At 51.0% G+C, this 142,887-nt stretch overlaps 2 protein-coding genes and 1 long non-coding RNA gene across 6 annotated transcripts; 1 reads left to right on the top strand and 2 right to left on the bottom strand.

Moving 5' to 3' along the window:
- Positions 1-60: 60 nt before the first annotated feature.
- PCP4 (Purkinje cell protein 4) lies at positions 61-47,377 on the bottom strand. The gene is made up of 3 exons (XM_084873732.1): positions 47,132-47,377; positions 23,396-23,447; positions 61-446 (listed from the first exon to the last, which is right to left on the bottom strand). The coding sequence occupies exons 1-3, from the start codon at positions 47,138-47,140 to the stop codon at positions 319-321; spliced, it is 189 nt and encodes a 62-aa protein (XP_084729858.1). The 5' UTR covers positions 47,141-47,377; the 3' UTR covers positions 61-318.
- Positions 47,378-76,453: 29,076 nt separating this feature from the next.
- On the bottom strand, positions 76,454-131,652 carry IGSF5 (immunoglobulin superfamily member 5). 4 transcript variants are annotated; one of them, XM_084873848.1, is made up of 9 exons: positions 110,351-110,482; positions 106,963-107,036; positions 102,970-103,287; positions 98,770-99,069; positions 89,561-89,701; positions 86,539-86,554; positions 85,191-85,273; positions 83,940-84,052; positions 76,454-76,894 (listed from the first exon to the last, which is right to left on the bottom strand). In XM_084873848.1, the coding sequence occupies exons 2-9, from the start codon at positions 107,018-107,020 to the stop codon at positions 76,799-76,801; spliced, it is 1,125 nt and encodes a 374-aa protein (XP_084729974.1). In that variant the 5' UTR covers positions 107,021-107,036; positions 110,351-110,482; the 3' UTR covers positions 76,454-76,798. The 4 variants fall into 4 exon arrangements, with proteins under 4 accessions (XP_084729974.1, XP_084729976.1, XP_084729975.1 ...); XM_084873850.1 differs by lacking the exons at positions 86,539-86,554; positions 110,351-110,482 and adding an exon at positions 131,536-131,652 and having other exon boundaries at positions 89,545-89,701; XM_084873849.1 differs by lacking the exons at positions 86,539-86,554; positions 110,351-110,482 and adding an exon at positions 110,485-110,509 and having other exon boundaries at positions 89,545-89,701.
- On the top strand, positions 115,893-139,968 carry LOC311617512. The gene is made up of 2 exons (XR_014794112.1): positions 115,893-115,934; positions 139,751-139,968. It is a non-coding gene; the product is annotated as an uncharacterized lncRNA (long non-coding RNA).
- Positions 139,969-142,887: the final 2,919 nt, after the last annotated feature.

The raw sequence follows: 142,887 nt of genomic DNA, 5'->3' as shown, positions 1-142,887 counted from the left end.
CGTCAGCAGTGGGAACATCACAGATCAACAGAAAGGGAGAGACAGAGGCAGACCCTTGAATCACGCATCTTAGCTCCACTTTATTACAACACCAAGGAAAGCAGTTGCAGGAGGAGTGATATTGGAGATGAACACAGAGATAAAGCCACGCTCAGCGGCATGGCCTACACCTTCTACAGGGCGTGAGTGAGTGTCGGGTCTCTGTACATGCATGTGGGGCTGAGGGGCGTGTGCTGTGTGCAGGTGACGGCTCTGGAGGGTGTTTTCTTTCATTGCTTGACGGATGATGGTTGAACTCGGTGTCTTCCGGCAGTCCCGCTAGGACTGGGACCCCGCCTTTTTCTTCTGGAATTTTCTGAACTGGGACTGAATGGCCACGGCCGCACGTTCTGTCTCGGGCGCATCCATGTCGATGTCAAATTCTTCTTGAACTTTCTTCTGCCCATCTGTAGCAAGAAAAACACAGACAGAAGGCAATCACTGAGCCAGAAGCCAGCAGGAAGGCAGGCGGCGGCTCTGGAAGGGACAGCCCCCAGGCCGCCACATGGCACGCCACCCCCAGCACAAGACCGAGTGTGCAAGCCACGGTCCAGGGGCTCCTGTCCTGACCCTCATCCAAAGCAGCCGTCTTCCGGCTGCCCTAATGCCACACCTGCTAGGGACGATGGAACTCAAGGGTAGCCTCCGCCCCTCAGACATTGTCTGCAGTTCTCTGCTCCTCGTGTTCATATGTTATAGACAGTGTTAGACAGAGGGCGGTGCTGTCCCTCCCTCCTGCTACTTCCTGTAGATACAGTGTGGACGGTGCCACCGATAGTGACAGGGGCAGCGGACATTCACATCAGCTCCGTGTTAGACTCGAGTCTCTGTGTGAACTTTAAGGCCAATGAGCTTGGCTTATGGAATTAAGGCCTCTGTTCTTACCACCATCACACATGGGTGGCACCGTGTGGCCTTAGCAATGAGGCCGAACTTGCACTTGTTCTAGCAGATAGGTCAGCAGTGTGTTGCTAAGGCAGGGGGTTTACCGCATTCACAGCAACGATGGTTGAAAACACCGCAGAAGCCAAATCGAAGGGAAAGCATGAGCTGGTGTCCCTCGGTGCCAAGCACCTTACTTTTCGGCAAACACCAAAAACAAACAAGTAAAATGCTCTAGTCATGGAACAGGAGAATCTTAAAATCCCTCAGTCCAGTGAAAGCGAATCATCAGAGGCACCAACAGCACCCTTGGCTTTTTAAATATAAATACTGGGCCCACCCCAGACTCGGGGCTCCCCCGTTGCACAGCTGCAGTGGGGAGGGCTCCTGAGAGCAAGACCAAGCTGGACCATCTGTGCCTCCAGGCCGGGCCCCACCGCCCACTTTCCCAGAAGGCGCTCAGGCGCTCAGGTGCAGCCCGAGTGGAGACCCAGCTCCTTGGTCTACAGATGAAGGGACAAGTAAGGGCCTGGAGTCAGCTCGAGGCACAGCTGGGGGCAGGACCCCCACTTGGCGCCGGGGACAAGAGCCTCCCTGCACCTGGACTTGCAGCTGGAGCCGGCAGTGTGAGGAGCGCTGTCCAGGTTGGGGACAGGAGAATTGGGGACATGGAGACAGGATAGAAGGCCCACGTGCTCTCAGCAACCCCAGTGCTCTCAGCAGCCCCCGTGCTCTCAGCAGCCCACGTGCTCTCAGCAGCCCACGTGCTCACAGCAGCCCTCGTGCTCTCAGCAGCCCACGTGCTCTCAGCAGCCCACGTGCTCTCAGCAGCCCACGTGCTCACAGCAGCCCACGTGCTCTCAGCAGCCCACGTGCTCACAGCAGCCCACGTGCTCACAGCAGCCCACGTGCTCACAGCAGCCCACATGCTCTCAGCAGCCCCCATGCTCTCAGCAGCCCACATGCTCACACAGCAGCCCACGTGCTCACAGCAGCCCATGTGCTCTCAGCAGCCCACATGCCCACGTGCTCTCAGCAGCCCACATGCTCACAACAGTTACCCATTAGTACCAATGACATCCACCGAGACAGCGCATTCACACTAGGGAGTGTCACTCACGAGGTGAGTTAGAGTCCCCAGTCCTTTTCCTCCCAGGAATCCCTGTGACTACTGTGTCTACTGTGCCATGATCGCAAGGGGGACAAGGGAACTTGGATTCAGAAAGAACGGGAGGGTCCCCTTTTAGATTAAAAGTGCTGCCGCAGCCTGAAGTTTTGGGAAGCGAAGCCTGATTCATCTCTTTCTGTCGGTAATAACAAAAATAAAACAGCAATATGTTTTGACAAACGATAAAGGAAGATGCAGAAAATGATGTGTATTTAGGGACGATAGCATAAGACAGTGGGACAGGCCATAAAAACAAATTTCACAATTATATCCTAAACTAGTATCTCCAGCCAAAAGCGATGCATAGTAGTAGATTCCTCCTCGTTTGGGGAACAGGAGCCTGTCTAAAGAGCAAAGCACGGGGCACAGAATCACTCTCTTCCGTTTATTCTGGAAGGGAGGGTCCCCTGCGGGTGGGGCGGGAGGGGGGGGGGTCTGCATTGCTCTTCCTCCCTCCCAGCTGGCCGGGGGGTCTGAGGCTGAGGAGGGGGGCCTGGGTGGTGGAGAAGAGACAGCAAATTAGATTCAGTGGCACAGGGGTCCCGAGCGCTGGAAAAGCACAGCTCTGAGCAGGGGCGAGGGGTGACGCAGGGTGTGATCTGGAGGAACCACAATCAGTCCCAGCCTCAGAGCCGCTCTGTGGAGCCCTCTGTGCCCTTGCGATGGGAATAGCAGTGTGCAGGGGGCCCTCTGAGAGGCCCCTCCCAAGCTCCCCTCCAGGACAGAGGCGCGCCCACCAACAGCACCAGGGCCCTTTCTGCTGCTAAAACCAGAGAGGCGAGTCGGCCGTGTCTGCTGGGACCAGGAGGGCGCACCTCCCCCGCTCCCCCCACAGTACAGCTCTGCACCTTACACTCCTCCCTTACTCTCCTCCTTCCTGTCCTCCCTGTGCTGTCGCCCATCACCCATCGCAGTGTGAGCCCCACGAGGGGAGGCACCGCCGGCCTTGCTCAGCCACTCACGCAGGGCCCAGCTAATGGGGAAGGGGGAGGACATCTACCCTGTTTCCCCGAAAATAAGACAGTGTCTTATATTAATTTTTCCTCCCAAAGTTGCGCTAGGTCTTATTTTCAGGGGATGTTTTATCTTTCCATGCCCTAGGTCTTATTTTCGGAGGATGTCTTATTTTTGGGGAAACACGGTAGTAAGTGACCCAAGTCCAAACACAGGATGCATCAACTACTTTGCAGAATCTGCTTGTTCCCCAGGGGTCCCAGGACAACTGATACCAAATCCATCCTTTAGTACAGTGTTTCCCAACCTTCTCTCATGATGAGAATCACCTGGTGGAGTTGTTAAAACACAGATTCCTGAATCCCAACTAAGAAGTGCTAAACTAGGATTTTTGGGAACTTATAGGTAAAATTGTATACTTAACTAGTGCTCTAAGACAGATGTTATATACAGAGCACTAAGTTAGGTATGCAATTTTACCTATACGTTCTCAAAAATTCTAGTTTAGCACTTCTTAGTTGGGATTCAGGAATCTGTGTTTTAACAACTCCACCAGGTGATTCTCAACACTGCTTTAGTAGAGGGTCGGCATGCATACTCAGGGGCTAGGAGAGAGCACAGAGCAAAGCCCGCCCCTGCTCTCCCGGGGAAGTGGACAGCAGGAAGGTACATGCAGCAATAAAACTGAGCGGTGACCGGGAGAGCGTGTGTCCAGGCGGCCGGTAAGGCCTCGGGGATGGAGAATGTGTGAGAGCTACGGCCCCCGCCCCGGAGGGAGGGGCACTGGGAGCCCCTCGTCAGCAAGAAACACTTTGTGAAAAATTAGTCTTGACTTACGCGTTCACCACCGAAGTAGCAGACTTCAAGTCGTTAGCATAAATCCTTTAGAAATTAACAGACGTGCAGTCATCCGGGGCAAAACAGAGCTATTCATGGATCCTGAACAGCCCAAGGTGTAATAAAATTTTTTTAAAAAAACGAAGCTCACGTCACTCCAAAACATATCATATTAACCTCCAGGCTCGTTTAAAGGGACGCAGATGTATGTTTTGAGTTTATGATGCTGTAAAGTCCTTGCCTAGAACAGTAAGTCATGAACATAGGGGCTTACACACACATTCACACTCATACACACACACACACACACACACACACTCATACACACTCACATACACTCACATACACATTAACACACACACACCGTGGTAAAGGCTTTCCTTTACATATGTATAACTCGCCACATTTTCAGATTTATTTTATAGCAACACATTAGCTCCCGAGGCCTAATCCCATGGATCAGAAGCTCGCGCCTGAGCAGTAAATTGGGCTATAACTGTCCCGCGTGGGAGTCGGCCTGAGTAGGAGGCGCTATAAAAGGACCCACATTCCACACGCCACACAGAAATAACGGCCATTCAGCTCCAGTGTGCCTTGCAGACCGGGCATTAGGGTGCCGCGGTCCTCGGAGTGCCCCGCCTCCTTCAAAGTGGAATAGTAACTGAGACAGAACTCACGGCTGGTACCTGTGTCGCTCCTGAGATCGTTAAGGTAACGGACCCTGTGCTTGCCTCAGCCTCTTAGCCGGCAGCACCCTCTCCCCATCAGGGCACCACCCAGGGCCACAGAGAGCCAGCCCGGGCCCGAGAGGCAAGGAAAGCAAAGAGACGAGTCAGAAAATCAAGTCCGGATCGCAATTTTTATCCCTTAAGCCTCAAACTGGATCAAAATATCCTCAGAGAACAAGGCCTCTGCTGTTGGAGAAAAGGTCAATTCCTCCCAAGGAAAGAAGTAATAAAATAAATTTATACGCCTAGCGCCCCACAATGCACCAGCACCGTCTTGTAAAAGCCGTGACAAAACCAACACCACGCGTTCTCCTAAGAGGCGGGGACGCAGCAGGATCTTCGCTGGTCGTGGCTGGTGTGACGGCCCCCCTCACTGCACGGAGGGGGTCCCCGGCGGCCGGAGCCCGGCTCCCAGCACTGCCCGTTCCTGCCCGCTGGCTCCGGGCTTATTGGACGGGGGCTGCTGGGGCAGAGAATTGCAATTTCCCAGGTCCTGGCTAAGCAGCAGGGATTAACGAGCTGGGTCAGGCATTAGTGGCGGCGGGCAGGGGGCTTTCTGCATCTAAAGCGTTCTCACATCAAATAAAAATGCAATTCCCGTTTCTGCTAACTTTCCATTTGCCGGGTTCGCACCTGCCTTGGTGTTCACTGCTTTTTCCAGGAGATAGAAATCCTCTTGGGCCCTAAAATAGAGGTGCTCATTCTCTCTCTCTCTCTCTCTCTCTCTCTCTCTCTCTCTCTCTCTCTCCCCCTCTTTCTCTCTCTCTCTCACACACACACACCATCTTCTCTGTTCACACCACGCTTCGCTTAATGCGGAGCCTGATCTGGGAGGCTGAAGGCAACAGCTTGCTCCCAGCCCCCTGGGTCCTCTGCTCCCCGTGGTCCCGTTCCTCTGGCCCCCGGCCGCCTGGCCCTGGCTTTACAAAATGACTCCCCTGCTGTGATATTACATCATCAAATGTGTGCCTGGAAGAGAATGAACACTGATGAGATCAGTTATCTCCCCCGATTCATTAAGGGAACCAAATAAGACAGTGGCTGTATGAATGGTTTTCCCATCCGGTGTCAGACTTCCGACATGTGACCCACAATGACTGCGTGAGCACCACTCCCTTCATTTTTCCATCAGAAAACCGTCACGCGCCCACGACTGTATCGGTCAGCTCAAGCTGCTGTAACAATACGGCCCGGGCTGAGCCACTGGGACAACAGAAATGTGTCTCCCTACAGTTCTGCTGGCCGGGCGCTCAGGATCAGGCGTCCGCAGGGTGAGGAGGCCGCTCTCTCTGACCAGTAGGCGGCCGCCATCTCCGTGTGTCCTCACGGGGTCAGCTCTCTGCATGTGTCTGTGTCCCAGTCTCCTCTTCTACTAAGAACCCAGTTATTCTAACTTTGAACCCACCTGCACGGCCTCATGCTAACGTCATCACCTCTTTAAAGACCCGATTTCCAGATAAACTCACATCCTGAAACACTGGAGGGTTAGGGCTTCCGCACATAAATTCCAGGGAGGCCACAGCTCAGGGGTAATAGTCAAACTGCCTCTAGAGGAGACGAAGGCAGATGGATGAGGTCTGAGAGAGACAGGATCGCTGGGGAAGGCTCCCATTCAAGCTCCAGCTGTGGGAGCGCGGCCAGCTTCTCCCTTCTGGGGCTCCAATCCTTCCCTGAGTCCGCAATGGGGATGACAATGCATCCCGGTTTGCTTCTCTCCCCATATTTTACACACCTATAACTCACCACGTGTTCAGGTTTGTCTTAGGGGGTTGGATGAGTGTGGAGAGGAAGCTCGCTGTGTGAAGGGCCATTGGGGGGAAGGCCTACTTCCTGAGATGGTGGTCCGCACCCTGGCTCACCCCCGTATTCTCTCCCTCCAGCTTCTCTCCCACCACGGGCGGGAGAGGCTGGAGGAGATCCATCCTGGGTGTCCTGGGGGTAGAACTCAGCCACTGAGGCTTAGGGTCAGGCGGCAGCATGGAGGCAGGGTCCAAAAAGGTGGGCGTGAGTCCCTGGATGGTGGCCAAGCACACGGAGCCCCCACTCCCGGCATGCTCCGGGGCAGAGTGGGTTTCCCTGGGGCAGCTGCAGGAGCAAGGCCTGTGCCTGCTGCCACATGCCAGTCAGTGGAGCAGCAGGGGCTCTTGTTGGCATGACCCAGGGGTGGTGGGGTGCTTCCCATGTGCCTCACCCACGGCTGTGCATGGTCCAGGCTGGGTTTCCTGCCTTCCAGAAATTCTACCGATCTGAGCAAGAGTGGATTCTGCTGTCTGCACCACCATCTCCTACGGGCACACCTGCTTTCCAGAGGGTGAGGCTGGGAAGGGAGGGAGATGGAGATCTGTGGAAGGAAAGGCATGACCCCATGTCTTCAGGGATCGAATCGCAGGCTATACTTCCTGGAGAAACATTTGAATGGAAGTAGGTAAATGAGAGCCCACTCGGGGTGAAAATAATGTACCAAACGTTTCCTTCCTCTTCTGAGTGCTTGGAACGAATGGAAATGCCTTCCCAGGAACCGGCAGCTCACTTCCCCAATAGCAATCCTCTCAAAAAAGCTACCCTGACTCCCCTCAACTGCCTACCTCCAGATTCCTTTATGTGAGAGAGGAACAGACTTTATTGCTTCAGTTGTTGGCTTTAGGATGTTGGCTTCTTATAGATGAGCCTCATCTATTTACACACGTTAAGTGTCTAGCTCATCGGCAAACATTGCATTTCAAGCTGGTGACAGAAATGGAACTCTACATCCCTGTACATAGGTCACAGTAGGCCTTCATTTCCCTCCCATAACGACGTCAAAAATAATAAACTGAGCCACTTTAAAAGGAAGCAGGGGGTGCGGGTGGGCTGCCAACCCAGAGGAACTGCCTGGTCTGCCCTGTGCCTCAAACCCTTGGAATGTTGGAACAGGGAAAATAACACCTGGATCAGGCCTGAGCTAGCTCCTGTCCCAGGTAACTGTTTTCAAACATAACAAGAAAGCATATGACTAGAGGATGGAGGACGACAGAACGGCCTGAAAATTAAGAACACTTAGCGCTAGCGTCACTGTGGTACGCTGTCTGCACTGAGAGCAATGCCTTCTTTCTGTGGATGTCACTGTCCCTTCCCTTTCTCTTACGTACCTTCCCATCACTGTCTTCTCTGTTTAGGCTTCTGCTGAGTCAGTGCCTCCCGAACAGCTATTCTTTGACCTCAGGTAACTGCTTTAACCTCTCACATTGAAAGCCCTCTCATCCAGGCGGATGGGGCTTCCTCTGCAGGTTTGCAGGGACTATGGGTTTTCCTGGGCACACAGGGCTTTTAGGCAGACGTGACCCTGGCGTATAGAATAGGACTTTGGGTGCAAAGCTCTGGGGGACGCCTTGAAAGGGGTCCGGGAAACCAAGCCATGGCCAGGTCCAGAGGCAGCTAGGCTGGGTCATGCTCACAGCTGCTCAAAATCTCAGACTCCACCCAAAACCGGTTTGGCTCAGTGGATAGAGCATCAGCTTGCAGACTGGAAAGTCCCAGGTTCGATTCCAGTCAAGGGCATGTACCTTGGTTGCAGGCACATCGTCAGTAGGGGGTGTGCAAGAGGCAGCTGATCGATTATTCTCTTTCATTGTTTCTAACTCTCTATCCCTCTCTCTTCCTCTCTGTAAAAAATCAATAAAATATATATTTTTTTAAAATCTCAGACTCCAGGCTGCCACCAACCCGGGGTCCCCAACGGTCACTTCCACCTCTGCACTCCTCAGGAGTGACAGAAAAGGGAGCAGAAATAGACAAGACCACAGACATCCCTGCCTTCCGTGTTTTGAAATTCCCCTCCAACGTTCTGACCATGGCCACGGGCTCACGTGGAAATGTCCCGATGGCAGGGATGGGTGGCTTCTGCAGAGGCGGCTGCCTGTCCGTTATGTGTACTTTTGTGTAAACAAAGGTGTGCATTGGGTTCTGGGAACCGGGGGTTTGAGCTCCACGCACTCTGGTTTCTCACCCCACAGCCTCAGTCTCACACATCCCTTCCCGTGTGTCTAAGGCAAAGATGCATCGCTTCTATCTGTTTCTTTTTGGGACACTATTTTAAGATCTCGTGGCCACGTACTTAATGATTGGTTGGAAATAGGTTTTTGGAGGTGAGTCATCTTAAGCTTTGGGCTTTGCTATTCTACTTAGCAAGAGGCTGGGCTCACATATTTGTAAAGAGGATAAAATCAAGTTCCCACAAAGGAGCAAAGTCATGTGGTTCCGGACTAGGGAGCTGAGCCACCAGGGTAGCCCAGACTCAGAGGACTAGCTGACCACAGGGTTTTGCTCTCCGTTTTTACATTATTTAATAATAATGTGCTGACAGCTGATTCCAAGAACCAATGGAATAAGAGTGCTTTCCAAGGCCGTGGCAAAGTTGTGCACCCAGCTAGTGTGGCTCAGTGGTTGAGCATCAACCTAGGAACCAGGAAGTCATGGTTCGATTCCCAGTCAGGGCACATGCCCAGGTTGCAGGCTCAATCAGTGATTCTCTCTCATCATTGACCTTTGTCTCGATTTTTCCTTCTCCCTTCCTCTCTGAAATCAATAAGAATATTTTTTTAAGAAAAATAAAAGTTGTGAAGCTCTAGAAGAATTCAGATGTGGGCTCTGTTTGCCCGAGGAGCCATCAGCACTCTTGAACCCGGGTCTTTTATGTGACCTTGGGGCAGGAGAGCAGGTACCTGCCCTCTGTGCACCCATCGATGCCCCCTCCAGAAGCGCTCACAGACCCAAAGTGGGGCAGAGGGCTTTTATTTCAAGAATTCCAAACACGGGGAAATTCCAGCATCAGGCAACAGGACCCGAAAGCATTCTGTTTTGAAATGGGGTTGTTTGTTTGTTTGTTTGTTTGTTTTAAAAAAAGAAACATAATTTCTCAAAAGCCCAGCACTGAAATATCCCTTGGAGCATTGGAATGATTGACCGAGGCTGCAGAAGTATTTCTGTCTAGATCAGAAACTAAAGCAGTGATAAAATATCCATTTTTGGATGCTCTGGCTCGAGGGAGCATTAATAGAGGCTGATGTCAAAAAAGCGATGGGAGAAACCAATTTGGATGGAAAGTTAGGGGGGAGCGTCTAGCATCGGTCTTTCAGAGAGCGGACGGGTCCCCAGAGCAGTCACCTCTGACCTTTCACTAACGTCGTTTCCAGCTGAACTGAAGAGCTAGACGCTGGGGGGTATTTTGCCAGCTGTGAATGGCCCGGGCGGCCTACCGGGCACCTCCTAGCCCACCTCTGTCATTGGTAGGATTGGGGGGTTTTGTTCCACTTTAAGACGTGTGGACAGGACACGGCGGCACATCTTATCTGCAAGAAACTCACCACGTCTTCCTAGGACCCAATTCTAGCTTTGCATGGACCGATCCGGCTCGTGGTCTCAAAATTATAGTTCACCTCCTCCGTGCATTGCCTTACTTTAAGGTGAAGATGGGCAGGATTTAAATGCAAGAAGACATTTCAAGAAGTAGCCGTAACTCACCATGCCATTGCCCCGCGGGGTTGGGGAGGGTACAGGCTGGCAACATCAGGCACAGCACCAGCAGCATGTGGCACCAGCTGGCATTGTCCAGGCCCACAAGGGAAAAGCTGTACCTTTAACCTCAAAGGTATGGCGGCGGGGGAGGGGGTGTTTGACAGCTGGAGCCCACCCACCTCATGGGTGTTCCTGTGCCGAGTGGACCCACGGCGACACCTGTCCTTGCTGGGAGGGCAGTCACTAACCGGGCGGCCTCACAGCAAAACAGAATGCATGCCACGGAAATGCCGTTTGTCCAGAGAAAAGACCGAGTGTCCCCATCTCTCCTGGTTTTGGTGAAATATGTTGCTTGTGATCACATGTTCACAGCTGGAAACAGTCCTGTCAGATTCTATCCAATGCCTCTTCCCCCTACTGCCTCCACCAGCAAGCAGCGTTCCATGTCTCCTTCGGACGCAGCCCCCGCACCCTCGAAATTGTCAGAAGATAAACTCCAAAGAAGTCCAACGTCTCATCGTGTCCCGGGCCACAGACAGCCACCGAGTCCTAACGTGCCGGCCAGGCAGAACCTGGAGACGGCAGCATCCCACAAGGAGGAACCGGGGCCCGAGGAGAGGGATGACTCACCCACGGTTAACCACCGGCAGAGGGCCAAGCCACAGGACCCGGGGACTGGGACTCTGGGGACACCCCTCTGCCCCGCCCCCCGCTTCACAGCAAACAGGACCAGGCCGAGCAGCTCAGAGGCCCTGAAACCAGGGGAACGGCCTAAAAATAAACCCACCAAGAGCAGCCCACTAACACGCAGGGGTGCGGGGGGAGGCTGGAGGAGGAGGCTGGCTGCCAGCTGATCCCTGTTAAACCCAGTGAAAGTCTGACACTCAACGTCTCTCTATTTCTCCTGAAATTCCTAGGAAACTCTCCTGGGTACGGCTACCTGGGAGGGCCATTTCCAGCACTTTCTTGGCAGAAAGGGGTGTCATCTCCCCAGCACCTTCCCGGCCGGTCCTGAGGACGGCCGCTGGGGAAGCGCAGGTGGAAATGCCTTCCCGTGCCCCGCGGGCATGGATTCTGTGAGGCCTGTCCAGTCCCACGGCCTGTGCCTCACAACCCGGAACCCTGGCTAAGCCAGGTCAGAGGCATGACCTTGGGGATTCGCAGAGGCGGTGGAGCTGTGTGCGGGGCGCGGGTTCCGCCCGCCGTGCCAAGGTCCCGGTGCACCCGGGCCCACGCTCCCGCCACGGGAGGAGGCTGGCGTGGGCATGGCAGCGTGTCCCACGGGACAGCTGTCTGAGCCGGAGGGGACGGCTTCCTAAATGGATGCGGAGCACTGCTCAACTCTGGGCCTGGGCGGGCGGAACGGGGGGGGGGGGGGGGGAGAGAGGGAGAGAGAGAGAGGGAGGGAGGGAGGGAGGGAGGGAGGGAGGGAGAGAGGGAGAGAGAGAGAGAGAGAGGAGAGAGAGAGAGAGAGAGAGAGAGAGAGAGAGAGAGAGAGAGAAGAGAGGGAGAGAGAGAGAGAGAGAGAGAGGAGAGAGAGAGAGAGAGAGAGAGAGAGAGAGAGAGAGAGAGAGAGAGGAGAGAGAGAGAGGAGAGAGAGGAGAGAGAGAGAGAGAGGGGGGGAGAGAGAGGGAGAGAGGGGGAGAGAGGGGAGAGAGAGAGGGAGAGAGAGAGAGAGAGGGAGAGAGAGAGAGGAGAGAGAGAAGAGAGAGAGAGAGAGAGAGAGAGAAGAGAGAGAGAGGAGAGAGAGAGAGAGAGAGAGAGAGAGAGAAGAGAGCGAGGTGCTTTAGGAATACTGAAGAAGCCCCTGCCAGCACAGAAGCAGCAGCAGGCTCCGTTGCACATGATGGTAAATTACTGACGGAGTGCTCAGGGGCCCTGCGGCTGCCTCCCCACCCCTGCCCCACCACCCCCACCTGTGTCTGGGATCACTACGTTTCAGCTGCTCAGTGGCCACTCAGTGGCCACTCAGTCCAGAGCCCAACAGGAAAGGGGCGTGGCAGCTGGAACGGGATGACCAAGGCCAGAACCCAGGGACTCCCAGGGGGGGTGGTTCCGGTATTGGGAGGAGGTGGGTCACTCTCAAGGCGGGTATCATGTTCATGTCTTATTACATTCCATCTAGTAACATGCCCGTCATTAGCCTTCTCACTCACAACAAGGGGCCATTTCTATTTTTTTTTAAAGGAATAATAAATGCGTCACATGAATGCTGGGAAAAGCAGAGTTTATAAATAGTTACAGTCTAAACGCAGTAATCCCACAATACTCGTTCTCCTTCTCCCCTATGAAGGTTCGCAGTGTGGTTTGTATTGAAGGGGGGTCAGGCCTGCGCTTTTTTAGGGCATAGACCCTCCCTGAGGGACGCAAGAGAGCCATCTCCGTGGCTGGGGAGGGGAGGGGTGAAGATTTGGGTTATAGTTTGGACTGAATTGAAAGAAAGAGAAGATCATTGCTCACAGCTTTAAGCAGCTGATGTCACAGTCGCAAGTCTGAAGTTTTGTTGCTGTTTTGTTTTTAAAACACTTTTTTTTTAAATATGGGGGCTTTTTTATTGATTTTAGAGAGGAAGGGAGAGGGAGATAGAAACATCGACATCAACACAGACCGGCTGCCTCATGCAAACCCCCTGCTGGGGATCAAGGCGGCAAACCCCGCTTGTGCCCTGACCAGGGTTCGAACTGGGACCTCCTGGGGCCTGGGTCAACGCCCAACCATTGAGCCACACTGGCCAGGCACAAGTCTGAAGTATAACTCGGGTTGTGAAGCTGGGGACTCCCGGAGGGCCCTGGGGACAGCAGGTCTGGCCCTGGGGCCTCGGTGTTGCCACCGTTAGCGAGGTACTAATGAGGGGAAGGAAGCAGAGCGGATGGGACGGGAGCCCGTTTGCTTCCCCAGGAAGTGAGGGCTGCACACCCCGGAGGATCCCAGCATGGCCCAAGGGGGTTAGCACCCTTCCTCCCCCCTCCAGTACAGACGGAGTGGGAGTGTACGGGAGCGGCAGCAGAGGGAGGTGAGGACATGCTCAGCAAAGCCAACAAGGTGCAGGGGGCGTGCTGTCCATCTAACCTGGAAAAGGAGGGCTGGCTGAGGGCGGGCCCCAGAGCAGCCTGTTTGTCTGGGAAGCGGACTGGTTATCTGGAAAAGGCTCCTGGTAACGATCCCTGGAGACAGCACTGGTGCGCCCCCCGTGGCTGCACTGGCCCCAGTGCTCGCCTGTTCTCTCCCCATCGCCAAGCAGCCTGGCGAACTCCGAACTCGGGCTTCCGCGGGAGCCTGGGTACCATGGCACAGTCCCCGGAGCGGGCCTGGGACCGAGCTTTCATCCGGCCCAGACTCTCTGGACAAGGCCTCTGTCTCTGCCCCTGTTTCCACGGCGAGACAGACGGAGACGGGCCGGCGGAGAGACAGACGGAGACGGGCCGGCGGAGGGGCATCTGTTATCTTGCGTCACAGATAAATCCCGCCACCAGACTGCATCCTCTTGTCGCTGGAGACACCACGGGAACCCCACGGAGCGGTCCAGGCAGCATCTCCCGACAGGGAAGGCCCACAGGCCCACGGAACCGTCTCCTACATCTCGTGTCTGGACCGCGAGCTGGAGAGAGCTCAGAGCTGCCTCCTTCCCAGAGCAGCACCAAAGCCCGGCCAGGCAACCACCATCCCAGGCCTCCCCAAAATACCCTGGGTCCCCCCTTCCCAGGAGCCAGGGCAGCTGGGTGTGGCTTCCTGCCGCAGCTCACTGCGGGGGGCATGCAGCCCCCCCACCCCTATTTGGTCTCCAGGGGCTGGGAGCGGCGACTACCTCCCTGCTGCTCTGATAAACCTCACTTTCAGGGGGAACTGTGCCAGCTCTGCACCCCCACCCACACCCCCATCCATTTCCCAATCGGCATAGGCCCCACCACAGGAACCCACTTCCATGGGCAACATCTGCCTGTATTCCTGTTAAGCACCCCCACCCCTGCCTTTGGCCACCCCCCTTTCCTGCCTGAATGGCACCCGCAGGGGGCTGGGAGGGGCTCGCTGACTGCCTGGAGCACACGTTAACCTCCCCCGGACTGCCTAATTGCACCAAGAATGTCAGACATGCCATCTTCCCACCAGCGCTGGCAGTTCTCCTCTCCTTAAGAATACGAAGCCGACCCATGACCCCCCACAGTTAAAACAAGACGGGGAGATGGATGGGAGGCTGCTCTCTGCTTTGTTACTTTTCTAAAACCAAAATCACTCCTGCTTTGTCTCTGTGAAGCGGCAATCATTTACAAGAGGCTGCGTTTTTTTAATTAGGGAAGCCTGAGGCAGGCTCGGGGTGACCTGGACCCAGGGCCTGGAGAGAGAAAGGCACTAAGAACCAGGGCGATGTTTAGCTCTGCCCCCCCTCCCAGCACCCCCCCTCAGTCCCTGCCTCTCCCCCCCCTCAACCCCACCCCCACCCCCCCACCCCGCTGTCTGCCCTCTGCCCCTCTTCCTGGGTCTCGCATTGTAGCTTTGCTTGCATTTGTCCCATGGGTGGCACTAGAGGCAATCAGAAGACAGAGAGAGAGAGAGAGAGAGAGAGAGAGAGAGAGAGAGAGAGAGAGAGAGAGAGATCTGGGCATTTATTTCCTGGCCTCCTTTTCTGCGAAGCTGCCAGATAAAATAAAGACTTTCCAGTTAAATACGGATTTCAGATTAAAAAAAAAAAACAAAAAACAAAAACAAACAATGTTCAGTATCAGGATGCTCCAAATATTCCATGGGACAACTGTACACTATTAAGAAAAAACGTGGTTTTGCTTCTACAACATAGCAGAAATGTAACTGGGCACACCTGTTTTTTTTGTTTTAAATCTAGCAACCCTAAACGTGGGCGCAATTGCCCGAAGCTCAGACCTGTCCTTCCCCAGAGGCAGCCCTCGCAGGCCTGCCCCCACCCAGCACCCTCTCTGGGGGCTGGTGCCTCCCTGCAGGCCTGCCACTGCTAGTCTGGGTGCTGTGTTCTTCGTGAGTCTCCCTACGCCCCGCACACACCTTTACAAACGGTCCCTTTGGTGGTTAACCAGCCTCAGAGCACTCCGCTGGCCTGGCCCTCCGTCTCCTCCCAGGATCGTGGCAGACACATCCACCACTGAGGCCTTCGGACTCCACTCTGCCAGCATTTCCCTTTGAAAATACCCCATCGCCAGCTCACTTACAGCCTCCAGCCCCCGTTAGGTGCTCAGCAAATATTTCTTAACTGAATGAATGAGCAAAACAAAGCTAGAGTCCATAGCGTTTAAGCTATATCACTTTTCTAAGTATGAAGCACCTCAGGGTCTATATCCTGGAGAGATTATATTCTAACCAGCAAAAGAAGAGGAAAAGAAAAAAAGCAATTGCAGGTACGTAAAGTGGCATGAGATCTAGGTAACTATGGCCCCAGAACGAATGACCCCAACCCTTAGCAGCCTAAACACAGGAAGTGAGGTTCCGTCCCCCTGTCTGTAGGTTGGCAGGCCCCCGCTGGGCACTCTGCCGGTTCCCCGAGTTGCAACCAGATGGCCCTGGGGCTGGGGGCGCCTGCAGGACCTTCTCCCGCCTGCCAGCCAGCCGGGCCGGGGCAGCCAGCACGGTCGCTGGCTGGCTGGGCTGCTCCAGGGGCCAGCTCGGGCTTCCTACAGCCAGGATGGCTCTGGGGAACGGCCTTCTCTCTGCACGCATCCCGGAGAGAGAACGGGAAGCTGCCGAGTTCTTCAGCTCTGGACCCAGAAAGCCGCGGGCCTCCCTCTGCACTGTGCTAAGCGGTCTGCGGGCCACACCCAGCCTGCCCCCACGGCCCTGGGCGAGGGGACCAGAACCGCCCCCCAAGGGCCGAGGACTTTGTAGCCGCGTTTAATCCCCTGCAAAGTAGGACCCCAAACCAGAAACCCCGCAAAACTGCAACCACTGAACAAAGCGATCCGGGAATATCCACCATGTCCGTTAGAAAGGACAGAAAGCCAGAAAGAGCAGGGCGGCGTTATGCCCCTTATCTGGAAAATTAGATTCAAATTAATTTTCACACCCAAAAGCTTCCCATTATCTGCTGCGCTTGCACCGAGAGAGCAGTTTAGGACGTGCTGGAGGGAAGATGATGCTTTGGGAAGTCAGGGTCGTTTTGAAAACAGAAGTTTTAAGTGGCAGCCATCAAAGGTCCCCACGCGTGACCCATGCTCCACCCAGTGACCGCTCAGCAAAGGCTCCTGTTGGGGGCAGGAAGGAAAGGAGGGCCCTGAGGGCGGTGTTAGGGGCTGGTCTTCCTGAGCGTGGCTGAGTGCAATTGCTCTGCCTCCAGACAATCTGATGTGTGGTGACCCCGGCATTTCTCTGCTTCCTGACGCCCTGGGAGAGCAGGCGGGGAGGCGCCTGCCCCCGGACCAGGCTGCAGCGGTGCCCCGGCTGCCAGGCCAGGTCTGCGTGCAGGGACCAGAAGCCCTGCCGGCACAGGGCAGTGGTGGGTAGCGCAGGGATGCAGGCCAGGCCACAGCATCGTGATGACCGCACGCCCACAGACGGGTGCTGGGCCGAGAGGTGATCACGTGGGGAGGTATGTAAATGTCAAGTCGCTGTGTTGTACACCTGAACTAATATGACATCGCGTGTCAACGATCGTTTAATGAAAAGATTTTAAGAGGATTCAGGGCCGATCTGCTCTCAGCCTGCTCAAGGTGATGAAAACTGGCCCCTTCCTGGCACCGAGGAGAGGCGGCCCGCTCAGGAGGAAATGAAAACCGCACTTGGAGGGAACCGCCCCTCTTCTGCGCTGAACGGTCCAAGGCAGCGGTCGGCAAACTCATGAGTCCACGGAGCCAAATACTAACAGGACAACGATTGAGATTTCTTTGGAGAGCCACATTTTTTAAACTTAAACTTCTTCTAACGCCACTTCTTCAAAATAGACTCGCCCAAGCCGTGGTGTTTTGTCGAAGAGCTACACTCAAGGGGCCAAAGAGCCGCATGTGGCATGTGAGCCGTGGTTTGCTGACCACGGGTCTAAGTGGCACCAGATCCTCAGGAATCATCAGCACGGGTGGGACACACCCCTGTGTTCCTGACTACGAGTGCTGGCACAAACAAAGGGGTCAACAGTGCTGGGTGGAGCTTCAATGAGCTCATAGCAGGCTGCCCCCATCTCTCCGGCCGCTCCCCACCCTGGCACTCTGTTCTAGAATCCTGGCCCAGAGCTTTTTGGCGAGACACCGGGAGATTTCTGCCCCCTGGTCTGAAGAGAGTCCTGTGGTGGCTGCAAGATTGCCCCAGAGCCATTCCCAAGGGACACCGGGGCTCTGAGTTCCCTGATGGGAGAGCAGGTGCAGCCCGAGGAGGAGGGGCAGCTTCTGGAGACTCAGTCTGGGCGGGAACACCCCTTCCCAAGGAGCATCAGTGCTTACCCGTGCCTTCCCCAGGGCGGTGCTCACAGAGGAACCCACCGATAGGAAACCACACCTTCACACCATCTTACCACGCAGGCCGGCTGAAATTCAAGCCGCTTCCCTCTTCTGGAAAGCTGCTTGCTGCGCAAACTAACTCTATAAACAAAACTATGAGTGTCTTACCTACTTACAAAAAGTAAAGCATTGCCACGCCCTTGGAAATCATATTTCCATACTAGTCATTGATAAGAAGAAAAAGGGACACTCCAATTTCCTGGTCTGGGCAGGACTCCTAAGGGTAGTGTTGTCATTTTCTTAGTCTATCTGCTTCATGGCTTAAAAGATCTTCAACGACAATTTTTAGCATAATTTATCGTTTTAGTTTTGCACCAAAGCAGAAAGAAGGGCCTTCTCTGTATGATATGGAACAAAATTCTATCTTCAGTTAGTCTAAATGTATCAAGTGTTTAATCTCAAAAAGAAAGAAGGAAGGGGGAAATATATGGATAAGCCCACAAATTAACACATGGCTTGAATGTTTTGGTTTTAAAATTAACATGGCTGCCCTGGCCCGTTGTTCAGTGGTTAGAGCACCGGCCCTCAGACTGAAGGGTTGTGGGTTCAATTCCGGTCAAAGGCATATATTTCGGTTGCAGGCTTGATCCCTGGCCCCAGCATGGGGCATGTGTGGGAAGCAATTAATCGGTGTGTCCCTCTCACATCGATGTTTCTCTCTGTGTCTCTCCCCTCCCCTTCTCCTGTCTCAAAAACAAAAAAATCAATGACAAAACATCATTGGGTGAAGATTAATAAAAAAAAAAAAAATGGCCCTGTAACTCCTCTGGGGTCACATGTCCTTGCCAAAGGTGAGTTAACACATTGCGGACGGATCACGAGCATTCTTGCTTCACATTACACAGAGTTTTACAAAGCATCGTACTTTAAAAAGATATTAGCTTGTAAGACCATGGAATAAATAACTCCAAAATGCAGTGGGTGTTTGATTTTAAAGCGTGCCTTTAACATTTATGTAAAACGTTTTTTGTACTCGTTCAATAGAGACTTACCTGGCCACTGGGTAAAGCCAGCAATGAATCTGCTGGTCCGCAATGGGTTAACTAGGTTGCGGAGATAGCGGTGCTGTTGAGACTACATTATCAGCGTGGCCAAGACGTAAGCCTGTTACCAGTTCCGTTCCAGGGGCTCCGACCACAGCCAGCCTAGCTGCCAGTTTACAACCAGGACCCCCAGGGCAGAGGGCGCTCAGGGAGAGGGTAAGTGAAGGCAGGCCGCTGTGATTGGCCCGAAGGCCAGGGAGCCAAAGCTCTCCTCCTCCGGTGGCGGGGCGACCTTGGAAAATCACCTGGCTTCCTGAGGAAGTGCTGCCTGGCACGGCCTCCTACCCACGCGCCAAGTCTGCAGTGGGACCAGAAGGTTGTGTAAGAGGTTTTCACTGAGGCACTGTGTGCGGGTGCAGAGGATGGTGACGGGCGCAGGCACACATCTCCACCCCCACTGACGGGCTTTATGCGTGTTCGGAGGGTGACAAGCACCGCGTTTACCCAGGTAGTGCCTGCACACGGAGGTGACAAAGGCAGGAAAGGAACCCGCTGTCCCAGCGGACGTTGGTGGCAATACAGCCCCCGTCAGCGCCCACTCCCAAAATAACCTCCACACACACTCCTCCCGGACAGGGTTCCCACGGACCGGGTTGGCGTGGAGACCCCGATGCGTGAAGGTCTGGCTTTCATGAGCAATTGCTATCGCATTCTTTCCCCATCAAAGCCACCTGTGGATCGAGTCTTCCTCCTAGAATATACACTGAGTGGCCAGATTATGATGATCTCTGAACGCATAATAATCTGGCCACTCAGTGTGTGTGTGTATGTGATAGAGGCCCAGTGCATAAATTCATGCATGGGTGGGTCCAGCCAGCCTGGCCAGGGGGAGGGTACATGGGTGGTTGGTCGGCCTGCCTGCTGGTCGAACTCATGGTCGAGGGGACAATTTGCATGTTAGCCTTTTATTATATAGGATATACACTGAGTGTCCAGATTATTATGCATTCAGAGATCATCCTAATCTGGCCACTCAGTGTACATCCTCAGAGTGTTCCCAGCCAGCAGCCCAAAGGACATGGCCCACTGTAATATGTGTTTCATCCACTGCTGTTTTTATTTCTTTCTGGTTGCTTCAAATACGGGGGGTAAAAAACTAGAAAAAGGGGCCAAAAGACCCAGATGGAGACCAGAGTCCTTTGACTTTTCGCCTCAAAAGCACCGTGGGTGTGCTGTGCTCAGGCAGCGCGCAGGGTTCCGCACGGCGGGTGGGCGGGCGGCCCTGGCCTCACGGCTGTATGACAGCAGCGGGGGGAGATGAGAGCTCCTGGCCTGGGAATGGCGGCCCACCTTACAGATCCGTCCTTCAGGGAGGCCATTCCCACAGCCAGACGCAGTCGTGAAGATTTTATTTGTCTTTTAAATATATATTTATTGATTTCAGAGAAGAAGGGAGAGGGAGAGAAAGACAAAAACATCAAAGATGAGAGAGAATCATGGATCAGCCGCCTCCTGCACGCCCCACACTGGGAATCAAGCCCACAACCTGGGCATATGCACCGACCAGGGATGGAACCACGACCTCCTGATCCAACCACTGAGCTACGCCAGCCGGGCCAGTCCGTGAAGATTTTAAACTGCACGGGTCTGGTCCACGCTGCCTCTCAACATTCCCAGCTGCCTTTTCCCTTTTCCAAGAGGCTTAGCTCAGGACAGGGAGCTCCCACCTACACTCCCACTGCGGCTCCCGCAGAACTGGCACCTTAGGTCACCATGCAAACCCCTGCTCCCCGACGCCGCACACACAGCCTGGAAACGCCGGGACTCTCTGTTGCAGGCGGAGGGCTCCTCTCTGTCACGGCCCCCTCTGCAGCAGGACCAAGTCACGTCGCCGCTATAGACAGACACCGAGCACGAGCCCGCTGAAGCCTCTTCAGAAATCGCATTTCCTCCCCTTGCCATCCATCCCCACCTTCCGGGCTCAGAAGTAGGACAGCCAGGCCCAGCCCTGCCAGAGTGACCTTCTCTCTCGGGCCCAGCACTGAGCGCTCAGTCACCACCACCGGGGGTTCCTCCTGGCAACAAGCTGATCTCTCACCTCCCACCTGTAACCTCACCCACGCCCTTCCCCAAACCACAGAGCAGTGAGAGGGCCAGTGGACCCCAAGCAGCATCTGCCCAGGTCGGGTCATTGGCACTGATAGGTCGGTCCATCAAGCACCAAGGACACCGAAGGGGAGATTTTTAGCATCTACGGGCTGATCTGGAGCCAAGGAGGGCGTGTGTACAGAGCCTGGGGAATATTGAGTTTTATTTCTTATTGGAAAAGCCATGCTCAGATTAATAATAATGTATCTATCTGTCTATGAATCAGGTCCTGCTCAATCAATCTCTCCACCGACTTGACAGCAGAAAAATACATTTATAGCGTGTGTGTGCGTGTGTGTGTGTGTGTGTGTGTGTGTGTGTGTCCTCAAATCTAAATCTGAGACAGACTGCTATGGTTTGGGTTTTATCCAAAACAACATCTCAGGTTATTCATTGTTAGCCAGCATGTCACGATATGAAAGCAAACTAAATCTATGTGCTCCAAGCAGCTCCTCACACCTACTAGAAATTTCGCAAGCCAAAATCTGTGTCCCAAAAACATGGGCACACTTAATTCAACATAATGCCACCGTCCTTGGCCCCACCGTTCTTTGCTCAGAATAATAACTGCCTCAGGCGTTTTCCGGCAGCGGAATCCGAGGGGATTCTTTGGCTAAAATGAGGCACCGCTCTGCCTTTCACCTCCAAAGACAGAGCCTTTTGGAAACAAATGTACCGCCGCTCACCAAGTCAGGAGAAATCCATTCCCGATTTAGAAATCCAATTTCGCTGGGGTAAGCCTCCTGGCTCTGAGAGCAAGCCCGTCAGAGGCTTATTATTCATAAATCTTTCCCGGGGATTGGAGTCCTCCCAGCAGCCACTTCCCTCCCGTGTTTTTCTACTTCTCTGTGTCAATAAAATTTTAACTCTTTGAGTCTCGCTGGATGCCCAAGTTCAAGATAGGGATCCAGATACCCAGCAACATTGCTGTGGGACGAAAAAAGTCTCCTGCCTGTCCCCAAGCTGAACGTGGGCGACGCAGAATCGAGAGTCAGAAGGCTGTGTCTGGCCTAAGGACTCACCACAGGAGAGGAATTGCAACCGGAGCTCAGAACTCTCGTTTCACTCAAGTAGGGCATTATGTCAAGAAAGAAATGAAATTCTTGGCCTAATCAGATAATGAAGGTACTTTGTTCATAGGGGAATGAAAATCTCTGAGCCACCAAGATCCTAATGAATTCATTTTTAATTACAAAAATAATAATAAGCCTATATAGGGTGTCCCCCCAAAAAATGTATGCACACTTAACAGCTGCCAACTCAACCAATGCTTCTTTCTTTACAGAGTGAACCCATTGGAATGAATAATTCTTCAAAGCGTGTATGCATTTTTTTTTTTTGGGGGGGGGGGGGGGAATGCTCTGTATTTCTGAAAAACCTGTCTCCACGCCACAAAGACTATGAAGAACATCCGAGCTTGCTGGGTCATGTATTCAGAGGTTGGGAAGTGAAAAGGCATTCTGGGAACGGGGTGGGTAAACGTCATATTTCACATCAATAACTACCATGGCAACAACAACAAGGGTCTAGATTCCCAGCCAATGGCCCTCTCGAGATAATATTTAATATAACAAAATGCCAGCAGAGCCCAGGAGGTCCCTCTGGTGTGGCTCTGACGTGTGTCTTTTGCGACCCAAATTGCAATCTCCAGGGCACCCATAACGCGTGCTTTCAGTGTTAACTGGAGACCTAAACCACGTGCGTGATATTTGAGACAAGAACACGCTGCCTTGTCGATGACTAATGAAGTCTGGGACTAATCGACTACTTACGATCATCCAAATCTCATAACGTTTTAATGCTCCGTGCTTCACAGTTCTATTCTCCTGGGTGCCTGCTCCTTCAACACAGGTAGGCAGCTTCATTGGTGTTAGGAGAAAATATACATTAAGATAAAAGAGCTCTCTGGGTACCTGTGATAACAGGATGAAATAATCTGATTTTCAGTGGAATGCATTATTAGGTTGGCTCAGAAATTCCAAGATGATCTTCTCGCATTATGAACTGAAGAATTAGGAAATGAAGCAACTTGGATTTTTAGACAAACGTCTTTCGTTCACTTCCAGATGTCTTGGGGTTGTTACTGACTTTTGCCTTCCAAGGCCACATTCTTCCCGTTCCTGGTCACATCCCAGCTCCTCCACGCCAAGCCTTAGTTCCCCGTCCATAAAATAGGATCCTTCCTACAATGGAAGGCCCCTGTGGAGGCTGGAGTCCCAGCACACAAATAGTCCGGTCTCCACTACACCCTTTTAGTTTCTATGAGCGACCTCAGGGACACGCACAGCTCCCGCCCCTCTCCCGGGGCCAGCCCGTGCAGATTTGAAAACATCCTTTAAGAAGTCAAGCACTTCACAGTTTTCAAAGCACTTATCTCATTTGATCTTATTTTATCCTCACAACAACTGGGGTGGTTCTCACCAGCCCTAATGAAGCAAGCAGAGAACTCTATTTGCGTTGTAATTATCCTGTTGCCCAAAATGGGAGTCCTCCTTTGGGGAGGGAGCTGTTCCTACCACTGCATTTAGCTAGCTCGGCTTCCTCTGTAAAACCAGATCGTGTTGCTACTGAGAATCGCTAAAATCCACTCTGCACCAAAGCACAGACATGCAGAGGGAGCTGATTTCTGTGGAGGGCAGGATCCACACCGGCCGCGTGTGCCCACAGCTGCAGGCGGGAAAACAGCAGGTAGAGGGACTACTCGTGTGGTCTTACCGTTTTCGCCAGACGTCTTGTCTTTTCCATTGGTTGCGCCAGCTCCTTGTCTCTAAAGGTATAAAGGAAAGAAAAGAAATCGTTATCAAATATATTCAGAATTATGTTGTCTCTCTTATCGTTTCAAGTATCTCTTTCATTATATCAAGTCTTACATTACTTTGGCTCAGGTGGCTAAAGCCAGGTGCGCCTGAGACCAGGAAAGGATCTACTGAAGTGGCACAGGCTGCCTCCTTGTTCGTATCGAGGGACAGTAGATGAGAGATTGTGCTGACGGAGCATAACCTCATTGAAAATATGAGGGAAACAGCCAAGTGTCTGTGAGAATATCAGCGCTGTCACCTTCATCATTCCAACCACAGTGTTCAATGTCTTATTTAAATAAATTTGGTCAACTGATATATCAGGTTAATAGAGATTTGTTCTCCTATTGTTGAGTTACTTTGCTGTCATCGTTTATGCCTCCCTCCCCCACTCCCCAGCACATTTTTATTTTACCAGGTTGACCAGAAGTACGAATATTTCATGGTTGGATTTGCATCTTGGAGCAAGATGGTCTGGGTATGAGGTTGGGGAGCTGAATGAAATACACATGTAAACACATATCATGCTTCCTCATAGCTTCTTTAGCTACTGCTTTTTAAATAACATGATGGCTGTGGAGAGAGAAGTATTTTGTCCATCAAATTTTCTGGTAATTATCAGAAAACATGCTTTAAGTTGAAAAGGATTGAAGAGATGTAAAGTCTCTAACTTTTAGGTGGGGGAAAAAAATGAATCCAGATAAGAAGACTGACTTGCATAAGGTTGCAGACAAGACTGGAGACTGGACTCTCTGGCCCAGAGGTCCAGTGTGCTGCAAGAATTGTCACTGTTACATAACTATCTGCCTGGCACCTTGGAGAGAGAGGCAGAGCACGGGGCAAGGAGAAAACCATATGGGTGACTCCTGCTAAGGGATAAAGGTGCCCTCAAAATTTATATTTTGGTCCACGACTTCAGCCTAAAAATAATATCAAGAAAATAATAATCCGTTGATCAGTTTCCATTAGTATTCCATGTTGTCATGAGAAATTCCTGGGGCCTTAGTCAACCTTGAGTGAGAAAATGCTGCTTGAGGGTTCTGATTAGTGTAAATAAATGGGGTGAATAATAAACACTCGTGTTAGTGAAGTTAACCATCCTGTGTATGCATATGGTCTTTGTAGATAACAACCCAAAAGAGGCAACCTCAAGTCTCCTGTTTATTACCACGTCTGCCACACGCACACGCACACCCCACACCAGTCAATGTGAATTTGCCCACCCAATTGCAAATGCCCACCCAGATCAGGTGGTAGGACTACTCTGAGAGGTGAAAAACCACTTCTCTCTGGCCGGAACTGGAAGGAAAGGTGACAAGTTGGAAAGTTTACATACATGTGGGTCCCTTCTTTATGTTTTAGAACACCTTACATGTTCAGAATGCTGGCTCTCTCCCATGTTCCTATGGAGAGAGAAGGTTCAGGTCTCAGCCAAACATCATTCATTCCTCAACACACTCCAATGAGGTCCCCATATGGTGGCATCATTATCTAAACCTGTAATGTTCAGCCTCTTCCTTTAAACCAACGCTCACATTTCTGAAAGATGGATTTGCAAGTAAAAATGCTCCTTCCTTCTTGCCTGGGTTTATTCTGATGGCTCCCCTTTCACACTCAGAGGAGGTGGTAAGTTCACTGCACTGGATGGAAATCTCATCACCATGGAGGAGGCCCAACAATCGTCTGGGTGTTCAGACCCTCCCCGTCCCCGAATTATGCAGAGATGGCTCATTAAAACAAATCAAATTCCACGAAATAAAAGGATAAGTGTTCTAGAGCTGAATAAAGTCGAGTTAAATGGCTTAGACATGCAAAACAGGTGCACACTCAACCCCACTGTGGTATTTAACTACCTTAAACATTGACACCTTTCAAATGTCATGAATACTTCGCTTCATAAAAGATCACCTTTTAGAAACCAAATGATGTGCACTCAGGGGACAAAAAGGAGCCCTTTTTCCAGGATTCCTAAGACAGGGTTTTGTATCAGGTCTCGTCTGATGGAGGCAAAATGCAGCTGATACATGTCATAGGGGGATGGTGTCTCAGATCCGAAAATGATCCTGACAAAAAAGAACTAGTCATTGAAAGCACCTTTTTTCCGAATTCTTTGAGACGTTGGGACAGTTTTAAGACAAGGCTGAGAGCAGTGAGGTAATTGTCCAAGAGCTTTTCTGTTGCGGGCTCTCAGTGGTCATCACCCATGATTGTTCATCACCAGGCGAAGGGGCTGAAATTCCCCGGTAAATGAGGAGAGTGTAAATCAGGCTGGTGTTGGGCTGGCCACAACATACATGTGCCATGGCCAGGCACCCTCCAGGCTCCCAGGCATCATGGACTCTTAGAATTCTGACAATATTCCTGACAAGGTACACACCATCCTTGTCCTCGTCAGCCTCACTTTACAGATTGCATCCTAAAGGCACAGAGAGGATTTGATCAAGGTCGTGCAGCTGGGAAATGGCAGAGACATAACTCCGACCCAGAGATGCTGGCTTAAAACTGAGCCTGACCATCTCCCGTGTCCCCCTGAGCGCCTCCCTCAGCAGGTGGGAAGTAACGGGACAGGGAGCATCCCCTGTGAAGGTCAATTTGACTTCATTAGCACCCAGAGAGTTTGAGGCATCTGACTTATAGAAAAAAAGCAGAGTCAACCTGACAGAACAGGAATCAATTGTAGAATGACTGTGAGATCTTTTATTGAAGTTTAAATAACATAGGGATCCATAGCTAGGCTATGTTGAAATGGATGGATAGATGGATGGATGGACAGATGAATGGATGGGCTGTCATTCCCCAAATGTCCATAGGGAAAGGTCCTGTTTCATGAGGTGAGAGAAGTTAGTGCCCTGAGGGAGGAGGCTGCCTGTTCTCCCCACTCACTCTCATGACCAAGTGAGAGAAGATCCCTCCTCCTTCATCCATTAGCACCAATCATGAGCTCAGCATCCTGACAACCTGTGTTGCCTGCTGAACAGAAGTAGCCACACCTCGAGAATATCGCTATTCTAACTGGACTAATAAATAAGAGGGGAGGGGCATGATGGGCTGTCTTCGGGGCAAACCCATGTGAGATTCTAGATGTTGGGCTCTTTTCTAGGAACTTCAGAAGTGATCCAGTGATATCCTGGCCACCGCCACCACCATCACCATCCAGGTTACACACCAATCCAAAATAGTATGTTAGGGCATGCAGAAGGCAGAGAGCTTCTGTCTGACCAAACATGCGGTCACCATCACCAGGTTAAAGCGAGTGTGTGGCACATACTGTCCAAATGCCTAGAGTACCAGGCACACATGTAGAAGAGCCTGCTGCATGTGGCATTCAACACCTTTGCATCAGCAGATTTGCCTCCATGTTTCAGCCTGATCTAGAGAGGCCATTGCCATGACCTCTGAGAACAGCCATGGTTGGGGGGGCAGGTGAAGGTGAAAAATCAGCCCCAATTTCATCACAGCAGAACCAGAGGCAGGAGTCTCCTCATAATTCTGCTTCCAGAAGAATCTCACCACGTTTCTTGTTGTCTGCTCCTTGTCGTGGTACTTGACACCGATGTCCTCATTCAGGTCTCTCCTGGTCAACTCCAGCCCTAACCCAACCCTAATGACTTCACGTTTATAAAGCAATCCTATGTGGGACCCTCTGCGACACCTTGTCCCACCCCAGACCCAGCACTTCTTCCGTGCTTACCGCAGGGTCTAGAAGAATAGCAGTCACTGCCTTTTTCAGCTGTCTGAAACCAGAGTCCCCACTGCTCAAGCCAGCCCTGTGCCCATCCTCCTGGGTCACACTGGGGCACGCCCTCTTCCACGATCTCAAGACAGCTTCCCTGTCCCCATTCCCAGGGCCTCTTTAAGGGACAAGGGTCTTGTGTGAGGAAGCGAATGCCACGAGTTTATCCTCAGGATCACAAATAAGAAAACTCCTCTGGCACAGGCGGCATGGCTCAGCAGGTGAGCATCAACCTATGAACCAGGAGGTCCCAGTTCAATTCCAGGTCAGGGCACATGCCCAGGTTGTAGGCTTGATCCCTCATTGTGGGTTGTGCAGGAGGCCGCCTATCAGTGATTCTTTCTCATCATTGATTTTTCTATCTCTCATTCCCTCTCCTCCTCTCCCTTCCTCTCTGAAATCAATAAAAAAAATATTTTTTAAAAAAAAAGAAAACTCCTCGGCTCATTAGAACACAGACATTTTCCTCCAAGCATTTTCCTGTTTTTTTATTGTCCCCACTTCACCACTAGGAAATGGTAAATGCCCATCTAAGGATGTGACACGAGTTAAAGTCACAGCCTTGCAGTCACCCTCGTCTCTGACCCAGGCTATGGATCTGCTGAGTGACAGCAAGGAAGCCTGAGGGTCCGAGGCCGAACCACAGCGGAGAGGACATCTCTCAGACCCCCCAACCCCTCAGCAGCTCCCATCCCACATCCTTCCCCGGTGACGCTAACAAATAACCAGCTAGGGTTTCAGGATTTCATAAACCCCCAGTTAAAGGAGCCTAACCTGATTGCTCCTCCTAATAATCTAGCAGTGCCAAGGGTCTATAAGGTGGGAATGGTATTAAAAGGTGTCGTTTGGGGAGTCTTTTTGCCTGACAGGCCATTGCAGCAGGGGCTACAGGAAATAACAAAGGCTGTGTCTTCCTTTCGCTTCCCAGAAAGCAGAGCCTGAGACAGATGTTGTTGGTGCTACACACGGAAGAGGGGGCCCCAGGAAGGAAGGAGGGAGGGTGGGAAGGAGGAAGAGAGAGGCGATGGAGGGTTCTTCATCCAGATGGCACTGCCAGGTGCATGCCACGCTGATCTTGTGCCTGAGGACTGACCCAGGCGGGAGGAAGCTGAGTGAGTTATCATCACCTGCCCCTGCCTCTCCTGGTCCCAGACATGTGCTATAGCATCAGTTCTCAGCGCTGCTATCCTGGGCAGCATCTCAAACTCGGCATCTGCCGGGAACAAGCAGGAAGCCCCGAGGCAGGAGGTGAGTGGTGGAGCCCGCAGAGTGGGCAGGAGGCAGCAGCTGTCCCTTCACACCTGCCTGAGCCCGGGGAGCCCACACCGAGCAGGCCACCCACGGGGTCCGCACGGATCAATCTGGTGAGAGATGTGTGACTCAGCACAGGATTTGGCTGGGTGACTCTTCAACCAAGTTGCAAAATCAGGGACAATCCCTTATGTAAGATACTCCACCTGAGGAACGGGCCACACCAGCCCGTCAGTAAAAACTGACTCGGATCCATTTCTCCCCAACCTTGAGCTTGGAGTGGCTATGGAGGCACGTCTGAGACTCCCATGCTGCATCCGGAGGCTGGTCTCACAGCAGTAAGACCATGTCTCAGCAAAACAAATACCGTATTTTCCGGCGTATAAGATGACTTTTGAAATGAAAAAAAGCCTGCTCAGATTGGCCAGAGTCAGAGAGGCGGTCTATTAAAAAAAGAACTGGTGTTGCCTCGGAAGTGGGGGGTAGTCTTATACAACGAATATAGGCCTAAACCTATGTTTTAACTGTAAAATTAGGGGGTCGTCTTATACGCCGGAAAATACGGTAAGTAAAATCTATTTTAATAATTTTAACCTACGTGTCTTTTTCCATATGAACAACTATAAACCTACTCTTATCCAGCCCTGTATAAGGGGCACCAACAAACGCATTAATTAAGACAAATACCGCACAGGATGACTTGCATTTGAAATATGGAAAAATAACTCAACTCATAGGAACTGAGAATAGACCGACCGGTGGTTAACAGGGGCTATGGTTGGAGGACCCACAGAAGGAAGGGTGAAAGGGCTAAGATGAATAAGGTCTGAGGATCTGAGTCGAACACCATGGCTGCAGTTGATAGCACTGCCGTACAACTGAAAGGTGGCAGGACAGTGGAACGCAGGTCTCACACAGAAAGGGGTACATATGCCAGGGGATGGACGTGGTCACTAACTCGGAGGCGGAATCTTTCACGGGGTAGACATACATCAGACCCTCATGGTGCCCTCCTTACGTGGGTTACAATTTTGTCAGTTACACCTCAATGAGATGGAAAAGATAATATTTTAATTCAATATTTTGGAAAAATCAAAAGTACTACAAAAAGGCATGATAAGCACCCTAGCCCATTTGGCTCAGTGGATAGAGCATCCACCTATGGACGGAATGGTCCCAGGTTCGATTCTAGTTAAGGGCACGTACCTCTGTTACAGGCTCCTCCCCGGCTCAGGCCTTGGTGGGGACTAGTGCAGGAGGCAACCAATTGATGTGTTTCTCTCACATTGATGTTTCTCTCTTTCCTTCTCTCTTCCGCTCTCTCTAAAATCAATGGAAATATATCCTCGGGTGAGGATTAAAAAAAAACTCATGATAAGCAAATATCGACATTTTGCATAAGACAGGGGCCATCTGTACTGGTAGATATTTCCTTTGGCCTCAGGCTCCTGCTCGGCTCCCAGGCTGTGGTCATGGGTAAGGAAGAGATTGGAGAAGGGGGTGGTGTGGAGGCTCAGGAGTTGTCCTAAGTGGTCCATAGGTCCACACTCAACCCCCGAGTCACACTGGTTGGGCTTTTTTCTTTTTTCTTTTAATGGTTGTTTTAAAAAAATGATGGGGCTCTTCCAGGCAAGGAGCATCATCCTGTCTGATCCCTGTTAAGCCCTCCTCGGCTCCGGCTCCCGCCTCCGTAAGCCCCGGAGGCTGGATCTGCACCCCCAATCCCCACAACACTCCGCTCCGCCCCGCGTTGCATCCTGACCTTTGGGTGAACAGAAACAAGCAGTTCTGCTGTCATTTGGGGAGACCATTTATGGCAAAGCCCCTCATGTTTGGGGATTTTGTTTCTTGTCTTTTCATTTGTATCTTCCCTTACAGCCTTATATTTTAAGTGAGTATTTTCTACCTTTAAGTTTTCCTTTGGGCCAATATTCTTCTTAAACCACTCTGTTTCCTAGTTATAAAAGGAGGATCTAGTCATTATGAACACTTTGGAAATAGATATGCAAGGAGGAAACCAAAAAACTACATCTAGCTCTCCCAGTCAGAGTTCACTCTGGTGACGGCCCTCAGGGTACGGAGCAGAGCGCAGCGGAAGGGACCCCTGGGCCCTGGATCGCCCTGGGGGCTGTGTGGCCAGCAAAGCCTTGCCACAGCCCTGTCCCTTGACCGGAGCCCGAGTGAAGGCGGTGAAGGTGAGCGTCAGCTCAGGGAGCCAGGCAGGATCCCACATCAAGACCAGCTCCGAGGCTCCCCCTGCTCGCCGACAGCCGTCCCTGCTGTTTGAGACGGGGACTGTCTCACAGGGACAAGGACAGGAGATGCCGCCACCTCCAACATGTTCCTACCTGGCCGCTGCCACCGATCTGGGCACGGTCTGCAAATTGTCGCAATGTGATTTCATTGCTTTGCAGGCCTGTGTGAGCACGCCACCCTCATGACGGTGTGAACTCCTTGCTTCGGGGGTTGGGGTCACTGCACTTTAGGGTGTGATGGCGAGGGATGCAGGTTCTGGGCTAAAGCTGGAGGGAAGGGCTGGCTCTAAAGAGACACAAAAGAGCTTTTGGGGCTGATCCAACAATCTACTTCCCCACTGTGAGACTGTAAATGTGTCTACACTCATCAACTACGCAACTAAAACACGGTAATGTTTACCAGATGCAAATTACACCTCTATAAACCTGATCCAAAAAAGAAAAGAAAGAGCGTCCTGGAATCCCATGGTCCTGCTGTCCCAGCCCCATGTCTGAGCAGCTGGGTGCCCCTGTGCCGGTCCCCTGACTTTTCTGAGCCTCTGTTTCTGCTTCTAAAAGAGGGAATATCAATGCACCCACCTCCTCAGGCTGTGAGAATTAAATGAGATAAAGAAACAGTCCCGTGGCCCGGATCTGGCCCCTGAAAGGAACCTGACAGCAAAGTGATGCTGAGAGAGGCGTGGGAAGAGGCACGCCCCTTCCTCTCCATCGTGCTCCCTTCAGTGCGTCCGGGCGTTGGGCTCAGCGGTCTGAAGGCAGTGTGGCCGAGTGACAGTAAACAGTGATTCCACTGCTCACGCCTTTCCTTCCTTACCTGCTCAGTTTCTCCTCCGTGGGGGACGAAATCAAATTAAATGTGTATCTCACATGACTATTCGGAGACTCCCAAGGGAGAGTATTCATATGTGTCATCACTTTGTCCATCAGGCGAGCGGCCGCTGCCTGCTTGTTGTTAAGTTACCGATGTCAGTTGAGGTGTCCTGGGCCTCTGATCCTGGCATGGATGTACCTCATGTGTTTGGTACCAACCTCGGCTTGCGTTTTTTTTAGGAAAAGAAGACGCAGGAGGAGCATGGAATGATTGCCGGAGGGGGACGTGGAAGGGGGCTGGGAGAACGTAGCGGCCCGGTACAGTGTGTGCGCCTCTTACTCAATCGGCAGATTCTCCAAAAGAAACGCTTCTCCTCCAGCGCACTTCCTTCCCTGCCTTTCCCTGGTTGACCCTCGGAATGCAGGCCGCTGGGGAAAGGCCAGGAGCCTTCTAGAACGGCTGCTATGACTGAACAAAAGACACTCGGCTCTGAGACAAAGACGGATACCCCCTATCCATCCCTCCTCCCTGCACACACGGAAGTGCCAGGTTCGGGCAGGGCAGGGCAGGATGGAGAGGTTTGCCTTCTCTCTCCATCCCGAGAGGTTATGGCTGACCAGCCAAATGCCAAGGGCAAAGGAGCCAGAGAGCTGTCAGTGAAAGATAAATGTAAAGGCAGAACCCGAGACATGCCAATTAAGGACCTCATTTAAGGACAAATGTGCCTCACACGGATGGGGAGGAGGTTGGCCAGTTTTCCAGACTGAAGGAACCCCATACTGTATCCTCGAGAAAACGCCAACCCTGCCCGTCCCCCTGGAATCATGGGATTTGGGGGGAACTTTTCCATTTCAGAGAAGCTGACGTGAGATCAGAAAATCCGCACGTGGTTCCCCAGACTGAGGACACCGGCCACAGAGAAAGGCGCAGCTTTGCTTTGCTTTCACAGTAACACCAGCATCCCGCCCCCGTTCCTTCCCCAGTCGGGCTGGGAAGCGCAGCGCTGGGTGTAATCGAATGAAGGCAAAGGGTGAATGAAGAGCACAGCATGAAAACGCCCCACGGGCCAAAACCAGTGTGGCTCAGTCGATAGAGCGTCGGCCTGTGGACTGGAGGGTCCCGGGTTCAATTCCAGTCAAGGGCATGTATCTTGGTTGCGGGTACATCCCCAATGGAGAGGGTGTAGGAGGCAGTTGATCGATGTTTCTCTCATCGAAGTTTCTAGCTATCCCTCTCCCTTCCTCTCTGTAAAAAAATCAATAAAATATATATTTTTCTTTAAAGAAAGAAAAAAAAACGCCCCATGGCCGGGAGGACAGGCCCTGCTGGCCAGCATGTCTGCTCTTCCCCGACAGCCAGCCATCCTGTGCGTGGGATGGTCACCTGCCACGGCCACGTGGCCCACCACGATCTACCGACCGCAACTCCCTCGCCGGGCAGCAAAGCGGTGAGCAGGAGAAGGAAGGACACAACCACCCACCACGAAGCCAGAGAAGCCCCATGTGGGGCCGAGTGAGCAGTGACGCTCCTGGGTTTTGCAAAGACTTTGCCTTGTTTTTGCACCAAACACCAGGCTCTGTCTCTGCGAGCGAAAATGGCCTGACACCTCGATCCTGGGAGGCGGATGCCACAAGTGTGCCCGTTTGATAGAGACAGAGCTTGAGCCACAGAGAGGCTTGGTGACACCCCCAAGGACCCAGGGCTGCTACGTGGAGGGGGCGCAGCTTGGATCAGGGCAGACTGCACCCTTGCCATGGGCTGGGGAGGTGGAACCCCAACTTTGTCAGCTCCCTCTGCCACCAACGGCAGACACTTTATGCCCCAGTCCATCTGGTGGCACGAGGGCGGGGGGGAAATCATGTGCAAATCCATGACATCGTGCTAAATCCTGTGCATGGCAATGCATGGACCATAGCAGGAAAGAGATGGGGTGAACACACTTCACAAGATTGTCGGGGTTCCGCGTCCACTCTGACACCAAACCTGCAGATGTGGGTCGCACACCTGTGAGGTCATGGCCCCAGGACCACACAGACAGCTCTAGCCTCAGGACCCCTCTGCCTGCAAGTCCCAGTCTGAGTTCCACATGTGGAACCAGCTCCAGGGCCTCTTGTACGCACCCTCCTCCCACGACAGCTACAGCTCGGCCCGTGAGGAAGAGCAGATGTGCGCTTGGCAGGCTGTGAGCCCACGGCCTCTCCCTCCGGGACGGCACACTTTCTTTTTCGGTAATGAAGAGGCAGACAGCTTTGTGCCCCACTCAACTAACACGAAAACCGCTTCGGGACTCAGCAGAAGCCTGAGAAGCTCTTAGAAGAATGGGGCATGCTTTGTCCTAAATCAGCTGTGGAGACACGGATTAGAAGTTGGGGATAAAAGCTGCATAGACCACGTGATCAGCGGCTCCCTGGGGAGGTGAAAATTCCAGCTACCTCGCCATGAAGACGGAATGCACATCACATCCCACCACCATCATCACCAGCACCACCTGCCAGCTCAGCCCCACGGCTGTCTCCTTCAGAGCGGGTACTGGCTCCATATCTTATTTTTAAAATCTCTCCAGCATCCGAGCAACATCATTTGCTGGAGAATAAACCCGGCTGTCCTTCGGTTAAAGGTTCCTTCCAGGAGCAGGGCGACGCCCACGCCACTGAAGGGCCTCCTATCTGCACGCACTGACCCCGCTCTTCCTACGATAAGAGCTCTTCACTTCCCCAGCACAGAAATGTCTCTCTAACGGGACAGCCTCAGACATTGGCCCTCTGTGTCCCCTGCCAGGCACCGAAGGTGAAGACAGAGGTCACAGGACAAGACAGGCCACCAAAGCGTTCCTCTGAGTGAACAACCAATGCTCTTTGAACACAATTGGGATCAGAACTGGGGGGTTTCCACATGGGATTACAGGTTAGCGTTTATGTGATATTTAAAATATATATACTTTGCAGGGGTTCTGAATCAATTTTGTTACTCCATCCTCACAATAGGCCTGCAGGTCCAGCCAGCATCACCTGGCTTCTTGTTCAAGCATCTGCTAGGTGGAATCTCTATCTCTATATCTATATATCTATCCATCCATCCATTTCACCCATCCACCCATCCATCCATCCATCTATCCATCTATCCATCTATCTATTCATCCATCTATCCATCCAACCATCCATCCATCCATCTATCCATCAATCTACCCATCCATCTATCCATCCATCTATTTATTCACACATCTATCCATATATTCATCCATCTATCCATTCATTCATTCATTCATCCATCCATCTATCTGTCTTTTTTCCACTAAAAAGCCATCAGGCAATCCCATCCTTACCCAAGTGTGCAGGAAAAGAAAGGCCACCTCATGGCCAGATGACCTGTGCAGTCACACGGGACCTCTGGCTTAGTCCCTGAGCTTGATTTACTGCTCTGTCAGTATTGTCATGAAACTCCTCATAATGTTTCACGTGAAGCCCCGCATTTCTGTTTTCCACTGAGCCCCATAAAATGTCCCAGATCCTGTCCCTGCTGCCCAATCACAGGCTCTCAGACCCCAACTCTTCCTGAGCCACCAACACTCAGAGAGGTTCATTGCAGAGGCGGGTGGAGCGGATGGTTGCAGGACTGTTGCTTGTTTTTAAATTGCCTCATTTCTGAGGAGACCTGCTAGACTCTTCGCTACATCACACTTCCTGGCTGTAATACCACTGGGACGGAGGGGCGGGAGGCGGGTCCCCTGAGGGCACTGCTTCCAGCTCTGAAGTCGCATTACACTGCATTTTTATTTTTGTCATGTGCGAATTCAAAATCCTCATCCAAAATTCCACCGTGGGGAGCTCTCACCGGAATTTCAGCCAAATCTGGCTCTCAGTGAGAACTCAGCAAAAAAATGATGACATGGAAATTCACAAAACAGTTTCCCCAGAAATGAGCTGAATCTGCTTTGAAGAGGAGAAAGATTAAAGCTAGATGAACAACATAAATTAGCAAACAAAATAGAAGCAGACTCATAGATAGAAAGCAGACTGACAGCTGACAGGAGGAGGATGTGGGACTGGGTGGAAAAGATGAGGGGTTAGGCAAAGAAAAACAATTCACAGACAACAGTATGGTGACTAGCAGACGGGGAAGAGGTGGGGGAGGTAGAAGAGGGTAAAGGGGTGATAAATGGAGATGGAAGGAGATTTGACTTGGGTGGTGAACACACACAGTACAATATACAGACGATGTATTCTAGAATTATACACCTGAACGCTATATAATTTTTTTAACCAATGTCACCTGAAAAAAATTCAATTAAAAAAATAAATAAAAATAAATAAATTATATATATATATATATATATATATATATATATATATATATATATATAGTATTTGGTAGAAGTACTTGACAAGTTGCTACATCTATTTTAAGAATTTATCTTCAAGAAGAGATAAAATAGCTTATGCCCTAGCCGGTTTGACTCAGTGAACAGAGTGTTGGCCCAGGGACTGAAGGGTCACAGGGTCACAGTTCAATTCCAGTCAAGGGCATGACCTCGGTTGCAGGCTCAATCCCCAGCCCTGGTCAGGGTGCTTGCAGAAGGCAACCGATTAATATGTCTCTCTCACATCGATGTTTCTCTCTGTGTGTCTCCCTTCTGCTCTCTCTAAAAAGTAATAGAAAAATATCCTCAGGTGAGGATAAACAAAAGAGAGAGAGAGGAGATAACATAGCTCACATTTCTGAGGTATAGGCAGTGTGCAGCAGGCAGCTGATCGATGTTTCTAACTCTCTATCTTTCTCCCTTCCTCTCTGTAAAAAGCAATAAAAAAATATTTTAAAAAGAAAAGAAACAGAAACGTGGCTGACAAAATAAGTGATTACTGATGGTACATGCGACGGTTTTGACCACAGAAAGGGCCACCAAGCCCTGAGAAAATATTCTCTAAGAGTTTCCTTTGGCATTTCAGAATGCTCTTTCTTATTTCCACAGAGCCGAGGAGGGGGGGGGGGGGTGTACTGGAAGGAGGGGAGGTGACTGGTGCACACTCAGGTCAGGGAAACTCTGCCAGACAAGGCAGAAGAGAGCTTTGTCAACAGAGACCTTAACGAGATGGTTCACCCACATCTGCCATGTCCTCCCTTTGGGATTGGGATGGGGTGGGGCTGGGGTGAGGATCAGGAGGTCAGAGGACAAACCCAAATCTCTGCAAAGAAAGCAGAAGACCCGGTGAAGGACAGAAGGACTTTGTTAAGACTTCTGTGGCTGTCCTTTGTTGGTACTGGAGACTAATAAAAATATCCAGAACAGTATTATTTTTCATATGTTCCATGGCTAAGTCCTAAATGGAATTGGGACAAGTGAAAAAAAAAAATGGGTTGTATAGAGGATATGACAGAAAATGAGACAGTTAATAGGATAGGAAATGAGTGAAGCCTAGGCTGGCTTTTCTTGGGAAGCGCTCTGATTTTAAACAAGATTCGCCTTAGGGCACTCACTTCCCTATTTTAAAATGAATGCTTTGAATGAAATGACAAGTGCGGCCTACTTAATCCCCGGATTCTAAGTGGGGCCATAGAAACCACCATCTCTCTCTAGGTCAGTGGCCTGTCAGCAGGCTGCCTGCACCCGGGGAGGGCAGGGCCATCCTGCCCAGCTGCATGGGTTGTACACAGCACAACCCCAGGGGGCGCCATTGGCACACACTGTAGTCTGATGGCACCTCTGGGGTTCGAAGGTGCTTCATTCTCACAACCGTGCATGATAGAACTCTAGAATTTCTATTTATATCTGTGTAGGATCACAGATCAATAAGAAAAAATAGGCTTCATCAATAGCTGATACCGGCTGCTGACATTGTCACTCAGTGGGTAGGGAAGAGTGGAGGCCCCAGGACGCCCTCCCTCTTGGCTTGATCTCAGAATACCGCCACACGCTGCACGGCGGTTCCTCGTGCCCCTTAAGAGGATTTCTAGATTATCCAATCTACCTTTAACGGCACTAATCTCTCCACAGTAGGTAAACGGACTTAAAAGATTCCTGCCCGGTCACATGCTACAACATGGATGACCCTTGGGGTCATTCTGCTAAGGTAAACGAGTCAGCCACAAACAGACAAATGTCGGATGATCCCACTTACATGCGGTAACCAGGGTAGTCACCTTCACGAAAACACCAAGTGGAACGGTGTTGAGCAGGGAAGGCGGGACAGCACGGAGGGGAGCTACTGTCTAACGGGGATAGAGTTTCAGTTGTTCCGGATGGAAATGTTCTGCAGATCTGTTTCCCAACGAGGTAGGAAAACGTAATGCTACTGAATTTCACTCTGAGAAAAATGGGTAAGATGGCCAATTTACTATGTTTTTTGACCACAATAAAAAATTCCTGAGTACAATTTTCACAGATTGAAAACAATGCCAATACTGCCAGCAAAAGCAATAAAACTATGGAAATGCTAACTAACTTGTTACTGTTAGAATATCTTCGTGAGCACAAATAGGAGCTTAAAAACCACCGTCATCAAATTCGTCTCAAAAAGAAGTAGTTACCCAGGCCATGTGAACTATAGATTTCCATGCTTTTCCATTGACAATGAACTTTCACAAATGTATATTGTGCAAGGGATAATAAAGCCATTACCATTAGCAAGGTATCTAAAAGTATGGTTTGCTTCATCGTTCTCTCATCTTTAAATATTTATGTTTGTATATTTTATACCCACACTTAATATATTAGCACTTACAATTTTAAATACATTTTTAAAAACGTATTGTGCATACATGCTCAAAAATTTATCTTTCCAATATTCATTTTTGTATGTTTCATAACTATACTTTGCATATTAGTACATTAGCACTTATACGTAATTTTAAAATGAATTTTTAGAAAATGCTTTGTGCATACATGTTCAAATATTTTTCTGGAGCGGGTGCAGTACCAGAAACTGTGGAGGTGAATATTCTAGAGGAGTGATACCAAGGTCACTGTGGACCCCATCCATTGCTCTGAGCTGGATTGTGGGAGGACTGCTGGGATAGCTCCCGGGGAGCTGAGAAGCTGTTGCTGATGGCTGTTGTTGGAACAATGACAGCTAATTGTGGGAAAGTCAAAGAAGGGGCTGGGTAGGAGAGTGCCCTCCCTAGGGGAGGACAGTCATACCTAAGCACCTTGACCGGTTTGGGGAGATGTCCTCTAGCAGAAGGCAGCAATTTTCAACTGGTGTACCCCAAGAATTTTATATCATGCAATACCTAACTTGCATTAGGAACACTAGCCTCTTTTTCTTTACATTATCAAATTTTAAAGAATGACATCAGCCAGCATAACAATAGCCGACCAGTGTGAACGCATCAGAATTATATCTATTTTTTGTCATATCGGCAAATGTATATATATATATATATATATATATATATATATATATATATGTGTGTGTGTGTGTGTGTGTGTGTGTGTGTGTGTGTGTGCCGTAGAAGCCGTAGAATTTTAGTAATTAGTTTACGTGTGTCATGAGATGAGAAAGGGTTGGAAATAGCTGACAAATGGTTTGAAGTTTTGCTTATTGCTGGCTCCATCTATAGTTCTTTGAAACGAGTAAAGAGATGCGAATTCTGAAGGCAGACCCAACACCCTGGCCCACCTACAATGTGCGCAGGTTTGTGTCACCACTGGTGTCTGCTGATGCCCCCTCACCCGCAGGGATGGAGGGATGGGCACCCTGGATGCTCCATCCGGCACGATTGCTCTCAGGCTCCCAGGTGGACCCATTCATGGCCCTGGGGTTTCAGACAAGTGGGGAAATGTGATCGGAAACACCTAGGCACAACCAGCCCTTTGCCAGGCCCAAGAGAATCGTTCTCTATTTCTAACACCTCCTAAGGGAACAATGAATATTATTAATGAGGAAATATGTACGTAAGAATCTTAATTTTTTTATCCTCACCCGAGGATGTTTTTCCATTAACTTTTTTTAAGAGAGAAAGTAGGAGGGAGAAAGAAAAGGAGAGAGAGAGAGAGAGAGAGAAAGAGAGAGATCTACATGAAAAAGACACAGCAATTGGCGGGGGAGGGGGGGGAGGGGGGTAAACTGGTAAACCTGCAACCAAGGTATGTACCATTGACCGGGAATAAAATGGGACCTGGGACCCTTCAGTCCAAGGGTGGATGCTCTAACCACTGAATCTAACCGGCCAAGGCAAGAATCTTAAATTTTCAAACAAGTGTAATTTCTTAATTAGCTTTTAAATAATGGCACTTAGCCACATGGTGGACAGGAAAGTATGTTGGCGAAACAAAAGAACTTGAGAGAAAGGGGGAACATAGTTCCTTGTAATATTTTTTTTTCTTCTTATTTTGTTAAGACAAGTGCTCAAGAGGATTGTCAACCTCTGGGGTCCTCTTGGCAGGCCTTGTATACAATTAAAATAACAAGTCGCTTGCCAAAACCGGTTTGGCTCAGTGGATAGAGCGTTGGCCTGCGGACTGAAAGGTCCCGGGTTCGATTCCGGTCAAGGGCATGTACATTGGTTGCGGGCACATCCCCAGTTGGGGGTGGACAAGGGGCGGCTGGTCGATGTTTCTCTCTCGTCGACGTTTCTAACTCTCTATCCCTCTCAATTCCTCTCTGTGTAAAATCAATAAAAAATATATTTTAAAAAATAAATAAAATAACGAGTCGCTTGGTGAGAATCTTGGCCAGGGCCCAGGGGTGGCATGAGGGGGACAGCTGGCCGTGACCTTTGCCACACCTCTCCCCAACAGCTCTGGGTTGTAGGACCAGGAAAAGCATAACCTCAAACCAGCCCGGGTACAAACACGGCCTGAGTTCAACTAGTCCTAGACTGGCATTTAAGCACCAGCTTTCAGAAGACATTGCAGACCGTGGAGAAAAGGGTGTGCTATAGGTGGCCTGAGGTATTTTCATCTTGGCCAAGCCTACATGAGGGAACCGCCACCCTCACACAGGGGACAAACACCTTCCTCTCCCCTCTGGCTCCCGATAGGAAAATCGCCTCATTTGCATGGTTGGCACTTCCTGGCGCCTTCCCTCTGAGATGTTTGCAGGGGACTTTTCACCTTGTGGGTGGCTACCTCCCTGCTTTATGGCCTTAATTTGTCTTCCTTTTATTTATAAGGTGGCCGTTTAAGAGTAAAAGATGAAATAATGGCATTTAGCGGGTGATTGATTTGCCGGTTGGCCGTGTGATAAATATGGCCCAGCGTTTCCCTTTCAGAAGCGGAATGAGAAGTGATTCAGTGGGATTCTGAAGCATAAATTTAGGGCCATTTGCAAGGCACAAACAATATTCCAGCAGATTGATGCCTGGGATGGTAACGCACGCGGAATTGCTCACGTAAAGCAGCCAGAAATGAATGCGGGCTGATGGGTCCGGGCCGTCGACGGGTGTGCAGGCTCGCCTGGCTCCCGGTACAAGACAGTGATCCATGGCACGGCCATACCCACCCCCAAATCCAATGGGGAATGTTTCCCCATTCATCTTTATACTTGGCTTCAGTCCAATGCTTGGGAGAAGAATGGCAAAGAGCTGGTGCCTGGGGGGGTATAGGGAAGTGGAGACAGACCCTGTCCAACTTCCCAGTCCATCTTTTTTTACAGCTGAATTGTCAAATATCCCTGTACATTAACATTACTTAAAGATGGGCTATAATTAAATATTTGTTTTAATTCATATGACCATTGAGGATTCCTGTTTAGCTAGAAATTGTAATGTTTAACTCAGCCACTTGCTTCCTGAATCCTAGAGAGATACTGACGTCTCAACACGCCGGAACGGGCGGCCTGGCTGAAGGTGAGGGGCTGCCTTCCCACAGGCCCGCGTGGGCTCCTCCTGAGTCCCCGCTGAGCACAGCCAAGTGGGTTTCCCGCCTCCACACAGCGAGTGTTGTCCGGGCTCGGCCGGCTCTGCCTCGCTCCTGCAGCCCCTTTTGTTTGAATTTCACAGAACATACCTGACGTGAAATGGTCACCGGGGACATCCGCAGGATACTACAGTTCCCCGCGCCCTGGTTTTCCTTGACATTTTCCTAAAGGTCAAGAGTTCTGTCTGCTGAGATCTCCCCAGTTTTTCTCATCCCTTTGGCCTTCTGGGAAAGTGTTTGCTTTGCATACGTAACAAGGCATCTCTTTCCAGCGCACAGGGACTTCCATGGCGAGCACGGGTTTCAAACCAGGAGGAAAACAGAACGTCTCTCCTCCCACCCCATTTCTGCCACAAATCTCAACACTGAGAAAAGAGGGTCTGGTCCTCGGTCACATGCACTGACCAATCCGCACCCCGAAATCCAATTATGCATCCAGGAACTGGACACCACCAGGTGCCAAACCAGAACACTGTCCCTGTCCTCAGGAAGTTCACCGTCCAGGTAGGATAACACTGATTAACAAGATGCAGCCGCCCTGGCTAGTTTTCCTCAGTGGTTAGAGCATCGACCCCCAGACCGAAGGGTTGTGGGTTCTATTCCAGGCATGTACCTCAGTTCTCAGTTGCAGGTTCCCCAACCCCAGTAAGGGCTTGTGCAGGAGGCAATCAATCAATCTGTTTGTTATTTTCACATTGATCTCTCTCTCTCCCTCTCTCTCTCTCTCTCTCTCTCTTTTTCTCCCCTTCCTCCCCTCCCTTCCACTCTCTCTAGAAATCAATGGAAAAAAATATCCTCAGGTGAGAATTAAAAAAAAAAAAAAATGCAACCCATAATACTTGCTATGGACTGAATGTTTATGTTTTTTCAAAATTCGAATGGTAAAACCCTAACACCCAAAGGTAACGGCATTAGGAGTGAGGCCTTTGGAAGCTGAGTAGACAGTGAGGGTGGGGCCCTCGTGAATGGAATCAGTGCCCTTATAAAAGAGACCCACAGAGCTCCCTCACCCCTTCCACCAAGTGAGGACACAGAGAGGAGTCCGTGACCCAGAACGGGCCCTCACCCGCCCATGTTGCACCCTGATCTTGGACTTCCAGCCCCCAGAACTGTGAGCAATTACTTTCTGCTGTTTATAAATGACCCAGCTGTGGTGTTACACCAGCTGCGACAGAAGAAAGCCAATGCTCTAGCAGCGTGATCTTTAATGCTGTGTTTTCTTCAAATACCAGCCAAATACAATAAAAACCTGTGCATATGCATCCCCTAAGATCCTTCTTTCCCCTCAGTGGGAAGCCCTTTCCAGAACGTCATTCTAAGGTAATGAGAAAGCCCCAGACTGGGGCTCACATTATTCATAGGATCAAAGAGCGAGGCAAGCCGGGGCACGGGGCCACAGACAGATGGCGAAGGCCCTCCACCGAGGACAGCACCTCGAAGAAAGCCTGAAAGCAGAGATGAGAATTTCACAAAATAACTCGGAGCCTGCTCATCATGAATTCAAGGCACGTTCCATCACAAAGCCCCCGTCCCCTTGTCATCACGATCACATGATTCCACCGAACCTTTAATAAAATCAGCTGTAACTCATGTACTCCCTCTTTCCGGGGAGGAAAACACACATGCACAGTACATCTTGCACTCTTAGAATTCCGAGAAGAAAAACAATGAGCGTTCTTAGTCCCACGGCATTCCTTAATGACATGCAGGATGCGGGGAACGAACTGTGTGGCAACCCGTGTGCGTCAGCCCCGCAGACACATTTGCATGTTTAACTGCGGCCTCTTCTCCGTTAGGAAAAATCAGACATCGAACCCACGTCGTAATGGGTGTCTTTTTAGACTCAATATCTCAGGGTACAGGAGAGAGAGTCTCTATCACTGTGTGACACAGCAAAACCACTTGGGTTTTTCTGGATCTTCCCACACCTTTCGTGCATCACACCCCCAGAAGGTTAAAGCTCCACGAGACATTGAATTGTCATTTGACCTCTGTCGCCGGGCCTTGGGGGCCAGTGGCAAAATCCACATTTTGTGCCGTTTGCCCTTGGGATCTGTGCTTAACTGGTCAGAGATACACAGTTCCTCGCAGACCTAACCATCCCATCCCGCCATCCACCTGTGTATAGCTCACTATCACACCCATACCAGTTCTCATTCTAGACCTGTTTCATCTTACTGCGTGTCTCACCGGCCGGTTGCCCTGATGGCTAACTAGATAAGCCCCCAGACCAGTGTCACGTGATTTTTTTTAACCAATGGCTACTTTGGACGAAGGGAAAATGGTGTCTTTCCTGTGCCCCCCCTGCCAGGGCCCCAGGACTGAAGTGGGGCCAGCCACCCCTGCTGGCCCAGCACAGTGACGGGCATTGCCTTCTGCTTTCCGCAGCGATTTCACGCATAAGCAGTAGCTTCTGACGTGTGCTAAGGACAGACGTGTGGGTCTAAAGATGTGCCCTTACATGTCCTTGGAGTGTTCAGACCACGCCTCTGACAGGCACAGGCCTTCTCCTGCGGCCGCTGTCTGGCTGAAAGAGATGGCCATGAGCCTGGCATCCCATCCACACGGTGAGAGAAAGGCGGCGTGAGGGGGAACAGGAGGACGGGGAGGCTGCTCTCCCAAGGGGCCTCCGCTCTAATTAATAGCTGTCAGCGAGGCCTGGGGCAGCCGGAGCCCCCCTCCCTCACCCCCAGGGCAGTGCTGCCTCATTAAGAAATGAACTTGCGGAATGTGCCCCCGAATGCAGTGACATCTCGCCGCCTGCGCTCCTCAGTAACTTCCTTTGCAAAGCAACTTGAGAAGAGACCCCTGCCGAAGACGAGAGACTCGGGGTCATTGTTGGTGGGACTCTTGTCTTCCAGTCGTGCGAGGTGGCCACACACAGCGGGCTTTCCTCCTCCCGGGCCCGGGGGCCCGCGGGGAGAGAAGGACGCTGTGTGGATTGCACTCCGCGGCCATGCTTTCTGATCCGGCTCCTGCCCTGAGCCTGCGCTGTGATCCCTGCGAAATCCTCTCCCTGCTCAGCTCAGAGCTGCTGCAGGCGCATCTGACAGACGCCAGCGCCGAGATGTAAATCAGACGCCCCCGGAGCCACCCCCGCTCCCTCGCGTTGCCCTAACTTTGGACTTGACTTTGCTCGCTCTACTTGAGCTGCTCTCTTCAATCACCTGTCATTCCCCCCAGAAAAGTGATGTCACGGGGGATGCAGAAGACATGGTGCGGTGCAGTCATCCAGCCTAAAGCCGGCTCCACACTCAGTTTCCCTTAAAGATGGGAAGACCGGGAGGAGCAGAGCTGCGTCCCACACCCCCCCTCGGGGGGATCATGTGGCCCTTGGAGGGTCTCTCTGCCCAGTGGAGCTCATGCCCTGGCCCCAGGGGGCTCATGGGAGCTCAGGAACTCTGCAGCTGGCACTGTACCCTGACAGCTGGCACAGGATCCATTGCCCAGCAGATCCCAATAAGCTCAGAGGGTGGCGGGCAAAATCCTGTGCCTTGTCCCTCGCAGTCATGAGGCACAAGTGTAAGTCAAGAATCATCTGAAATCCATCCCTGCCTGAGAGTTATAAAAACTAGAAGAAAAGCTTGGGGGGAAACGGGGGATCCGCTTCCCTCCCCAGAAAGAGCTTCTGCTCAGCTTTATTAAATGCTTTAAGCAGATTTAAGTCTTCGTCCAAGGACACATTCTGGCTCTCTGAGGAGCACCCCCCAGAAACTGGGAGAGGGGCCAGAGAGCCGGGGCCCGGCTGGGGGCCAGCGGAGGAGGTGCGGGAGTGAAGGAAGGGTGAATGGGCAGCAAAGGGAGGCGGTGGGGTGTTGTCAACATTAAAGGAGCGGAGGCAGGGTCCTCGCAGTCGCCTGCCAGCTCCTCTGATGAAACGCGGGGGACAGGGCTGCACTCAGTTCACATAGCAGAAAGGAGGCTGTGACTCCAGTCGTGGGGTGAGGTCTGGGACACCGGCTCTCTCCCAGGGGACCCACCGTAAGAGAGCCAGCCCCTCCTTGGTACGACGCAGGACAGGAAGGTGGTGACTGCGCCGGTGAGCAGAGTTGGCGGGAGGCCTGCTGTCGGGAGGGTTCCTGGCAGCTGACCTGATCAAAGAAAGGGAGCCCCGGGGCTCTGCCGCCTCCAAGTCCTTCTTCTGTGTGAAACTGGGAAATCGTACATAAACACCCACTGCACACGGCATCCCCTCTTGTTGCAGGCAAGGTGAGCCGACACAAATAGAGAAGCTTCTGGAGTCTCCAGGGGGTCTAGCAGAAAGCCCCTCCACCCAAGCATGCAAGAGATGGGGGACTGGATCTCACAGCTCTGTTGTCTGCTTCGAGCCCCACCGCCTTTTCCCCAGCTCCCACCCTCCTCCTCCTCCTCCTCCTCCTCCTCCTCCTCCTCCTCCTCTCCTCCTCCTTTCTCTCCTCTGGCACCTGCTGTCCAGAGACTCCCTCATGCACTTGGCCATCCACCTGGCGGCCAGCTGCCCAGCATTGCAGCCCATGTCCTGGGTCTGTCTTTCGCCTGCTAGTTGACCTTGAACTTTTCCACGCCTCGGTTTCCTCATCTGTCAAGTGGGACTCACATGAGCACCTGCCTCCCAGAGCTGTTGGGAGGCTCAAATAAGGTAACAGAAGTGAGAGCCGGACGCCCAGCGGGCGTCTGAGGCCGCGGGGCCACTGGGAGCTGCTGCCGTGGTTACTACTGTTGTTGTTGGAAGGGTGTCCGCCTCTCCCTCCTCTCCCCGTGCTCCCCTCCCCCTCCTCCTCCTCCCGCAAGCCCTGGGCGCCATCCCAGACCCCGTTCCCACATCTCCTCAGGCCGAGCCTCTCCTTCCTTCCTGTCATGTTTACATCCCATCCACCCGTCAGAGAGAGAAAGGCGGCGGAGACACATTTTATTTCTGAAGTTGTTAATTTTACTCTAGACTTCCTAAAAAGGATCACCCATCTGTCAAAAAAAGGAAGAAAAAAAGACAGAGAAGATGAAAGATCTCACAAAGTCGTTATCTGAGCGCCAACCGAAGTGAACACAGACCGTCTTGGTCGCAGAGTCCCCTTAGAGGGGGTATCGCATGACCCAGATCCGCCCCCTTAGGGGGAGAGAAAGAGAACGTGGTCTTCTAAAACATAAAATGAGCCCCAGCACACCAATTCCATGCAGGCGTGTTCAGAGACGTGACCTTCCATGTAGAATGGTCCCTCTTCCGCCCGGCATCCCCATCTCAGAGCCACACACCTGGACACGCGCCCTGTTCACGGCTCGTCTGTCCGAGGGGCTCCTTCCTGGGACTCCGAGGAGCTGCAGATGCTGGCTGCACAGCCCCCGCTTCCCCACACCCCACACCCCACACCGCCCCCCAGAAGCCAGCGCCCCAGCCACCTGCCCGGAACGCTGTCCCCTGAGCAGACACCGGGGGAAGTAACACAGATCTTCCTGAGAGACCCCAACCATCGGCTTCCTCTGCGGAGGGCGCAGCCCCAGAGCGCTCTCCAGACTCACAGTCCAATGGGAAGCCAACAATGCGTCCTCTTCTCTTTTTAAGGCGAATTTTTTAAAAGTTGCAAACTTAGCCGGTCCCTGCGCTTGCCCCGCACAGTAAGCCATACACAGGGCTGGTCTCCAAAGCCCGTAGTCACAGGGCTGGCTCTCACGTTTTCAGAGATAACTGAGGTCCCTTCTTCCCCGGTCCCCTCATTCCACCCCCCAACCCCACCCCGCTCCCCAAGTTCCCCTTTCCCAGGGGAAGCACCACTCACCTCGCTCATGATGCTTCAGCACAGCTCGGTCCTGCCGCTCAGCTCAGCACGGGAACTGCTCAGGGAGGCTCGCTGCTCCGCCAGCCTGGCTTTCCTCTTAAAAAGGGCTGCCCGTGGCATCATGCCTCCCTGAGCCAATGAGAGGCATTCACCTGGCGGAGCAGCTGGCAGGCATCTGAGAGCACACAGGGCCACCTTGTGGACGGAAGAAGGAGCACACCCCAGGTCACAGCTCCCCATTCTGTCAGGGAGAGAAGCCAAGGAGGTTTCTTTAAAAGTCAAAGTCAGAGGGAGGTACAAAGACTGTTCTTTAACGCAAGGGGAGCAGTGAGCGGCTGCTGGAGTTCCCAGGGGTTGGGACAGGATGGGAGGTGCCCACGCTGGGCTGTGGCTGGGCTGAGTAGAGTGTCCCATTGTTTGGGACGAAATGGGGGGAGGCTAGAAAGGCTATGGAAGAGAGGGTGGATGAACTGTATCCCCCCCCCCCAAATTCATACACAAGCAAACCTCATTTTATTGCGCTTCGCAGACGTTGTGTTTTTGTTTATTTGTTTGTTTTTAAATATATTTTATTGATTTCTTACAGAGAGGAAGGGAGAGGGATAGAGAGCTAGAAACATTGATGAGAGAGAAACATCGACCAGCTGCCTTCTGCACACCATCTACTGGGGATGTGCCTGCAACCAATGTACATGCCTTTGACTGAAATCGAACCTGTAACCTTCCAGTCCGCAGACCGATGCTCTATCCGCTGAGCCAAACCAGTTTCAGCCAGACGTTGTGTTTTGATCAACATAAAGGCAAGACCCTCCGTCAGCAAAAACATTAGGAATCGGGAGGAGGATCCAAGATGGCTGCACAGATAAACACCTAACCGCAGCCGCACACAACAATTTCAATAAAATACAACTAAAATATAAAATGGACATTACCCAGAACTACAGGAAAGTCGACTGACTGGAAATTCTACAACGAGAAGCAAGGAGAAAACCAGAAGGAAGAGCAGAGGAGCTGTAAAAGCCTAAGGTACGGAAACACGTGGCGCGCGCGGAGAGGATGGAACCAGAGAGGAGGGGCGGCTGAGTGCCTGGCTGGCGTTCCCTAGTGGGAAGGAGATAAAAGCTCCGACTGTGCTGAACCCCAGACCGGACAGCGCTGAACCCCAGTTCTAGACCAGACCCCGGGGACCCAGGCTCAAACAGAGGGAGCTGGGCCGTGAGGCGGAACCCTGGGGAAGCGGCGAAAGACAGAGCCCCGGAGGTGCACACATTGCGCGCAGAGAAGGGACAGTTGGCTGTGCCATTGGATTGCCCTGGCGGGAAGGAGACAAAAGCTCCAGACTGCTCTGAATGCCACCTCAATCCCACTTTCAACTGAACTGAACCCCAGTTCCGGGCCCATTGGGGGAGAGACTAGACTGCTTGGTAGCAGGCAAAACTCGAAGGCACCTCACAGAGGTGCTTGCAGCGAGTACTGAAGGACCCTGAGACTCAGGAGCCGCATAGGGCGGGGCTGACGGATGCCAAGGCTGTAGGCTCCATCCTGAAACTCCGCTCCATCAGGGAAGCTGCAAAAATGCCGAGACAACGAAATAGATCACAAACGAAAGAAATGGAGGACAAAAAGCGACTGGATATAGAGTTCAAAACCACATTATAAAGTTATTCAAGAATCTCCTAGAAAAGGCCGATAAAATAAACGAGACCTATGAGGATATGAAAAGGGATCAACTAGAAATAATAAGGGATCAACAAGAAATAAAGAATACATTGTCTGAAATAAAACATATTACACAGAGTCCTAAAAACAGAATGGAAGATCGCAAGAATCAAGTCAAAGATTTGGAACATAAAGAGCCAGAAGACACTCCTCCGTAGAAGCAAGAAGGCAAGAGAATCCAGAAAGTTGAAGATAATGTAAGAAAACTCTGGGACAACTTCAAGCGAACCAACATCAGAATTATGGGGGTCCCAGAAGATGAGAGAGAGCAAGATATCGAAAACATACTGAAAGAAATAGTGACAGAAAACTTCCCCCACCTGGGGAAAGAATTAGACTTACAAGTCCAGGAAGCGCACAGAACTCCAAACAAAAGGAATCCAAAGAAGACCACACTAAGACAAATCATAATTAAAATTCCAAGAGCAAAAGACAAAGAGAGAATATTAAAAGCAGCAAGAGCAAAGCAGGTAATTACCTATAAAGGAGCACCTATACAATTGTCAGCTGATTTCTCAACAGAAACCATGCAGGCCAGACGGGAATGGCAAGAAATATTCAAGGTGATGAATAGTAAGAACCTACAGCCAAAGATAATCTACCCAGCAAAGCTATCACTCAGAATCAAAGCCCAGATAAAGAGCTTCACCAATAAAAAAAAAAGCTAAAGGAGTTCATCACCACCAAACCAGAATTATATGAATTGCTGAAGGGGGTTCTTTTGGAAGAGGAAGTAAATAAAGATAAAAACCATGAACAACAAATATGTAACTATCAACAAGTGAATCTAAAAACCAAAAAAAAATTTTTTTTAATCTGATGAACAATATTAACTGGTGAATATAATAGAATCAGAGGTATGGAAGGGGAGTGAACTGACAATTCTCGAGGAAAAGGGGAGATGGGAATGTGGGAAGAGACTGAACATAAACTGTGCACCTATGGATGAGGACAATGATGGGTGAGGAAAGGGCAGAGGGTGGGGTGGGAACCTGGTGGAGGGGAGCAACGGAGGGGGGGCGAAAAGAGGAACATCTGTAATAATATGAACAATAAAGATTTTTTAAAAAAATTAGGATTCACTGAAGGCTCGGATGATGGTCAGCATTTCTTACCAAGAAATATTTTTCATTAAGGTAGATCCATGGTTTTCTTAGGCATAACGTTATTGCACACTTCGTAGGCTACAGTGTAGTATAAATATAACTTTTAGATGCGCTGGGAAACCAAAATATTAGTGTGATTCATTTTATGGTGCTATTTGCTTTATCGCAGGGCCTGGAACCCAGCCCACAATATCACTAAGGTGTGGCAGGCCCTAAGCCCCAGGATCTCAGAATGGGACTGTCCATGGAGATAGGGCCTTGAAAGAGGTGACTAAGGTAACAAGAGGTCCTGGAGTTGGACCTAATCTTGTAGCTCTGGTGTCCTTAGAAGGAGAGAAAACCTAGGCACAGACCCATTGCAGAGGGAAGACCAGGTGGAGACTCAGGGAGAAGACAGCCGTCGGTAAACCATGAAGAGAGGCCTCAGGAGAAACCAACCCCGTGTTCAGACTTCCCGCTCCCCACTCCAGAGCTGTGAGAAAATACATGTCTGTGGTCTCAGCCACCCCGCCTGTGGGGCTCTGTCATGGCCGCCGAGCACTCTGAAACAGGTGACGTAGCCGGCACCTGGAGGAGACTCGGAAAGAATGAAAGAATCTTCAGAGGAATTTGGTCAGGTTTCCCACGTGGCACTCAATAGACCCGATAGTTTGTCCAGGATGTCTTTACCTCCTGTGAGTGTGGAGCTGTGCAGGGGACGCAGGTGCACGCTGATGGTGCTCACAGAGAGAGGACTGAGCTTCCCGTGGAAAATCAGCACCCATGAATCACACTGGAAGCAAGTGCATGTGTACCCACACAGTTCCACAGTGCTTGCTGCCCCTGAATGCCCCTCCCATCCCGTCCCAACAGGTGGGCCCTCACACCCACTCCCAGCCTCACCCCTCCTCTTGGGGAGCTGGTGCGCCAACATGACCAGCCATCAGACCAGGATGAGGTCCATCAGCAAAGACCAGGATTAGGTCCATCAAGGTCAACAATGCTAATGCAGGTCCTAAATGGAGGCCAGGAGAGGAGGCTGAGGGCAGGAGGGAGCCTGGACCTCATCTCAGAATCCAGAGGGACAGGATGGTAAGTGGGTGGTCTTTAAGCCTTTCCACATGGGTCTGACAGGCCATCACAGGTGAGAATCATTGCTTGAAGCAGTGATAGTATGCCCACACACACGCACACACATGCGCGCACACATCTCTCACTCCTTCCAAACTTCCCAGGCTCCCTCCTGCCCTCAGCCTCCTTTTAGGACCTGTGTTACCATTGTTGACCTTGACCGTCACAAGCACCGATCTGCTGTAAGCAGCTCAGCCCATCACTGCTGTGACTTGCCTCCTATCAGGAAAACACCACATTACATGGTAGATGGAGTCCCAGAGCAGAGCCCCACACCTTAACCCTTGACCCCAGCTATCGTTTCCGCAGGAACCTGACAGCGCCTCTCCATCCCTCAGCGCCGCCTTTTCTCCGCGGCGATGCAGGAATATTAAAACCCGCATCTGCCAGCCTAAGCAAAAATATACGCACTGAATGCATGGAGCTGGGAAATAAATTTTGAAGGGACTTCAAGAGAATTAGATCTACAGCTTCCTATATTAGATCTCAGGGAATGCTTCAGCCTCGCTGAATTAAAATACAGACGTGCGGTCCCATAATTTAGGAAAAAATCTATGATATCGGTAGATTATTGTCATCTCCGTGGACGCGCCATCCTGCCTGGAGGTGCAGAGCCAGCGCGGGCCATCTTTCAAAGCCTCTCTTCGGGATTATTTATAGGGACTGTGCAGGGAGGGCCCGGGGCTTTCCATCAGACGTAACAAATGCATCGTGTGTGTGCCACCTCGGGGGCACGGGGGCTATAAAACACCCAACTCCTGCTTCGTGGTTCCACCTGAGCTTTTCTGCCTCGTCATGTGCCACCATGACCCAACCTCTGAGCTTCCAGAGGAGAGAGAGAGAGAGAGAGAGAGAGAGAGAGAGAGAGAGAGAGAGAGAGAGATGCTCATTCTCCTGGCTGGGATCCTCCCTCCCTCTGCCTTCACTCCTCCCCCAATCACAGGCCAAGCATAGTGGGGGAGATGGGGTGGAAAGGAGGGGGGTTGGCCATGCACCCCCACCCGGGTCTCAGCCTCACCCTGGTGGCTGGGCTTAGTGGGCTCCAGCCTTTCATCCGCCCCATTCCCTGCAGTTTTGAATTTGAATCCTTCCTCCAAGTCTAGCCTCTGCCAACCTCTGGGTGTCACGTGACCCAGAGCCAGGAGGCCAGCCAGGTCCTCTCTGTGGATGTGAAAATGCAACATCATCCTACAGGCCTCTGGGTACGCAGAGACTCATTCCCCTGGTGCTGGTTTACACCAACCTTGCCTCTCACCTTCTGGACTTCAGCCTCCTGAGAGGGGCCAAGGTCACGCCCCCTCCAGCTTTCTGTCCCTCCCCCTCCCCCACACCCCCATCCCTTCTTCCTGTCCGTCCCCTCCCCCCTGTGCCTGCCACCGAGCTGGCTCCAACACTTTACCCAGTGAGCATGTATTTGAAGACAGTAAACTCCTCTTTCTATAAAATTAGATTCACTTTCGAAAGCCAACAAATAAGAACTTTATCTTTGGGAAATGAGAAAAGAGATGATATTTAAAAATCTCTATGCAGTCAGGTTTTAAGCCAACTTTTTAAAACATTAAAAAAAAAAAATGTTCTGGCAATGCGGACCTGTTTAAAACCTGGACCACTGTGCTTTGTTGCCTTTTTAAAGAAAAAATAGATTGATAGGAATGTTAGGCCGCGGCCTTCTGACGTTTCGGCAAATAATGTGGCACATCTGCCCCTTGGTCCCCACCCCACGCCCTCTGTGCGCTGGCCGTCGCCCTCCCCTGGCCACTCCGGAGAACAGTGTACATTTTATTCTTTTTAATGATGTTGAAAATGTGTTTTCTGTAAACTCTCTCCTATTCCTCCTGTGTCCTTCTCGCTTCCTAAAAAGAACCTGTGTTTACACATGTGACCTCCCAGCTCACCTGGACTTGGTGAAATCTCTCTCCTTGCTAAGAGCCACCCAGCCGGTGTTGCTCAGTGGTTCGAATCCTGATCAAGTGCACATGCCTGGGTTGCAGGCTCCATCCCCAGTAAAGGGCATGCAGGGGGCAGCCGATTTGTGATTCTCTCTCATCATTGATCTCTCCCTCTCTCTCTCTCTCTCTCTCTCTCTCTCTCTCTCTCTCTCTCTCTCTCTCTCCTCTCCCTTCCTCTTTTTGAAATCAATAAAAATATTTTTTTAAATGAAAAAGAAAGAAGCTCCGACCAATAAGAGAGGAAGGGAGAGGCAGACGTGGACAGGACAGCCCAGCGGCCACAGCTCCGTGGAGCTCCGTCCTGCCGCATCTTCCAGTGTCAAGTGCAGCAGCCCTACCTGAAGCTGCTGCTATTTTAAGGTTTAAATGACTTCCTGTTTGTGGATGAAAAGGTCATCTTGTATCCTGCCGTCCCTTTTAGCCCAATTAGGTGTCCGGGGCTGGGCTCGGGGAGGACTGCCTGGGGTGTTCACAGAGCCGGCCATTTGCAGCTCAGTGTCAGATGGAAAGGTCAGTGGGGATTGTGTTCAAAGAGCCCGTCTCTGACGCCTCAGCCTGGCCCCACGCTGAAGGCCACGCTGGGGCCTGCTGACCGGGCTCCCATCTAGCAGCCACCTCGACTCTCAGAATTGTGCTTGGAGTCTTCATTATTTTTCCCGGCCACACACCCCTGGCCAGCTCCTCCAATTCATTCTCCAATAACTGCTTACCGAACGGCAAATCGGTGACTCTGCAGAGCCAATCCACTGGTCTGGTGCTATAGGCTTGACTGTGTCTCTTCCCGCCGCCCCCCCCCCCCCCAGATTCATAAAGTGAAGCCCTAAACCCCACGGGGCTTGTATCTGGAGACAGAACCTTTAATGAGGTCACTGGGGGTCATAAGGGTGGGGCCCCACTCCAATAAAACTGGTGCCCTTATGAGAAGAGGGTGAGTCAGTGGCGAAGGGGGTGTGCACCGAGTAAAAACGTGTGGAAACGTAGGGAGAAGACAGCCTTCTACCAGCCGAGAAGAAACCAGCCCTGCTGGCTGCTTGATCTTGAAACACCAGCCTCCAGAACTGAGAGGAACATTTCTGTAGGGTAAGCCCCGCCCTCACCCACCCTGAGGGACTTTGTTATGGCAGCTCAAGCAGACTGGAAGGTTTGGGCGGGCCCATGGCTGAGGTTCTTTCTGTGCTGGTATAAGGCACTATAGTGACCCCTGAGCCCACACCTTATTGGGACGGAAGTATCCGCTCCTGCTGAATGCTGGGATAGACTCAGCTCTCAACCCCCCCTCCCCCCCCCCAAACCCAGAAGGCTGCTGGCAGCCAAAGGAAGCTAGCTACCTCGCCCAAAGTCCACCTACCCTTCAGGTGACACCCCCACCCCCAATTCATTCCTGCCCAGCCCCCTTTTCCCACTTTGAAAGAACCCTGCAGGTCATCCATGTTGACCCTGAGCTTCCTGTGGGACCAGGATGTTCTGCCTGATGACAGCCCAAAGTCCACCATGAAGGACGGTGATGGTTTTTCTTCTTGGGCAGATTGGCAAGGTGGGCACCACTGTTTCTGTTCTCTCGTGGTCCCCAATAGTCTCTTCCCTGTATGAGAGGTTCTGCTGGGCAAGCAAACGGGGCAGAGACATGTGGGAGGAGCAGGGGGCCTGCAGAAGTGGGTGGGCTGAACATAAACCACCACAATGTATCCCCAGGAGTACCCTCTGCCTCACCTCACTGTACAGCATTTCCATGGTGATGGGAGATCCGTGTACACCATCTCCACGTGGGTCGGATGGGAAGTGAATAGAATGCTGGAAACCGCACTAACCTCTTCCAGAAGGGAAGTGGAAACGATGGCCTAGATTGATCTGCAAAGCCTGCATGTCATTTTGGTAATTCCAAGACTGCAAAATATTAGCATAAAAAAGTGATTGGTTCCTTGCTAAATTCAATATGCATGCTTGCTCTAACTAATTCCAAAATCCTTATTACCAACATTGTAGAATTAAAGGGGGAAAGTCATTCAATTAAGTTCAGTGAGTTAAATGTGTTTAGAAAAAAATTAATTTCCCAATTAAGCAGCTGAGGGGTGCAGTGCTCCCCGGGAGCAGCCAGACTCCCGGCCTTGACAGTGAGCTGTTCTGACTAAGGCATAATTGTGGCGACAAAGCTCACAAAGGCAGAGGCAAGGCCATTTTCATCACATAATGAAATGAACCAGAAAAGCAGCTTTTGCAACCAGGGACATACATGTCAAAAAATATTTGGGCCGAAACCGGTATGGCTCAATCAATAGAGCAGCCTGTGGACTGAAAGGTCCCAGGTTCTATTCCGGTCAAGGACATGTATCTTGGTTGGGGGCACATCCCCAGTAGGGGGTGTGCAAGAGGCAGCTGATCGATGATTCTCTCTCATCGATGTTTCTAACTCTCTATCCTTCTCTCTTCCTCTCTGTAAAAAAAATCAATAAAATATATTTAAAAATATTTGAGGTGCCAACTTTCTATTGAGTGGCCTATTTTGGTCTGAACGGACCACATTCTAATGGGCAGAATGTCATCTATGACAATTACCCTGCACAAACATTAAAGTGCGGACACACTCACAGCCCACTCTCCCATAAGCACACCTCTTCGCAATAACAGTAATGCAATGAGTAAGACCCGTGGGAGCGTGGAATCCTGGGGGTGCTGTGCATCCTTGGATCTCTAGGACCCACTGGAAAATACCGGTGACCACCTGAGGCCCTTGAACTGTTGGAAGAGCAGCCAGCGGCATCGGGCCCGTAGAGCTGTGTTTCTAGAAGAGAATTTGTTTCCCTGTATTTTCCACCTTAACAGCCCCCACAGTTCTTGGTTCGTGGCCTTGCATCACCACAGCCTTGGCTTTTGCTGTCACGTCTTCTCTGACCCTCTCCTCCCTCTTCTCTCCTTTAAGGACCCTCATGATGACATTGGGCCCATTAGGTGGATAATCCAGCAAAACCGTCCCACACCAAAATTGTTCACTGGATCCAACTTGCAAAGCCCTTTTAGGTCACAGGAAACAGGTTCACACGGAACCACATGTCACAGAAATTGGGATGTCAACATATTTGCAGAAGTCAAAATTCTGCGGACCGCACTGCCCACATTTCACAGCTCAGAAATGAAAGAGCTCCTAATTGTAAATCCCCAATCTCTCTCTCTCTCACTCTGTCTCTCTCTCTCACTCTCTCTCTCTCTCTTTCTCTCTCTCTTTCTCTCTCTCTCTCTCTCTCTCTCTCTCTTTCTCTCTCACACACACAGACACACATAGACACACACACACACACACACACACACACACATTCTGCCATCATGAGGCTTTGAACCATGAAAAATCCCAACTCTACTTAACATGCTCCTTTCTCCACCTCTCCCCCCAAGGTGTAACATGAATGGCGTGGATTCAGACATGAATAATCCAGACTGAAATGTGGGGTACAGCCGGGGGCTTTTCGGGGGCTTAGTTTCAGCTCCAAAATCACTAGAAGTCGCCTAGAATGTCAAAGGTTCGGCTGGAAATTCAGCTCCCTCAAAAAAGCTGCGGGAAACTCCTGTACCAAAGAGTTCCCCTGAGTGCCAGGCGTGCTGAGAATCTGATTCTCACGGCAGCAGGCACAGTTGCGTTTTTCAGGTAAATAGGATGTATTATTTGTTCACAGCGATGGGACCCAGTCCTATAATTACAAAAATAAAAGGGGACTAGTGCGGATGTCTGCCGCTGTCACCATCCCTTTCAACGTGTGAGGATGGAATTATTCACATCTGATTCTATGAGTCGATATTATAAGTATTATTTCCAAGGAGTTCGGTGACTTTTTTCTATGAAGATAAGACTTTGAAGATAATTGAGCTGGAACGGTTAAGCTGTGATGATGCGAATACAAGGAAAATAGATGCTCTTATTGCCCGTGAAGAATCCGTGAGGTGAAAAGCATTCATAGCTAATGGGTATTTGATGCAGAAAGTACCCGCATTCCTCCTTAGAAATGCAGTTTGGTAATAATACATTTCCATTTTATTAAAATTAGCTGCACACACAAAAAAATAGATGATTATTGGGTACATCTCCAGACAAACTACAAAACCAGTTTCAAAGGAGGATTTCAAAGGAAAGAATGTTATTAAGTCGTGAAACCAGGAAAGTTTTCTTTGGAAATCATTTTAATTAATAACAGTTTCTGGTTTCACAGGTGATTTGCCTTTTGAATTATGGAAACTTGAACAATGACAGCTCGGTGTGTCTACTCTAAAAATGCTAGCCTCCTGTGGGGTCACATCCAGATGAGCGCCGTCACTCGTGCGTGAACTTGACTTTCTTTTGGAAAGAGGGGGTCAACCGTGGCTTGTCTTCCACACCCGCCAGCGGGGGAGCCAGAGCAGCAGAGCTCCTGCTTGGGCTCATTTGGGTTTCTCAGAACCATAACCGTTTCCTACTGACTTAAGCCAAATAGAAGGACTGGCTGGAAGGAGCAGGCTGCCTCCTGGCACCAGGGACTCAGATCAAGTGATCACCAAGGGAGGCTGGACTTGGGACCTGGCAGTCCCCAGGGACCAGGAACCACTGGTGATTGCTTTCCACTTCCTTTCTTCACAAACTGGCCTTGTCGGCCACTCAGGGTGGAGAAGATGGAAGATGGCCACCCACCAGCCCAAGTTCATGGCTGTGCTTCCTACTACATGGGGTCTATGAGTGCACATGGTCAGGATTCCCAGGAATTAGCCCAGCCCATGGAGGGGCTGACTATGCCTGGGGGATATGGTCACATGACAGGTGTGTGACATAGTCAAATGACAGACATGGCTCCGGAAAGGCCAGCGTGTCCTCAAAGAGGGGACTGGTCAGCCAGCCTGTCAGTTTCTTTTTCTTTTCTTTTTTTAATATATTTTAAGACTTGTTACAGAGAGGAAGGAAGAGGGATAGAGAGTTAGAAGCATCGATGGGAGAGAAACATTGATCAGCTGCCTCCTGCACACTCCTACTGGGAATGTGCCCACAACCAAGGTACATGCCCTTGATCGGAATCGAACCTGGGACCCTTCAGTCCACAGGCCGACGCTCTATTCACTGAGCCAAACTGGTTAGGGCAGCCTGTCAGTTCATGACAGAAAGAACCTCCCACCGGGGCAGACTCAGATTCTATCATCCAAAACCCTGGGATTCATTTGAGCAGGTGTTACTGAAGTGAAGGAATTGACATTTGGGGCAGAAGGGCGGCCCATTGGTCAGGACAGCCCATATGCTGCAGGTCCTTAGGGAGCCCTGGTCCACCCAGCCGGCCACTGTGCCTGCAATGCCTCCTCGGAATATCTGCAGCTTCCCAGGCTCCAAACCAACATCGGAAGGCTCTGCACGGTGCCTGGCACGGAAGGAAATACAACCCCAATCCTACGAGGGTGCAAATCGAACTCTGGGTTGTGCAAAATACAGCTTTTAAAAGTTCCAGGTGGGAACACTGTCTCCCTCCTCCAGCCTTGGACAGACTATAGCCCATGCCATGAGCTGAGGACCAAGCCATGTGGGGAGCAAACAGCCTGTGGGGAGATTTTAGTTCCGCACCGTCTGTGACAGCTCGTGACAACCGAAAGGGCAAAGAGAAAGTATGGTCCCCTCGGCATCTTAGAGAGGATGGGCATCTGTCCCTAGGTGTGGAAGGTTCTGGAAAAAGCCCATACCTGCAATCACAGTGGGCAACCCGTGCGCTGGGGCTGGGGCTGAAGGGGCTCTGGACTTGGAAATGGTTTTCATTTTTGCTTCAGCCTCACCTTTGGTGAAACTTTGCATAAAAATAACTTTTATTTCAATCTCCCCAGTCCCTAACGTGTCCCTTGTGTTCAGATAGTGCCCTCGGACCTTTGCTGGCCGGAGGTCAGGAAGCAGAGAGTGTTGTGCGTGTGTATAGAGCGCTGGGATTCTGCTCGGCACTTTTCCTGGCAGTTACCTTTTAATTAAAAGATTTTTTAAAAGATGTTAATTATTAGTTAACAAATGTCAATCTATTCCGACAAGAAAATTAACGTGTTCTTCAAAGGCCTCCATACTTCTCACAGCTCAGGAAAGGGGTAGAATAAAGTGTACCTCGGCCCACACTTCCCTTCTGTCGTGGTGGAATGTGGGTTCAAGAGCCACGCCCACCCTGGTGCCAGGCCCGAGCTGCCAGGCCGCCTCAGCGAGAACCCTCGGAGGATGGGCGCCCAGCGCCCACGGAAAGGGAGCTGTCGGTGTGCTGGAGACAAGATGGATTTCTTCACGCACAAGAGGCTCAAAGAAGATTCTTCCCAGCCCGGCCGGCGTGGCTCAGTGGTTGAGCATCAACCCAGGAACCAGGAGGTCACAGTTCAATTCCCGGTCAGGGCACATGCCCTGGTTGTGGGCTCCATCCCCAGTGTGGGGCGTGCAGGAGGCAGCTGATCAATGATTTTCTCTCGTCATTGATGTTTCTATCTCTCTCCCTCTCCCCTCCTCTCTGAAATGAATAAAATATATATATATATATATATATATATATATATATATATATATATATATATATATATATGGCAGAGCATTCTCCCCAGGTGGGAAAACAGGGTTCTCATCTCTCATGAACCAATGGTGATCACACAGGCAGCGCCTCCGAGCCAAAAGCAATGCCTTCCGACGGCTCTTGTTGGGTGATTTATAGCTGTGACCCCCAAGACCTCCTTCTGAGATGGCCCCTTTCTTACAGAACGGGCATTTCCTTTCCCTCCTTTCTTCCTCAGGAAGAAACATCGAACTGGTATCTCTTACGTGATCAGAGCATGTCAGTGAGCCGCTGAGAATGGAAAGTTCAAAGGTGATCAGCCTCTCAGATGGAATCCTGCTCCCAGGTGGCCCTGCCTGACCTCTGGTTAATGAATAAATTAAATCGTGGGTCCAATCTAGCAAAAGAAAAGTTTGTTTTCACTTGCAAGACCCCAATTTAGGTTGTGTTTTACCTCCTTCCTAGGACCACGAGCACATTTTGAGGTCACAGCACTGAGAAAGGGGAGAGGGGAAGCTTTGCAGAGATGAGACCGGAGATTGTGCCAACCCACTGTGGCCACAAGGCCTCTGGCCTCGAGATGAGGGGAAACACGTCCCCAACTGGCCTCGCCTCTGCAGGAGGATCGGAGATGCAAAATGGAAACAAAATGGAAAAGCGATGAGTGGTATGTAGGATACAGGGTGACACTGCGGTCTTACCCCCATCATATGCCCTAATACCTTACAACTGTGTGGCCAGGACACCACGGCCCCTGGCCCCATCACTGGGGAAGCCTTGGAGCGGTGTCCCGCTCCCTGCGGGCGGAGGGAGCCCCATTCACAGCCAGAGAGGTGGCACCTGCACCGGAAGCTGGTCCTGGGAAGAAGCCAGAGCTCCTGGCACAGTGAAGCCAAGGTTCATGGTTTGGCAAAAGGCAATGACGAGGTGATGTAACAGGAGCGACACCCCTTTCGTGGAGCAAAACCAACCACATTGTCTCCCAGAAACAATGGCACTCACCTTGGCCAGTGTCCCTGCTTTGCAGGTGAGCTAGGAAGGCTGGCGGTGAGACTGAAGCAGAGGCGGGTGTCTGCTTTGCGCACCCCAGGAACAGTGCTGAGCCTGCCACCTGCCAGCCAGGAGGTGCTCCGGATTCCAGACTCAAAAAGGAACCACAGTGGAGAAAACCTGTCCTCCTAGGGGGCGGAGATGGGTCCCCTGAAATCCACCTGATCCTTCAGCGAAGAAACCACATGCCTCTCCCCCCACACCCCCGTCCTGGGGGGTGCAGAGAAACAAACCATGAAGTCCTCGTGAGAAAGACTGCAAGAACCCCAACACTTGCTGGGAGCAGATGCAAAGATTCAGAGCCCTCCTCGCTGCCTCCAGGCCCCGTGATGAGCTATATGCCTCCCAAACCAGATGAAAACAAGTGCAGTACACAGCGTTCCTGAAGCTTGAGTAAATATACGATCCTGAAAAACGTGACTGCTCTAACTTAAAGTGCCTTTCCTTTTTATTGTTCATGCCCTATATCCTTAAATCCTACCTTCATCCACACTCGGTGCATCATCCCTGCTCCATTACAAAGACCTTATTGTTACATTACTCCAACGTGGGCAACTCCCTCACACAAACCACACAAAAACATGCAAACAGAAACATCTTGTGGAGATGAAGGGCAGGCTTTCAAGGTCAGCAGGCCCGCTTTCCTAAGTGTGGGGCATGGACTCTGGAAGGGCTCAAAGATTTTCATGACCGACAAAAATGGAAATTCTGACCCATTTTATTGCCCCGGAAAGAATGGAGGAGAGGCTCACTCGTCATTCAATGTATAGATATTAATACTCAGCACCCAGGCGAATAATATGTAATGAATATGTACAGCGTGAAAAGCCATGAAGGAGGTAGGTGATGGGACCTCCCCCTGGAAAAGCCAGTATCTCATTAGTAGAATTAATAGAACCCTCACAAGCAACTGGAGGACAAGATGAAAATCGCCAAACAAGAGCTGTAGACAGTTACGCTGCTGTGTGGACCTTTTTCCTGTGCAACTTTAAACAACCTTGAACCTAGAAACAAAAAGGATCAAAGATTACATCAAACACCTATGCACCCTTGGCTCCAATTCACCAATTGATAACATTTCCCCTCAAAAAACCTCCAAACTGAAACCGATTTGGCTCAGTGGATAGAGCGCCGGTCTGAGGACTGAAAGGGCCCAGGTTCAATTCCGGTCAAGGGCATGTACATTGGTTGAGGGCACATTCCCGGTAGGGGTGTGCAGGAGGCAGCTGATCGATGTCTCTCTCTCTCTCTCTCTCTCTCTCTCTCTCTCTCTCATCGATGTTTCTAGCTCTCTATCCTTCTCCCTTCCTCTCTGTAAAAAGTCAATAAAATATATATTTTTAAAAAAAAAACACTTTCTTTCAGAACAAAAGATAGATGAGGTCTCTCTCTCTCTCTCTCACTCTCTCTCTCTCCCTCTCTCTCATCTGTCTCTGTCATTTAAAAGTAATTTGAAGTCATTATAACATTTCATCCCCAAATGTTTAGCCACAAAGATTTCTTCTAAGAAAAAGGATATTTCCTACATCACTTGAATATTGTGATGACCCCTATAAAAATTAACATTGATAAATACTCTTATCAAGTACACAGTGCATAGCCAAATGTCCCAGTCAGCAAGACCATACCAATGGTCCTGCAAGGTAATCCTCATTATGCCTCTGTAGTCTCTTTTTGCCTAGAACAAAACCCTTGCCCGTGTTTTTGGTTTTGTGTTTGTTTTCATTTGTAACGTTTTTAGAGTCCAGCCCGTTGCTGTGGAGACTGGCCTACAGTTTGAATGTGCCTCGTTGTTAGATTCAGGTTAAGCCCTGGGCCCTGGGCCCGAACGCTAAATATTTGATGCTCTTCCCTTGCGTCAGAGCAGGAGCCCATGAAGTCAGCCTCTCCCGTGACCCTGATGACCGAGCTGGGCTGGGATGGAAGTTTCCTTTGTAATTAATAATAACCAGGGGAGGGCTACTCTGCGGCCCTGTGACTACCCAGCTCCCCAACAAATTTCCACCTCAGGCCCTCACCGGGCGCAGTCACAGTGATAACTGCAAAATAATGGTTTTGTAGCTCCATCGTTTTCCATCTCATACTGGCTCCTCCTTTGTTCTGTTTTGCATCTACTGTGTGGGTTTGAAGGAGGGGGGATCTATAGTTGGAGTGATAAAGGAAACTTCAGGAAGGAGAAGGCATTGGAGATGTGGAAGGAAATTGGAAAGGCTCCGTTGGGTGCCTTGTATCAGAAAACAGATATGCAAATCCAGACAGGGTGTCCTGGCTGGGCCCGGTGATGGTGACACTGCTTTCTCAGTCTTCTGCTGAGACACACATGTGAGGAGTCACTTGGGGAGAGGTGGGGCTAGAACTGTATCTACTGCTGGGGCGCCAGGTGGCTGGGGCCACAAGAGAAGGTTAGGTTCTGGCCTTGAACCCCTTGGTTTATCTGGGCCAAGTACCCTCACAACTGCAGGGCACTTGTGCTTAGTACGTCATCCCAAAGCGTCAATGTTGAGTGTTTGGGGGAAATAGACATTTTAATATGAAAACAAGTAGGACTATGATAAGAATGCAAATCATAAGTAAAAATGTGAAACTGGAATATGAGATTCATACAAACATTTTGTGCTTTGGGTAAGATGATGCAGGTCTCTCCACAGAAGCCCAGGGACACTCATCTCCCCTCCCTACTGCCAAAACAATCCTGAGTGGAACATTCGAGAAACACTGTCCAAAACCAGTGAAGCAACAAGTGGCCACAAATGTCAGGCCCAGAGAGAGGAAGTGGATACTGGGCAGACTGGATTGTACAAAAGCGAGCTCAAAATTGACTAAATATTGACCACTTTGAAATCAGTGTGTGGTCGCATGAAGGGAGAATTACTAACAATTTATCTCTAGCATTTTGTTCCTTATAATCAACACCCTTCTTGGTAGAAAGACCTGTAGCATGGCTCTTTGTCTTGCCCGGAGACAACCAGAATACTTCAGGGATTGTGTTACTAAAGAGAAATCAGGTTTGAACGCGTTTAGGATTTCATTTTAGGGTTCTTATTTTAGGGTTCAAGTTCTATATTTTGCAGAGAGAGAGACTTTTTTAAAAACCCAATCGAATAGAAGAAGCATTCCAAAGTCTTATCAGGATTTGGAATCCGGCCCATCATTTTATAAAACAGAGAAAAGAAACCAATGCTTTAAATAGGACAAAATGAAGTCATTCTTTTTATGGAATTTTTGAACCTCCAAACTCAGAGGGCTCAGATTTAGTTAAGCTACCAAAAAGTGAAAACTAATAAAGCCTGGAGATGAAGATTTTTAAGAAGTAGAAAATATGCTAATTCTGATCATTACAAAGTAGGAAACCTCTTTGGGTCCACCTGTCCATTTTAATTCTGGGTTCTCTTAAATATTTAGTCTATTGCCTCTTTGGAACCAGTCTCAGCCAGCAGCTGAAATGTTAATGATGTTAGAAAGCACTCCAGTCACCACTGTTTCTGCCTGTGGAGTGTTAGGTGACAGACCGCATCCTCACGAGGGAGAGCCGTTCACTCCAAGAACCCGGAGCCTCGAACACCCAGAGCAGCTGATCCCCAAGCTCCTTGGTCCTTCCCACTGGGGACGTGTGTCAGGATGTGAGCAAGGTGACCAAGTGGGCGTAAAACTCCACCCCACCTCACAACCAGCCAGTCCTAAACCCAATCTCAACTGAGTCCTTCTCGTTCTTTTTCTCCTAGTGTTTACCAGTTGATAGGTGTGTGTTATTTGTCTGAGGTATGCCTCCTCAACTAGACTGTCAGTGGGATCATGCTCCTCATCTGCCCCTAAGTACCCAACACAAGCATGTGCTGAATGAATGAGCATGCGAATGGCTCCCAAGTGGTAACCCTGTTGAGACTTCCTCTGGCCTGGCATTGGTGACTTGGTAATTGGTCTACTGTCCAGCTGGACTTTTATGTAACCAAGTGGGTCAGCTTGAGACTCTGGCTTCCTGTAAATCCAGTCATTCACCAGCTAATGTTCTCTGAGCCCCATCAGGCTCCAAGAGCTGTGGCTGAAGCTGGGGAGACAAAGACAAACGGGACCCAAACAAATGTGAACACATCAACCAAATCAAAGCCTGTGACAACCATTTCTTCTTGGGGCAAGTACATTGCTGGTTTCATTATTATGCTTTCATTATTAAAACACACCATGGGAAAAAGGGAGAAATTGTCAACTTAAGAAGAAAAGCAGAAAAGAGACCCCTAAATTTCTTGTACACAGGGACCCTCAACAATAAAATGACAAAATACTTTAATTTCCAACAACAGCACCTATGACTGGTAGCTGTGGGTTGAGAAGCCACTACTGGGCTAAGTGGAGAAAAGCCACCATCACTTAGTGAGTTGGCCATGGGTGCCATATGCTATTTTTTTTTTCAGTCCAGCCCTACAATACAGTCATCACTTCAGGGCTGGCATGAAGAAGGTTGGAAGAGCATGTTCTGACCCTGCCTTCGCACAATATTGAGCAATTTAATTAAAGTGATTAGCTCCTATTCCAGGTGTCCGCTTGGTGAGTCCATGCGGCACTTCCAGTACCATTTTGTAGAGTCTATGGGAGGCAATGACTCTGGGATGGAGACATTGCAAGTGGCCTTTGCTCTGGTTCTAATTTATGATTATCTGGTAGAGTAACACTTCTCTACATTTTCCAACACATGCCACAGAGCCCAAGGCATTCCTGATTTAAGTTATGCCAAAAAGGTTTCCTAAGTCAGCTCCCCTGCCATGGCATACAGCCCTTCCATGTTCCTTTACATTCATTCATTTATTTATCTGCAAGTTCTGTAAAGACAGGGACAATATCTAATTCATTTTTGCTTCGTTAACCCCAGAATAGTGCCTTCTACACAACAAATTCTTAATAAATGTTAATTCAATAAATGAACTGAAAATCTTACACCAAAAAGATGGAAATGTTGGCTCAGCAATAGCAATATCTGGATATTTGAAAAATGGCCAACACCTGGTATTTCTGAGTAGGAGAAAAACTGAGGCAAGACATCTTTGAGTTGGGAAGAAAAAAATATTTCTGTTTGATGTTATGCAAAAAGGTAGTTATATAACCACTATAATATAATATTGTATATAACAATATAATCAAAAATAATACAAAATTCTGTGATGTTTAAATATATAAAGAGTAATAATGGGGAAGTCAAAAACAACAAAGAACCCAATTTAAAAATGAGCAAAGAACATGGCTAGATATTTCTCCAAAGAAGATGTCCAAATGGCCAATAAGCACATGAACAAATGACCAATCATTGGGGATACGCAAATCAAAATCACAATGAGATAGCATTGCACCCTCATTATGGCTATTATTTAAAAAAAAAAAAAAAAAAAAAAAAAACAGAAAGTAACAAGAAATACAGTGTTGCTGATGAGGCAGAAGAATTGGAGCCCTTGTGCACTGGTGGTGCAGATTTAAAAATGTGCAGCTTCCGTGGAAACAGAATGGGGCCCCTCAAAATATTAAACATAGAATTACCACATAACCCAGCAATTCCACTTCTGAGAATATACTCAGGAACTAAAGCAGGGACTCGACACCTATTTGTACACCCATGTTCACAAGAACCAGAGGGTTCAAACAACACAAATGGCCATTCATGAATGAATGGATAAAAACATGGTGTATACATACATATCTTTCAGCCTTCATAAAGGAAGGAAAGTCTGACCCGTGTTCCAACATAACAACCTAGAAGACACCCCACTAAGTGAAGTGCGCCAGACACAAAAAGACAATATTATGCATGAGTCCACGCCTATGAGTTACTGCGAGTGGCCAGATTCGTGGAGACAGAAAGCAGGGTGGTGGCTGCCAGGAGCTGGAGAGGGGGAGGCAGAGAGTTAGTTTAATGGGGACAGAGTTTCCCTTTGGGAAGATGAAAATGTTCTGGAGACGGATGGTGGTGATGGTTGCATAACGATGTAAAGGTACTTCATGCCACTTGGAAATTACGAGGATGCTACGTTTTATGCTGCGTGTATATTGCCACGATAAAATAAAGATATGGTTAAGAAGAAAAACCGCATGCCCTTAGGATGATGCTATTTCGCCGCTGAGGAAGTGTCCTTCATGTTTCACCACAAGCACGTGACATAGCCCATGTTGCACGCTGTCTGCGGCAGTCCTGTTTATAACTGAAATTGTGGACGCCGTGAGAGCACCAGCGAAACAGATGATCGTTCCGAGAGTGGGATGGAAAATTCTGCAGCCATAAAAGTGAGTCAAGCTAGCCTCTGTGTACTCACATGGGAATTTTCCCAAGATGAATAATTGAGTGAAAAAGCAAGGTGCCAAGCAGAGTGCACTGTGTGTTCCGGTTTGCTGCAAACCTGGAGGAGCCTGTCCTTGAATTGCATGTATGTGCACAATCTTCTCCTGGGAGAACACGGGAAATCGACGGCATTGTTGCCTGTGAAGGTGAGGTGAGGCATGCAGGAAGGGATGAGAGAGGGGGTGTCTTCTGACACACCCCTTGTTTTGTTTTTGAGTTGAGAACCATGTGAATGCACTGTCTGTTCATAAAGATGGCTGGATCCCACTTTTTAAGATATAAAGAAGCTGTTCCAACAAAAAAACAAAAAGTGATTGTAGGGAGTTTCACTTCTATTGAGCATTGTACTCCTATTGATACGCCGTGTTCATTTCCTGGGGCCGCCATAACTAATTACCACCACTAACCAGTTTGTAAAAATCAGAGATGGGTACCGCTGAAACTCTGTCCAGCGGGCCATGCTCCCTCTGTGGGTTCTCACGGGGTGTCTTCCTTTTCTCTCCCAGCTCCTGCTGGTCCTGGCCGCCCTCAGGCCCCTTGGCTTGTGGCCGCATCCCTCCAGTCTCTGCCTCTTTCCCCACGGGGTCTGCTCCCTGCGTGGAGAGCCGCAGGAGGGGAGATTGGAGGATCCTTTCTCTTTAAGGATCATGAGAAGCCATTGGATGGCCTTAGAAAAGGAATAAATATCCTCCGGTTTATATCGGTAGAGAGTCCTTGCTCTTTGGGCTAGAGCTAGAATGGAAGCGAGAAGACCAGTGAAAAGGGTCTCCCTCCAGCTGAGAGGGGAGGGCTTGTGCCAAGATGAGAGCTGTGGGGCGAGCCACGTGGCTGGGCGTGGGAAGTGTCCTGTGGACGCAGACCAGGCAGGACTTCTGAATGCATGTCGAGGTGGTAATGACGGAGAGACACAAATCAAAGATCTCTTTTTCCCCTCATTTTATATTGGGGCACTTTATCTGTTGGGGACTCTTTGCTTTGAGAAGCCTCGTGGACCTTTAAGCGAGATGTCAAGAGGGCCGTTGTATCCAGGGAGTTGGAGCTCCTGGAAAAACTCAGGCATGATGATAAATTTGCAAGTCATCCTCATCCCGAGGCTATTTAAAGACATGGGAGCAGAACAGAGCACCCCAGGAGAAAATGTAAACAGAAGGAGAGAAGGCCCAGCACCGTGTGTTCTTCAGCATGTGATCTGGTAAAAACAAGTAACGGAGAAGGCCGTTTGAGGAAGGAGGGAAATCGAGAGAATGAAGCAACATGGAAGTCAAAGGGGAAAAAAAGTGTTTCTGAAGAAGGAAGTGGTCTACTCTACTCGGTCCACGCTGCCTAGTGGACCAATGAGAGAGCCCGTGTGTCGCTCTCGAACCTTGGCGAAGTGGCTGGCGGTCATCAGTATCCTTGGCACCAGCCACTTCCCTGCTGTGTCCTGAACTAAAAAGAGAACAGGGGAGGGGGGCTGTGCATACAAAGGGCGGCTCTTAGCAGGAGCCTGGCAAGTAGGAAGCTCTGGTACATGCTATGACGCAGCATTATCATCACAAGGCATGGCTCGTGTGTGGCTCCATATGACACCTACGCTGTAGATTGCTACAAGTAGAAATTCCAAAGCCAACGTGCACTCCATCAGCAAGAGGGGCCAGCAGGGGATCATGACCAGGACAGATTAACCATTTTTTTAAATAAATAAATAAATGTACATTTCTATTTTAAGTCAAATTAAAAGATGTTTGGCAAAAACGACAAGAAAACTCGTGGTGTAGACACAGGAGGGGAGACTTGAGTCCTGCCGTGCCCGCTGGGTCCTGGAGTGAGTGGGAGGCAGGGGGACGGTCAGAGGGAGGGTTTTCCTGGGTGCGTAGACTGAAGGACACTCTGGCTGGAATATCTTTCCCAGATGAAGGAGTTGTTCTGTGAATGGTAGCTTCCCTTCTTTTCAAAGGAAGGAGCTCTTTTTTTAATTTTTAAATCTTTATTATTTCAAGTATTACATATGTCCCCCTTCTTCCCCCATTGACCTCCTCTAGTCCACTTCGCATGCGTACAAGATCTTTGCTGACCCACCCTCCTAAGTAGCTTTTAATCATCACATGCCCTGATGTCCCAGCAGTTCAGCGATGTCATCAGAAATGAGAGATGCTAGCTCTTAATTGGAAGGTCGTGCTTGGTGAGCCAACCTGCGGGCTGTGACAGCGTGCCACCAGCCCATTCTGTAAGTGGGGGGAGGAACACCTTCTTCAGCCATCATGAAATCCAAAAGCTCTGCGGGCTCAGCAGAAAACCAAGAGAGCAAGCGAGATGCCATGACCTCCTCTGAGCCCTGTGGTGGAGGCTGACCGTCCCCACCAGATGCTCCCCCTTGAACTCCAGTTCCGCTGCACTGGGATGTGTTCCAGGTGTCAGCCCAATCCAGCATCACCGCCTCCCATGGCCCAGAGACCCTTCACCCCGGCAACCCACTGATGCGTGTATCTGTCTGATAAAGAATTCATCGCGTAGAAAACTGAGAACATCTCTCTCCATTCCCCTCTCCAAGCACCTGAGGTGTGGAAGAGATGGGTTCGATGAGTCGTAGACTTAGATACTCTCACCACATTCTGCCCTTTCGTCACTCATTCAACAAAATGACAGTGAACCACTGTCATATACCAGCCAGCATCCACCAAACAGCAACGCGCAAGACAAGCTTTAGGGTCCTTGTGAAGTGGCAAAGGAATGTGTCTATAGTGTTCATTTCACATACTAATAAATGCAGTCAAGAATAACACAGCAGCCAAAACCGGTTTGGCTCAGTGGAATAGTGTTGGTCTGCGGACTGAAAGGTCCCAGGTTCGATTCTGGTCAAGGGCATGTACTTTGGTTGCAGGCACATCCCCAATAGGGGGTGTGCAAGAGGCGGCTAGTCGATGTTTCTCTCTCATCGATGTTTCTAGCTCTCTATCCCTCTCCCTTCCTCTCTGTGAAAAATCAATAAAATATATTTAAAAAAGAATAACACAGCAGTGAAGGAACAGAGGTGCCACGAGTGGGAAATGGAACGATTACAAATACAAAATTCAGCCATCAGGGAGGCCCTGCCCCTGGAGGTGCCCTGTTCACACTGTGAACGAAATGACCGAGTAACTCTCTGGGGAAAGAGCCAGGATTCCAGGGAAAGGGTACAGCAAGGAGACAAGCTCCAAGGCTGAGATGAGCCTGGCACGTTCTAGAAATTGCAAGAAGACCATTGTGGTTGGAGCAACATGAGAGAGGAGCAGGGGAGAATTCATAGTTACATGCACGTCATGCAGAGACTGTGGGCCATAATGAAAGAACTGGATTATTTTTTAATGGGTTGAGAAGCTTTTAGAGGCTTCAGAACAGGAGAATGGCATGATCTGATTGTTGTTATAAAACGTCACTTGGGTTATTTTTTTTGCACAGAAGCAATTGCTGGTCAGAGAGAATGGCGCCTTTGACAGGTGCTAGCCATGGAGGGCATATCCATTTCCATTGCTGCTGTGAGACATTAGCACAAACTGAGTGCCTTAAAACAACAGTCATTGATGCCGGAACCGGTTTGGTTCAGTGGATCGAGCGTCAGCCTGTGAACTGAAGAGTCCCAGGTTCGATTCCAGTCAAGGGCATGTATCTTGGTTGCAGGTGCATCCCCAGTGGGGGGTGTGCAAGAGGCAGCTAATTGATGTTTCTCTATCATCGATGTTTCTAACTCTCTATCCCTCTCTTCTCTCTGTGAAAAATCAATAAAATATATATATTTTTTTAAAAGTCATTGGTTACTTTCCAGTCTGCAGGTCAGAAACCCAGAACCATCTGGTGATGTCAAAACGAAGCTGTGGGCAGGGTTGCTGGTCTCTCTGGAGACCCTTGGGAAGAACACACACACACCCAAACACACATGCGTGCACACATACACACCAAATGCACATACATGCATACACACACACACACACACATACACACACACACGCCCCCTGCAACTGTGAGGATGCAGAAGCACAGGCGAATTCTCCCACCGCCACAGTCCCAGCCTTCAGCTTGCCTACATTTCACCGAATCCAGTCTAATTTGCACTTTTTGAGGAAAAAAATGAAAGCTAAATCAGCTGTAATTTTCTAAATTACTTTTTGATTTAGGTGATGATTTGCTATTATTTGAACTGCCTCAGACTTTATTAGCCATGAAATTAAAGCATCGTATTACCAGTTGTTCCAAAGTGTTACCCTGAGAAATATCACACATTCTTCAGGTTTCTGAAAAGAAATGTGATCAGTTCATTCCCAACTCTACTTGCCCCCACAGGTTTACTGGAATCTTCTAGATGATCTGCTTGATTCACCTGGTACGATCATAGGCTGGGCAGCAGCGTCTCAGCCCGAAGCCAGGGCTGGGCAATCATTCCCACCAGCCTCCCACCAGCTGCGGGCTCAGAACCCCCTGCCCGTTTAGAAATAACCACACCCAACAAAAGGGGAAGGCAAGTGCGGGGTGGCTGGCAGCTCAGGACCCACCCGCCCCTCCATCTCTGCATTTGTCCAGGTGGGACTGAGGTGGGAGTTGGAGCTTCAGGAGTTTGGTCAGTCCCACCCTCACCCCCTCACCCCTGAGGCCATAGCCCTGGCATGATTCAGAGTCTGTGCTGGGTGAGAATTAAATATTTACCGCCTGAAGAGAAGCAAGCTCCCTCTGGGGCTGCCTCAGCCCAACAGCTGGGCCATCTCAGATGAGCAGGCGGGGGGAGGTGTGCATGTACATGTGTGTGTGTGTGTGTGTGTGCGTGCGTACGTGTACATGTGCGTGTGTGTGTGTGAACATCTCGACAAAGGTAAGTGCCAGAAGGGGTTTTAGGGGCACACCATCCAATCCCTTTGTTCTACTCATGTGTCATCTGAGTCGGGACCGGCTCAGATTCAATGCAGCCAAAGGCCTCTCCTCCAGCTAGCGTCCCAGGGCGACGGATCCATCCCTAAGGAGAGAAAAAGTGGAACGCTGTTAGGCAAACCGTCTCTTCGGGCCTGTACAACCGTCTTCATCCCTCGATTTCTGCTTCCTAAACTTTGCCAGCTCCTCCTGGCAGGGCATCTCCTGCCTGCCCCACCCTCCGCATCCATGCTCCTCCCTCCTCCATCCATGCTCCGCCCTCCTCCATCCATGCCCCTCCCTCCGCATTCATGCCCCTCCCTCCGCATCCATGCTCCTCCCTCCCTCCATCCATGGGCAACCTGGCCGCTGGCTGTGGGTGGGCATGGTGATGGGAGGCATGAGGAGGGGGTGGGGGCTGGGCTGGGAAGCCAGAGTCTCTGTCACTCCAGCTCCCTCCCTGCCAGGTTTCCAGGACTTGACTGTGTCCCTCCGCTGTCGGCCACCCTCTCCATACAGGTCTAGCCCCTCTCCTCACCCATGAGCTGGTGGATGGTAACAGCTCCCCAGACCCACGGGTCCTGCCTAGGCCTGCTAGATCACCCATCCACCCCATCCTGTCTCTCACACCTGCCCCCAGTGCCCTCCTCCCTTACTGTCTTGCCTCATTTCTCTGGTCTCATTTCTCTGGTCTCTGGAGTCTTCTTGTCCTCCGCTGCTCCACAGAGATGTCTACCTTCCTCTTCATGCAGGATGGAGTGTTTCCCCCCGGACATCACAAGCCCTTCGGTGGCAGAATGCACACGGACCCAGCATCTCCTGCACCTTCTGCAGCATCCATTCACCTTGTAGGTCATCCAACTCCTAGAAACTGGCAACCCCACTTCAATGCCCCAGTGGTTTTCCAAGGTCAGGGCCACACAGAACAAAAGAAGCGATTTTATTCAAGATCTCCAGTTATCTTCGCTGTGTTGACACTGCCACGTGATCCTCCTCTAGGTAAACTATGGGAGATCCCTGAGAGTGCAGGGCAGGCTCAGAATCTGGCAGAGTAACCAGGCCCAAGACCCCAAGGAAGATGGGCAGGTATAGTCTACCAAGCTAGAATTTCATGAAAAGGGGCTTTGAGGGATGTTTGTTTAAGTAACAACAGCCTCACCCAGCCAGTGTGGCTCAGTGGTTGAATGTCAACCTATGAACCAGGAGGTCACAGTTTGATTCCCGGTCAGGGTACATGCCCTGGTTGCAGGCTCGATCCCCAATAGAAGGTATGCATGAGGCAGCTGATCAATGATTCTCCCCTCTCTTTCTCTCTGAAATCAATAACAATATATTTTTTAAAAACAAATAACAACAGCCTCATCTGCCACTCATCATCAGAGAGCCATAGCTATCTTTCTAAGAAACACTCTTAGCCATGACCTTGGGAGGGACTGACTCCTCTCACCCCGTGCCCCTGAGCTCGTGTCAGCTCTCTGCATTCCAGAAGTGAGAGGTGAATTTTCCACATCAGCAAAACCCCATTTTCAGTTGGGAGCTGCCTTGGGATTTGCAGGATCCTAAATAGAAACTGGCAAATGCACAACAGAACACCAAGAAAAAGCACGGATGGCGTAAAAGCTGGTCCTGGACACACGAAGGTCATTGTCAAGGAGCCGGCTCTTGGTCAGCACGGTCAATAGAACTGTCCACAGCCATGGGAGCTGTAATCTGCACGGTCCAATACAGTAGCCAATAGCCATTCTGGCTATCAAACACTTGACTTGTGGCTAGTACAACTGAGGAAGTGAATCCTGCATTTTAATTAACTTCAAATACTTTAACTATGAAAAGCCACATGCTATTGGACACTGCAGCTCTTGATAATTTTATTCAAATAACTCATCTACCTCTTGTGAAATGAAAACTTGAGAAACTTGCTCCTGGAATAAGCTGTTATAAAACCTGTTCATTGCTGACACGGGTAAACCTCCCACAGTACGATCAACGTGAAAACATTTTGAGAGAAACTCAATAAGCACGTACTAACTTGGAGAAATTTCTACGAAAATCATTTGGCATTGTGCTCCCCAATTCAGATTTGAAGTTCAATTATATTCTTCATGTAATCCCTCCCTGACTCCTAAAATAACCACAGAAATACAATTCTTAGAACCTGCAGATGGCAAATATTTGTGATAATTCAACATACTGTCTTTCTCAATTTTGACCTATTTAATACCAATACTTCCGGAATACCTCCAGAACGTCAGAGTCGGTAAAGGTCACAAAAGGCGCAAGGGACATGATGTCTGCCTTGTCCTGGGATGTGAGTTCTGTGGTGGTTGAAGGAGAGAAAATTATTAAGTGAAGACTGTGAAGACCACACAATGAGCAGCTCGGCCCACAGGGTTCCTGAGCACTCTGATCTTTCTCCTTGACTTTATGCAATCAAGGACAGTGGTGGGAGCCGGAATCACGCTGCCAGGGAGTAAAGAATTAGTGCAATAAACAAGAGTCTTGTTCTACAAGCAGGTGCATTGGCAATTTTCCCCATAAAATGGCCCCGTGGAAAAGCAAAATGGTAATGTGTTTTTAAAATTTTGCATTTCAGTTCTACTCCAACAAAAATAGGCAGCCAGTCCCCTCGCTTTAGGCATATGGTCTTAGAAGAGATGGCTTTTTTTTTCCCTCAGGATCCTTCGAACCACGCTTATATTCAAACCATGTGACAACCAGTAAGGTATGAACTCCATGCAATCAGAAAAGACAGTGTGTGGACACCAACCAACCAGAAGAGACCTTGTATGGGCACAGACCAATCAGAATAGACATTGGTATGGGCACCAACCAATCAGAATGGGCAGGGTACCTCCCAAGCCCTATGTGCCAGTAACTATCCCTTGCGTTAACTCCTGATTCATAGAAGGGGGTGCATGGGAGGACCCTAATGGGATTTAAGATCATAAAAGTATTTTTCTAAATCAGCTTATAGAGAGTTAATAGGCCAGCAAGCAGAAGTGTTAATAATAAAAAAACATTAACAGGCCGAAACCGGTTTGGCTCAGTGGATAGAGCGTCAGCCTGTGGACTGAAGGGTCCCAGGTCCGATTCCAGTCAAGGGCACGTACCTTGGTTGTGGGCACATCTCCAGTAGGAGGTGTGCAGGAGGCAGCTGGTCGAAGTCTCTCTCTCATCGATGTCTCTAGCTCTCTAGCTCTCTCCCTTCCTCTCTGTAAAAAATCAATAAAATATATATTTTTTAAAAAAAAACATTAGCAGGATGACTTAGTAACTTGACGGAATTCACTAAAATCTTCACACATTTTGAAAGTCAAATTCTATTTGGCAATAGCCTGGTAGGGCATGAGGGGTGCTCAGAGCAGCTGCCAATCACCAACCATTATGGAACCCTTCACCAACTCAGCCAAACGGCAGCCCCACCTCTCAGTGAAATATAAAGGCCCGGAGAAGACCTACATGGAAACCATGTATTTGGAAAAGGTGGCAATTTCCGTCTTTTATTCTTAGTAACAACATGTATATTCACTTTAAATGAGGCAAATGCATAATAGGCCAAGACTACCAAGAAGCTGTGATTTCGTTTTTATACATATCTGTTTTGCTTCTTGGAAAATGCTTGATTCCTGGGGATGGGAGAAAAAGGTGAGAGGGTTGAAGGAAGGTGAACCTGCCAGGGGTAGAAATAGTCACAGGGGGTGACATACAGCATATTATAATATTGTTGTAGTAAGTGTGGTGTCAGACGGTGCTCACTTTGGGGTGATCACTTCGTAAGGTATGTAAGTATCAAACTACTATCTTGTACACCTGAAACTAATATCATATTTCATATCAACTGTAATTGTAAAATAACAAGAGACTTAAGAGATACTGTCATCAAATACAATGTATGAACCCAGACTAGGTCCTAAACTAAAAACAAACAAACAAAAAGCTAACTATAAAAAAAATGAAATAAGACAATGGCAAAAAAGTCTAGTACTGAATTACTATTTGATGATGCTAAAGAATTGCTTTCAATTTTTTAAAAAGTGCTTGATTCCTGAACACTGTGATTCTGTAAACTACCACACGAATAGAGAAGCTAGCTTCTTTGTGTTTTCTCCTTTATTTCTTAAAGAACACATTCCCCTGCCCTGGCCAGTATAGCTCAGTGGATAGCATGTCAGCCCTCAGACTGAAGGGTCACGGGTTTGATTCTGGTGAAGGGCTTGTACTTCGGGTGCAGGATCGATCCCCGACCCCGGCTGGTGCGCATGCGGGAAGCAACCAATCGATGTGTCCCTGTCACATCGATGTTTCCTCTCTCTCTATCTCTCTCCCTCCCTTCCACTGGGTCTAAAAATCAGTGGGGGAAAAAAATATCCTCTGGTGAGGACTAACAAAACAAAACAAGGAGCACATTACCCATTTCCAGCTTCATCACAGTGCGTGTGGTATGTGAGCTACACCGCCTACAACGCACCATCCACATCTGAGTCACCTGAGGTCATGAGAGCAGCTGATAAGGGGGCAGATAAACATGGATGTCACCCTGTAAGTGCCCAATGAGATGCTCCACCGGGTGCTCATCGGCTTGAGCACGTGATCTCATTGGTAACCTGAGCTCTGGCTGTCCCAGCAATGTTACATGTCTGACACATCCTCACTGCTGTCCTCTTCTTTTCACTGATCCTCTGCAATAATGCCCACGCAGGCACAGACATACATAGACACTTTATAGGATGGAAGGTAATAAAAACGTGTTGGAAGTCATGGCAGGCTACAGACGCATTGGGCCAGCAAGCAGGAGTGTGCAGCGCTGAGAAGCCTCGTCCTATGAGCTTGCAGCTTTGACTTGGTAGCTTGATAGCAGCCACTGGAGTCTTGAAGGACATGAAAACTGAACTTCCACTTGGGAAGTCGGGAACAACGGTTCCTTCTCTCTCGGAAATCTCTGTTTCAATGACTCCGACACCGCTGCTTCCAGGTGACGCCGGCGGGCCGGGCCTCGGGAGAGTGTGTGACCCGGTCATGGGGCAGGTCGTCAGCCAAGGTCAGCACCCTCACTACACCAAGGTCACGTTCCTGGTTATCCTGGGACCGGCCGTGTAAAAGGAGACGTGCGGGCGGCTCGTGGGGGCCTGCTGATGAAGATCGGGTTCCTGCAACAGAGGGGAAGGCTGGTTAATGAGGAGGAGATTCCCGGGCAGGTGCCCTGCAGCGGGAGGCCCCGCTCGCCAGGTCAGAGAACATGAGGGGACAGAGGAGGAACCCAATGGTGAGCACAGGGCCTTCCTTTACTTAACTATTTTCTTCTTTGGGGTTTTTTTTTTATTTTATTTTTGTTTTTGGTTCCTTCTCTCGAAGGAACTCTCATCCGAAGATATTTTCCACGTTGATCTTTTAGAGAAAGTGGAAGAGAGAGGGCAAGACAGAGAGAAACATTGATGTGAGAATGTTGCCTACTGCACGCACCCTGACTAGGGCCTGAGCTGGGGAGGAGCCTGCAACCAAGGTACATCGAACCCGGGACCCTTTGGTCCACAGGCTGATGCTCTACCCTCTGAGCCAAACCAGCTATAACTACTTAAATATTTTCAAAAACACATTTTAGAAGTTCCCGAAGATCAGGACCTAAAGAGCAACCCAACTCAGAGAATCAGTATGTGTTCATACGAAGGCAAATTCCTGCAAAGATGCGCCGTTGTGTCTTCCGATTTTCCTGTGGAAGTTATAGCTTTTGTTTAACAACATACAATATTGTTAACCTTACAGGCACACAGTCCCTCTGGAGGACGGGGTAACATTGAAGGACCAGCTCCACGTACACCACCCATCTGGCTCCATCCAGAGGTCATTGCCCCTCTCCTTCTGAAGTGTAATCCCGAGCCACCCACTCATTCCTCGAGGGGCCACGGCCTGTCTGAGGGTGTCACCCCATTAAAATGCGTGCTACCACCGAAACCGGTTTGGCTCAGTGGATAGAGCATCAGTCTGCAGACTGAAAGGTCCCACGTTCGATTCCGGCCAAGGACATGTACCTTGGTTGCGGGCACATCCCCAGTAGGGGGTGTACAGGAGGCAGCTGGTCAATGATTCTCTCTCGTTGATGTTTCTAACTCTCCATCCCTCTCTCCTCTCTGTAAAAAATTAATAAAATATATTTTTTTAAATGCGTGCTACCGGCTTTCCTGCCCGCGCTGAGAATGCCAGCTCTGACTCCAGGTGCTGTGGCTGCACCAACATCGTAAATAATGGGACCGGGCCCCATGCATGATTTACGTGGCGATGGCATGGCAGGCGGTCTCCAGAACAGAATCCCTTCGGCTCCCGGGCTTCATTTATTGCCTCCCAATCACGCGGCACCCAGAGCGGAGGGGACCCCTTAGGGAAGCGCTGTCACACCAGGGCGTCTGTGCGGCTGGGCCGGGATTCCGCTCTCAGGGTCTGGCCTTGGTGTCCCCTGCCCGCCGCGCAGACGCAGGCTGTCTCTACGGGGCTGACAGGGAAGATCTGCCCCAGGTTTCAGGTTTTCACCCTCTCATCCCCCAACCTGACAGGCGCAGCAGAGAAAGACACAGAGCTGCCTAAAATAACCAGAAAAATAAACCGACAGTGAATTGATGCCTGGAAAGACGGGGGGATGGGGGGTGGGGGAAGGATTGTTTGGATTAAATATTCATCAAGACGAAACCCATTTCCAAGCCCCGTGACTTGGGATAAAAATAAAAGGCGCTTGCCTCTCCCGGCAGCTGGAATTTTGAGTGCGGATTGCTAATTGTTCTCCTTCGTGTCGTCCTCATGCACCTGGCGGGGGGTTACACCTGAGGTGGCTGCTTGCCGTTCACTGACAGAGACCGGCGTGTGGAAGATGGCATCTGTGTTATCATGTAGGCTCGTCCGAACGGGAATAACCGGGGAGGAAAGTGTCATGGTGGGCACGTGTCAGTTTGAAAATCTGTCCCTGTTTTTCCTTCTAAACCTTTCCACTAGTGAACGCGTGATCCGGGGCCTCCACCGCCTGAGATCCTGCTTCTCTCCCGCGCACTGAGCGCAGGGTGCCTCAGGCCCTCTGAAACACGGCGTCTGAAAGGTGTCCTCCAGCTCCGTGGGCTGCGTGGACACTTCTCCAGCTGAGACTCGTCACACACCCCACCGGCCCCGCCAGCTCCTCCCTGCATGGCGGCCAGTGCAGGCCGCCGGCTGGTGAGAGCCACACGGTCCCCACCCCCAGCTCTCCAGGCTGCCTCCTGCCCGGAGACAATGCCCTGTCTGCACACTGGGCCTCAAAACATTCTCCTCCAAGCAGATCGCCCATTCTCTGGCCCAATTTCCCCGAGTCCGGCCCAGAAAGCCCGGGAGAGGCCAGGAGTTCGCATTTGACCTTGCACCGAGCCTCCCTGCGCTGAGAGCCACCTCCCGACCCACAGGACACCCACCCAGCGAGCATGTCATGGGTGTGAGGTACACCTCCCCGTGCAGGAAGCATTCGTGGGGATCCCCATTTCTGCCTCCTGGTGGCAGGAGTGAGGACTGCTTCCTCCCTCAGCCTCTGATGAGCAATGCCAGGCCACGGGAGACCCCAGCGGGGAGCGGGCTGAGGTGGGTTGAGCAAGGAAGGGGCCTCCGAGAGCCAGCAGGTGCCTGTCCCATCATGGTACCCGTCCCAGTGCCACTGATGGCCCCGACCTACGCCCACCACCGACCCCTTAGCTTCAGACCACGGAGGCTGCCTTCTGTAGTCACACCTCCAGCTCTGCAGACGGGAAGGCTGGCACTGAAGGCGAGGCAGGGAGAAACCCAGAAACACCGCCTGCCCCTCGGAGCCCACGCCCGGGCTGGGCTGCCTGTGGTCCACACTGCAGGGCCAGTGTCTGCACCCGCTCTACCTGCAGAGGATCCACGTGATCCCGGCAGGAGGCCAGGCACTGCCAGCCCCGGAGAGGGTCTAGCCCAGTGGTCGGCAAACTCATTAGTCAAGAGAGCCAAATAGCAATAGTGCATCGATTGAAATTTCTTTTGAGAGCCACATTTTTTAAACTTAAACTTCTAATGCCACTTCTTCAAAATAGACTCACCCGGGCTGTGGTAGTTTGTGGAAGAGCCACACTCAAGGGGCCAAAGAGCCACATGTGGCTTGTGAGCCACAGTTTGCCGACCACGGTCTAGTACAACCCCACCGTGTAGTGGGTGCAGGCGCCATGGATGCCTTGGGACTCTGAGCAAATAGCACTTCTGTTTGGTGTGACATTGCAAAGTAGGCGACTTGGCCTTTGGCGATGCCCCACTGAATCCCAGCACCCCTCACTCCATCCCCCTACAGGGCAGCCAATGACCCTGAACCCAGCACCCATCAGAACCCCTGCAGGTCGTTCTGAAACACAGACACTCAGACACCCACGACCCCCAACTCCCCGAACCAAGCAGTCCAGAGGTGGGGACCAAGAACCAGCCCCCAAAGTCCACACAGATGACACCCTTGGCAGCCCAGGCCCTGCGGCTTCCCTCCCTTGGATCATGTTTGAACGGGTGACCCTTGAAGAAAGCCAAAGTCCCTGAGACCCCTAAGGAGTGCAGTGGCCAGTGACAGGGAACTGCTCAGGTTTCCTCAGAGGCCCCCAACTAACCTGCCATTCACCTGCGTCGCTCCGACACCTTTGTCTTGCCTGGACGGTGAGGCTCAGCAGAGGGGTGTGCCTCTGTGCACACACTTCCCATCCCCTGGCTGGGGGTGGGCCACGCCGCCTAGAGGAGGAGCGATGCGGGAGGCCCCAGGGAGTCTGTGCTGACCGTGGGGTGTCAATGGCCACCGGAGGCTGAGACCTTGGGAAAGTGCTGCGGGCTGGTAAGACCGGCAGGCCAGGCAGGTGGGAGAGCCGGAGTGCGGACGGGACAGACACTGTACAGGGTAGTTTCTGCTCTGATGACAAATCCAAGGTCACCTGCTCTCAGACCTGGTTCCATGGAGTGAAGCAGGAGCAGGAGTGGGAGCTGCTGCCTACAACACAGGTCGTGCACCTCACCCACCAGCTCCCCAGGGCGAAGCCTGGGGCGGGCCTTTGCTGCCCACTGAGTCACATCCTGAGGCCTCTCTGTTTAATCTACACATCTTCAGGGTCCAATCCCATGGCACAGGTTCCACAAAGTGGTGATGTGGAGAACGGCTTCGGTGTTTGGACAGGTTCACGCCTGGGACTAAAACCTGGCCACGTGCAAGTCCCAGCTGGAGGGCAGAGCCCTCCCAGCACAATGATAGCCAACAGCTGGAGTTGTCAGCTTGAACCTATGGTCCAAACACGTGGCCCCATGTGCCTGAGTGCTGTGGGCTTGATAGAGTTCAGGTGCATGTAATTGAGTGGGATCGGAACCCACGAGAATGTAAATATCCTGACCACGCCCTTACTTTGCCTCCTGGCATCAGCTATAAAATAAAGACACGGCTTGTGGTCCGAGTGCTGTCACTAGCTCTCCATCAGAGAGGACAGCGTCCCACCCAGCCCCAGCTTTCATTCTCTGTCTGTCTTTTCTCCATCCTTCACCGCCCCTCTCAGGGTCACTGAACCTGGCTGAGCTGGCGCGGCACATGGTGTTCAATGTCCCAGGACTCAAATGAGCCAGCTTCTCTGGCAGAAGTCCCACTGGGTGATTGAAAACACCCAACCCTACCCCCCCACACTCCCTCTAACTACCCCACACACACCACCCAGCAGCAGTTCAGGCAGCAGCATGGTAAATTGGTGTCACACAGAGCCATGCAGAGAGGAGGCCGGATGGAAGGACAAGGTGGGGATGGGCGGTGAAGGGCTCAGCTGCCTCTCCTGGGCCCTTTGGGGGAGAGGCTCCCTGCAGAATGGAGAGCAGTGAAGGGAAAAGAAGGAGCAGATGGCATTGTGCTGCGCGGTGACCTTGTGACTTCTGAAGGAGGTCCTCATCAGCCTGCAGAGTGAGGACGAGGCCACGAAGCCCAGGGATGCAGGCCTGGCCTCGGGGAGGTCCAACAGGACCCTCTGTTCCAGGCTCACCTGGACCTGCTTCTTCAAGCAGAGGCCTGGCCAGCGGGAGGCTCCCCAGTGGCCAATGGACCACGTGCAGGACCATGTCCTCCTGGGGCCGAGGGCACAGAGGGCGCTGGCATGCTCCTAGGCCTGGCCCTTTCCTGTAAGTGCCTCAGGAGAAACACAGCCCCTGGTACGTCTCAAGTCCAAGTTCCCCAGAGGGCACCTGCTCACAGTGCCGCGGCCCATCCGGCAAAGGCACCCTTTGGTTAGCGATCGAACAGGGGCCTCTTCAGAGCTGCTGGGCCTGGGTTCCCGACTCTAAGCAGGAAAATCCAGCTGTTTAACCGCCCTTCGGGAGTTTCCGGCGGGACAAACCAGCTCCCCTTCCTTCATCCTGTCTGTTCGCCCAGGACCCAGCCCTCTGGGCCGGCCCGATGGCCACTGCTGTTTCCGCCGATGGATTATTTAGCTGGTCACACGTCCAAGTAGCAGAAACGTCTTGAATTTCTCTCCAGGTGCGTCTTCAAAACAACACTTGAAGCTTAAGCGGCATCCAGAGTTCCGAAACATCACTCTCCATTCCTGTTTCCATAGCATCTGGGGTTCCCCCTGGCCCTTGTCTATATTTCAGAGGGGACCCTCCGCTGGGACCCTCTTCTGAGTCTCCTCCCCGCCTCCCAGCCCCCACCCGACCCCCGCACGCTGGCTGGCCCAGTGGAAAGACATGTGACCAAAGGTAACCACGGAAAAGCCACGGAAGTCATGGCGGACTTGAACGTGTTCTGGGGTGACCGTGCTTGGCGCTGCGTGGGAGGGAGCCCCTAAATCAACCCACGGCCCCCACTCAGGTCCAGGCGTGGGGGATGACAGGCGGCATTCTTCACAGCCTGCCGAGGACTCCCCCTCCCGGGCCACCTCCAAAAGGGGTCCCCGCACTCCACAGCCATCCCTCCAGCACCAGATCAAACCATCCAGAGAGCAGCCTTGGCGGGAAGCCCGGCACCTCTCCACCTTCCTGACACCAGCCTGGGGAAGGGGCCTGAGCTCAGGATCTGCCACGTGGCCCCGTCTCCTCCGTGCCGCAGGCCCCACACATCTCCCCTCCTGGCTACCTCTTCCCACCTGGCTGCCATGGCTGCCACTAAAGCATCTCTGGGCCTCCTGGAAGGCGGTGAGCACCCGTCAGAGCTCCCCTTACCGAAGGCCTGCGAGGCACAGCCCTGCCCCAGCGAGATGTATGGCCTGAGCTGCATCCCCACTGCAGGGAGGACTCTCACAGCGGGAGCCAGAGCTGTGGGGATGGCAATGCCTGTCTACACCAAGCGATGGGGCTGCGAGGGCAGCGACCCCAGAGAGCAAGCCAACACCCCCAGTGTGTGCTGGTGGGAACCCGTCTGAGGCCGGCTTTCCCAGCAGCCAAAGGGGAGAACGTCCGTTCTTACTGGGGACACCATCACACGGTCGTAAAAATGCACTTCTCGTTTAAGGTCGTATTTCTCCGGGTCAGAAGCGGTTCTGTGACTTCTATTCTGCCTAACATGATTTTGGATAAAAAGAACTGTATTTTCTGCACATAAACTGTCACTCATGGGTGCCAACCGATGCTGGCTCTGCGTCAGAAAATTAACATGCTGTGTTCCAACAATCCCAAAGTGACTGTTTTCTTTAGGTTACGGCACCATCAGAACTGCCCTCCGACCAGCAACATGGACACGCGTGCCTCTGCCAGGGAGTCCAGGCTGGGCACCCCGCTGCACACGCAACATCTCTCGGGTGATGTCCGACAGGCACCTCAAGATCTACGAGCCCCGCTTAAACTTCTGGTCTTTCCCCCCAAACCCACTACTGAGGACAAGCAAGGCCACATGTCCTGGCCCCGTTCCCTCCAGGATGGCAGTGGACCCGGAGGAGGGCAAAGGCCACGATCTCCCATCGTCCGCCTAAAACAGGGATGGGGAACCTCCGGCCCGGGGGCCACAGAAAGCCCCAGAAATCACTGGGCCTGGCCCTGCCCAGGCATCAGGGGTGAGCTAATTAAATGTTTGACCACGTGTAGCAGGCTCATTTGTAAGTGGATAGTTTTGTGTGGCCCGTGAATGATGCTATAAATATCCAAACGGCTCTGGGCAGGAGAAAGGTTCCCCATCCTGGCCTAAAACCACAAGGTAAGAATTTTTAAATGGAAAAAAAGGCAGAAAGGTCTGCGTACCTGCTTTGGCGGCCTGCTGCTGGGCTGCCTGCTGCTGGGCTGTGGCTGTGGCTGTGGCTGCGGCTGCACGGGAAGGCTGGGGCTGGGGGACTTCGCAGGGGGAGAAGCCGACTCTGCAACGGAAGGATGGCTTTAGAGAGACACGCGCCAAAGCCAGGCTGCACAGGTAACCATTCCCGTTTACAGAGAAGTGCAATTGTGTTTCATACAGCACCCCCGGCACACATAGTCCGAACCCGGACACAGGCTGTTCTGTTTGTTTGTTTGTTTTTTTGTTTGTTTTTGTTAACCCTCACCTGAGGACATTTTCCCACTGTTGTAGAGAGGGTGGGAGGGAGGGGGAGAGACAGAGAAACATCGCTGTGAGAGAGACATATCCCGACCAGGGCTGGGGATCAAGCCTGCAATTGAGGTACATGCCCTTGACCAGAATCAAAGCCAGGACCCTTCAGTCCACAGGCTATTGCTCTATTCCCGGAGCCAAACCGGCTAAGGCCACAGACTGCTTTTAAAGTTCCCCGAAGGTCACATCCTTTCAGGACTTAAGTTTTCTTAGGAAGCAAAAATATGGCGAACAGGCTGGGAATCAATTGCTTTCTCGACATACGCGTGTCATCCAGGGACCAGGTGGATCCACAGCCTTAACTGCTGCCCGAGGAAAATGAACAAGCATGGGGCAGACGGGGGAGCGAAGCAAGAGGGTTGGTTGGGGCCATGATCCGGGTCAAGTTACTAGATTCATGGCGCAAAATACTGATGAATAGATACTCGCCCACAGGAAATGCTGCAGGAAGCTGAGGTCAGATTATCAAAGGACACAGTCAGTGCTTTGTGGAGGTCTTTAACATCCAAAGCAGGCCACCTGGAATGTCCAGGGGAGGCAGCCTCAGCAGAAAGAAAAGAATGGGGCTGCTGAGAATTGAGTCCGAATTTTAGTCGGGGAAAAGGGGAAAGGGATTGGGGAGAGCTCTCAGCAACACTTGATGAACTTAAAATCTTTCGCTGGAATTTTATTTTGCCAGACAGCTCTTTAGGGTCAGGCCTCCCTCCCCAGCTGCTAAGGAGAAATTTATCTGCCTTACAAAAGGATCTGGGTTCAAATCCTACGCCTGCCTCTTATTAGTGACCATGCTTTCTGGGAAGTCGCCCCTGTATCCTCTCGAGGTAAGACATCAAGATGCTCAAAAAGACTTCAAATCGGGGTGCATCTGTGGACATCCTCCCGGCCCTCTCTCGTGGTTCTTCGCTCACCTGCACTGTAGCCATAGTTCTCATTTCCATTTTTTAACTTGGGCTCAAACGTTTCTTGGTTTGTGTCCACATCTGCAGATTTCCTAGAATTAGACCATTTAAAAAACATACGTTAGTCAGCGATGGATGTTTAGTTCCCTCTGCTCCGTCCAGAGCATTCTCACACATTGACCTTAGCACTAGCCCCAGCTCAGCCGCTGGCTCATCGGGGGAGGGGGGTTGATGAGCTTCAGGATGGACACTCACAGCCACCATAGGGGGTCTGTGGACTCCACTCCCAAGTCAGTCCTCAACCCTCAGAAGCCAGTGACCAAATAAAGCAGGTTGGCGAGCTACAACCCTCAGGCCAAATCCGGCCCACCATCTGTGTTTATAAATAAAGCTTTATTGAAACACAGCACACCTGTCTGCTTACATACTGTCCACGGCTGCTTTCATGTTACAACAGCATAGTTGAGTAGCTATGACAGAGAGCATGCGGCAGTACTTACTCTCTGACCCTTTATAGAAAAAGCATGCAACCTCTAGAATAAAAAAAAAAAAAAAAGGGCAACCTCCAAAACAAAGCAAAAGGCAGCTTCTAAAATAAAGCAGAAATCAGTGCAGCTTCCCAGGGACAGGAAGTTGGGTAATAGAAGTCCAAAGATTTGTAAATATTCATGCTTGGCCAGTCAGAATTTATTATAGGGAAATAGCCTAGGATACATGCAAAGATTTGCTTGAAAGAATGTTCATTCACGAGCTAATTGCAGTAGCAAGAACTGCAAACAGCACAGATGCCTACCCATAGGGGACTAGTGAAACAAGCAGCAGTGCAGTGCTGCCATGAAGTCCCACAGGACGGCTGCCTTAAAAGAATGGCCGGAATGTTCCAGGCCCCGCTCTCTCCAACATACAGCGGTGAACTGCCTGGCCAGTTCCATGTGCCCTCACCCACCCCAGTCCGGGAATTCCAGCAAGACCTCGGCCTGGCTGCCCAACATCCTTACAGTGCCCTGAGTCCCTAGCCTGGACTCAAAGCAGGAGGGACAACAGTCACGGTGCACAGTGTCCTCTTGTGGAAAGAGTTGCAAATGCCAGACACCGTGCAGAAAACCAACTTCCTGAGAGCCAGGAAAGGCCAGCCTCATGCCACCTGGTGCCTCCCACCCTTCAGGCCGCCATTGGAGTCCGTGGTGGCATAGGGGCTTGTCCGAGTTGTCCGTGTTCAGTACTAATTTTGAGTAGCATAGTCCTAAATCCTTCCGTTACGGGGTGTGTGTGTGTGTGTGTGTGTGTGTGGTGTTGCTGTTTGGTTGTTTTCACATTTGCTTTTGTTTTAAGAAAGTAGATGTAATTTCAAACTTACCTTAGAGAACTGGATTCTGAAAACAAAACAGAACATGAAATTACATTAGCAAAACCAGGGCAGTAATTCTGAAAATAAACTTTTTATAGACTCCTCTGTATAGACCACTTTTTATAGACTCCCCTGAATTTTAACACGTGACTGAATAGTGACCCATAGGTATTAGGTTCCCCTATGCATAAGGAAGGTAGAACTCATTCCTCACCACCACAAATATGAATAACCCCGAATGCCTGAGACGTGGCAGGCACCAATACTGCAGTTGACGAGCAAGATTATAAAGACAGCACTGGCCCTGCAGGGCGGCCTGCGTTCCACACCTGCTGCCAGGACCCACTGTGCAGAGCATCGTCTCACTTAATCGTCACAACCACGCAAGAGGTAGGTGTTAATGCCATCATACTTTACCAGACTAGACACCACTATATTAGCATTACCGTATTTTTAACAGAGGAGGTAGACTGCTTAAGCACTACACTAGTATTTCTATAGCTCTAAGATATGGTTTCAATTAATATGTATCAATGGTATCAATTCATACAGTTGTGTTTGCCACCCCCACCCTCCCCAAAGGCTGTTTAAATTGCCAATGTGTTTACTCAATGGGCTCTTGGGTGGGAGAAAATGGAAAACTTGAAAATGGGGAGTGACAGGGCCACACACCAGTCCCCACTGTCCGTCTCTGAAGCCCAGGTCCTCCACGGCTCTGCTTCCCTGCCTCCGCCTTCCATTCATGACCCTTTAGATCTAAAAAGCATTCATTGTCCGTATTGTTTAGGTGATGTTCTCACTTATTTTAAATTCTCACAGCACCTGCTGATTCACACCCACACTGAACCTCAGGAGCAATCGTACTGAAGGAGAGAGGTGGTCTGGTAATGAGGACGCTTTAAGAACTGAGCCCTCTGCTGGAAGCTGTGGCCCGGGCCTCCAGGCCAGCGGAGTGGGGTCCGCAGCTGTCCTCACTCAGCCCCCAGGTAACCAGTGAGAACTGAGAGTTCTCCAGGCACCAGCCAAGCAGGACGTCAGAAATACTTTTAAGAAAATGTGATGTTTCCTATTTGCAAGCGTGGAAATCATGGTCACAGACAAATCCAGGACTCGGCTGGGTCCCTTACATTCACATCGAGATGAGGGGTCCTTACACCCGTCCGGGGCGGGCCTTGTAAGAAGGTTGTCACAGGCCCGCCCCTCACAGGGGAATAGAAACCTCTCACTCTTACACGGGTTTATCATCTCAAGGTTAAATAAAAGGTAAACTCTAGGGTGAATCACAGAAATGTGTAATACATTCGTTTCTTGGATTCTCACAACTACCCTATGGGTTAAGACTTATTCCCATTTTGCAAATGAGGAAGCTAAGAGCCAGAGAATCGTGGTTCTGCAAATGCTCCCGAGGGCCACCAGAACCCCAAACCTTCTTCCTAGGGTGGAGGAGCAGACAGAAGCCCGTAGGAAGCAGGATCGAAGCAACCAGAACCAGGAGGTTCTGCGACTGCCACATGGTGTCGCCCCGCTGAGTAACCCTGGTCAGGTCTGAATTAAAGGGCAAGTCACCCAGGAGTTTCCACTTAAATTCCAGTCAGTTTTACTGGAGTTATCCTTCTGTGACTCCCCGTAAAGACACGCTCCCATCAAAAGTGGGCCAGCGGGAGTTCGGGAATTTTCACTTTGTCTCCTCGGGAATGAAGTTATATCACAAAATCAATGGCCAATCACAAACCAACTCCAGGCAAGAGCGAAGGCTAGACCGTGAGGCTAAGGCCAGGCCACGCTCTTTATGGCGCATCCCAGTGCCTGGCACGCCCACAAAGCACTCATCCAATGGCAGTCCGTGTCCATAAAATTAAAACGCAATTACACCAACATGGAGCCTAACATCAAAATTCCGATTTTAAGAAAAATGACTTCCTCGATGTTGGGTTGGGGGAACAAGAAGAGATGTATATGGGTAACCCATGATCGTGGGCAATAGCGTCCTAAAAACCTGGGGTGTGGGGTAGGGGCTGGGTGAGGAGGGGGAAATGGAAATATTTGTAATACTATCGACAATAAAAAATATATATATTAAAAATAAAGAAGGAGCCGAAACCGGTTTGGCTCAATGGATAGAGCATCGGCTTGGGGACTGAAGAGTCCCGGGTTCGATTCCGGTCAAGGGCATGTACCTTGGTTGCGGGCATATCCCCAGTAGGGGGTGTGCAAGAGGCAGCTGATCGATGACTCTCCCTCATCAATGTTTCTAACTCTATCTCTCTCCCTTCCTCTCTGTACAAAGTCAATAAAATATATTTTAAAAAGAAAGAAAGAAAGAAAGAAAGAAAGAGAGAAAGAAAGAAAAGAGGAAGGAAAGAAAAACTACTTAATTGTAGAAAATACTCAAATAAAAGTAGGTGAAGGTTTTTGGAGACAAAGATAAGGATGGAGACCCATTCAGTGTTGGGAAGTCCGAGCCGTCCACATGCGGAAGACTGATTTCTGAGGTCACCAGCCCACCCGTGTGGAGCCTGACCCCCAAACAAGGCCACTGCTCCCATGGGCCTGGGGGTGGCTCCAAAGACCTCATTCGGAAGAAATGTGTAATGATTTTCATTAATTTGATTTGTGCTATTTCGGTTAACAGGGGGCCTTTTGATTTTTCTTCCTACCACTCTGTCAACGTTCACCTACAAAGGAAGACTTGGAATTCTACAAAACAGAAAACAACTTAGGATGAGTGAGTGCTGGGATAGGTAGGTATTATTCTAGGGGGGAAAATGGCACCTAAATGACACAGCACAGCAGCCTTACGTCATTACAGATAAGCACACAAATCAGTCAGTGTCTTTAAATGTGGAAAGACCTGTCCCCCTGCACCCGGCCCCCACCGAATGGCTTCCTTCCTTAAGAAAAATTTCTCGTGGTTCTTTTCATGGGCTCCGAAAGCCAGTGTGCTTTGGGGCAGAGCTGAAGAACTCATGAACTTCAACTGTAGGTACCAAAGTTAAAAAATACATACAAATCCACTGGAACAAAAAGTTACCTGTTTTCTCTTTCCGGGAGACACAGCAGCAGCAGAAGATGACAATCAGAACAATGATCAGGATGAAAAGCAATGAGAACGACACTGCAAGTAGGACTATGGCCCAGGTAGGCAACGAGGCACCTTGTTGGTCAGCACTGCCTGTGAGGTCGAAAGAGAAAAACAAACACCACATTTTAGGGATGCTGGCCCCTGTCTGGGGCGTGACACCCTGGTTCTGCCACACTGTACGTTAGACTTCGTTTCCGGTACTGTTATAGCCATCCAGCCCGCTGCAGCAAGAGGCCACGGGCCCACTTCCCTTCAGGGTGCGAGTGTCAACCCTTGACAGCATCTTCCGTTACAATCCTGTTGTCGCCAGTGGACACCTGCTTAGTGACACTGAGCGCCTCTCCCTCGCCTGAGACATAAGTGAGACTGCGCCAGGCCACAGCACCCGGTTGGAATAATGATCCTCCTGCTCTGACCGCCTTTATTTAGTCAAGAGATACTGCCGAAACCGGTTTGGCTCAGTGGATAGAACATCGGCCTGCAGACTGAAAGGCCCCAGGTTTGATTCCAGTCAAGGGCATGTACCTTGGTTGTGGGCACATCCCCAGTAGGAGGTGTGCAGGAGGCAGCTGATCAATGTTTCTCTCTAACCCTCTCTCTTCCTCTCTGTAAAAAATAAATAAAATATTTTTTTTTTAAAGACTTAATGATCCCAGCTGGCGTGGCTCAGTGGTTGAGCGTCGACCTATGAACCAGGAGGTCACGGCTCGATTCCCAGTCAGGGCACATGCTCTGGTTGTGGCCTAGGTCCCCAAGTGAGGGACATGCAGGAGGCAGCTGATCCATGATTCTCTCTCATTATCGATGTTTCTCTCTCTCTCACTCTCCCTCTCCCTTCCTCTCTGAAATCAATTAAAAAATTTTAAGAAATATTAAAAATAAACGCTTGGTGAGCAGTTACTGCTGGACAAGAACAGAGATGAACCTTTGATTCTCTTCCATGTCCCCACCTGCTGAGAGCTCAGCATCTGCAGGAAACGAGGACGATTGAGGGAGGGTCACTCGGGAAGGAACTCGGTGCCAAGCCTTCACGCCAGGGCCACCCAGTCCCCACCTAGGAATTCACTCCACACATAACAACTGCTCTTTTCATGGCTTTTCAGGGCCACCTTCCTTAGTCTTCTCCGGCCTCCTGTTTTGTCCAGTCCTCCCGGATGAGGGAAAAGGCTAGGGGCAGCCCTGGTGGAGTAGGGAGAGAAAGGGGGTGGGAGGAGAGCGTGCAGGAAATGAAAGAGGGTGGAAAGAGAAGGAAGGAGAGAAGAAAAGCCAATTTGATTTGTTACAGCCACGCCTCAGCGCTCTCCAACACACATCCTGCGGCTACCTAAATTCAAACTTAATTAAAATTATACACAATCCAATGCTCAGTGCCTGTCCCACTGGCCACACTGCAAGGGTTCAGGTGCCACAGATCCAGAACAATCGCCTCCATCCTGGAAAGGCCTATTGACAGCGCCCCCTAGCGCCGCGCTGTGGGAACTGCACTGATAAACCAAACTTCCCTGGGGGAACCCAGTGCAGGCAGACCACAGGGAGCTTCCTGTTAAGTGTGAGCGGCGGTTCAGTGAAGGCTGCCAGTCACCCTGCATGCTCAGAGCCACCCCAGTGTAAATGCATGCCATCTCACTAGCTCCTGGTCATTAGAAAATGGTAAAGCAACAGACTTCCGAGGAAGGAAGATAAATAAATGAAGCTTCCCCCAGCCAGTGTTGTTCAGTGGCTGAGCATTGACCTATGAACCAGAAGGCCAAGGTTCAATTCCCTGTCAGGGCACATGCCTGGGTTTCAGGCTCGATCCCCAGCCAATTACTGATTCTCTCTCATCACTGATGTTTCTCTCTCTCTCTCTTCCTCTCCCTTCCTCCTTGAAATCAATAAAATATATTTTTTTAAAAAATAAATCAGCCCTAGCTGGTTTGACTCAGTGGATAGAGCATCTGCCTATGAACCGGGAGGTCCTGAGTTCGATTCTGGCCGGGGGTGCATGCTCAGATTGCGGGCTCAGTCCCTGGTGATCTCCCCGTTCACAGGCCTGCCTTCCTCGCCACGTCCCTCCCGCTGCTGCTCCTCAGGGCTGCGCTGCTGAGTTTGCGGTGTGAGCAGCCTCCGAGGAAGGCTGTGCTTCCCCATCTGTGGAGGAGAGGAAATAGCACTCTCAGACGCTCTCACAGAAAAGCTCAGGCCCCTAAAGGGCGCTCACAGCCTCCACACCAGCCGGATGGACACAGATGTCACCGCGCACGTGCGGGCCAGAGGGACCCCGAGGGGCCGGAGGACCTGCATCCAGGAGAGCGATGATGAGAACCGCTCCTGCTGTCCTGCGGCTCCGAGGCAGCGGCTGTCCTCGGGCGCTGACCCGCTTCCTCCTCACCATCAGCAGCCCACAGGCAGGGCTTCCCGTCCCGGCTCCACGGCTGAGAAAACCGACCTGACATCAAAGTCCCAGAGCGAGGGAGCAGGCCAGCTGGCTCTGAGCCCAGGCTGCTTAGGGTCCCGAGCCGGGTCGTGACATTTGATTTATCAATAGAGGCTATTTCTCTTTCTCTCAGGCCACTGTCAGTGTGTTCATTTTAAAAATCGGCTTTAGGGAGGATGGGGAGATCTGGGGGAGAAAAGAGACCAACCGAAGGACTTTTATGCATGCATATAAGTACAACCAATGGACACAAAACTCTGGGAGGGAGGGCATGCATGGGAGGGAAGGGGGCAATGGTAAAGATATGTACACAGATAATAATTTAATTAAAAATGGTAAAAATAAATAAATAAATAAAAATAAAAATTTAGAAAAAAAAATTTTTTTAAATTGGCTTTACATTTTGAGATTTTCCAGCTCAGTGGTCCCCAACCCGAACTGCCTAGGAAAGGCATCGGGGAGCTTTGGTTAAATGCCAGTTCCCGGGCTCCGTGCAGACCAGTGAAATCAGGGCCTGGGGGGCGGGTCCTTCCGTGGTGACTGACAGGCAGCAGCAGGGAGAGCATCGGCCCTGTCCGCCTCCCGCTCGGCTCACAAGCGGGACAACTGAGCCAGAGGCCGGGGACTTGTCCGCAGTCACACAGCCAGCGCTACGAGTGCCAGCGCTACGCACGACTCGGGCTGACCCTCCAGCCGCCCTCCTCTGCCCTGGCCATTGCCTCTGCACAAAGCTACGGTGATCACCGGAGCCACTCGGCTCACAGGCTGCCCCTGTGTCCTGCAGAGACCGCTCCGTGCTAACCTCCCACAGCCCAGACACCAGAGGAAGGGACAGCCACTGTGGTGATCACCAGAGCCACTCCGCTCCCAGGCTGCCCCTGCAGAGACTGCTCCGTGCTAACCTCCCAGAGCCCAGACACCAGAGGAAGGGCCAGCCCCGGGGGCAGGCGGGCTGAGGGGCTGCTCTCCAGGCGGACGCGGGAGGCTTTCGGTTGCAAGTGTCTGCGGAGCTGGGAGCTCGCATTGCTTCTGGAATCGAGAAAATCGGTTTTTGGAAAACTTTGGCAATAGCCCTTTCCTTTAAAAAAACAAAATAAAATAAAAAATCAATGTGTCACCAAAACCGGTCTGGCTCAGTGGATAGAGCATCAGCCTGCGGACTGAAGGGTCCCAGGTTCTGGTCAAGGGCGTGTACCTTGGTTGCAGACACATCCCCAGTGGGAAGTGTGCAGGAGGCAGCTGATCGATGCTTCTCTCTCATCTGTGTTTCTAACTCTCTATCACTCTCCCTTCCTCTCTGTAAAAAATCAATTAAAAAAAATAATTTTTTTTAATTTTTTTTTTAAATCAATGTGTGCTTCCGCCACTGGCATCTTCACAGGCGTTGCTCTGGAAATGACACACATTCCTGGCATGTTTAGGGCCTGGGGGGCAGGGCCGATGCAGGTCCGACTCCTGAAGAAGTTGGGCAGCTTCAGCCTCCTCCCTTCTGGACTGGCCGGGAACTTGGGGGCCCCTGGCGCCTCCTCGCTGCCAGCTTCCCCAGCCACTAACACTTACATAAAACACACCCCACCCGCCAGCCGCCAGCTGCTCTGGAACCTGGTGAATAATTTAGAACAAATTACCCTTTTCCAAACGAGCCCAATAAAGTGAGACTCATGGCGGGGCCCCCACGGCGCCCCCTCTGGGAGGCAGAAGGACTCCCGCTGCCCTAACTCAGGCTCCCTTCCCTGGTCCTGGTCTAGGGAGGATTCAGCTGGAAGAAAGCCTACGGGGGAGCTGAGGTCCCCTCTCCCTCTCCCGACCACAGAAAACCTTTGCAGGCAGCTCAGCCCCCTAATCCATGTCCATGGGCACCTCCATCAGACCAGAGCTGCTGGCTGCATTATTCCTGTTTCAAGATGCGTCGTTTAGACACAGTCCATTTCATTCCATTTGGCGCTGATGGGACTATTCAAAGCCCGGGCCACGCTATATGATAATCAAAGAGCTTAAAGCAAGCCGGGGTGGCTGGTCGGAGACAGGGAGGGCTAGGGCTAGAACAGGGGAAGGCGGTGGGAGTTGAACATCCTACGGGGCCAAGTGCTCAAAAGCCAATCGGGACGTGACAGACGGACGCCAGAGCCAAGCTGAGCGTCAGAGTAAATAATTTGGGAGCAAAATTACAATGTAATGAATAAAGATGAGTCCACGCTACAGCTGCTTTTAGGAAAAGGAAGGGAAGTCTTTTCTTTACAGAGGAATGCCAACTCATAGATACAGAGAAGTGAGGAAACCGGAAAACCGCTCTTTCACAACCAGCAACCAACAGCTGCTTCGGGCAGAGACCTATCGGTGAACGCAAAAGCTATCGCGTGAAAGAACAGTGAGAACCAAGGAATTCACACAGTCTTCCGGACTAAAGGCTAAAGGCACCTTTACAATGAAAAACCCGGGGTTTCCACCTTCACCAAGGGATCAAACTCACTATCAAGGAGAGAGAAAATCGGCCTCATGTGCCCACATAACTTCAGCCAGATCTTGACAAAAATGTCTAGCCTAAGTCAAAGTGAGCTGGAAAAAACTCTGGCAAATCTATTGAAGGGCATCTCGCAAAAATGACCTTTCAAACATGTTTATGTCAGGAAAGACAAAAAGATGGGTGAACGGTTGAAGATGAAAGGAGACTTAAGAATAGCTGACAGTCAATGCTTGGCCTTTGACTGGATATTGGTTTGAGGGGAAATAGCTATCAAGGACAAATGGGGAGGTTTGAATATGGACCACACATTGTGTAATAGTCCTGTATCAATGTTCAATTTCCTGTCTGCCCCTGCATTGGGGACACATACACTGGCCGTGTTCTCATGAACCACATGCTGAGGTATTTAGGGGTAAAGTGTCAAAGTCTCCAACTAACTCAAATCACTCAGCAAAAAGAGAAAAAGAAAGAAAAGCGGAGAGAAAGAAGCAAGTGTGACAAAGTGTTAACATTCGTTGTGTCTAGGTATTCACCGTCCTGTTCTTGCAACTTCTCTGGGGTTTTTTAATTTTCAAAATAGTAAGCTAGAGGGAGAGAAGCAAGCTAGCTGAATTCCAGCTTCCTCTTCTCATAGAGTCTTGCTGGGAACTAACCTAAGTTCCTTTCCATTTTATAAGCTGACATTAATTTGCCTTGACTTAAAAATCAAAGGGATGCCAACTTCTATGTCCTTGGCTCTCAGATGCACTGAGGTGCACCAGAATCAGGTCACAGACCTGGCAGCCCTGGTCCCAGGCCCGTTGGCAACACCAGCTGGCGCAGATACCACTGCTCCCCGAGGTGCTGTCCAGCCCCTCTGCTGTCTTCTCCCTGACCTGTATTCGCTCATGCTTTCATTTCTGTCAGCCGCCTGGTCTCTGGGGCATCTGAGATGGAAACAGAGACAGGGCCCGACGCCGGGGCGACCTTGTGTGGGATTGCACTGGGGTCAGTCCCTGGAAGACACAGTGCCACTCGTTGCTGACCACGGCTGGGCTCTGAATGGCCTTCCACAGCTCACAGGGGCACCATCTCTTACAGGCTGAATTGTGTCTTCCCGTCCCCCCAATCTCCCATCCCCCACCAAATTCATGTTAAAGTACTAACTCCTAGTACTTCAGAATGTGACCTTTTTTGGGAAGAGAGTATAGAAGATACAGTTCAGTTCCGGTGAGGTCAGATTGGATGTAGAATGGGCCCTAATCTGATATGACTGGTGTCCTTGTTATTAAGAAAGGAAATTTGGACACAGACGAGCACACAGGGAGAATGCCACGTGAAGACAAAAGCAGACATCAGGGTGATGCGTCTAGAAGCCAAGGAATGCCAAGGATGGCCAGAAACCATAAGAAGCGGGGGGGGTGGGAGGGGCTGGAACAGATGCTCCCTCACGGACCTCAAAAAGAACCAACCCTGCCCAGCCGGTGTGGCTCAGTGGTTGAGTGTCGACCTAAGAACCAGGAGATTGAGGTTTGATTCCAGGTCAGGGCACATGCCCAGATCTCAGGCTTGATCCCCAGTAGGGGGTGTGCAGGAGGCAGTGATCAATGGTTCTCTCTCATCGTTGATGTTTCTATCTCTCTCTCTCTCCCTTCCTCTCTGAAACCAATAAAAATATTTTATTGAAGAAACCAACCCTGCTGACACCTTGACCTCAGATGTCCAGACTCTAGAACTGTGAGACAATCCACTCCTGCTATTTAAGCCACCCACTTACACTTGGTTTCCTCGGCCCCAAGCTACTCCTCCAGCCTCCACGTGGCTGCTCACTCAGGGAGGGCAGAGCTGACAGGGGAGCAGATTCTGAAGGCAGACTGGCAGGTCATCTCCCCCCTTTTACTAGCTCTAGGGACGTGGGCAAACTCCACACAACACTGTGTCCCTGTCTCCTCAACGGAAATAGCAGCCTGCACACAGAGCGTGATTGTGCAGGTGAGTCTGGTTAATATGTGAGAGGTTTAAAGCAGGGCCTTGCTCGGTGAGTGCTATGTGGTGCTGTTTACTATTGTTATTATTGTTATTATTGCTATCATCATCGCCATCATCACCTTACTTTGGCTATAGCTTTGTTCTAAACTTTGAAAGACCTTAAGGAGGGAGTTTTCATGTTAGGAAAAGCCCCCAGATGACCTGCTACAGCCCAGCACCTCTCTGGGCCTCCCTTTCTCTCCTCTCTGTAAAATGAGGGTGTTCACTCTATCTCCACAGACCGAGCAGCGTTGGCGATTTCGGCTCATTCTCACTGCTTCTCTTATGACCTAGATTCCCCGATGTAGGAGTCCAGCCCCGATGTTTCTCTTGGGCTCTGAGACCTAGCGAATCAACTACTTTGCAGGCATCTCTTCTTGGATGGCGCCTCCCTCAGGAACTCTCTCTGTCCAACACTCAACACCTTCTCTCCCAAACTTCAGTGCCCCCTCTGTGTCTGCAAGTTACCAAGCCTGAAACCCTTGGTATCACCTTATTCTCCTCCTCCTTTTCTTCCCGTACTCACTTACTCACCAGTTCCGTACATCTCGCTCCTTAAATATCTCATGCAATTATCCCCGTGGCTTTGGGCATTTCCTCTCGCATAGAGTACCTACCGGGACCTCCTTGCTTTCGGTTTTACCTGCCTCTAGCCCCACCTGTCGCAGACAGCCAGAGCAAGGTTTCATTTGTTTATAGCTTTTTAAATATAACCTATTCCAGAGCCATAGTGCAAAATCTCAGAGGAAAGGCAGAGGTGGGGGGAGAGGGTGGGAAGAGATCAACCAAAGAACTTGTATGCACATTTGCATAACCTATGGACACAGGGGTGGTGAAGGCCTGAGGTAGGGGGCTAGAAGGGATAAATCGGGGAAAAAGGGGACCTAGGTAATGCTTTCAATAATAAGTATTTTAAAGATGAAACCTTACAATCCCGCTAAGATTGGGAGGAATCAGAGCACCAGGCACCCACCTCTCATGTTAGAAGAGCTTGTTTCAAGTATTTATCTCTGAATTTGATGCTGTTTCATGCTACTAATTGTCGAGATTCTTAATGATGTTCCATCTGTAAGTGGATACTTGAAAGATGGGATTTTAAATCAAGTAACATTGCAGGGCCATGAAGCTGACACTCTCTAAGTAATTTGTCTCCATTCCTACCAGAAATCAAGATCCCTAAACATCAAAATTAGACATCAGGGCATCCTATCTAATAAAAGAGTAATATGCAAATTGACCATTACTCCAAGAATCAAGTTGGTCACACCCATGTGGTCAAAGATGGCGGCCCCCATGTGGACACAAGATGGTTGCCACAAGATGGTCTGCAAGGGAGGGCAGCTGTGGGCAGTTAGGGTTGATTTGACCAGCAGAGGATGACAGTTGGGGGTTACCAGGCCTATAGGGGAGGGCAGTTGTGGTTGATCAGGCAAGCAAGGAGGGCGGTTAGGGGCAATTGGGCTGGCAGGGGAGGGAAGGAGGGGGCAGGACTGCAAGGGAGGGCAGTTGTAGACAGTTAGGGTTGACCAGACCAGCAGAGGAGGGCAGTTGGGGAGTCCAGGCCAGGCCTACAGGAAAGGACAGTTGGGGGGGCCAGGCCTGCAGGGGAGGGCAGTTGTGGGTGATCAAGCCAGCAGGGAGGGCTGTTAGGGATGACCGGGCCAGCAGAGGAGGACAACTGGAGGAGATCAGGCCAGCAGGGGAAGGCAGTTTGGGGGAGGGCAGCAAGGCCTGCAGGGGAGGGCAGTTGGAGGACCAGGACTGCAGGGGAGACCAGTTGGGGGGGGCCAGGCCTTCAGGGAGGGCAGTTGGGGGGGACCAGGACTGTAGTGGGGGGCAATTAGGGGGAAATCAGGCCTGCATTAGAGGACAGCTGGGGGAAGTCCGGCCTGCAAGGGAGGGCAGTTGGGGGTACCAGGCCTGCAAGGGAGGGCAGTTAGGCGTCAATCAGGCTGGCAGGGGAGTATTTAGGGGGTGATCAGGCTGGCAGGCAGAAGCAGTTAGGAGCAATCAGGCAGAGGCAGGCGAGCAGTTGGGAGCCAGCAGTCCTGGATTGTGAGAGGGATGTCTAACCAACCGGAATCGGGATCGGACCTAAACAGGCAGTTGGACATCCCTCAAGGGATCCCAGATTGCAGAGGGTGCAGGCTGGGCTGAGGGAGATCCCTCCCCCTGTGCATGAATTTCATGCACCAGGCCTCTAGTATAAAACATAACTATGCAATAATAACCTGCTTCCTGCTTTACATAAAGCAAAGAGTCTTCACTTACCCACGTGAGGCGGAGCCACAGTAAGGTTTATCGTGCGAGAATCGCGGTCCTGCAGCCCCTTCATCTTAGCCACGCAAGTCAGATTCCCACTGCCTCTCGGCGTCAGAGCCAGGATGCTCAGGACACTTGTAGGGTCATCCGGCACCGGAACGGAGTGAAAGCTTGAATCGCTCACGGGGACACCGATCTCCCAGGAAAGTTCCGGGAGCGGGATCCAGCCCCTCGCGCGGCAAGTCACATTACAAGGTTCATCCTCAACGACTACAAGACTGTCAGTGGGAACGAGCAATTCCCCCACAACTAAAGGAGAAAAGAGAAACATTCTGAAGAAATGGCCACGCCCCTCCGTGCCAGGTCTGCTTTCAGTTCTCCTCCAATCCCATTGCAGGAGTACTACCCCTGAAGCCAGAGCAGCCGTGGCCGTGGCCGTGGCCGTGGCCGTGGCCGCGGTGGGAAATCTTCATGCAGCTTCTATCTGTGTCTTTCTTTGGACTTTCCAGACCCACAGAAGAAAGTGAGATTGCTCCCCAGAAATAAAATTCCAGAGACATGAATAAAAATCAAGGCCCAGAGCAGTCTAAATTATACAGAAAAGAGAGGGCAGAGGTGGTTGCCATGGGGGCTAGACAGTCACTAAAATTGTCCTGAGCTGCCTGGGAGCCAAAGCAAAAAGGGAAATAACCTTTACCTTCTTTTCATTGTAAGGTGGACACATCATGATCAGTCATATTCTCTCTCTCTCTTTATTCTTTTTTTTCTTTTTTCTTTTTTTTGCGGGGGCGGGGGGGTGACGGGAGAGAGGCAGTCCATCTTTTTAAATATAACTTCCTATGATAGGTCTTAAGATATTTTTCTACTTAAACATTAAATCCAACAGAACTAAAGAAATAACTACCCTCAATCACAATCAGAATATATTGCTCAGATACATTTTTATCAGATAAATTTTTTAAGTTCTATAGAGGATCCATTCCCATGTGCCAGTGTCAACGCTAGAAATAACCCATTTGAAGGTAACCCTGGTGTGTGCCAATGTCACCAAAATCGCCTGAGGTTGGCCCGGTAGAGACAGCCTTACTGAAACATAGATGCAATGAAACGTTCCAATTAAATAGTCGAAACTCCCAGCCGCATAATATAAGGGAAAGAACACTGGACTAAGAATCAAAGCCTCTGCCCACAATCCTGACTGCCACAATGTTGGCATTGCCCTGCGCAAGTCACTGAGATTTCCAGGCTGTTTTCTGCCTGTTGAGTGACATGACTCGACTAGATTAGTGGTTTCCAATCCTATGGCTTCCATACCTTAAACACTCCTACAGATCCTTGAGCACTCCAAAGGCCTTTGTTTATATGGGTAATATCTACCAAGACTTACCATGATGGAAATTAGAATTAAATATGTGTTTATTTTCTTTTTCTTAATATATTTTATTGATTTTTTACAGAGAGGAAGGGAAGAGGGATAGAGAGAAGGTGCCGGGTTCATTCCGGTTGAGGGCACATGCTTTGGTTGCAGGATCCTCCCTGGGCCTGGGGCCTGGTCGGCTTATACAGAAGGCAACCAATCAATGCGTTTCTCTCACATGGATCCTTCCCTCTATCTTTCCCTCTCTATTCCAATCTCCCTAAAAATTAATGGAAAAAATATCCTCAGATAAGGATTTTTAAAAAATAATCTATACTAATAAAAGAGAGATGCAAATTGATCATACCTTTGCAACGCCCACCAGCCAATCAGCAGTGAGTATGCAAATTAACCCAACAAAGACAGTGGGTTAATTTGCATAAGTAGGCACCAACTGGCCGAGGGTGGGGCAGGATGCTTGTGTTGTTGCCATGGCAATTACGCAGGCATTCTGCACCTCCCTGGCCACTCAGGGCCTCTGGGCAGCATGGGAAGGCGGGCCAGAGCAGAAAGAGGTGGCTCTGGGGCAAAATGGAAAGGCGATACTGGCAGCCAGGGAAAGAAAGGCTCATTCTTGCACGAATCTTCATGCATCGGACTTCTAGTAATAAAAATAATAGTGTAATACCTTAATTAAAAATTTTTAAAAAAAAATAAATAATAGCGAATGACTATCTGGAGACTGCAATGAGCCTGGTGCTGTTCTAAAGACTTTACATAGACGATCCTCATCTGATCTCACATCCCTATGATGAGGAAACTAAGGCACCAGGTCACGAAGTGGCATGCCCACAGACCCACAGCTAATGGGTAATAAAGCTGCAACTTGAACCTGGCAATGGGGCACCCGAGTCTGCACTGCTGACCACTAGCCCACCCTGGTTCTGGAGTCTTCAGATCCTCATAGTCAACCTGCGAAGTGGGCAGAGTCCTGTCCCAATTTTAAAGGCGAAGAAATTGAGCCAATTCAGAGGTCACCAGGGTGGGTAACTGATGGAAGAAACACCAGGACCTGTATCTTTGATTCCTTCTCAGTGTTCTTTCTCTTATGCCACAAAGTACTGTAATGGGAATCTGGTCATGCAAAGTAGTCCGGGAACCCAGTACCCTCACTGAGTCAACAAATGCCACAAAATGACAAAACATCAGTGTGCCCCTAATTAAACCACATGAAATTAAAGTCACATAAAGAGACCACAGTTTGGCTAAATTTAAAAATGCAAGTAGAAATAGGTAGACATGTATCTGCACCAAATGTTCCCCATTTGATTTGATAGCAGCATCAATGCAGACCAAATCTTTGGGAGTTTCTCCCTGACAAGCAAATAAATACCAGGAAACAAGAAAAATGTCAGACACAATGTGGTCTGTTGTTTAAAAATGCTGCCATAGAAAGCTGACGCTGCTGGCTCCAGTGCATCTAGAAAGAGTATATAATTGCATTTTTAAAGAATATAAAGGGATTAAACTTTGATAAATATGTTCTGAATCCTTATAAATCATCCTTTTTTATTTTTCACTATGTAGCATGATCTTCAGTACCTAAAAATTAACTTTGAAGATAAACATTAAGTTACCACCCTAGTGGTTTTGCTCAGTGGATAGAGCGCCAGCCTGTGGACTGAAGGGTCCTGGGTTCAATTCCAATCAAGGCCACATGCCCAGGTTGTGGACTCAATCCCCAGTAGGGGGCATGGCAGGAGGCAGATGATCCATGATTCTCTCTCATCATTGATGTTTCTATCTCTCCCTCTCCCTTCCTCTCTGAAACCAATAAAAAAAAAAATTTAAGAGGCAATGGAAGTACCACTTTAAAAAATTAAGTTATCCATTATTATAAATTTTGTTTACTCTTTTTTCTCTAAAATCCTTGACACACCTTTATCTATAAAAACCACTGGGGGTGAAGAGGGGCAACAAATTGGGGAATTAAGCTAGAAAAAAGGAAAAGTTAAGCATGATTCAAAATTGACAAAGGTGTCAAAGAGGGGTAAAGTAAAAAATAATGATGTAGGCAAAGAAATAGAGACCAAGCATATGAAAGACTGGAGACAGGCAATGATTGCCACCTCACTCTACCTCACAGACAAGGGACCACCTGGCCCCAGAAGACCTCCAGGATATAATTCCAGAAAAGCTAGTAGGTACCAATATGGATGAGATGGAAAGTGACAAAACCTTCTTTAAGAGTCTTAATCATAGAAATGGGAAGAAGAGATGGAAGGAAGAGAAGGAGAGAAACAGAAAGGAAGAAAGTAGAGAAGCCGTGAGGAAGGCAGGAGAGAAATAAACAACACAACAACAAACACTCATCAGGTCAGAAGAATTCTCAGGGTAACACTAACTGATGACTATATATATATATATATATTAAAAGGGACCATAGCAGGTTGGATCAATGGATAGAGTGTCACCCACAGATTGAAGAGTCTCAGGATCGATTCTGGTCAAGGGCACATACCGTGCAGGAGACAACCAACCGATGTGTCTCTCTCACATCGATGTTTCTCTCTGTCTCTCCCTCTCCCTTCCATTCTCTCTAAAAACCAATGGAAAAATATCCTCAATGAGGATAAACAACAACAACAGAAAGAGAAAGGGAGAAGGGAGGGAAGTGACAAATATGAGAACACATTCATCAGTTCAGAGCACTCAGTGTCACACCACCGAAGCACTCGGAGCCCCATCGGTCACCACCTATGGCATGCCCTTCAGCAGGTCCCTTCCCCTTCTCCGACACTGAACCCAAGGAACGCCCCACGCGCCTCCGAGTCCCCCGCACGCAGGCGCACCTTGTACGGAAAGGAAGGCGAAGCCCTCGCGGCCACTGTTCTGGAGGCTGCACTTGATGCGCCCCGCGTCGCTGAGCTGCACGTCGTGGACGATCATCTCGGAGGTGAAGTCGCCGCCCTCCGTGTAGTTCTCGGAGGTGAAGCGGTTGCTGGTAATGATGACCTGCGTGGGCGTGATGCTCAGGACCACCGTGCCGTTCAGGGCCCACATGAGGAGGCTCCAGCCCTGGGAGACGGTGCAGTTGAAGCGGGCGTCCTGGCCCACCCGCACCGTGGCGTTCTTGGGCCCTTCTACGATCTGGAAGCCGGATCCAAAGGCTAAAAGACACCCGGGTTTCAAGTAAGGGATGCATCGACACAGACCAGCTGTAGAGTTTAACCCTTCTGCATACAGGTTGTGAGCCCCGCGTGACTGTCCTAGGGCTCAGATCCCAGGTCTTCCTGGTCCCAACTCCAGGTCTCCCCAGAAGATCAGGAGCTCCCAGAGGACAGGAAGCCACTCCGTCCCTCCTTCCCACAGCCCTCTCCTCGCTCCACAGTCCTCAGCACCGCAGCCGGGTGGGCAGTGAGGGAGCACTGCCCCTCCTCCTCTTCCTGCGGATGTGACCTCAGGTATCTGACCCCAGCGTGGCCCAGGGAGCCACCACTAGCCCTGCTCTGTCGCTGTAGGAAGTTGTTCAGCCTCACTGTGAAATGAGCATTTTCCCTCCCGGTGAAATGAGGGGGACCTTCTCCCCAGGACTGCGAGGGGACAATGGGGTACCCCATCTTCACAAAGAGGATGGGGACCCTCACATGCTGTGATCATGGCCCAAGCCTTCCCCTGCACGCTGAGACACCCCCCCACACACACACACACACACACACGTGGGGCACTTAGGACAGTGCCTGTGGCTAGAGGGGAGGAATACAGCTGGAGATGAAATTTGGGTCCTATATATACTGTCATGGGGAATTCATCTCCAAGTATCAACAAGACGGTAGTCACTGGGACCTCACCTCCTCCTAAGGACTAGATGAGACAGAGAGGGATAATGGGTAGAAAGGTGAGGGAGGTAGATGCCCTCAGGAGAACGCCCAGGCGTGCATGGGGCAGCCCCTCAGAAAGTCTCCCCGCAACTAGTTGAGTTGAGCGTCCTGGCTCACCCGACAGTCACCTCCACACCCCACGCTCCTCGGTGGCAAAACAGGGACGCTAGTGCCTCTGGGACTTATGTCAAGGACCAAATAGGATGATCCGTGTAAACCCTTCACGTCACCCGCAGTCACTCAGTGGGCAGTCACTGTCACATGACCTGCAAGCCGGGGTCACGTGGACCCACAAGATGAGCCAAGAAAATCAGAGACTCAAGTAGCGCTGCTTCCATCACTCCTTTCGCAACACCCTGCCCTCCCAGCACCAGCTGTAAGGCGATTCTAAAAGAATCTCCTGACAGCCCTAAAGGTTTCTGGGAGGAAAGCACACCGCTGGGCACCCACTGACACAGCAACACTTCGCCTGCATTCCCAGAATGCACTGCAGGGATGCACCTCAGGACTGGGTCGTGGGCAGACAATGAACCACTGCCCAGACAGGGTCCGAGGCCAGCAGGACGGGGTGGGCGGCAGCCAGGGCCGGGGGGAGGGGGCCACTGAGGGGAGGTGAACGGTACTATAACTAGGGCTGCTCCTGTGCTGGGTGAGCTGGCCGCTGTTCCCTGTTCTTTGCTGTGACTCCGGGCAGGAGAACAAGAGAAAGTGTGACTTAAATAGCAGCTCAGCTGGGATCCTCTCCAGCTGGTGCCAGGCTGATCCTTTCACTCCACACACGGGGACCTCCACATCCGTCAAGTGCCCTGCCGGCTGCACCTGTGACCAAGAAGGTCCAAGGCGGCCTAGCTTCCTCTGCAGCTAGGGAGGTGAGGAGGGGAGAGGGAGCGGGGAGGGGCCTGCACCGAATGGGAACTCTCCGAGTTTGAACTTGACCCTTAGGTTAAACAGGAGGCGACAGACCCTAAGCACTGAGTTGCCCTGGCCACGCAGGCCTGCCTCTGGTCTCCCACCACAGGTAACGCCCTCCAGCTCCCCCTCGTGACTCAGAAGCCGCCCTTCCGGAAGAGCAGGGTCCTGAGGCCGCGTTCCTCTCTCCTGCACCCCATCAGCTGGTGGTGTGCGTGACCCCGTCCCACCCAGAGCAAATATGAGCAAACTATAAACAAGACCTTTAATCAAAGTCACCTGCCTCAGCACACAGCTCCCTCCCCTTTGCTCCCTTTCCCTGTGTACAGCGAAAGGGCAAGGGAGGGGAGAGCCATGGGGACCATCAATGCCCTCCTCCCAGATGCCTCCTTGTGCTAGCCACAGTGGTCACCCAACACCAGGTCCTCCCCTACCCCCAGGGACTTATTCTATCCTATGCAATATACTGATTCATGCTGGCACTCTCAGATTCCCCAACCATGTCTACAGCCTGCCCATAGCCCTCTCCCCCGCCCCTTGCTCTCCCTTCTCTTTCTCTCTCTTTCTTTCCCTCTCTCTCTTTCTCTCTCTCTCCCTCCTTCCCTTCCTCCCCCACCCCCTGACCCTAGCCCATTTGGCTCAATGGATAGAGTGTCGGCCTGTGGACTGAAGGGTCCCAGGTTCCATTCCAGTCAACTGCATGTGCCTGGGTTGCAGTCTCCATCCCCAGTAGGGGGCATGCAGGAGACAGCCGATCCATGATTCTCTCTCTGTCATTGAGGTTCCTCTCTCTCCCTTTCCCTTCCTCTCTGAGTTCGATAAAAATACATTTTTTAAAAAGCAACATTATCTAGCCATCTGAAACAGAGTTCATTTACACTAGTAAAAGGTAACATACTAATTAGACTGGACGTCTTCAGGACGCCTTCCGGACAAAGCCGCAGTGGCTGCTGCTGCTGTGAGGCCAGGCCAGGGCTCAGGCAGCCGCAGCAGCCGGCAGGAGCAGCAGCATCAGTGCGATGGGGGCATCACCTTCCCCTGATCAGCAGGTCGCCTCCCGCAGAGGGAGGCCAGAGGCAGCAGCAGAGAGGGGGGTGATGGGGGCGGTGCCTTCCCATGATGGGCCAGTCACCTCCTGCAGAAGTGGGCCTAAGCTGCCAGTAGGACATCCCCTGAGGGCTCCCGGACTGTGAGAGGGGGCAGGCTGGGCTGAGGCCCCCCCTTCTCCCCTCTCCCCCCCCCACCCCCGCAGTGCACAAGTGTTCATGCACCGGACCTCTAGTATGTATATAAGTCCAAAACCAGCAGGACATACTCTGCAGTTAGACATTAGGACAGTGGTCACTTTGGGGAGTGGGGGGGGCTGGAAGATGCTTTGGTGGGGGTTCCTGGCCTCAGTGCTCATACACGAGGTGTTCGGCTTGTGACGACTCATCCAGCCGGGCCTTCATGACTGTGCAGGTCCCCGGGTTAAATTCTCCACCTCCGGGCCTCAATGCCGCACAGAATGCCTCCCCGGAGGACAGCAAACTCCCACCTCCCCGAGGAGAGCAAACTCCCACCTCCCAGAGGAGAGCAAACTCCACCGGAAACAAGACCAGCACACCTGAGCAATGGCCTGTCCACCAGAGGAGCCACAGCAGAGCTGGGGCGGGGGGGGGGGGGGGGGGGGGGCAACCCCACCTGCTCTGAGACCCCGAGGTCCGCACACCTCAGCTCTGCGAGGCAGTCTGACGCCCATGGGCCCCTCCCACCTCCCTTGGGAGAGGTCCAGACAGAAACACCAGAGGGGGGACATCTCCACAGGAGCGATGGCCGTGGAGCAGTCCCCAGGACACATGCCAGGAGGTAGGAACCCCAATGAAGAGAACCGCCCTGGAGCTGAGTCAGTGCAGCAGGAAGAGGGCCCCCTGGAGGCCCCTCCCAGAGGGGAGGGGTGTGGTGGGAGGGGCCCAGGAACAACCCTGGCAGCCACACCTGCCAGCGCCGGGGCCTCCCCGGGTTCCCCCTCCACGTGGGAGCCATGGGACCTCCCGCCACACCCGCGTGACCTACCTGCTAGGCCAGCCACCACGACCAGCACGGCCAGGACCCCTTTGCAGCTGCCGTCCATCCTGGCATCTCCTCACCTGGGGGAGAAGCAGGCAGGCAGGTGAGCGGGAGCGGGGACAGGCTGCGCACACAGAGCCCGGCCAGCCCCGGGTCCGAGGACTGGCCTCACCGATGACCTTGTTAGAAAGCCAGACGCATGGGGCCACCCCACACCTGCCAGGCCGGCGACGCCAGCGCTGAGCCCACAGCCTAAGCAACGTCCTTCTCTGGCCTGTGCTCAAGTCTGAGGACCCCTGTATCCCGTGACCTTACCCCCAGGCCCAGGATGCATGGCAGGCGCCCTGGGATACCCTGGCCACTGAGCTGCTGACGCGGTGTGACAGCCTGGACTTACAGCGATTGGCTGCAACAGTGACGCTTGGGTCGCTGAGCGAGGAAATGCCTGCGCACGGCCCGTTTTCATGACCCAAAGGGGAAGCAGGGGCGGGAGCCTGTGGGAAGGCAGCAGGCGGCGTGGAGAGACACAAGAGGGGGGTGTGTGCGGGAGGAGTGCGGGGTGGGCTGGCCGGCACGTCCCTCAGGGAGGCCCACCTTGGGGGAACCTCACACGAGCTTCCCGGGCAGAGAAGCAGTGGTGCCAAGCCCTGGGGTGGGTGGTGACGGGCACACTGGAGGAACTGCAGCAAGGGCGCTGGGGCTGGGACAGGGGAGGGGGGAAAGGGGAGAAGTCAGAGGTCAAGAGGCGGCAGAGTGAGGTCTTCCCCACTCCGGCAGCACGCGGGGATCCCGCCACGAACACCTCTCGGCCCTCCCTTTCAGCCCTTTGCTCTTGTTCACCCACCATCGCTGCATCTGCTTCTCCTCATTCTTCCCTTCTCCCCACAACGGGCCTGCCCAAGGCAGCCACCAGCACTGCTGGGTCTCCCGGGAGCAGGCAGGGCCACATCACCCCCAGATGTGTCATGAACTGTCTACAAAATAACAAGACCATAGGCACTCCCCCGAACCCGGGAAAGTCTCCTCGGCGCGTTCCTCCACCCCCTCCATGTGGAGCAGGGACCCAGGGCTCTCCCTGCGTCTCACCCCGATTTCACCGCTGTGCTGGGCAGCCACACGTCCCTGAGGCCATGGGGGCGGCTCCAGCAGAGCCCCGTGGGGATTTTTGCGCGTGCGACACCCCGGCCAGGGCTCCGGTCCCGTTCCTTACAGGCCGAGGGGACAGACTCACGGGCAGAAATACAAGTCCTGAACCGGCACCCTGGCACCGGGGGAACATGCCTCCCTCACGGCGCTGAGTGAGACAGCAGCAGCGACACTCAGGCCGTGACCACGTGTCCACATGTGTGTAGTACTGTGTAGTCACAGCCCATGAGAAGGAACATGGACCATGTGTTACATGTGAGTATAATGCTGAGTAACCACAGCCCATGAGAAGGAGCATGCGACCGTGTGTTACACGTGAATGTATACTGGATAGTCACAGCACATGAGAAGGAACATGGGGCTGCATGCTACATATATCTGTGCTACTGGGTAGCCACAGCCCATGAGAAGTAACATAGACCACATGCTCCATGTATGTGTGGTGCTGGGTAGTCACAGCCTGTGAGAAGGAACATGGGTCCGTATGTTACATGTGAGCGTGGTGCTGGGTAGTCACAGCCCATGAGAAGAACACAGGCTTCCGCCCCATTTCTGACGTCTTTGGGAAGCAGGTGTCAGCATGTGCATGACCGTAACCTTCATGTCGGGGCATGAGGCTCAGTGTCTGCCCTGGAGCTTCCCGTGTGGAACCCACCCCTTGCCGTGATCTGAACCAGACTCAGCAACCCCCCAACCCCCCCTCGACACTGCGCCCGGCAGCAGCTGTGCGCACACCGGACCGAAACGCAGCCCTGGAGGCCGGCTCAACATCCCAACCAAAGCACCTGTTGACAGTTTCAGCGAGTGCACCCCCCACGTCCATCAGCGCCAACCGCCTAGAATGCTGGGCCCCGCAGAGGAAGAGGGAGAAACCCAGCCTGGGCCCGCAGGTCGCACAGCCTCCCCAGAGCATAGACGCGCAGTGCGCCCGCGCCCCGAAGCCCGGGCCACAGCGAGAGGTCACCGGCAAACGCTCCCGTCACTGATCAGCGGTCAGGCCGCCCACGGGAACGATGACAGCTTATCAGTGCCCCACCCGCCACTGCCCCACGCCATCTCGCTGTTCTCTGTCAGGGACTCCACTTCAAGAGGGTGTTGTCGCCAGGACGGTGGTGTTGGGACGGGAGAGCACGGACCAGGGTCTGTGAGGGCGTCTGAGACGCGGGTCCTGTCAGAAGGGCGTGTGCAGGAGGGCCTGTCATAAAGCTGATTCCAGTGTAAACTGAAACCAGACCATCCTCTGAGTGCTCGAAGACCCGTGCCCGGTCATTGCACGTTGCTATCTCTGTGGAGCAGTTGGACGGCCCCTGGATTTTAAGTTCTCATTCATCTCACTGGGGAAGACTTGAATCTCCTGCCTTTAGTGGAAATTTTTCAAAAAGTCTTCTTGGAAGTCTTAAAGCTTATTAGATTGTACTCAATAGGCAGGATTTAACCCCCAACCCATTCCCGAAAGCCCCAAGGAGTCCAGAACACTCCAATCATCCGACGCCCCCAGAGGCCCTCAGGGAGAAAACTGCCGAATCTGACCCTGTCCCTTCACCACCCCACGCCCAAACGCCTACCCCCGGGCCCTCGGCCGGAGCCTGCTACCAGAACACCCAAAGCAGGCCGTCCCTCTCTGCCAGCAGCAGCCTCACGCCCCGGAAGGAAGAAGGGCTTTGCGAGGTGCGTGAGAACTAACCGGCTTGGTGCAAACCGCCGTGCCTGCGAGAGGGCGCCCACGCCCCTGGACCTCAGCCCCCCTGGCTCTGCGTGCCCCGCACTGGGGTGCCGAGGCTCCTGGGTTTGGGCAGATGTTTTTCCCAGAGGTGTCACAGCCCTTAGAAAGGCCTAATTCCTTTTGTGATCCCGAAGCCGGAAAGACCACACATGCCTGGCAGACCGGGGCAGCTTCACAACTGCACGTCTCCTGCCCACAGGCCCTAATCAAACGCCAGGGCGTGTGTGTGGGCACACGGGAGTCACAGTAATTTTCCGGCGACCTCCCGGCCCCAGCCCCCGCTGGCTCTCAGCACATCCCTGCCAGCCGAGCTGGGACAGGGACGCCCTCTTGATTAGACATCGTCTCAAATTCCTTCACCCTCAGAGCTGCCGCCTTTCAGTGTTTAACTCCGAGGGAGCGGGAGCCAGGACAGGTTCGGATCGCCCAGCACTGTCCCTGGCAGAACAGCTGGTCCTGCCGCCTGGAGGGCCCAGCGCCTGAGCCAGGCCGCTGCACCTGCCCTGGACCCCACGGCCGCCTCACCTCCGCAGGTGGATCTCCCCTCCAGGCTCCCGCGGCCGTCCTGGCCCCGTCCTCTCTCCGCACAAACACGGGAACGATTCAATCAGCCACAGAGAACCCTGACCCGGCCCGGCCCTGAGCAGGAAGTTCCTCACCGAAGGGCTGTCACGTCACCGGCCAGGCCCTGGACGCAGAGGCAGCCTCCGCCAGCCGCCGGCCCTGGCTCCCCGAAGGTGCGGGCGTGCCAGCGTGTTTCCTGGTAATCATTAGCCAGCCCCCAGCGGCAGCCCAGGAAGTCCGGCCCAGGAATGCCAGGGCCGGGCCGCACGGACCTCGGCTCGGCTCGGCCTGCAGGGCCCGCTCCTCCCGGGGCCTTTCCGAGTCTCAAAGAGCCCAGACCGTCGGGGCCGCCGTCCTCCGCCACTGGCCGCAGGCTGCCAGGCCCTGCCGCCACCCCAGGACGCAGCCCGGCCAACCTCGCGCCCCGTGGCCTCTGGCACGGCCAGGGACTGGTGCAGCCGGTTCCCTGCCGGCACCTCCACACGCACAAGAACGGGCTCTTTGTGGAAGGAAAACAAGGGAGTCCTTGGGGTGCAGAGCCCTGGACGGCGGCCACCTGGAGGAGTGAATCAGTTTCCTGTGAGTGTCGGCGCGGAGCTGTTATGGAGGAAGTGTGCAGGGCCTCCCAGGCCCACGCCCAGCCCCTCAGGTGTAAACAAAGGAACTTGGCTGTCCCGAGCCTCGTGATGGTTTCTGGAAAAAGCCATCGCCCTAAGGCCCGGTGAGCAGCCCCACAGTGAACTGTCCTCTCTTACGTGGTTCTTTCTCGGTACCTGGCGTGTCTTCCCATTACGTTTCTGTAGTATTTTTTTATCTTGATTTCAGAGAGGAAGGAAGAGGAAGAGAGAGATAGAAAAATCAATAATGCGAGAGAATCATGGATCAGCTGCCTCCTGCACACCCCACGCTGGGGATGTGCCCTGACTGAGAATCGAACCCTGACCTCCTGGTCCATAGATCGATGCTCAACCCTGAGCCACACCCACTGGGCTCCCCCATTGCATTTTTTTTTAATTTCTTTATTGATTACGGTGTTATATATGTGTCCTTATTTCCCCATTACTCACCTCATCCCCCCCACCCCCCACTCATGCCCTCATCCCCCTGGGGTCTGTGTCCACTGGTTAGGCTTATATGCATGCATGCAAGTCCTTTGGTTGATCTTTCCCCCTCGTCCCCACCGTCCCCTGCCTTCCCTCTGAGGTTTGACGGTCCTCATTACATTTTAATCTTGTGAGGGACTCAGGGTCAAGGGCGGCTACACAGATACAGGTACCAACAGGAATGAGGATGGTGTGTTCAGAATGAGACCCTGAAGTAAGTAAGTGGGAACTGCTGCCTCTTCTGGTCAAAGGAGATCCGAATATGGCAGCCCAAAACAGTCACTTGGCAGAAAGATTTTTTTAAGCTGAAGACATTTGAGATTCAACAGATGAAGGGAAAGCAGCGCCTCAGAGCAGCGATTGTGCTCCCGGGGGCTGCCATAATAATTCTTCTCCCAGGATCTCCTCCCAGAGGGGGAGCACAGACCCACTGCACTCCCTTCTCCTGGAGCTTACGATCCTGAAGACGGAAAGACCACACGTGCCTATTAGACAACATTCCCACTTCACTACCTCCCGTCCGTGCTCCTAAAATCTGTTTATCTTTCCTCAAGAAACCTGCTTTCATCCCATAAGAAGCCTGTGTGCCCCCCCCCCCCTTCCCTTTTTCCTACTAAATTAAGGACATAAACCTTTATCCACTAAATGAGCCAATTACCTCTATCAGTGGCTCTCAACCTTTCTAATGCCGCCACCCTTTAATACAGCTCCTCATGGTGTGGTGACCCCCAACCATAAAATTAGTTTCGTGGTTAGTTCATAACTGTAATCTTGCTACTGTTATGAATTGTAATGCAAATATCTGTTTTCTGGTGGTCTTAGGTGACCCACAGGTTGGGAACCACTGCTGTAGAGCCTAAGACCATCGGAAAACACAGATATTTACATTACGACTCATAACAGTAGCAAAATTACAGTTATGAAGTAACCTCGAAAATAATTTTATGGCTGGGGGTCGGTCACCACAACATGAGGAACTGTATTAAAGGGCCGTGGCATTAGAAAGGTTGAGAACCACTGTCCTATATGCAAGCAAAATAAACTTTTTCTCCAGTGAATCTGACTTTTTAATTCACAAGCCCCAGCCACTGGACTTAAGAGGATAGAAAAAAGATTCCCCCCCCCCCCCTTTCTACGAAACCCTATTTTAGGAGCTGGTCAGAAAAATGGTGAGCAAACCAGATACTCAAGAGAGTCAATAAGTTAGTCTGATAATCTTACAAATCTAACCCGGGTCATAGCGTCTTATGAATCAGGGTCATCAGACCTAACACAATACAAAACTCAAATAACTTTAGAATAATGAGATACAGGAATGAAAAAAATCTAAGGCCAGTATAATCCTGTTTTCCCTGATGTGCTTTTTTAAAAATTTCCTCAGCTTCGGTCCTAATATGTAGAATATCAGTCAGCATGGGGGTCAGATGGACTGGCCTTCGAGGCACAGTATTGCTTCTGATTTTCTCCCAAGATTTCCAGCCCCAGCCTTGGCCTTGGCCTTGGCCTTGGCCTTGGCACTACAACCAAAGAATATAGTTGGAGCTTCCACAAATGTTTGTTATAACTACAATGACTGTGTTGGGAAGAAAAAATAAACTTCTCTCCTCAGTGCTGTGGCTTGGGCCCTGAGAATTAAATTGACAAAAGACAGAGTAACAGGACAAAAAGCAAAGGTTAACAAGGGGTTCGTCACACAACTGGGAGAAAATCAGTGAGGAGTAACTCCAAGGGGTGGTTGGAACTCCGGCTTATATAATTAGCATCTTAACTAATAAGTCCTTAGCGAAGTGGCAAGACAAAGTAAACGAAGCGTGGGCTTTGGGGGTGGCGGCCTGGGGGGAAGTGAGTATGTGGGGAAATGAGTGTGGAGAGAGAAATGGAAGACAAGGCTGTGGGGGAGGTTTGTTCTGTAGATTCTGTTAAGAGTCTCCTGTGGTTCCATTCCTTTGGCCCCTCCCGGTACAAAACAGAGTTCCTTTGGCGTCTGCTGTTTCATTTACCTTCAGCTTAAAATCATCCTTATGCCAAAGTGGCACGTTTTGGGATGTCATCTTCTGACCCCCTATAGGTGCCCTGCCAACAACGCACACCTGATGAGGATAACCACTCTCAGAAGTTCCAGAGCAAAGGTGGGGTCTCCCGCCCCCACCCCCACCAATGCCGAGATGCCCACCCAGGCCAGTGAAGCATACTATTCCTAAATCATGGGGAATGCAGCTCTCAGACTGTGCCATCCTGAGGGGATTTTTTTTTTTTTAATTTGGGAGATTTGCATTATTTCAAACTTTGAGCATAAAGAGATATTCGACTAATATTTTTAGCCTACTTTAAAATCACGAAGTTCAAATTAAAAAAAGCATATGCACAAGGTAATTTGAGTTGTGGTGACGGCTCTGAAGAGATCTTGGAAAGAGGGGTACAGGGAGGCAGATCCCCTGAGGAAGCTGGGTTGAGCTCAGATGGGGATGGGCACATTAGGGGTGATGTGAGCAGGAAGGCTCATGGGATTAGGTGAGGCCCCCTTGGGAAGTCTCCCTTTTGCCCCCCATTATCTAGCATCATCACGGGTCCCACCTCACAGAGCGTGTGAGGGTGGTGGGGGTCACTGGTGGTCATTTGAGAATCCTTCCTGTGGCCACTGCTCTGTGTTCTATTGGCCACGCAGCCCCGGAGTCCAGGTTCAGGGAGAGGGGCTCAGACGCCTCGGTGGAGAAATGCCGAAGAACTTGGGGTCGTGTTTAAAAGCCATCACATTGCCAAAACTGGTTTGGCTCAGTGGATAGAGCCTCGGCCTGCGAACTGAAGGGTCCCAGGTTCGATTCTGGTCAAGGGCATGTACCTTGGTTGTGGGCACATCCCCAGTGGGGAATGTGTAAGAGGCAGCTGACTGATGATTCTCTCTCATCAATGTTTCTAGCTCTCTATCCCTCTCTCTTCCTCTCTGTAAAAAATCAGTAAAATATATTTTTAAAATAAATAAATAAATAATAATTTAAAAAAATAAAATAAAAGCCACCACATCCCTGAATCGTTTGGGCTGTGAGGAGAGGACAAGAGGCAGAGGGGGAGCTGACCCCTCTGGCAGAGGCGTCCGGGACACCAGGCTCCCAGCCGGGGCCTCGGGGCTCAGGTGCCCTCTGTCCTCCGGGCGACAAGAGGCCTGGGAGGACACTCTGGCCTTGTCACTGGGCAAAGAGTGGTGTTTGCCGATGGTGACGGGGCTGCAAAACGTGCCAAATCCCAGCCGACTTGGCTCCGGGGTTGAGTGTCGACCCAGGAACCAGGAGGTCACAGTTTGATTCCCAATCAGGGCACATGCCTGGGTTGCAGGCTCCATCCCCAGTAGGAGGCGTGCAGGAGGCAGCCGATCAGTGGTTCTCTCTCATCATTGATATTTCCATCTCTCTCTTTCCATCTTCCTCCCCTCTCCCTTTCTGAAATCAATAAAAACATTGTTTAAATGTGCCCACTCTTTTGAAAGCGTCATTAAATGTGGGGGCTCTCTGTTGGTGGCCCGGCCCTCACTTAATGACTGTCCTGCTCACACCCTAACTCAGGTCACATACTAACGGCCGGACAGAAAGCAAAATAAAGGTGGCCCTTTGAAAGGGGACTTCGATATTAAAAGACAATAAATTAAAAAAAGTCTCCTGAAAATGAACTCCGAAGCACAGAAAGCATCAAGTGCCGTTGGAACCTCGCATCTAATTTCTCCTCGTCTATTTTTACTGCGGAATGCTCGTGTGGGCATGTCACACGCTGACGGAGCGCAGGTGCGCCCGCTTGGCCTTTTTTGGCAATCGGGGCCCAGCGCCTGCAGACGCACTCGGATGTAAGCATCGGCCCCAGCAGGCGCCTTGCTTGCTTCTAGGATGCGCGTGCAATTTTGCTTTGGCTTCAGAGGCAAACATCCATCAAGCAAACCCTTCTGGGCTGAGCTGTATCTCCCCAAAAAGGTATGGGGGTGCCCCCCCTCAGGGCTCTGCATGTGACCTTGTTTGGAGATAGGCCTTCACGGAGAAGTCCAGTTGAAATGCTCTCATTAGGGTGGGCGCTAACGCAATAGGACTGGTGGCCTTCTAAAAAGGAGGAATTGCTCCGAAACCGGTTTGGCTCGAGGCAGCTGATCGATGTTTCTCTCTCATCAATGCTTCTAACTCTCTATTCCTCTTCCTTCCTCTCTGTAGAAAGTCAATAAAATTTATTTTGAAAAAAGGAGGAATTGGGCCCGGTCAGGGTGGCTCAGTGGTTGAGTGAGCATCGACCTATGAACCAGCAGGTCACGGTTCGATTCCCGGTCAGAGGTCATGCCCAGATTGTGGATTCGATTCCCAGTAGGGGGACATGCAAAAGGCAATCAATCAATGATTCTCTTTCATCGCTGATGTTTCTATCTCTGTCTCCCTCTCCCTTCCTCTCTGAAATCAATAAAAATAAATTTTGTTTTAAAGAGGAAGTATTTGGACCTAGCCACAGGCACAGAGGAAGACAAGGGGGAAAGACCGCGGGGGAGGCCACGTGAAGACGGAGACCGAGTCTGAAATCAGCCATCAGCCAAGGACTGTCTGGGCCACCAGGAGCTGGGGGAGGCAGGACGCACCCTCTCCCGCAGGCCTCAGAGGGCGCATGCCCTGCGCTGCCCTGACGCCTTGCCTCTGGCCCCAGAACTGAGACCGTGCCCTCTAAGGCACTCGGGTGGTCCTTCATTCCACTGCCCCAGACGCCCAACACCAGTGCTGCTGGCCTCGCCCCGTCATTGAGAATGCGGCTGCCCAGTTAGCTTTTGCTGGTCCAGTGCCTCTCATGTGCCCACTCGCCGGGTGTGTCTCCTTCCAAACTGCAGTCAGGCATGGGTTCTTTGGGTTTTTATCACATGCACGGAGATCTGCATTTGCAGCCTGCGCTGGCTTAATATTATCGTCACATCCCCCTTCCGTTTGAGTCTTTGTTTGGTGGGATCTTCAGGCCAGAACCTGCTGGCTGGCTCTCCTGGGGTATCCACACCCCCCATTACTGTAATTAGTCATTCCATGGACCACATTGGAGACTTCTACCTGTGAATGAAACTTTACCTTTGTGGTCCCCTCATCTGAATTCTGAGGCGACCACGTGTCTGTCTTTCTATTCCCAGCAAAGCTGATACAGTACACCATGCAAACAGTGCCCGTGAACAGCTGCTGGTGTCCCCCAATATCCATTTCGCCATCTTCTATGGCCACAGAATCCCACTCTTTAGCTGGGCACCAATGCAGAGGGCACCTCCTGGTCCTCCCTCAACCCTGGGCTAGGCATGGCCATGGGGCAAACTGTGGTGAGGGCAGCAGGAATAGATTCTGCCCTTGAAGAGCAATTCTTCTCTCCCCACCCCCTCAGCCCCCGCCACCTTCCTGCCGGCTGGAGAGTAAAGCACACCCAGAGGGGGCAGAACGGAGAAAGACAGGAGCAATCGAGCCTGGAAGCTTCTCCAAAGAGGGTGAGCCTGCATCTAGGCTCTCGTAGAGGGAAATAAATTTCTCCTTTGTCTAAGCTACTGTTGTTTTGGTCTCTATAGCAGCCAAACCAAACATTCACCAACACATTCGGATTCATAGATAAAAGCTAGATGCCATTAGGGGAATTCAAGATTGACTGGGCAAAGTCTGGGTCCCAGGGAGTGAGGAAGGATGTGGATCGGGGATCTTTCACCCACTGGCTTTCTCTTCTGTGCACAGAGATGCTAAGACCTGCCCCTTGGCTGCCGAGCCTGGGTGTGTCAAGAGGAGGCGCCTGGAACAAAGGATTCCCAAGAGAAACCAAAATCCTGCTGCGTGTCCCTGGGCAAGTGGCTTCGCCTCTCTGAGCTCCCAGGACCCCCTGCCCCCTGGCATCTGTGCTTCTGTGCAGCAAGGGAAGGTGTCCTCCCAGGGGCCAGAAGGAGGAGCTTGCCTGGGCCTGGGCTTGAGCCACCAGCTTCCGGAATGTGCGTTTGGAGGCATCTCCTGGACCACACGTTCCTTATGCAACCTACTCTCCACCCCACAGAGGGGCCTCCCAAGTCCACGTCCTTCCTGGTCCCTGGCCGCCATCTCTGACCCTGGTGGCCTGCCCTCTGCCCAGAACGGCAGCTGGCAGCGGGGGCCGGACCTAGATGGGCGACCAGAGCCCATTCCTGGGTCTTAGGATTTAACCCAGGACTCTGGTTAGTCTCTGGTGCCACCTGAGGAGGAGGTGACAGCCTGGGAGCTGGGGGGGGAAGGAGGGTGTCATCATAGAAGTGAAGAGGAGAAGGGGGGGGGGGAGAGAGGAGAGAGAGGAACACAGAGCCACAAAGCAGCCACCCTGTGGCCTCGCAGCACCGGGAGCCCGGCCTGCCTTCCTGCTGCCCCAGCCCCCCACCTGGAGCCCGCGGTCCAGGGGAGCATCGTGTTCAGGTCCCGGAAGCCCCTGAAACGTGGCCTCTGGTCTGAGTGACACCATCAGCTCTGTCACCGATGACACCGGCGTCTGGCACAGAATCAGGGCCCCGCCCACCCACCCCCTCCCCCGCCCATGTTCAGTGAGGAGACAGCTACCTTATCATTAATTCACCCAGAAACCCGTTTCCTTGGAGACCGTTCCCCCAGGACGGATCCCCCACAGTGAGCGCCTGGTCTTGGCCTAGGAGCCACGCTGTGACCTCCCCATAGGGCAGAGCCCCAAGGAGGCCCTCCCCGCAGCCCTGCAGGCTTCCTGCGCCTCTCCCCCCACCCCCCCCCCCCAAGCTCCTCCGGCAGCTCCTGCAGGGGCCCCACCCTGCAGCCCGGAAGAGTCTGCTGCATTCCTGCCTGGGACGTGCCTGACGATCCAGTCCCCCGGATGTCCCCTCTGCAGGACTCGGGGCCCTGATGTCCCAGAGCATGGGACACCCAAATGGCCCAGCCCATCCTCCAAGGTCTGTCGCCACCTAGTGGCCAGGCGGGGCCCGAGAGAAACCACGCTCCAAAGGCAGGTGGCCTGTGGCCTCCTCAGGGACCAGCCAGGTGAAGGGCCATCACCCACGGGCCCTGCAGAGTCAGAGCACCCTGGAGACAAGCCCGTCAGAAGCCACACATCAGGAGGCTTCCATCCGCCCCACATCTCTCCCCCCGCCCCCCCCCCCCCCCGGAGCTGCCTCACCCCCCGCCCGGGGCTGCTGTGGACCGGCCATTGCTTCTCACCACCTTGCTCGTCAGGCCACAGCGGGCTGGCCCAGAGGTGGGTGCAGACTGGGAGGGGGCGGTGAGAGTTCCCCGACGTGAGACCGAAAGGACACGTCAGTCTTCTCCCAGGGCTGGAGGCTGTGCACAGAGGGGCAGCACCCAGGGGGGCAGGAGGCGTGGGGGGCAGCGAGGGGGCAGGCGTGGGGCTCTGGCTGTGCCTGAGACCAGCTCTGTCCGTGACTTCTGGGAGTCACCTAGCGTCCTCCGAATACCCTGCTGGTTTGTGGGAAAATCACGCCCCTGCATTTATGACGTGGACAACCGGCCAAACTTGGTCTTAGAAGCGGGGCCCCAACTCAGGCCCAGCTCAGGGCCACAGACCCACGCCAGGCCACCGAGGCCAAGCTGCCACCGACGCCGGGCCCTGGCTGGAGGGCCTCGGTGTGCGCCCATGTCTGCGCCCCAGTCTCGGTGCCGGTGGGGGGGTGAGCATGGAGCCCGCTTAGTCCCCAGTGCTCCCCATGCTCACAGTGTGTGCCGCTCCAAGCACTACACCCACTGCACGGCGCCCCAGGTTCCAAGCTGGCATCTCTGCTTTACCCATGGGAGAACCTTCCAGCACCTTCTAGGCCTCTGTTCTGTTTGCCCAACTGCACTTTCTGCCCTAAAATTCTGTGAGGTTCACTCTCTTGAAATAAACATGCTGTTCATAATGACAGTCCACACTTCCACACGCTGCGCAGTCCACGCCACAGAGACAGCAGAAGCACAGGGCAATGCTCGGCTCCTGCCTCCCTCCTCCCCGCCCGCCTTCCCCCTCTCCCCCAAAGGTGCGCCTCGTCAGGAGGAGACCTCGGTCCCCAAGCTCAGCCTGAGCTGCGTTCTGAGCCTGAGCTGCTGTCCACACCGGCTCCATCCTTACTGTCTGTGTGATTGCACCTCACCTCCGAGCGAGGGTGGCTAGACTTAGGGGGAAGGAAACAAAAACAGACCACCTAGTATGAAAATGTCTCAAATATCGCCTGGGATCTACTTCTGCTACAAATTATTCATTGTTTATGTGAACATTCCGGACCTACAGGCAGCCCTCGGCTTACGCTGGACTCAACGTACATCGTTTCATGGTTACGTCGCCATCTCCCATTTATTTATTTAAAAAGAGGTTCCGTCATTTTGACATAGGTACATATGTGCTTTATGGTTTTTATTATTTATTTACCACACGTAAAGGTCAGGAATTGTTTTCTTTAACTTTTTTTTACTGTCTCACATCATTACCGCTGTGTGTACGCTCCATGTGAGCGACAGAGGTGCTTTATGGAGGAGGGCTCCCACTTACGGAGAAAACTGCGGTAAGTCGCGCCGTAGGAACGGATCTCTGATGTAACCCAAGGACCTACTGTACCGAAAAAATATGTGTTGGTTATCTGAAATTAACCGAACGCCCTATATTTTACCTGGAAAACTTTCATGCCCCAGGTCTTCACCAATAAAATGAGGATGACATTACATGTACCTTTCATTTGTGTACTGTGTTTATTTTATGAATGACAGATGGGAAGCATCAGTGCATCATAGAAATGCTCAGTATAATTATTACTCTGGTATCTAGTGTAGGTTTGCCAGTCTGACTTTGACAGTCTGACTTTATGCCTGTTGCTCTGGGAAGTCCTTCATAGGTTTCCTTTTTACATCCAAACTATTGATGTGTGGGTAATACATGACACGTTCATCCCAGGTACAAGATGAAACGGTTCTATTCCAATTATCTGAGTGACAATGGAAATGGTTTCCTTCTTATCGACCGCCAGATGGCACTGCAGGGCAATAAACTGAGTAAGAAAGACTTGCACATAAAACTTTATTTTAATAACATGCTGAAGTTGGTTCCCTCCCCACAGACCACACACACACACACACACACACACACTTCATCTTATTCTGGGATACTGGATGAGTCAGTAATTCTACGAATGCTCACCCTAAAATTGGAACACACAAAAAAGACCATTAATCATACTAATTATAAAATCTATGAGTGATTATTCTTCAGCCATATTTTCTTCTTGAATAAAATAAAATTATTTTTCTACTTTCATAATTCAAGCTAAAATTAGCCAGGACATTGTTTATACTCTACAAGTTTGGAAATCTCTTTTCTTATTTGTTTACAAAGTATCTTTATCCAAAACCTGTGTGGCTCAGTGGATAGAGCACCGGCCTGCACACTGAAGGGTCTCAGGTTTGATTCTGGTCAAGGGCACGTACCTTGGTTGCGGGCACATCCCCAGTAGGGGTGTGCATGAGGCAGCTGATCAATGATTCTCATTGATGTTTCTAACTTTCTATCCCTCTCTCTTCCTCTCTGTAAAAAAATCAATAAAATATTTTTTAAAGTATCTTTAGCATCTAAAACAAAAGCACCCATAGGTAAGTGCTCCATGGAGAATGAATGAATCTATGAATGGACTAGTTTATTTAAAAGGTCAATATATGGACCTCCAGTAGCTTAGACAGAACTTTACGGAAGTTGAAATAATGAAAGCCAGTTAAACACAAAAGCACCAGGAATCATCAACTGTAGGTCTTAAAAGAGAGAATGACCAGCTCCGCCTTTGCTGATCCCATCCTCAATATGAAAATAAAGGGTTTTATTTTCCCCTGCTAGTGAAGAAGGAAAAAACACATTCACAGGGGCTTTTAAGACCCAGTGTCCAGGAAATAGCATCCACCAAGCAACAAACTGGTCAAAGACAAAAGTATTTTTCCAGGCCCATGCACACAAAAACACACTAAATCATTTATTTTTCAGTTTCCTGAATAAGACACACCAAAAAAATAAAAAAGCACTTCAACAAATGCCCGTCAGCAAAACAGAAGAGGAAAAGAAGCACTTCAACCACTGCGTTCTGTTTGCTTATTGAAACCTACCAAACCCTGGCCGGGTGCGCAGCGGTGAGGGCATTGTCCTCATGCAGCAAGATTACGGGCTCCAGCCCCAGCCCGGGCACAGACAAGAATCAACCAACGAATGCATAAAGAAGTGGAACAATAAATTGATATTTCTCAAAAAAGAAAGAAAGAAGTTTAACAAAAAAGAAAATTTCCCATGCTAACCAAATGTGTGCATTGTCAGTACAAAATGCAGTCGTGGCCATAATAAATCTCTAGCATTATCGGATTATCAGCAATCACGTCCCAGGGGCAGCTGAGAAACTGCAAGGAGACGGAGGACCCACTTTAAGTGTCTGTGGTCAACACTGATGCTTCCTGGTATTGACTCCCAAAGCACAATCTTTATAAGAAAAAGGGAAATCCCCCGAAACCAGTTTGGCTCAATGGATAGAGCATCGTCTTGGGGACTGAAGGGTCCCGGGTTCAATTCCGGTCAAGGGCATGTACCTTGGTTGGGGGCACATTCCCAGTGGGGGGTGTGCAAGAGGCAGCTGATCAATGACTCTCTCATCGATGTTTCTCTCTCTCTCTCTCCCTTACTCTCTGTAAAAAATCAATAAAATATTTTTTTTTAAAAAAAAAAAAAAGAAGAAGAAAAAGGAAAATCCAATAAAGATTTTTTAAAAAAAGGAAAAGGGAAATCTAGATTTATCACCAAAACAGGAAGTTTCCTAAGAAAGGGTTATTTAGGCCTAAGGACTCCTGCCTCCATCTGAATCTGTCCCTTTTCAGAAAACTTGCCTCACCGTGCCCCACCCCTCTCATCAGTAAGTCCTCAGCCACACGGTATGGAGCCTAAATGAACAGGAAACACAGGGCAGTCAGGACGGCAACACAGCTCAAAGGGGCTCGCAGCCCACGGGCTCGCTCAGGTCCTGTGCCCGGAGCCGTGGTTGGAGCCCACAACTCGGGGCCACACCTCAGCTGCACTGAATCAGACCAGTTCAGGACCTTTGGCCACAAACAGCACCTCCCCCAGCAAAATGTGGGGGTGCAGGGCAGCTCCAAGAACGATGGAGCTGAGAACTGGGCTTGGCAGCAGGACCAGACCCTGGTGTCTCCACAGCAGGGCTTCTCCTCCGTGACACAGGCCCCACCCGTGGCATGAATGCGCGCCCCCCCCACCACCCCGTTCCCTCCGTGGATGATTCCTCTCCAGGTTAAAGTCTCAGGGAGTGTCTGCCGAGAGCTGGCAGACAGCTGGACTCCCTAGACACACACACACACACACACACACACACACACACACACGGGGAAAAGTACTTTTTCAGGAGATTCCCTGTTTTTAAGAATTTAAACAATAAAGAATGTTTTAAAAAGAAGAAGTAGGATGGGTGCTGGATAACCACACCCACCAGCAAAGCTGTGCAGAACCCAGGGGCCTATCTCTGGCTGAGGCCTGCTTGCTCCGGAGTGCACAAGGTGGCCTCGGGGAAATGCTCCACCAGGGGGCGCTCTCTCCATGCACCTCTCGCAGTCCTGCCCCAGGGAGGTCAGAGATCTAGGCAGAACCATGGGGAGGAGCACCCAGCAGAGTGCTGCCCCTTCACACACTCTCAGAATGGCCTCACGCCAGGGCATCTGTGCTGTCTTCACGGTCCTGTCCTCTTGGGGAAGCAAACCTGGCCTGGGGCTCAGGCTGGCCCTGGGACCTTGAATGTTTTCCTGGGAAGTAGGCATGGGCGTGGGGACTGTCAGGACACAGACAGAGCAGGCTCCTTCCCCAGGCTGGTTGGTACCTGCGCTGCACTGTACACATGCCTCCTCCCCACGGAGGCCCACTGTGGAGGCTGGGGTGGTCTCCAGGGCCCCAGCTGCCAGGAGTGTTGCCTGCATGACTCGCAGGTTAGCGTGTTCCCTGGAATGGCCCTCGGCCAAAGGGAGCTGCCTTGCTCCCCTCCCAAGGGCAGCCATACCAATGCCCCCAAGGTGAGACAAAGGCCCCAGCCCAGACCTCAATTCAGGACACCCCTGAGGGCCCACTCCACCTCAACAGCTGGGGTTGGTGAGGCCTCTGCTCCCAGCACCTTGCTGTTGCTCAGTTCCCCAGGCCTGTCCTGCCTCCGTCCCCCCTGGAGGCCCAGCTTCTGCACCTGAACCAGTTCTCAGGCTGAAGCCACTGACTGCAGGGGACACTGGGCTCTCAGGAGGAAGGAACTCTACACACAGCACATGTGCCTGGTAATTATTCCCAGGCATTCCCCACCAGGACACCTGGGCACTCGGTGGTGGCTGCGCAGGGAGGAAAGGGGACACCTGTCAGTGTTAGGACCAGGCATTCAAGGGCCATCAGGTGCTCGTGTGGGAACGAGGATAGACTGGGGTTGGTGACAAAGGCAGGCGTGGCCCCGGTCCAGCAGATCCACACGCTCCCCGGGGTCACTAGAACGGTGTAACTAGAACAGACGGACGTGGTGGATGACAAAGCCCACATGTATCGGGTGAATGGTGTTTCCTTCAAAATTCTTATGTTGAAGTCCCGATCCCCTGTGTCTCTGAATGTGACCTTGTTTGGCAATGGGGTGCTGCAAATGGAATTAGTTAGAATGGGGTCGCTGGGATGGGCCCTAATTTAATAGGACTGTTGTCCTTAGAGAGAGAGAGAGAGAGATTTGGACACCAGAACACACATGTAGAATGCCATGTGACGATGAAGGCAGAGATGGGGTGATGCTTCTACTGCCAAGGAATCCCAAGACAGCCAGCAACCAGCAGGAGCTGGGGGAGAGGATGGGGCAGATTCTCCCTCACAGCCTCAGGAGGAACCAGCCCTCCTGACACCTTGACCATGAACTTCCAGCCTCCAGGACTGAGACCATAGACTTCCGTTGTGTGGGCCCCAGCTGTGGTTGTGTGTGTGGCAGCCCAGGACACTGGTCCATCACACTTGGGTTCCTTGGCCTATGGCTAGAACCATCACAGTAGGGAAGGCCAAGTGAAACATGAAACTGGATTCCAGTCTACACAATAAATTATAAAAAACCATTCCCAAAGAAAAAGTACAGGCCTTTAAAGGCCACTGAGGGGGCGGTAGATTCTATCACCTCCCCCATTTCATTCACCAACTGGGCCCCTTCCAATTCATAGTAGTTTGGAAAGGGAAAGGTGAACTCCTGCAAACTCAACCAGACAGTAGCCCTGAATACAGCTGTTGTGGCAGACGCTGTCTCTTTTCCAAAGCCAATTAGCACAGACATGGCACGCGGCCACTGGTTTGATGGATGCATGATTGTCCAACTTTATCAGGAAAGGGGATCAGAAGCAGTTTATCCTGATGCATGAAATTCATGCAAGAGTAGGCCTTCCATTCCCCAGCTGCTGGCACCAGCTTTCCTCTGACACCTGGGACCCCGACTTCCCTCACAGCCCTGGCTTGTCCGGAAGGACATCCGGAAGGACATATGGTCTAATTAGCATATTATGCTTTTATTATTATAGATGGGGTGGATAACGGTATTTATTTATACTCTTCCCAGGGCTGTATTAGTTCTCCTGCCCTGTGTTATAATATAATCTGAGAAGACCTGGACCATCTGACATTGCTGGGAACAGCACATTGGACTACTCGCTATATAGAGGGCACGTTAAGCAGTGACTGGATGAAAGTGGCCAGTATGCTGGAGGTCTTTGTAAGACATTTGTGCTCAGAAGGTGGGAGACAAAAGCTATGGGATTCAGGGCATCAATACATCTGTAAGGGCCCAACGGTCCACAAAGAAGTGCATCTTATGCCTCCTGCCTCTGAGAAGGAGGACAGGCCTAGGGACCACTCCGGGTTCTGGAGGTAGCACATTCCAATGGTGGAAACCATTGCCCACCACGTCTGCTGTGTGACACACAGGTGCCACCCCTCAGGGAAGCCCAGAGAGGAAAGGGCGTGCGGTCGGTCCAGGCTGTGGGGCCGTGGGCCGGTTGCTTGGCCCGCACTGGCTGGTAGACCTCCATACATCTGCCGTGGGAATTACACCAGGAGCCACTGGGACAAGCCCCAGCAGGAGAGGCCCAGTGCCGACCCCTGGGACTCTAGAGCAAGAGCAGGCCAACAGCAGCCGAGAAATATACACTGCTTGAAATACAGTGTTTGCCTGGCCCTGGGTCCTGACAGAGACCGAATCGCTGACCATGGACACCACATGACCATGCAGGGGTAACCGCCCATCATGGCCTGGATTTGTCCAGACCTGTAAACTCATAAGGTCAGACAAGCAATCAGCAAATAACTCACAACAGAAGTAGAACCTGCCGAGGAGGCACCAGAGGACCAGAATGTGCACGTGAGTTGCACCAGTAAGTGGCCTACCCTCAGGGCATTGACCCTCTGTTACTAGTATTTCAGCATTTCTCCTTCAGTTCATTCCTTTGGCCCCTTATTACCTGCCCAAGAGGAGGTAAAAGGCTAGGATTAGTTCATAGATGAGTCAGCTTCCTATAACGCCCCCATTCATTCTCTGCATAGAAATCTCCATCTCAGGGATCTCCGGAGGATAATAACCTTTGGCAAGGTCTAGACTTGGGAGAGGTGGATGAAGTCTAGACTTCAAAGAAGTAATGGATGAAGGAGCATGAAAATGAAAGTTCAGGCTCGAGCCCAAAACACATTCTCTCAACCGCAGCAGCCAGTGAATAAACTAAAGTAGTTCGATACCTATCTGATTCTACTTTTTGTTTCTCCATCGTTCAAAACAAAGGGAAATGAACCTTAGAAATCCCACACACACCTGATTCCCCCATTTACTAGTTGAGTTGGTCTAAAACAATCATCATCGACAACCCATTAGGCTGTTATTATTAAATGGCCTCATCAGCATAAATTATTCAGCACAGAGCCTGGCATTTAGCTAGAGCCCTCAAAGCACCAGTGTCTCAATCCGCAAAGCTTAGGTGAGCCGCAGAGGTATCGTTCCTTATTTTTATTGGTTTGTTATGTCTGGATTTCATTTCTATCTCAAGCTCTCCCCGACGCCTCCTCATTATAATTATCAGAATAGTCATTGATAATTTAGTGTCATCTTGGTTACATCTGGGTAAAACTACATCCACCAGGGCTTAATTCCCTTCTCCCGCCTCCCAGGGTGGCATTTCATTCCCATGGGTCTTAGCGTCTTGAATAAGAAGGAGATTCCGGGGATCACATGTCATCCACCAGAGCCGCCATCTGCTGAGACACCCGATGCCTCCCTGGTTGTAGGCCAGCATCACCCTGAGGTGGCTGTGCTCCCTCTGGTCTCTGATGGTTCGGACCATGAGCTGCTCCGAGGCAGACGCACCAGGAGAGAGAGTAGGGTTTTTTTTTGTTTTTGTTTTTTTAAATATGTTTTATTGATATTTTACAGAGAGGAAGGGAGAGAGATAGAGAGCTAGAAACGTCGATGAGAGAGAAACATCGACCAGCTGCCTCTTGCACACCCCCTACCGGGGATGTGCCCGCAACCAAGGTACATGCCCTTGACCGGAATCGAACCTGGGACCTTTCAGTCTGCAGACCGACGCTCTACCACTGAGCCAAACCGGTTTCGGCGAGAGAGTAGGTTTTGAAGTTCGTCCTGCATCTGCATCTGAGCTCTCCTGTGTACTAACAGGGGCATGTTGGCCAGCCTTTCTAACGTTCTAGTTTTAAATGTCTTCTTGGTGAAGAGAGACACCCTCATAGTTTGGGTGTATGAATGAGACAACAAAGGAAGCGGCTCAGCCCTGAGCCACGTGGGAAGACTGAAACCAGGGTCATTCAACCTATGGTGGCCAAAATTGGTTTTGCTGTACAGCCTTTCCCTAAAATTTTCAAATTTTCATTAGTTTTTGGGGGGTTTTTTAATATCTGAGATAACATTATATCATGCAATTATGGTCATTATATCTGGGTTTACATACTAGCATAGTCTAGAGAAAACTCCCTGAAAATCATTGCATTGCACTGAATATATTGCTCAGCAATGGTAACTATAATGTAATGCATGATAAATTGAGGGATAATTTAAGTCCTTTGTATTTTCTGTGTTTTCTAATGTCTTTCCTTAATTTTTTTTAATTTGTATTAAGTGTATTGGGATAACATTGTTGGCATTATATAAGTTTCAGGTGTACAGCATTATCATCTGACATCTGTATACGCTATTGTGTGTTCACCACCCAAAGGCTAGTCCCCTTCTGTCACTTTATATTTGACCCCTTCTCCCCTCTTCGTCTTCCCCCTAACCCTGGGAGACATCATCCTGTTGTCTGTATCGATGAGCTTGTTTTTTTGTTTGTTTGCTTTGTTTGTTCATTTGTTGCACATATGAATGAAATCACAGTTCTTGTCCTTTTCCTGCCTGGGAGCATATTCCCTGGGGGAGTTCCTCTCGTGGGCCTCCGTCCAGACTGGAACGTGGCACCTCAGCAGTTTGTGGAATTGAAGCAGTGAGAGAGGATATGATTGCCTTTTGCTTGCTCTTAAGAAAAGGGCATCCCATCATTGACCAGGAAGTACGACAGATGCGTGGCTTTGTATGATCACTTGCATTTACTTAAAAAGGACTCGGTGGGGTTCCAAAATGACAGCCTATGAGGTGGAAGCTACACTGACACTCTCTGAGGGCCAAACTGGAGTTACAACTAAAGTACAGAAAAACCGTTCTACATGATCAACTGCAGACTCACCGGAGAGAACCCTGAGAGCCGAGGATGCAAAGTGGAGGTGGCATAGAGACTAGTAGGAAGTCCCAGCGTGCAAGAGGGCTGGCCAGGCGCCCACAGACAGCAGCTGAAGTTTTGGGGGGATGATTTCAGCTGGGGGGTGGGGGTCCCACTGAGAACTCTGGGGTCTGCACCCCACGCTGGGCCCCCCAGCCCAGAGTACCAGAACTGAGAAAGGTGCCCACAGAACATCTGGCTGTGAAAAGCAGCAGGGCTGCTGTCTGCCAGGGAGAGATGGCTGGAAATGCAGGCACCCTCTTAAAGGGCCAACGCACAAAATTCCCGGTGCAGCCACTCACCTTTGGCTCCAGCGGAGGGAGGGCAGAGCGGACTGGAGCTGTGTGAGGAGAAGCCAGGGTGAGGGCTCTGGGGTGGGAGCTCAGAAGGCGGGGCTCCGGTTTCAGTGCTGAGTCATTCCCCCTCGATGCAGAACTCTTTCTCGGGCAGAGTTTGACCATCCAGGAAGCTTTTGGAAAACCTCTGACCCCAACTGAGGGGACTACGCTTTGCTGTGGTCATAGCCTGAGGCTCATTCAGAGGCTCAGAATAACCACCAGCTTGAGGGCAGAGGCGGATCTCTGGAGGCTTTGAGTCTCTGCCTTATCTGCTTCTGGACCTGGGACTGGGAAAGCAGGCCTTGATAGCATCTTAGTCCTTTCCAAAGGCCTCCAGCCCCAGCAGAGTCACAGGCTGTGGATTGCTGATGGCTCCACATGGGGTGCTCAGGGCCAGTCACAAACAGCACCTAGCACTACCGAGAACCTCCGAAAAGAACCTCCGGAGTCATAGCAGATCTACCGAATACATAGAAACAAACCCAATCAGGCAGCCAAACTGGGGGACAAAAACAAAACCCTCAAATGAAAGAACAAGAGAATTCTCCAGAAGAGCTCAATGAAATGGAGATTAAAAAAAAATGTATCCTTATTCCAGGATACTCAACAGCATGAGAAAAGATACAGAAATTATGAAAATGGGCCAGTCAGAAATGAAGAATGGCATAGCAGTAATAAAGAACATGACCCAAATGTATGCTGTCTACAAGAGGCCCACCTCAGAACAGAAGACTCACACAGGAAGAGAGTGAAGGGATGGGGGAAATTTCCATGCAAATGGAAACAAACAAACAAACAAAAAAAGCTGGGGTATCAATACTCATATCTGACAAAATAGACTTCGAAATGAAGGCCATCACCAGAAGGTCACTACAAAATACTAAAGGAATTGATCCAACAAGAGAATATAGCCCTGGTCAACATATATGCACCCAATATAGGAGCACCTCAATCCATAAAGAAAACTTCCGAAGGAGTTTAAGGGAGAGATGGACAGCAATACAGTCATAGGAGAGGGCTTTAACACCCCACTGGTTTCACTGGATAGATCTAGATCGGTGGTCGGCAAACTGTGGCTCGCAAGCCACATGCGGCTCTTTGGCCCCTGGAGTGTGGCTCTTCCACAAAATACCCCGGTCCGGGCAAGTCTGTGTTGAAGAAGTGGCGTTAGAAGAAGTTTAAGTTTAAAAAATTTGGCTCTCCAAAGAAATTTCAATCATTGTACTGTTGATATTTGGCTCTGTTGACTAATGAGTTTGCCAACCACTGTTCTAGACAAAAAAATTAACAAGGAAACGGTGACTCTAAAAGACACACTGGATCAGGTGGATTTAATGGACATTTATAGAACATTTTACCCTAAAGCTACAGAATACGCATTCTTCTCAAGTCACATGCGTCATTCTCAAAGATCGACCACATGTTAGGACACAAAACAAGCCTCTACAAGTTCAAGAAGGCTGAAATCATATCAAGTGTCTTCTCAGATCACAATGGCATGAAATTAAAAATCAACTACAGCAAAACACACATAAACATTCAAATACATGGAGACTAAATAACATGTTATTAAAAAATGAATGGGTTACCAAAGAGATCAAGGAAGAAATCAAAGACTTCCTGGAAACATGAAAATGAACACACGACCACCCAAAATCTATGGGACACAGTGAGAGCCGTCCTGAGAGGGACATTCATAGCAGAACAAGCCCACCTCACAAAACAGGGAACGCTAATAAATTATCTAATCCTACAACTTAAAGAATTAAAAAGAGAACAATAATAAAAACTTAGGGCAAGCAGAAGGAAGGAAATAATTAAGATCAGAGCAGAAATAAATGACATAAAGACTAAAAAAAAAAAAAAAAAAAAAAAAAATCAATGAAGCCAAGAGCTGGATCTTTGAAAAGATAAACAAGATTGATGAACTTTTAGCCAGACTCATCAAGAAGCAAAGAGGACCCAAATAAAGAAAATCAGAAACGAAAGAGGTGAAGTAACAACTGACCCCACAGAAAGACAAAGGATTGTAAGAAAATACTATCAACAACTCTATTCCGACGGGCTGGGAAAATACAATCTTCCAAAACTCAACCGGGAAGAATCAGAAAACCGGAATAGGCCGATAACTACTGATGAAATTGAAGCAGAAATAAAACAAAATTTAAAAAACCTCCCAGGAAAACAAAAGTCCTGGTCCAGACGGCTTCACAGGAGAGTTTTACCAAACATTCACTGAACAACTAACACCTGCTAGTTCCCAAACTATTTAAAAAAAAAAAAAAAAAAACACCCAAGAAGAAGGAACACTTCCAAGCTCTTTCTATGAAGCCAGCATTCGCCTAATTCCAAGACCAGATAAAGGTGCCACAGAGAAAGGGAATGACAGGCCAATATCCCTGGTGCACATAGATGCTAAAATCCTCAACAAAATCATAGCAAATCGGATCCAGCAACTCATTAAAAACATTACCCAACAATATCCGCAAATCCACAAAGGTGACACATCACGTAGACAATAAGCAGACCTCTCTCGCCTCCTCCCAGGCCAGGCTGGGAGTAAACCTAAACTGGGGGACATGCACTCGGAAGAACCAACTGAGGTCCAGCCGAGGAGACGGACCAAGAAGGATCAACCGAACACGTGGGAACACTGGAGACCAGTAGGAAGGGCGAGGTGGAGAGAGGGGCCGGTCCCGCTTCCACAGGCGGCAGCCGGAGAGAAGGGGGCTCTTGGCTGTGGGAGGGGTGTCTCCCTGGGAAGATCAAGGCCCCTCGGTAGGGCTGCTGGCCGCCAGGGAGGCTGGAGCTGGCCTGACAGAGAGCCTCAGGGGTTTGGGGGTTTTGGGGTTCTTTTGGGGGGGTAGGGGGTAAAGGAGGTTGTTTTGAAACCCAGAGCACAGGTGTTGGTTGCAGCTACTCACCCGAGGCTTCGGTGGAGGGAGGCCAGGGACTCGGGGCGCCTAAGAAGAGGCCGGGGGGCAGCACTGGGGGAGGCAGGAGCAGCAGCCGGAGTCCTCATTCATTCGGTTGCACCCCCCAAGCCGAAATGGCCATCCTCGCCCCCGAGAGGCACCGCCTGCTCCCGGAAGCCACCACTCTGGAAAAGGATAAGCCCTCCCACCCTGCCCTCCGGAGCCTGCCGGCCACACCCGCAGCGTGACCTTTGCAGAGAAGAGGGCAGTGAAGGCCAAACCCACTGGTTTGGACAGTCTCCGGAGGCGGCAGGGACTGCACTGGGGCTGGGCCACCCCCATCCTGGGAGCCTGGCTGGTGCTTCCCCCGACGGGAGAGCTGATAGAGACTCCAGGCAGCCAGCCCGGTCACCGGGCCACTGGCAGGGGAGTAACTCCGGGGCAGGGGAGTAACTCCGGGCAGGGAGCATCACCTACCACCTTCCCTGGAATCTAAACAGCACCTCCTCCCGGGAGAACCTGAGGTCTAGACTCCCCATACATCTCAGGTCCTCTCAGAGGCAGGCCTCCCAGTGATTAAGACTGACAGGGGCTGGCGGTGGAGGGGGACAGAGGCAGAGCCGAGGAGCCTGGGGATCCGGCCCTAGGCCCCCAGCTGCTAACAGACCAGCTTTGGGGAGTAGCTTGGCCCCTCCCGTGTGCAGCCAAGTCCTGGGGAGACAGACACAGACCTGGATTTGTTGCTGCTTCAGGCTGGCAGCTGCGAGCCAAAGCAGGACAGTGCCTGACAGTGGTTAGCGCCTACACACCTCCTGGGAAGCCCAGAAGTGGCAGACCAGACAGAGCACCTCCTCAGAGGAGCGGGATCCAAATGGAGCTCACTTTTTTCCTTCTCTTCCCTGTTTTTTGTTTGTTTGCCTTCTCAAATCTACTTTATTGATTTGTGATTATTTTAATCTCTATTGTTTCTTCAGATATCTAATTTTTCTCTTCCCTTTTCCTACTTTTTTTTTTTCTCTCCTGCTTTTTCATCTTTCTGCCTTTTCTTATTTTGGGTGTATCTGCTTCCGCCTCTATTTCTTTTCCAAATATTTTTCTCCTTTTCCACTATTTTCCTTCCCCTATTCTTTATTCTTATTTTCTTTATTTCGTCTCTGTCCCTTCATATTCCTTTTTCTTCCCCCTTTTCCCCTCCTCTTATTTCTTTCTTTTCCTCTATCATTCTTGCTCTCTTTTCTCTTTCCCAGTTCTCTCTCCTCTGGTGTTGCTTTTGTGGTTGTTGTAGGGGTGTTGTTCATGGTTTGGTTTTGTTTCTTTTGTTTCTTGCTGTGTTGTGTTGTGTAGTGTTGTCTTCTGTTCTGTTCTGTTCTGGCAGCATCCTCACAACAGCTCACATGACGTGGTTGGGGGTGAGCCTCATAGTCAGCCAGCCTGAGAGGAGACTCCATCCACAAACACATTTATTGTCGGTGTATTGCATTATTTTACTGCATTGCTGGGAGAAAATGTCCTCCTTGTTTACCTTGTTTTTAAAGGTCTTAGCGGAGGTTGTAAATCAAAGCTGACTGAAAAGATTTCCTTGTGTGAAGCAAGGATTGTGAGTCACCTGCCTCTTCTGGTGCCCTGAGGGGTCAGTGAGATGGGCCAGCACAGCTCCCTGGGAGGACAGCTGTCAGCTACCCTGCTGATGACATGAATTTTTAATACACATTCTTATCTTCCCAATCCAGTTATATTATTTTGTCCCATTGTTATAATCCTCAGATGCTACAAATATTGCTTAGCTTCTATTCATTTTAGTCTGCCAAGCCGTTTTTTCTTTTTTTCAATCCTCACCCGAGGATATGCTTACTGAGAGCCACACCAGCCAGGGCTGCCAAGACATTTTTTTTAATATATTTTTATTGATTTTTATAGAGATAAAGGGAGAGAGAGAGAGAGATATAGAAACATCAATGATGAGAGAGAATCATTAATTGGCTGCCTCCTACACACCCCCTACTGGGGACTGAGCCTGCAACCCAGGCATGTGCCCTTGACCAAAATCGAACCTGGGACCCTTCAGTCTGCAGGCCGACGCTTTATTCACTGAGCTAAACTGGCTAAGGCCAAGCCATTTTTTAATGGCAATAAAATTCTCTAATAAGAAAGTAAAATATCTTGGTGTCAGGCTGTAGAGAAAAAATATTCACTTGCATACACACTGCTCGCTGTGATAGTCCAGGATTCTGTGGAGGAAACACACACACAGTTTCATGATCAGCTAACTCAACTGTGCCCTCTGTTACTGTATCAGTACTACTCCGTGGCTCACTGAGCCCTCGGCCACTTACAAACTGTGTTGGCGACCTTTTGAAATGGTAACCATTTCAAAAGGTCGCCAACACACACCACCAACCTCATTTGGGTGAGGTTCCAATTGAGATTTTTCTACTAAGTTGCTTGCCACCTGGGTTCCTTGGCCTATGACCTTTCTCTGCCCTCTAGCACCCCGTGGTCCCCGCTGTGCTGTCCCTTCCACAGCTTTGCTGCTTTCTGGCATAGCAGGGTGGGCCTCATTTTGCTCATTTTCTGCTCCAGACTATAAATCAGTTGTTCTTTTCGAGGAACTCTGATTTTTTTTGTGGGGAAATGTCGGGAGCCGAAAAAGAATTAGTGGCTACATCTTAAAACACACCTCCATCTTAGACACTGAGTTTCTGACTTACCAGAACTCAGGTGACAAGCTGCGGTGTGGCAGTTAACTAGAAACAATCTAAATGCCTAGCAGCATATCTGGCCATTGAGCAAGGCACACCTGTTGTGATAACTGGCCCCGCCCCAGAGAATCTCTGCTGTATCCTCCCCTGCAGACACATCCTGCTGATACACAACCTTCCCTGGCCTGGAATGTCTCCGCGGCAACTTCCCCCTACAACCTGTGTACATATATATAAAATTTGAGGCTTGATCAGAACCCTGTCTTGCCTCCATTTCTCCGTGTCTCCTGTCCTCCCTCATTCCCTTCCAGGTGTCTCCTTGCTCCCATGTTGCTGTCCCGCTGGCCGGGGCAGGGAAATTGTAGTAGAAGCCACAATCTGGCTGTCATTGCTTCTCGGCCTTTGTGATGGACAGAGCTCGGAAATATAAGACCATTCTGATATTTCCCATTCAAACATAATGTTATAGGGTTTTTATTTAACTCATTTTATTTTATGCGTTTATCTGTTTTATACTTGAAATCTTGCTTCTTAATACAGGATAATAATTATGTATTTGCCTTGCATTAATAAGCATAGAATACTTCCATAATAACAATATGAATATCCCTAACAACAGTAAAAGTACCAAATGGAGTTTAAGATTTATTTGCTCTTGTTTTGATTCCTAGAACATTTTTTCCTAGGGATGTAGAGTCAAACTATTGACTTTTAAAGTCACCAAGGAAAATTTTTTTCTGTGTGGTTCTGCTACAACTCGATAGGGGTAGAGTCCATTTCTTTCCATTTTTAGGAGCTGCTTTTTAATCTTACTTTGATTAAATTTGTTAAATTATGTAAGACATTTGCATGGTTCAAAAATGAAGCTATACACTAAATACATTTGTGGAAACCTCGCCACCCCTCTCCCTTTGGATAACATTACTATTCCTTTTGTGTGTCCTTTTAGTCTTTTTGAAAATACCAGCAAGCAGGTATATTTACATGAGAAGTAGCAAACATTGGTCTGCACCATGTGTTTTTCTCCTAACAACAGATCCTGGACATCAGCCCATATCAATAGAGAGAAATCGTCCCCATTCCTTTTCCCTTCTCCAGAGTGACCTGTTGTGGAGACGGGCCATTTGGTTCAAGGGAGCCAAGCTCTTGATGGCCATCTGGATTGCTTCCAGTCTCCTGTCATTCACCCGGGATTCTGAGGACAAGTACACGTGAATGTCTCTCCCCACCCACCTCCCAGCACCCAGACTGAGACTGAATGTCAGCACCCTCAACCTTCCCCGAGATCCCTGGTCTCTCACTCACAACCAGCCAACCACTGACATCCTGGGCACACACACGTCTGCCCAAACTGGACAAGAGGGACAAGAAATGGCACTGGCTCCACTCCCTGCCTTTGGTGCATGCCATTCCTCACCTCCCTCAGGATCCCTCTCCCTTTGCCACCAAAGGGCTCTTCCAAGTGCTTCGTGACACCCTTGGAGCTGAGCAGCCTCGGGTCCCCTTTTCTGTGAACGTGAGACACGTTTGCTCTGCTGGCCACCTTCTCCCTCTTTTTGCTCCCTCTCCGTGGCCTCCGTGACACGGGCTCTGGTCTCCTCCTGCCCCTCTGGGCACCGGTGGGAAGGCTGTCTTTGGAGAAGATTTAGTATTAAGGGGGAAAAGAAGGGGACAGTACTAGCAAAGGAGGAGCATCTAGAAAATTGTCTCTGACAGGAACATGAGAGTATGCTGGTGTGCTGTGAGAATGTTCTAGAATGTTCTAGACTAGAGCTGCAGATGGGACGGAGGAAAAGAATGGTGGGAGAGGAGTCTGAGAGGGGAAGTAGAAAGGACAGGTGGGGCAGGATGGGCCTCTGATGGGACAAGGCCTGGCTACAGGGAGGAGCAGGTCATTCATCCTGAGAAGACTTTCCCTTCTCTACTCACCTCCAGGCATCCCATGCCGCCACACACACACACACACACACACACACACACACCCCTGCATCCCCTCTCTGCCCCCCAACTTTTGTTTTGTTTGAGACCGTCTGGGGTGCAACCTGCAGGGAGTGTGGGTAAGTGGTGATTTCCAGGTTCACAGCATCACAAGCATTGTGGCAAATACAAGCTCAAGTCAAAGAAAACACACCCGTGTCAATCATTTTTATTTTTTATTTATATGACACTTTGAAAGATCAGGGATCCAATCTATGCCTCAGAGATGAGTTAGCATGAAGATTCTAAAGGTACAATCGTATCTGTCCACAAGGCTTGATTTCCTTAAACTGAAAGAATAGCTTCTCGAAAATATAAATATACCTGAGAGAAAGAAAATGCCAAAGGACGCCTGCAATAATAATGCCCTGGCTGTGTAATTCCCGCGGGATGCCTCCCCCCTCCCCCGACCCCCTCCTCACCCTGACCCTTAAAGACCCTGCAAGAGTCGGACTTGACTTTAAAAGTCCAAACGAAACAAGAAGTTTCTGTCTCTTACAAAGGAAGTACGTCAAGGTTGTTCAACATATCGATATTTTCCTAAACATATCAAAGTCGAATGTTAAAAATAGTTTCCCAAACACACAAATAAGTATAGAAAACATCATTTAAGAGAGCCAGGATGGCGGCGGAAGTAAACACCAGTACTCGCCACCTCCCACAACCACATCGAAATTCCAACTAAAATACAGAGCAAACCATCATTCAGAACCACCTGAAACCTGGCTGAATGGAAGTCCTACAACTAGAGAAGTAAAGAAGAAAGTGCATTGAGACTGGTAGGAGGGGTAGAGGCACAAAACGGGCTGGCCCGACACCCCCGTGTGGTGTATCCTGAATGGGGAAGAATATCGCCAAAGCTCCCGTGAGAAGCAGGGATCCCAGCCCCACTCCAGACCCCCAGCCCAGGGTTCCAGAGCTGGGAAGATAAGTCCCCATAACTTCAGGCTGTAAAAACCAGTGGGGATTATGGCTGAGTGACACAGAAGCTGCTGGAATCCCAGGTGTTCCTCTTAAAGTGCCGGCACAAGAACCTACACAGTTCTGCTTCCTCTGAGCTCCAGCACCAGACAGTGGTTCTGAGGTCATACAAGGGGAACCTGGGCTGTCTGGCATTGGAGCAGGAACTCAGGGTGGTTTTCTCCCAGGCAGGGGTACTTAGAGATCATTGTTTCTGTGCTGGAACCTCCTTGTCACAGAGCTGGCTGGCAGCCATATCTGCGTTTCCACCGGTGTTTCCTACACTGTTCGCTCCACCCTTGTGATTCCCTGAGACCCATCCCATCCAATTCTCAGCCCCACCAAACCTGTTTGCAGCTGCTTTTCCATAGGAATGGCCTGTCCTGGCTAAGGATTCACAGTTTTGCTAAAAATCTCTTAAACAAGCAGCAGCTGGAATCAGCGTGCCCCAAACCTATCAATAAAAGGCCCAGTACCCAGCACTAGCACCAGCCTACGTTGCCTCACAGCTGGGCCTCGCCCAGGCACTTCTTCACCCAATAAAAATAGCAGCCAACCTTCTGTAGGCCCCAGGCCATGGCTGACTTTGCACCTCCTGGAAGGTCCCAGAGCCAGTCACCTGGTGGATAGCTTCAGAGCATACCAGATTACAATTCTACCCATCCACAAGGTACACTCTCAAAGAGCAGACTCAGTGAGCACCAAAGCCCCACTGAAGCGAGGCCTGCTCCATAGGGGAATCCCTGCACATCAGCTCTTCCATTGTAGATGCACCTGATTCTCACAGCCAATTGGCCTGGAGTCCAATTCTTCCCAGGAAAGAGACAAAAATATGAACAACAAAATGGTAATAAATACATATCTTTCAACAATTGAATCCAAAAATCAAAATAAATGAACAAGATAAACTGATAAATAATATAGAATCTGAGACGTGGAAACATGGAATAGACTGACGATTCTCAGAAGGGAGGGGGTGGCGGAGAGATTAACCAAAGATCTTATATGCATAGCAGAGGCCTGATGCACATATGCATTACCTATGGACTCAGACAATAGGGTGGTGAAGGCCTGGGGTGGGGCGGGAACTGGGAGGAAGGGGACAATGGGAGGGGGAAAGAGGGATATCTGTAATACTTTCAACAATAAAGATATTTTTAATAAATAAAAAGAAAAAAGAAAACATCCTGTAAAAAAAATAATATTGTCCAGTGTAGTCCGTACATCGCCAAATTTTCAGGAAGAGCACAAGTTTATCACATCTAGCTATAACTTAAAAGTAACCAATGTGCCAGGACCGGTTTGGCTCAATGGATAGAGCGTCGGCTTGGGGACTGAAGGGCCCCGGGTTCGATTCCGGTCAAGGGCATGTACCTTGGTTGCGTGCATATCCCCTGTAGGGGGTGTGCAAGAGGCAGCTGATCGATGACTCACTCTCATTGATGTTTCTAGCTCTCTATCTCTCTCCCTTCCTCTCTGTACAAAAATCAATAAAATATATTTTTTTTTAAAAAGTAACCAATGTAAGAACATTATGCTGTTTTAGTAATTTAATTTTTATTAAATATGTATACAATTATTAATAAATCATAAATACATATGCCTATTCCCAAAATATGACATGAGTCTAGTAGATCTCTCTGAAATACAGGGAAAAAAATATATATTCAAGTATCATTCAGTAATATAAACATTTACTTTTATTTACTGCCTCTCAGGAAAAACAAAATCTGACCACAACACCCACCCCCTTGGTTGGCATTAAGTGATTTCTAGTCATGCTGGATTTTCCCTGCTTTCTTATCTGACCAGGTGTAAACTCGGCCGTTCTCCCCAATCTGGTATTTTCCAAAGCACAACTTAACTAAGGGCATCGCCACCTCTTTGGCTCATCTCTGTGTGGGGACTGGAGGCCGGGATCCTGAGACCCTGGCCGGGCACTGACCTCCCCGGAGCATGTACATAGCCGGGTCTCCGGACCGGGCCATCCACGCTCTGCTGGCGTCAGACACCAACTTCTTAAGCCAGCAGAGGGAGGTAGAACAACAAAGGGGTAATACAAAGCAGCGTGACACCGGATACCCTTGGCTCTGGAATTCATTTTCCCACTCGGATCTAAGGCTGATTGTGTCTGACCGCCTGTCACCTGTGCCTGTAAGCCCTTGGACAGATGGTCACACACACCGACTCAGGCCAGATCCCACGGGCGTGAGCGTCTGGCAGGAATGACCCACCCTGATGGCTCCGGAGGTAGAAGTATTAGAGCTTGATGGCCAAGCCAGATCTGCAGGGGAACTTGGAGCCAGAGATCGGGGAAGACTGGTCTGCGGCCACCGGGCACATCCCTGGCAGAGGCCAGACCGGGACCCCCTGTGATTCTCCGGCTGCCCCACGTCTGATGAAAGGTAGGCACCAGCGCTTCCAGAATCTTCTTAGAGGCAAACGTCTCCATGGAGCAGCCAGAAAGAACCAGCATCAGCCATGCTAGAGCTCATTCATCTCTGAGCCACTGGAACCATCCCAGGCCACACTCCAGTGTCTGTCTGTGAGAGAAGACCAGGGACTCTGCATTCAATTAAAAGCAAGAGGATGCCGAAACCGGTTTGGCTCAGTAGATAGAGCGTCAGCCTGTGGACTGAAAGGTCCCAGGTTGGATTCCGGTCAAGGGCATGTACCTTTATTGTGGGCACATCCCCAGTAGGAGGTGTGCAGGAGGCAGCTGATCGATAGTTCTCTCTCATCGATGTTTCTAATTCTCTATCCCTCTTCCTTCCTCTCTGCAAAAAAATCAATAAAATATTTTTTTTAGAAAAAAGCAAGAGGAGAGTGTGAGGAAGATAGAAATTCCCCTCGGAAGCCAGCCAGGGCACCCTCGTGCTAAGGACAGTAACAACAACCAACACAGTGGGAGAAAGGAGCTCTTCCAAGGCCTCAGGCACCTGACGAGGTAACGGGAAGAGGAGGGAAATCAAGATGGACACTCTGGCCTTTGCAAACCTCCTGCCGACAAGCCAACAGCCCGGCTCCTTCCTAGACAGACATGGCCTGGTGACATCCACCGGGGTGTCTGGCCAGCACTGCACGGTTGGCACATACGACGAGCTCACCGTGATGGTTCAGGCTGTATGTCAGCGGGGCGGGGCTGGGGGACCCAGCGTGGAGTCCACATCAGCCCACATGTTGCTGTGAAGGTGGTTAAACATGTGATACACAGAAAATCAGTAGCCTTCAGTAAAGAGGAGCAGCTCAGTGAGTGGACGTAGAGTCGAGCAGATTACCCTTTACAACACGGATGGGCCTCATCTAACCCGTTGAAGGCCTTCAGCGCACAGAGTGAGTTTTCCCGAAGGCTGAATTGTCCTCAGAACTACAACATAGAAACTCGGCCTTCACACTCAAGAAAGCAACATCAGCCCGGCCGGTGTGGATCACTGGTTGAGCATCAGCCTATGTGAACCAGGAGGTCACGGTTCAATTCCCAATCAGGCTACATGCCTGGGTTGGGAGCTTGGTCCCCAGTAGGGGGCGTGCAGGAGGCAGTCAATCAATGATTCTCTCTCATCATTGATGTTTCCATCTCTCCCTCTCCTCTCCTCTCTCTGAAGTCAATAAAAAGTATACATATACTTTTTAAAGAATGCAACATCAGCCCTTGTTGGGGACAATTCCTTAAAATCGATGGCGCTCACTCTCCCCTCCTGTTGGTTCTACGTCCCGGCAGGTCTCTGACTCACTCTCTGCATCTCCTCTCCGCTTCTCTTCCAAGCCACACACACACCCAGCCTCATCTGCAGCAGGTCAGAGCCCCCGAGCCGACCTCAACTCCGCTCTCTCCTTCCTCCCTCCACCTCGGTCAGCCGGGCCGCAGGCCTGAGTGTTTTCTCACTGTGGTACTTATTCCAGGCAAAATTGAAGTTTTTACCATTCCTTCAAAAACAAAACAAAACAAAAAAAAAACCCCACCGCCATGTGACACCAAAAACATTTGGCCGTGGAATTCACTTTTTCCACTTGTATTTAAGGTTGATTAGATCTGACAAGTCAGAATCATTTCTAAAGTTAATTTAAAACTAATTTTTGGTTTGTCCGTGTTCCGACTGGCGTGTGCCCAGCAGCCCATCGTGGCTCTGTGCCCCCCACGCCGCCGGGCTGGGGGGCAGGGGAAGGGGGCAGCTCACGGCTCAGTCTCAGGGCCGTTGGGAGGGCAGCGGTCCTTCCTGCTGCCTCCCCGGAAAAGCAGGAGCCGGAGAGGAACTCGTGCTTCTCAGTCCCCACAGCCACAGAGCCTCCCATCTGTCGCCGCACGGAGGAGCGGAGCAGTGTCCTCTCCCGGGGGCAGAACTGAGCGTTCGCTTCGAAGACGCCGCAGCCCACGAGAACGTCTCCCGATGTCCACATACAGACGTGTGGACCGTGTGCCACCGAAGCAGAACTAAAAGCAAGCGGCAAGGACGATCTACAAGAGGCTCGGGCGCTGGTGTCTGAGGGGCCACAGTTCACGTAATCCTCCATCCAGCCCAGCCTTCCGCCGGACCCCCTTAGTGAGACCACCGCTAACCCAACAGACCCGTTTCTCCTCCCTCCTCCCTCCCTCCGGGCTCCACACCGGGGACCTGGACCGAGAGAGGAGGCCTGACTGGTCGTTACCACCGCCAGGAAAAGGGCTAAAAATGTCAGCTGCTGGGGCAAACGCTGAAAATGAATTATTTAAAAAAAATCATGAGGCAGCAACCGGTTTGGCTCAGTGGATAGAGCGTCAGCCTGCAGACTGAAAGGTCCCAGGTTCAATTCCGGCCAAGGGCATGTTGCAGGCACATCCCCGGTGGGGGGCGTGCAGGAGGCAGCTGGTCAATGTTTCTCTCTCATCGATGTTTCTAGCTCTCTCTCCCTCTCTTTTACTCTCTGTAAAAAAATCAATAAAATATATATATATATTTTTAAATCATGAGAAAACAAGTACTTCCAAGTGGGAGGGGCATTGAGAAAAGGCAAATACCATCTCACTGTTCAGAGGCACGCAGCCGCGAAAGGAAACCACACGTGCCAAGTGCTCAGTCCATCACAGAGCGGCAGGTGCTGGCGCGGGAGCCGGAGGGAACCCCCTGGCCGCCCCCACGTGGCCCGCAGACCACGCAAAGGGGTGCCGACGACTGAGCGGCGCACGCCCAGCTGTGCGTGGAAGGGACACTTTCCGCTTCTCTCACCCTCTCTGATGTTCTGCCTGGACGCCGGTGGTCAGTAAGCCTCTGACCCCTATGACTGACCGCAGACCATTCCCGCAGCCATGTTTCCATCTCCCCCCACGCAGCACGGGGGCACGCTGGTTGTGTAGTAGGTGTGCAACTGATGGTGCGAAGGCGAGAACAAGTGAGCGCGGGCTCCAGGCTGCCGCCCCAGCGGCTGAGGACGGTGGGGGCACCAGCGGAAGCAAGCACGGCCTCGCTCTCTTCCTGCCCCAGCACACGGCGCGGTCCGCACACAGTCTCCTCCAGCACGAGAACCGGAGGTGAGCCACTACTGGCCCGTTGTTCAGGTGCCATTGCTCAGGGACTGCGCTGCAGCCACTGCAGGCCAGCATCTGCCAGGGGCTCACCCAGAACACAGCTGGGGGCAGGGGGTTCACCCCAGCGTTAGCACTACAGAGCACAAGGGTCAGGAGTTGAGGGGACACTCCGGCATGGACAGAGGCTGTGATCCAAGCCTCCTCACCGCGTCCTGTCCCAAG

This window comes from Pipistrellus hanaki (assembly GCF_964339955.1).
Source record: "Pipistrellus hanaki genome assembly, chromosome: 2".
Lineage (NCBI taxonomy): Eukaryota > Metazoa > Chordata > Mammalia > Chiroptera > Vespertilionidae > Pipistrellus > Pipistrellus hanaki.
Note: the sequence above shows the minus strand (reverse complement) of the source record. Positions and strands in the feature narration are given on the sequence as shown.

Bases quoted from the DNA above. Each gene is read 5' to 3' on its own strand.
- PCP4 (XM_084873732.1), bottom strand. The intron at 447-23,395 runs GTAAGACCACAC...TTCTTGCTACAG, and splicing joins CAAGACGTCTGGCGAAAACG to ATGGGCAGAAGAAAGTTCAA.
- IGSF5 (XM_084873850.1), bottom strand. From the start codon at position 107,020: ATGGACGGCAGCTGCAAAGGGGTCCTGGCCGTGCTGGTCGTGGTGGCT. The intron at 103,288-106,962 runs GTAGGTCACGCG...GGTGTCTTTTAG, and splicing joins CGTGGTGGCTGGCCTAGCAG to CCTTTGGATCCGGCTTCCAG. The intron at 84,053-85,190 runs GTGAGCGAAGAA...CTTCCGTTGCAG, and splicing joins GAACTATGGCTACAGTGCAG to AGTCGGCTTCTCCCCCTGCG.